The sequence below is a fragment of the Mercenaria mercenaria genome, chromosome 2, assembly GCF_021730395.1.
Source record: "Mercenaria mercenaria strain notata chromosome 2, MADL_Memer_1, whole genome shotgun sequence".
NCBI classification, from domain to species: domain Eukaryota; kingdom Metazoa; phylum Mollusca; class Bivalvia; order Venerida; family Veneridae; genus Mercenaria; species Mercenaria mercenaria.
Genome location: NC_069362.1, coordinates 51,484,543 through 51,628,721, shown reverse-complemented (window position 1 = coordinate 51,628,721; position 144,179 = coordinate 51,484,543). Strand labels below are relative to the sequence as shown.

The 144,179-nt window shown below is 36.0% G+C and overlaps 3 protein-coding genes and 3 long non-coding RNA genes across 13 annotated transcripts in view; 5 read left to right on the top strand and 1 right to left on the bottom strand.

Annotated features, from left to right (window-relative positions):
* Positions 1 to 42,215, bottom strand: part of LOC123563948 (ubiquitin carboxyl-terminal hydrolase 42-like) — a 46,482-nt gene extending 4,267 nt beyond the window's left edge. For 2 of the 6 annotated variants that reach the window (XR_008369805.1, XM_045357131.2), the window contains exons 1-18: positions 42,116 to 42,215; positions 26,042 to 26,284; positions 24,985 to 25,197; positions 24,516 to 24,626; positions 20,878 to 20,916; positions 17,674 to 17,776; positions 17,116 to 17,183; positions 16,703 to 16,856; positions 12,111 to 12,188; positions 10,639 to 10,741; positions 10,319 to 10,441; positions 9,924 to 10,064; positions 8,360 to 8,537; positions 6,631 to 8,166; positions 6,227 to 6,391; positions 5,709 to 5,944; positions 5,227 to 5,322; positions 1 to 3,605 (exon numbers count right to left, since the gene is read on the bottom strand). The exon at positions 1 to 3,605 is cut by the window's left edge. Coding sequence is in view for 5 of the 6 variants with exons in the window: in XM_045357131.2 (XP_045213066.2) it covers positions 3,531 to 3,605; positions 5,227 to 5,322; positions 5,709 to 5,944; positions 6,227 to 6,391; positions 6,631 to 8,166; positions 8,360 to 8,537; positions 9,924 to 10,064; positions 10,319 to 10,441; positions 10,639 to 10,741; positions 12,111 to 12,188; positions 16,703 to 16,856; positions 17,116 to 17,183; positions 17,674 to 17,776; positions 20,878 to 20,916; positions 24,516 to 24,626; positions 24,985 to 25,197; positions 26,042 to 26,249 (3,627 nt within the window). In the remaining variant the exon portion in view is untranslated. Of the gene's footprint in view, positions 3,606 to 5,226; positions 5,323 to 5,708; positions 5,945 to 6,226; positions 6,392 to 6,630; positions 8,167 to 8,359; positions 8,538 to 9,923; positions 10,065 to 10,318; positions 10,442 to 10,638; positions 10,742 to 12,110; positions 12,189 to 16,702; positions 16,857 to 17,115; positions 17,184 to 17,673; positions 17,777 to 20,877; positions 20,917 to 24,515; positions 24,627 to 24,984; positions 25,198 to 26,041; positions 26,285 to 41,919; positions 42,066 to 42,115 lie in introns of those variants that run through there. The other 4 variants (XM_045357133.2, XM_045357135.2, XM_045357132.2 and 1 more) reach the window with 4 other exon arrangements.
* Positions 32,188 to 33,831, top strand: LOC128555124 (uncharacterized). Its single transcript, XR_008369806.1, has 3 exons — positions 32,188 to 32,281; positions 32,871 to 33,058; positions 33,323 to 33,831. It is a non-coding gene; the product is annotated as an uncharacterized LOC128555124 (long non-coding RNA).
* Positions 42,216 to 45,362: 3,147 nt separating the features above from the next.
* On the top strand, positions 45,363 to 51,874 carry LOC123524455 (uncharacterized). The gene is made up of 4 exons (XR_008369803.1): positions 45,363 to 45,495; positions 47,840 to 50,155; positions 50,663 to 50,844; positions 51,167 to 51,874. It is a non-coding gene; the product is annotated as an uncharacterized LOC123524455 (long non-coding RNA).
* A 5,211-nt stretch (positions 51,875 to 57,085) lies between these two features.
* LOC128555121 (uncharacterized) lies at positions 57,086 to 61,789 on the top strand. The gene is made up of 3 exons (XR_008369804.1): positions 57,086 to 58,558; positions 59,113 to 59,188; positions 60,561 to 61,789. It is a non-coding gene; the product is annotated as an uncharacterized LOC128555121 (long non-coding RNA).
* A 534-nt stretch (positions 61,790 to 62,323) lies between these two features.
* On the top strand, positions 62,324 to 119,476 carry LOC123562200 (nuclear factor NF-kappa-B p105 subunit-like). Of its 3 annotated transcripts, none has more exons than XM_053536593.1 (21): positions 62,324 to 62,510; positions 62,726 to 62,870; positions 69,765 to 69,907; positions 70,677 to 70,825; positions 71,842 to 71,975; positions 75,354 to 75,512; positions 76,774 to 76,878; positions 82,897 to 82,991; positions 94,524 to 94,662; positions 96,227 to 96,376; positions 96,636 to 96,710; positions 97,056 to 98,186; positions 109,126 to 109,267; positions 109,801 to 109,918; positions 110,440 to 110,662; positions 111,617 to 111,786; positions 112,148 to 112,537; positions 114,327 to 114,471; positions 115,025 to 115,200; positions 115,569 to 115,674; positions 117,742 to 119,476. In XM_053536593.1, exons 2-21 carry the CDS (start codon positions 62,756 to 62,758, stop codon positions 117,852 to 117,854), a joined length of 3,978 nt encoding a protein of 1,325 aa, XP_053392568.1. In that variant the 5' UTR covers positions 62,324 to 62,510; positions 62,726 to 62,755; the 3' UTR covers positions 117,855 to 119,476. The 3 variants fall into 3 exon arrangements, with proteins under 3 accessions (XP_053392568.1, XP_053392567.1, XP_053392566.1); XM_053536592.1 differs by having other exon boundaries at positions 62,324 to 62,518; positions 62,722 to 62,870; XM_053536591.1 differs by having other exon boundaries at positions 62,325 to 62,510; positions 62,722 to 62,870.
* A 15,918-nt stretch (positions 119,477 to 135,394) lies between these two features.
* On the top strand, positions 135,395 to 136,018 carry LOC123546303 (uncharacterized). The gene has a single exon (XM_045332502.2). The coding sequence runs from the start codon at positions 135,395 to 135,397 to the stop codon at positions 136,016 to 136,018; it is 624 nt and encodes a 207-aa protein (XP_045188437.2).
* The last annotated feature ends 8,161 nt before the right edge of the window (positions 136,019 to 144,179 follow it).

Sequence of the window (144,179 nt, the reverse complement as noted above, 5' to 3'; positions counted from 1 at the left end):
TTTATCGAAACACGACGATAATATGCATAACTATGCTTTACACTAATCACTTGTGAGGTCTGATGAAACTGAACCTAATTGTATGCAGCAAGTAGTGTAAACACTGTAAAATATAACAAACCAAGGACAATAATCTGCTGAAAATCACTGAACAGGAACATGCCAATATGTATAACCTTGACACTGATAACTCCTGTAAGGTTTAATGGAAATCTGCCCAATGGTGTGAGAGAAGTTGCCAAAATATCATTTAATCTGACAAATAAAAGGTCATTAATTCCCTGAAAATTATTGAAATGGAACATATCAATAATATGCAAAATAAGACTTGGTACTGATCACTCCTGTAAGGTTTGGTAGAAATCCGCCCTATTCAGGGTTGCCACTTAGTTGAGAAAATGAAATTCCCCGACTAAACCATACTTTTCACTGACTAATACCACCATATTTTTTTTTGACTCCTCCTCCCCTACAACCATCCAATCCACAATTTGACCTTTGACCTACTGACCTCAAAATCAATAGGGGTCATAATTATGCTGGTCATGACCATCCTCCCTATCAACTTTCATAATCCTAGGTCCAAGCTTTCTTGAGTTATCATCTGGAAACCGTTTAACTGTTCAGGATCACTGTGACCTTGACCTACTAAATGAATAGGGGTCATCTGCTGGTCATGATCAACCTCCCTATCAACTTTCATGATCCTAGGCCCAAGTGTTCCCGAGTTATCATAAAGAAACTGTTTAACTGTTCCAGGTCACTGTGACCTTGACCAACTGACCTCAAAATCAATAGGGGTCATTTGCTGGTCATGACCAACCTCCCTATCAACTTTCATGACCCTGGGCCCAAGCGTTCTTGAGTTATCATCCGGAAACAAACTGGTCTGCAGACCAACTGACATCTGCAAAACAATATAACCCACCTTCTTCGAAGGGGGGCATAAAAATTACCAAAATTTCAAAGTTAACATAAAAATCAAATTGATTCACATTTAAATCATGTTTATACACAATTAAACCAAAATGTGTTTGGATATACGTATAAATACTGCCATAGCCACTGAACATTGAAAACATTGACCCAGAATTTCATTTTTCCCCAGACTTTTCCAAAATTTCATTTTTCACTGACCATTATCAAGATTTCCCTGACAATTCACTGACCTTGAAAAAGAAATAATTTTTCCGAGTTTTCAAGGTAAATGGCAACCCTGCTATTGTGAATCTGTCCAGTGGTGTCAGAGGAGTTGCATGGACAAACTTTGTTACAGACTGACAGTACTAAATCAATATATCTGCCACACTATATGTAGGAGACATAACTATAGATCCTGTATATAAATATTGAAGCCCAAAGAATAGCTATGCTGAGGGAGGTAATAATAAATAACATTGTGCAGAACAAGCATTAGGCTTTCTACAGAAGTTGCTGTGTTTAGAATCATATAGTTTGTCTCCTATATACCAACTACTGACCCTTTTTGAAAGCTGGAACCACCAAATGTTTGTTTGTTTGTTTTGGGTTTAACGCCGTTTTTCAACAGTATTTCAGTCATGTAACGGCGGGCAGTTAACCTAACCAGTGTTCCTGGACTCTGTACCAGTACAAACCTGTTCTCCGCAAGTAACTGCCAACTTCCCCACATGAATCAGAGGTGTAGGACTAATGATTTCAGACACAATGTCGTTTATCAAATAGTCACGGAGAACATACGCCCCGCCCGAGGATCGAACTCACGACCCTGCGATCCGTAGACCGACGCTCTACCTACTGAGCTAAGCGGGCGGGCTGGAACCACCAAATGGGTATTATCATAAATTTTGTATCGCAATGTATCATAATAGTTATACCGCATCAAACAGGACTAAAAAATTGGTTTCTATTTGTCTATCTGATAAAAACTATAGCATGGTATGCTACATAAAAGTTAAGTACAAGATTATCAAATATTACACGCCACAATTTTCTCTGACAATAATATAGATGCAGCAAAAATAACTTGCAATGAGACTTCCTTATATAATCGGTTTTTTTTGTCTGAAAACAACACTGCCATTTTGCAGACTCTACATAACATACACACCAAGTCAAAATAAAGCGGACCATTTTCTATGTTCTTTACAAGAATCATGCTTTACGTTCTGAAAAAATGCTACAAGTACATATTTACAGTGAAATTACATCATAAGATTGATCAATTAGTACAGTATTTATGCAAATAGCTAATAAAATGGACCTATGGAAATCTCCAAAACTTGACAGCTGTTTTCAAGCAATAGCTAGGTGTACTGACCGATATTATGGTTAAAAATATTTCATTTCGTGCATTTTACATCCTATGCATATGTGAATAGGAACAGGTTGTACCAAACCTAGAAGCAATCTTTCTATAGCCCAATCATAATACATTACTTAAACAGTAATACTTCACATTCCTACCATCAACAAAAGTATGTTAGATACACAATTGTAACAAGAACTTGATATAAACAAGAAGCTGCGTTCAATAAATGCTTGATGCCCCCGGTGGCATCCTTGTCGATACAAAGCAACCAAAGTCCAAAATGAGGTCAAGGTCAAACTGAGGTCAGGTGATGTTTGAAGATGAGGAATGGTCACAGGTTAAATCTGCACTAGTATCAAGTCATTCTAGTAAGGGGTATTGATGTTAGAGGAAACGGTCCCATTTGGTTAACCAAGAGATGGCCCACACAAAGCAACCTAAGTCCAAAATGAGGTCAAGGTCAAACTGAGGTCAGGTGATGTTTGAAGATGAGGAATGGTCACAGGTTACATCTGCATTAGTATCAAGTCATTCTAATAAGGGGTATTGATGCTAGATGAAACAGTCCCACTCGGTTAACCTCGTACAGACGGATGAACGAACAGGACAATCACTATATGCCTCCCGCATCAGTAGATGCTGGGGGCATAAAAAGTGTTTTGCCTTTATGAAATAGTGGTAAAGTATATGAAAATGAGAAGTTTCCAAACACAGCATCACCTCCTACTTGGCCTGTACAATTTCGTTTACATATATATCATAGAAAACCATAGTATATAAAGTATAAAATTCCAAAATTAAATTTCAGTTGACAAAGAGTTAAGAGAACACCTTACATAAACCTTAACAAAGACTGCTGAAACACTGTAATTCTCAATGTTACAACATAAACCATAGCACTTCAGCCAGAGACAAATATCACTTAAGCCTGCACACAATACAAAGACACACATATTTCTATCAAGGCAGGTATGGGTATTACATGTAAATGATACAATTTGCTGCCAACAAAAACTTCAACATAAAACTCAACAAAAGTTCAACATAACAAATGAAGAGAAACTAACACATTTATTCAACTTAATACTATTTTAATCATGAGCAGCTATATTCTTAACAAATAAAAAATAAAAATATTCCATTTTATCTACTTTTAAATGTTCACACTTCTTCAAATATTAACATGATTTCTATACATAAATAATAAAAAATGCATAAATAAATGGTTTGAGAATTGCATCTATCTTGGATGATTTTGAGGTCTGTCTGGTTGTTTGTTAAATGGGTTGTTTTCTCCAATCTTTAAAGATGACCACTGAAAACAAAAAGACAGGATTTATGTACTGAAGTATGTACTGGATCTTTACCTTATCTTTTTAAAAACTGTGTGATACCGAATAGTATTTAAAATAAAACAAGAGCACCGCCTTGCGGGTGCTGACGCTCATCTGATTTTTTTTGTGTGATAGAAATATTGTCCTACCCGTGATTTTCTAAGTCTAAAAAGGGCCATCATTCTTGCAAAAAGCAGGATAGAGTTATGTTTTTTGATGTACAGTGTCCACTTATGATGGTGAAAAACTGTTGAAAGTTTTAAAGCAATAGCTTTGATAGTTTATGAGAAAAGTTGACTTAAACATAATACTCAACCAAGAAAATGATTTCTAAGTCCAAAAGGGCAATAATTATTGCAAAAATCAGGATGGAGTTACGCTGCTTGCTGTACAGGGTCAGCTTATGATGGATGAACAAGTGTTTGCAAGTTTCAAAGCAATAGCTTTGATAGTTTAGAGAAAAAGTTGACCTAAACATAAAACTTAACCAAGAAATCTGATATTTTCTAAGTCCAAAAGGGGCCATAAATCTTGCAAAAAGCAGGATGGAGTTATGTTTCTTGCGTACATGGGTCAACTATATGATGGTGAACAAGTGCTGCAAGTTTTAAAGCAATGCTTTGATAGTTTAGGATAAAAGCTGACCTAAACATAAAACTTAACCAAGAAAACTGATTTTCTAAGTCCAAAAGGGGCAATAAATCTTGCAAAAAGCAAGATGGAGTTATGTTTCTTGCTGTACAGGGTCAGCTTATGATGGTGAACAAGTATTCCAAGTTTCAAAGCAATAGCTTTGACAGTTTGGGAGAAAAGTTGACCTAAACATAAAACTTAACCAAGAAATCTGATATTTTCTAAGTACAAAAGGGGCCATAAATCTTGCAAAAAGCAAGATGGAGTTATGTTTCTTGCTATACAGGGTCAGCTTATGATGGTGAACAAGTATTCCAAGTTTCAAAGCAATAGCTTTGATAGTTTAGGAGAAAAGCTGACCTAAACATAAAACTTAACCAGGCAACGCCGACGCAGACGCCGACGCCGACAACCGCTCAAGTGATGACAATAACTCATCATTTTTTTTCAAAAAATCAGATGAGCTAAAAAAGGAGTATTTAAAATAAAACATACACGTGTTTTAAACAAAGATAAATCTATTTCGATGATTTCCTACAAAACAGAATTTAGCTTAAACGTCAAAACTTCGAGTCAACCATAATTTTCCTTCTTCCACAAATATCACTGAAACTTTTATGACACAATGTGAAATTTTGACCATTTATCCGAGATACACAAAAATTAAAGTCCCAAGACAAATTCCATTACAGCCATCACTGTTCTTTATTCCCCAATACATCTTCTGACCCCACTTAATGGTCATTATCCACCTATTTTAGCTAAATTCTTTGCTTCCATGTTAAGGAAACAACCATACCTTTTAATCTTTAAATAGGTATCAAGGTTTCCATAGAAAAGGTATGTACTCTCAAAAATATGACTACCTGCCTTAAATGGTCACCTATCTTTAAGCAGTCAACTTGGCCTTTTCACTAGACTACCTGCTTAACACAGATTTTGACTGTATTATAAATAACTGTCACTTACATTGATTTTCGATCTGTTAGTCTGATCTTGTTTCAGCTGGAACATGTTACCATTAGAGCGATGTTCACTATGGTGCTTGTGTTTTACTTTCTTTACCTAAACAAGTCATTTATAGTAATTTATTCTTCATTAAACAAAAAGAAATAGTCAAACAGAGAGACTGGGTTAATACAGTTTTAGTATCTATTCTTGTTTAATCAGGACTAATATGTCTGTTTTATATAAAGGACTCTTGCAAGTATCACACTGAAAGTCTTCACAATGATACAGGGTATTATATTCAAGATATATCTGAAGGGGAAGGGGTATTTATGTATGTTGGTAGAGCTTGTGGCCCGACCCTACTGCTATAATCTCCTCAACTGTTAATGAATACTATATAAATACATATATTATATGAAATAAAATGTGTTTAAACTAACCTAAGCCAAAAATATCCATTTCTTACACTTAAATGTAATTAATTTCTTGTTCACACATACCTGGTAGATTGGCATTTGCAGTTTTACAAACAGGTTAACATCTGTATACATAATTTGCAAAGCCCAAAAACATACTTTCTCCTGATGAGATTTTGCAAATTTACTGACGTAAGATGTTACCTTGCCCGTGTCATATTCATCATCATACTCGTCATCAGAATCTTTTCTCTTATGGCTGGTATATTCTCTATCTTTTTCTACATCCATCTGGGATCTACTACCATCCCATCCTGTAACTGCAAGTTGGGAAGAAAACAAAGAACACTGTCAATTAAAAATACTAAAGAAACATGTTCAAATTGGATGAAAAGTTTGTAAAACTTGTGGACAAAAACATCACATCATCATCAAGCATTTCACAACTCTTCAGAAATTACTACAAGTGAGGTAGCTGGGAATAAGCTTGTGAGTAAAATAATACGATTTTACATTAAGTTAGCGTTCAGATTTCTTAATATGACAAAGACCTTCATGATTAATTATTCAAAAATAAGTTACAACAAAGAAGCTAAACTCACCAGGAGCACCATAACTGTATGAAGAGACCTTTTCTAGTTCCTGGGCAACCTTGGAGGCCTTCAGACCATCCCAACTACTTGATATTGTCGGGGTTGATGTACCACTGGACGAGAGCCTCTTGTAACCATCTTTCACATGATAATCCCATCTATGACTTGGAGTAACTAAAAAAATTATTAATCACTCAAGTTCTGATAGAATAACAATGAGAATGAAGTAAGTTTCTGCATGCAGTACAAAGAGAATGGCAACAACATTTTTAAGAATGCTTTCAACTGAAATTGAGAAAACATTCACAACAAAACAACTTTACTCAAACCTGATCTTGCAGAAAGTTTGAAATTATCTGAAGTTTGTCAAATGTTTAAAAACAACACATTTACCACTACAAAAGTTGACCTACCTGGCTCTGAAACTGATCCCTGTACAGGAACTGTTTTCTCTACCCACACAAATTCTGGGGAAGACCCTGAATCATGTCTACTTTTTTTATGTGATTTCTCGCTTGCTTCTCTTCCGTGTTTGCGTTTGTGGTGTTTATCATCCCTCTCATACTCTCTGTATTTTTGCCTGTATCCCTCTTCAATCTCTCTATCATCCTTCTTCTTATGTTGTCTCTCTTCGTCATCAGTACTTCTATCCCTCTGTCTCTCTACCTCATCTTTCTCCCTTTCATGTTTCTTGTGTTTTCTTTCCTCTCTGTCCTCGTCGCGGTCCTTGTGCTTATGCTTCTTCTTTTTCTTCTTTTTATGAGACCTGCTGATAGAGTCGTCACACACTTCAGCGTAGTTGTGCTCTCTTTCATGGTGCTTTCTCTTCTTGTGTTTCTTATGCTTCTTTAACTTCCTGTGTTCCACAGAATTCTCATCTTTTGACTTTTCTGGTTTTATCAAGTAGACTCGGTCACTGATGTCTTCAAATGGGCTTGAAGCACTATTTATATCCAATCTTGCAGCACTACCATTTCGTATATTTTCTTCTGAAACAGTCCTATGAGCACTATCTTTCTTCCCTGGTGTGACAGTCCAGCCGTCGTGTTTCCTCTCTGAACAACCATTAGACAACTTATCCTTGTTCTTCAATACTGACCAGTCATGAGTAGAGCCACTGCTGTGTACAGAGCTGTGACTATGATTTGAACCAATTGATGGACTCTGCATGGACTCTATACTAGTGTGCCACTCGCCCATACCCGAGTGCTTTGCAGGTGTCTGTGCAGTATCACAGGACAGGGTTTCACTGAATTGTCTCTTTAAAGCGGAGGACTGGTGGCCATTCTTTGGTGAGAACATTTTCAGGTCTTTTGGTCTATCTACATGTTGAGGACTGGTGTGGCTGACCTTATCTTTCATGGTGATGGTGCTAAATAAGTGAGCATTTCCAGGAACTGAGGTGGTTGTGTTTAAGGCTCCATCAAACACCAAACAAGTTTTCTGATGGCCATTCTCTTTGTGGTTGGTTTTTGAGCTGCTTCCAGCACTGTGGTTTGGAGATGAGCTGCTGGAACTCCAGTCACTATCAGAGTCTGTTCCATACGGCACTATTCTATGCTTCTTCTTCAGCTTCTTGCGCTGTCTTCTGTTCATCTTGGCAACAACTTCATCATCATCAGAAATGATTCGTCTCTCGCCATCTGGAGATGTCTCGTAAGTAACAGATTTGCCATCTGCTATCTTTACCACCAATCTTCCAGTCACAGGCACCTCAGATTTGACTGGAGTCATGATTTTTGAAGAAGAGACAGGTTTTGGTGCAGGCATCTTTGGGGTCTCAGACAACCTCTCTGGAACCTTTGGTTTCTCAGACATTGACTTTTCTGGGGTCTTGTGGTTTTCTTGCATCTTCTTCTCCCCAATATTGAACTTAACCTTATCCCGGTCAGCGGACAAAGGCACAAATGGTGACTTGACAGTCTTGCCAATTTCATTGCTTGGCACAGCTGAAAATAAAATTAATAAATACAAATAAATCCTTGACCTTGAACAACCTGAATTCATGAAATCTTCACTCATTTTTTTTTATTCATGAACATGTTTTTCCCAAATATTAACAAGTAATTTAAATATATTACTTTCTTGTAAACTTATTGGTTAACAAACAAAACAATTATAAAGATTATCATTATTACTCACTGTTCATTCTGTGACTCTGCTGTCCAGTCAATTTCTGGTTCCTGGCTTCATTTGTATTGGTTGCAATCTTTGGTTGTTGTCCAGATCTTTGCTGGTGGTTATTTGCAGAAGTCTTGATAATTGTTGGTGAATATCCAAATCCATTTGTCTGAGGTTTGATTTTCTTCTCATTCTCAGCCTTCAAACACAACAATGACCATTTTAACAATTTCTAGGTTTTACAGACGTCTCAACACACATAAAGCTCTGATTCTGCACAAGTCAATTTTCTTAAGTTCTTCACTTTCCATTAGAAGTAAGTTAATAAATCAATGAACCTGGCACAGTAACTTATCAGTTTCTCAGTTGTAGACAGATTTTTAACTTATCAAAGTTTCAAACTGATTTTTTAAAATGAAAAAAACTATCTGTCCAAGGAAATGTAAAAAAACTTGTCAAGCATCTCCATATACAACCACCTGTCAGCAAGACACCGGTGATCTGATGACACTTTCACATCTCCGATAAACATGAAGTCAAACCTTGGAAATCAGTCTGTAATTAGCATGTATTGCTTGCGTGATATGCTCTTAGATGTCTGCCACTTTGCTGACTGCTTTTGACTGGTCTGATGGCTTTTCATTTAAATCATGCACAGACTTTTGAGCTAATAAATATTTAAATTGCTTTTAACCTAGACAGACTGTTAGGCTACAGCAATTCTGTACAAACATTTAAAAATTGGGAAACTAAGGGCATAAAACTTTTATCTGTTAACACTTTTATTTTGACTACGACTGAACACAAGTAAAGAACAAGAGCTTTCAAAGGACAGTGCGCTCCACTTTTTGAAGCATTTCCACTTGATACTACCTCACATAAAATAGCAAAACTTTCTAAGAAATGTGTGAAGTTTGAAAGCATCTGGCCTAGTAGCTACATGCAAACTTTAACCTGAAGCTGTAAGTTAAAAAAGCACTTTATTTTCACAAAATAAAAGCTAGAGTTATGTAACCTCCTGGGAGGTCATCTCATGATGCTGAAGACAATGTTAAGTTTGAAAGCATTTGGCCTTGTAGTTTTTTAGAAACTTGCTTACATGCAGAAATTTAACCTGAAAATCTAAGTTAAAAGGGAATTAAATTTTCACAAAATAGATTATAACAGTTAAGAGTTATGTAACTTATCCTGGGAGGTCATCTCATGATGCCGCAGACGTATCAAGTTTGGAAGCATTTGGCCTAGTAGTTTCTGAGAAATCTGCTAACATAAAACTTTTGTGACTTGAACACCAAAAGGGTAATTACAAAAGCTCTACAAGTTGAAAAAGTGGCATACTTTTGTAAAAATGCAAAGGAGAGTTATGGAAGTATACACATAGTACGTCCGTTCATCACAGTGAATAAGCGAATAAAGTTTCAATCCATTCCCACAATTGGTTAATGAGATACCAGATTACATGTGAAAGCTTAGTCAAATTATAGGGCCACCAACGAATGGGCAAGTCCAATAGCTCTACCTATTCTACAAATAGTCTAGTCTAGACTTTAGACAGCAAAGAAGTTTTGTTACAGTAAAAACTTACCCTAATACCAGGTACTGTGTTCTGGCCATTATGAGCTCTAACAGAAGGCCCTATCTGTGGAGTAGGACCATTGTCCTTTATGTAGAACAGAATGTAGGCAGAGTTCTCATTTACACAGTGCTGCCCACTTCGGATATATCGCTGTAAAACCCAATAATATTTTTAAAGAAGCTACTACATGTCCAGAACTATTTTTTTTTACGAATAATCATTAAACGAAACAGATTTCATCTACCTATTTTCTGTTCAATGGAAATCTACTAACATTTTAATACTGGACATAAATGCAATCAATCTAATTATATAAATTTTCAAGCCCCATGCTTTGATGTTACATAAAATATTGTATGAAAATCTATCAAATTTGCGTAAAGAATAATGACAAAGCTACTTACACTAGAGTCGTTGAAGTGGTACCATCTAGTTCCACAGCGAACGTTTGCAACATAATGCCCTGAGCTGCATGACATTCCTTCATGTTGTATCGAGCCAAACAATGTATATGTCATTGGTGGGCCCTGAAAAATCAAGGTAAGCTGGTGAAAAACAGGTTACACATGTGCCAAATAATGTAAACTGAAGGAAAAATATAAAAGTAGCAGTACCTGTAAACTGACAAAGAAAATCTTTAAAGTTTAAGAAACATGAAATACACTTTCAAGTTTTACGTAAAATTTAAAAGTAATCATGAAGCAGTAGCAAATGCTAGACTTACATTTTTCTCTGACATGAAAGGACGAACATTTAGGGTGAGAGGGTAGCGCACCGCTTTGAGGATTTTGTTCCCAAAGAAACTTCCAGATGAGCCAAATTGAAACCTGAAAATGTTTTAAAACAAATAAATACACTTAAACACAGAAAAATTATAAATCAAGAAAAGATCATAATTTCCATTAAACATACTGTTTACATACTTCAGAAAACATTGCAACACTTCCACATTTCTCCACAAAAGTCTTTAGAGATCTTTAATATCAGGGGTTCCACTAGACCTGAAAACCCAAGAGTCCCAGGACCCTTGGGTCCAAATTTTGAAGGGTCCTTTTCCAAAATACAGGAGTCCTGTCTCAACATGTCGATATTATTGACTAAATTTTCTTATATAGTAATATGCAGCTGGTAATACAATAACATTAACCAAAAGTTGTTTTATTAACATTTATTTCATAATAAACATTATAGGGCTTATTCAGTTTTAAGTAATAAACTATTACAAGAATGGTGGGTGAGGTTTGATGCCTTTGCATGTTTTATTAATTTATCAAAAATGCTTCAAAATATTAGCTGCTTTTGCAACAGTTGTCATATTTTTCTTAAATGCAGACTTTTTATTACTCATTATAAAGATTGCACTAGAAAATCTCATTAGAAAGGACAGATATGACCGAAAATCACCGTCGCGAAAACAGGTGACAAATATGGAAAATGAAAGTCAAGACTTAAATTCCTGATAAAATACCTGTTTTTAATTTATTTTCTTTCATCATAGCTATTCAAAACTTACAATTTCTGCTTATTTAAAGCACTCACCCCCCCATACTAAGACTCGGTAACAATAAAATTTTTTTGCTATATCATAACATATTATAATAATTATCCAATTTCTTATTCAGTAATCTAATTATTGCCAACTGACTATCAAATAAAATTGTTGCAAATTGGTTCCCCTCCTTTCAATAACGGATGTTGTTTATTACACAGATTATCGATTTTTCAAACCTTTTGATCCACAAACACCGTGTAACAGAGCTTTGGGCCATTTTTGCAAATTAGAAAATGAAAATTTACTGCTGTCATTAGACAAGTCCAATCTTGCGATTGCCTGTTAATGGTGCTTTAACTCCACCTTCCATACCTTACTGCATATGTCACGCATATCATTAATAGTGCATGTGTGCTTTCAGTGACTGAGAGTGTTTATTTAGAATACACGAGTTAATTGTGGACCCAGTTTTTTGTAGGAAATGAATGATAAAAGAAAGGTAATTCAAAGGAAAATGCTCCCGGGTCCCGATTGACGCACAGACAAGTATCATGCGGTTCCTTCGAGCTTCTTTTGAAAATCTCCCGAGACCGGATCCGGGGTCCCCAGTCAAATGGAACCCCTAACTTTATTACAGTTGAAGTGGTTCATTCAATTTAGACAACCTTAGTCATTGACTGCATATATATAAAGCAAAGACAAACCTTTTGAGCTGTATGGTAAGGACATTTGGTGGCTTGTGGATGGTGAACCTTTTGAATGCTGTGACCTTCTGCTTACATCTATAAACAAGACAAACAGAATACTTTTGCTACATCATTACATGTATACAAACTTTACCTGGCAATGTACACAAGTATATGCAAAACATAAGTCTGGAAAAATCTCAAGACAGTTTATTAACTTTCAAAAGTGAAACAAGAGGGTCATGATGACCCTGGATCGCTCACCTTAGTAATATGAGCTACATGTTTCAAATGTCAAACTGATGATAAAATATTAAGAAAGTCAGTAGGTCACATTCATGGTCAATGAAATTCAGTTTTACGATTTGTGTGCAAAACTGTATGTCATCAAAATTTCAAGGCTGTATCTTAAAAAACAAGAAAGTAGGTCAGTAGGTCAAGGTCACAGTCTAGTGACTATCATATTAGAGGACCACTAGATGATGCTACATACCAAATATCAAAGCCCTAGGCCATGTGGTTTTTTACAAGAAGATTTTCAAAGTTTTCCCTATGTAAGTCTATATAAACCATGTGACCCCCGGGGCGGGGCCATATTTGATCCTAGGAGGATAATTTGAACAATTTTAGTAGAGGACCACTAGATGATGCTACATACCAAATATCAAAGCCCTAGGCCATGTGGTTTTGTACAAGAAGATTTTCAAAGTTTTCCCTATATAAGTCTATATATAGGGATTTATCTAGAGCGGAATAGCAGGGCGCAGCGCTCTGCCCATTTTTAGCGCCGCCCTTCTGCCCGAAATCGCCGCCCTTTTGCCTTTCTTCAGCGCCCCTATGACCATTAATTAAGTATTTTTAAACGAACTGCCCATCAATCATCTGTCAAAATACCATCCCAGATAATTGTCAATCGATACGAAGTTATGACACGCACCGACTATACACAGGTGCTGTGTATTTGCCCGAGGCATGTATGCAGTATCGGTATGCAGACGACGACCGACCGAATCGTAACAAACAACAATTAGATAGGTCAGCAATTAAAGCAAACTGCAAAACAGATTAAACAAGAGCTGTCAGAGGACAGCAACGCTCGACTATTCAACAGCCTTGTCTATTGAATGAATACGAGTCGAAAAAGGGGCATAATTTAAAAAAAGCAAAATAGGGTTATGGAACCTGCATAGTGCTTATCAGCTCATGACAGTGGACAAGTGTGTGAAGTTTCAATCCATTCCCATTAGAGGGTACTGAGATACCAGCTTACATATAAGAATTTAACCCAAAACTCCTAAGTTTAAAAAGGTGCATAATTTTTGTAAAATGCAAAGTTGAGTTATTGACCCTTTGCACTGCATGTCATATCATGACAGTGAACAACTGTGTGAAGTTCCAATCCTTTCCCATTAGTGGATACTGAGATACCAGCTTACATACAAAACCTTAACCAAAAAATTCTAAGTCGAAAAAGGGGCATAATTTTGTAAAAAAGCAAAATAGAGTTATGGAACCTGCTTTGTGCATGTCAGATCATGACAGTGAACAAGTGTGTGAAATTTCAATCCATTCCAATTAGTGAGTACTGAGATACCAGCTTACATACAAAACCTTAACCAAAAAATTCTAAGTCGAAAAAGGGGCATAATTTTGTAAAAAAGCAAAAAAGAGTTATGGACCTGTGCAATGTAAGTCAGTTTATCACAGTGAATAAGTGTGTGAAGTTTCAATCCATTCCCACAAGTGGTTACTGAGATACCAGCTTACATACAAAACCTTAACCAAAAATTTCTAAGTCAAAAAAGGGGCATAATTTTGTAAAAAAGCAAAATAGAGTTATGGGACCTGTGCAATGTAAGTCAGTTTATCCCAGTGAATAAGTGTGTGAAGTTTCAATCCATTCCCACATGTGGTTGCTGAGATACCAGCTTACATACAAAACTTAACCAAACCGGGACGCGGACGCAAACGCCGACGCATGGGCGAGTCCAATAGCTCTACTATTCTATGAATAGTCGAGCTAAAAAGGAGAAAACAAGAGCTGTCTCTATAGGATGACACATGCCCCCGATGGCACTTTGAATGAATAGTTATGGCCAATGTTAGAGTTTAGGACCTTTGACCTACGGAGCTTGGTCTTGCGCGCGACACGTCGTCTTACTGTGTCACACATTCATGCATAGTTATTTTAAAATCTATGCATGAATGACAAAGATATGGACCAGACTCGCCCATCAATGCACTATCATGAAAAATGACCTTGACCTTTGAGTTACGGACCTGGGTCTTGTGTGTGACACATCGTCTTACTGTGGTACACATTCATGCCAAGTTATTTGAAAATCCATCCATCGATGACAAAGATATGGACCGGACACGCCCATCAATGCACTATCCTTTAACGTCTAAGTGTGACCTTGACCTTTGAGCTACGGACCTGGGTCTTGCGCAGGACATGTCGTCTTACTGTGGTACACATTTATGCCAAGTTATTTGAAAATCCATCCATCTATGACAAAGATATGGACCGGACACGCCCATCAATGCACTATTCTTTAATGTCTAAGTGTGACCTTGACCTTTGAGCTACGGACCTGGGTCTTGCGCGAGACACGTCGTCTTACTGTGGTACACATTCATGCCAAGTTATTTGAAAATCCATCCATCGATGACAAAGATATGGACCGGACACGAAAATTGCGGACAGACCGACGGTTCAAAAACTATATGCCTCCCTTCGGGGGCATAAAAACATCTTAAAACAAAGTCTGCTGCTTATTAAATGCCGATTAATGGCCAGTAATAATCGGCAATTAGCGTGGTACCTCGTGTCAATTTTGTTGTTCACAGTTTGATCGCGGTTGAAGATAACAGTCGATCTTTAATTAGTATCACTGCCTATCAGAATATCTATGATTTTGTGATATTTGTTTTATCAAAATACTATTAAATTTCTATGATATTAATTTTGTTTAAAAGAAAATAAACCACTCGATCTTTTACAGAACGTAACGGCAATCTCAGAATTTAGCGTAGACAGTCAGCGCTTAGAGTAGTTTCCCTTTACCAAAATCATAAACAAAGTTTTTGTTAAATTTGTAGCTGGAAAATTGTCTACACTTTTGTATAATATGCACCGACGTGTGTGTGTGTGTGTGTGTGTGTGTGTGTGTGTGTGTGTGTGTGTGTGTGTGTGTGTGTGTGTGTGTGTGTGTGTGTGTGTGTGTGTGTGTGTGTGTGTGTGTGTGTGTGTGTGTGTGTGTGTGTGTGTGTGTGTGTGTGTGTGTGTGTGTGTGTGTGTGTGTGTGTGTGTGTGTGTGTGTGTGTGTGTGTGTGTGTGTGTGTGTGTGTGTGTGTGTGTGTGTGTGTGTGTGTGTGTGTGTGTGTGTGTGTGTGTGTGTGTGTGTGTGTGTGTGTGTGTGTGTGTGTGTGTGTGTGTGTGTGTGTGTGTGTGTGTGTGTGTGTGTGTGTGTGTGTGTGTGTGTGTGTGTGTGTGTGTGTGTGTGTGTGTGTGTGTGTGTGTGTGTGTGTGTGTGTGTGTGTGTGTGTGTGTGTGTGTGTGTGTGTGTGTGTGTGTGTGTGTGTGTGTGTGTGTGTGTGTGTGTGTGTGTGTGTGTGTGTGTGTGTGTGTGTGTGTGTGTGTGTGTGTGTGTGGGTGTGTGTGTGTGTGTGTGTGTGGTGTGGTGTGGTGTGTGTGTTGTGTGTGTGTGTGTGTGTGTGTGTGTGTGTGGTGTGTGTGTGTGTGTGTGTTGTGTTGCACTGGGGTAAAAAATGTGCATTTATACTGAGTATCAACGGTACGTTCAGTAATATAATGAATGTATAATGACAGATTTGCACCAGAATTACTAAATTATTCAATAGTATTTTTATGGTATATTTCTAATCAAGAAAACTTTCCAGACAAAAATAATGTATGCAAACATAAAACAAACTGCATGTATTTATAAATGATAAGCATGTTATATAGACAAACAGGTATTAATGTTTTTCCAGACATTCAGATTCATTTCAAATCTTTCTGTAGTACCTTACAATGTAGACATTACAACAAAAACCATGGAAATCTACCTTATGATTTTCGTAGACAAAGGTATGCAACGCGCAAAATGCACCCTGCCCTTTTTAGGTCTAGAAAAATCCCTAATATAAACCATGTGACCCCCGGGGCGGGGCCATATTTGACACTAGGGGGATAATTTGAACAATTTTAGTAGAGGACCACTAGATGATGCTACACACCAGATATCAAAGTCCTAGGTCCAGTGGTTTTGGACAAGAAGATTTTTAAAGTTTTTCCTTTCGGCTGCCATGGCAACCAGTGTTCTGCATGGAATTCAATTCTTTGAACAGTTTTGAAAGGGGGCCACCCAAGGATCATTCCTGTGAAGTTTGGTGTAATTCTGCCCAGTGGTTTTCAAGAAGAAGATTTTTTTAGAAATTGTTGATGGACGATGCACAATGCACGACGGACATCAAGCGGTCACAATAGCTCACCTTGTCACTTCGTGACAGGTGAGCTAAAAACATTTCTACTTCCCTATAAAGTCAGACTTCAGCAAAAAATCTTTTGCACATAAACAATTTTTTTTCAAAAAAAAACAACATACCTCTCACACTTGTATGCATTCTCATGTTCCAGTTTTTCTGCAGCTACAAACTGATGAAATGCTCTCTCAATGCTGTCTACAGACTTGATGTCTAGAGAGATGTCTAAAAGTGGGTCATATGTATTTGATCTATGACCACAGCGGCAACAAAGCACTGTAATGTACACAAAATATAGCAAACATTACAGATATGCAACCCACATGCTTTCAATTAATGGTCAAAACATACGAACACAGCTACATGTTTGACATTGTGTTTACAATTTATAACTAATTCTTAACAACGTCATAGTCTACAGAGGAAAAAAAACAAAACTAGAAAGTCAGAACTTACTTGATTTTTGCATAAACCAAGACAGATTTAGAACTTTACTTATTGACTCATAAAAATTCTGCATGTGTACTGTGCTTACCTTGAGATCTAAGGTATCCACCAAATATCTGGTTAATGACAGTAGTCTCTTTGCTGTATTTGTCCAGGCTGAAATATATAATACAGTCTCATTGAAACAATAATTACACATTTGTCATTTAACCCTTAACAACATCAAAACTAGAGGTGCTTTTGAGAAAAGCACATGTCTCCCATGACTGCCTAACCATCTGAATAGAAAGTCTGTCTTTATATACTGTTTGCAGCCTATTGGTATCTGTTGGAGTTGGAGTAGGAGTAACTGGTCTACATCTGTGTATCGGTAATTATGTTCAAGGGCCATAATTCCTAAGTGCCTGGGCCGATTTGGCTAGTTATCAAACTTGGACGAGGACTTATTGGCAAACACATTTTGTTTAAGTTTGGTGAAGATTGGATGAGAAATGTTTGACTTAAGAGTGCAGACAAGCTTTGTGACAACAAGACACACGTGCAGACAGGAGTAAAAATCAATATGTCTGCCACACCACTGTGTGGTGGGAGACATAATGACCATTCCAAACATGTAACAAACAGTATCACAGTATATATTACTTACTTATTACAGCCAACAAGAGCACACTTCTGCATTTTTTCCAGACTGAGGCGCAAGAATTCGTGAGCATCCTCCTGGCGGCCACTTCGGAAATGGCGACCAATATCTGTAATAATACATAGTTTAATGTTTCAACAATTTCTGTAAAACATACATTAACCATTGTAAATAAGAAGTGTTCAGGTGAAGCAATTTATTTTTCACTTTCACATTTTGCAAAAAGTTTGATTGGTTTCCTGAAGATTTAAATTTTGTCATGAGCAAACAACTCCTTAAGTCAAATCTGACAGACAGCATGCCCATTCATGCACTGCAGTACGTGAATCACGTACAAAATATCAAATGCACGCATAAAAATCACTTGTTGGGGGTACATGCACGCAGAGATTCGGAACTCTAGTTCAGCTGCAGTATCGCTGTTTATTTCATCGCGCACTTGCCAATTGTTTGGTATGGTCTAAAACGCAGATCCGGTCCACGAACGTTATAATTTCGTTTCCATCACCAAATTCTCGGCGTAATTGTCAGCTGTATAGAGGGGTTTGGTAAATGTTTTAGTCGGACGTCATACGGGTCGTGTGCAAAAAACGAATGGATACGAAACGCAAAAAGGCATTTTAGCTTTAATAAACTCAGCAAAAGGTTAACAGTATTTTATTTTTCGATATTTAACTGCAATTTTGATACACATTGCATATCTGTAATAGTTTGGACATTTATTATTGATGGACGAATTATACCAGTCTTCAGTTGACTGTATGTTATTTCGGACGAATCGTGTTCCGTTCACGAAAATTGGGAATACATGAACCTTGCTGAAAAATTATTTATATTTAGTATAATATAGGGAGGGGTGTTTTGATTCAGAATTTCCTGTCTTAACTTTGGAAAAACATTTTACATTTTCTAAAATTATCTCATCTGTTATACCCCACCCACGAGAGTTCTGTATGAAGAAAACAACAACAAAAAACAAACAAAAAAAACATGTAATATACAAATTTCAGTAGTTAAATAGAAAATTTTCAGATCTGCCATGTAGTGTACCCCCAAATTTTGAAGTGTATCCCTATTTTGCAAAAGCAGGGGGTACATGTACCCTCAACTTTAACAAGAGCACCGCCTTGCGGGTGCTGACGCTCATCTGATTTTTTTTGTATAATAGAAATATTGTCCTACCCATGATTTTCTAAGTCTAAAAAGGGCCATCACTCTTGCAAAAAGCAGGATAGAGTTATGTTTCTTGATGTACAGTGTCCACTTATGATGGTGAAAAACTGTTGCAAGTTTTAAAGCAATAGCTTTGATAGTTTATGAGAAAAGTTGACTTAAACATAGTATTCAACCAAGAAAATGATTTTTCTAAGTCCAAAAGGGGCAATAATTATTGCAAAAAGCAGGATGGAGTTATGTTGCTTGCTGTACAGGGTCAGCTTATGATGGTGAACAAGAGTTGCAAGTTTTAAAGCAATAGCTTTGATAGTTTAAGAGAAAAAGTTGACCTAAACATAAAACTTAACCAAGAAATCTGATATTTTCTAAGTCCAAAAGGGGCCATAAATCTTGCAAAAAGCAGGATGGAGTTATGTTTCTTGCTGTACAGGGTCAGCTTATGATGGTGAACAAGTGTTGCAAGTTTTAAAGGAATAGCTTTGACAGTTTAGGATAAAAGCTGACCTAAACATAAAACTTAACCAAGACAAGAGCACCGCCTTGCGGGTGCTGACGCTCATCTGATTTTTTTTGTATAATAGAAATATTGTCCTACCCATGATTTTCTAAGTCTAAAAAGGGCCATCACTCTTGCAAAAAGCAGGATAGAGTTATGTTTCTTGATGTACAGTGTCCACTTATGATGGTGAAAAGCTGTTGCAAGTTTTAAAGCAATAGCTTTGATAGTTTATGAGAAAAGTTGACTTAAACATAATATTCAACCAAGAAAATGATTTTCTAAGTCCAAAAGGGGCAATAATTATTGCAAAAAGCAGGATGGAGTTATGTTTCTTGATGTACAGGGTCTGCTTATGATGGTGAACAAGTATTGCAAGTTTCAAAGCAATAGCTTTGATAGTTTAAGAGAAAAGTTGACCTAAACATAAAACTTAACCAAGAAATCTGATATTTTCTAAGTCCAAAAGGGGCCATAAATCTTGCAAAAAGCAGGACGGAGTTATGTTTCTTGCTATACAGGGTCAACTTATGATGGTGAACAAGTGTTGCAAGTTTTAAAGCAATAGCTTTGATAGTTTAGGATAAAAGCTGACCTAAACATAAAACTTAACCAAGAAAACTGATTTTCTAAGTCCAAAAGGGGCAATAAATCTTGCAAAAAGCAAGATGGAGTTATGTTTCTTGATGTACAAGGTCTGCTTATGATGGTGAACAAGTATTCCAAGTTTCAAAGCAATAGCTTTGATAGTTTAGAAGAAAAGTTGACCTAAACATAAAACTTAACCAAGAAATCTGATATTTCCTAAGTACAAAAGGGGCCATAAATCTTGCAAAAAGCAAGATGGAGTTATGTTTCTTGCTATACAGGGTCAGCTTATGATGGTGAACAAGTATTCCAAGTTTCAAAGCAATAGCTTTGATAGTTTAGGAGAAAAGCTGACCTAAACATAAAACTTAACCAGGCAACGCCGACGCCGACGCCGACAACCGCTCAAGTGATGACAATAACTCATCATTTTTTTTCAAAAAATCAGATGAGCTAAAAACTGATTTTCTAAGTCCAAAAGGGGCAATAATTCTTGCAAAAAGCAAGATGGAGTTATGTTTCTTGATGTACAGGTTCTGCTTATGATGGTGAACAAGTATCCCAAGTTTCAAAGCAAAAGCTTTGATAGTTTAGGAGAAAAGTTGACCTAAACATAAAACTTAACCAAGAAATCTGATATTTTCTAAGTACAAAAGGGGCCATAAATCTTGCAAAAAGCAAGATGGAGTTATGTTTCTTGCTATACAGGGTCAGCTTATGATGGTGAACAAGTATTCCAAGTTTCAAAGCAATAGCTTTGATAGTTTAGGAGAAAAGCTGACCTAAACATAAAACTTAACCAGGCAACGCCGACGCCGACGCCGACAACCGCTCAAGTGATGACAATAACTCATCATTTTTTTTTCAAAAAATCAGATGAGCTAAAAATGAGTGGGCATGCTGGACAGAAAATCACTTATTCGAAGTAATGACAGTCACAAACTAGTTACCTGTTAAATATGCATGCATTGGACTATCTTTCATGATCCCTATATGACAGGAAAGAAGAAGAGAGAAAACAGATGAAGAAGAGAAGAAGAACAACAAAAGAGTATACAAAACAATTGAGGAAGAAAACTACAGAGTAGAGTAAAGAAAGCAAAAACAAAACTATATCATTTTTTTCCTCTAGAAAGCCTTTACTTCAGCTTTATAACACAGAAAAAGCTAACAAGAGCTATTTAATGAGTACTCCATTACTTGAAACCCTTCCGTATAATACAGCTTACATACCAAAGCTTTGCTAAATTTGGAACAAGAGCTCCGCCAAGCAGGGCAATATACGCCAGAATATTAGAGTTATATCAGAGGGGGACACAAAATATGATGGGCAGATTTGACCTTGCTGTAACCTTCACCTTTGACCTACCCCACTGGTTCCTGCACCCTGCACATCATATTGCCATCTATCTACATTGTACATCTCAAGTCTGAAGCCAATATCTTGAATGGTTTATAAGCTATGCCCCAGACATGAAATATAATGACAAATTTGACATTTGTGCAGAATTTGTGACCTTGACCTTTGGCCTACAGACCTGGTTCATGTACTCTGCACATCGTCCATCACTACCTAACTACATGCCAAGTTTGAAGACAGTATCTTGCATGGTTATTTAGTTATGCTCCAGACACAGAACATGATGGCCAATTTTGACCTTTTAGTCCTGCACATCGTCTCATCTACCTATATGCCAAGATTAAAGTTATAAACTTTATTCGTGTCCGGAGCATAGTTACGCTCCAGACATGCATTATAATGGACGGACAGACGCACGCACCATCACGTAATAAGTCCGTTTTTTTTTTCAAAACAGGCATATAACATGACTCTGAATTAGAGCTTTGCCAGTAAAAAAAATTCCAAGTTAAAAAGGGAAATAATTATGTCAAAATTAAAATCAGAGTTATGGGAATTGTGTCTCCTGGTGTAGACTTTGATAGAAAATAACTATTTTGAGTTTCAAGTCAAAAGCTTTAATAGTAACAGAGATATTTGACTTTATCAAAAAAAAAATTTTAAATTTCTAAGTTAAAAAGGGATATAATTCTGTCAAAATTCAAATCAGAGTTATGGGAATTGTTTCTCCTGGTGAAGACTTTCATGGTAAATAAGTATTTTAAGTTTCAAGTCAAAAGCTTTGATAGTAACAGAGATATTTGACTTTATCAAAAATTTTAACAAAAAATTCTAAGTTAAAAAGGGGCATAATTCTGTCAAAATTCAATCAGAGTTATGGGGATTGTTTCTTCTGGTGTAGATTTTGATGGTAAATAAGTATTTTAAGTTTCAAGTCAATAGCTTTGACAGTAACAGAGATATTAGACTTTATCAAAAACTTTAACCAAAAATTCTAAGTTAAAAAGGGGCATAATTCTGTCAAAATTCAAATCAGAGTTATGGGGATTGTTTCTCCTGGTGTAGACTTTGATAGTAAATATCTATTTTAAGTTTCAAGTCAATAGCTTTGATATTAACAGAGATATTTGACTTTATCAAAAACTTTAACCAATGTCGACTAGTGATGGGCCGATTAGCGGATATAATCGATTGACGGCTAGAAAAGTCCAACCGATTCCGATAATCGATTATGTTTTCTCAGAGTCGATAGCGGGTACGAATCTACACGGGTATGAACGAAGGTTTCCGAAGGGAAATACGGTCCGTGACAATTTATGTTGACCTTAGAAATATCCGAAATATGGACTACCTGCATGCATAACGGATAAAACAGAAGTATGCCGACAATCAAACGTTAGTATTTCGTTTCAGTTATCCAATGAAAATGGTTTTAACATCTTACAGTTAGGATCAGCTGTTAACATGGCGGCGTCCATAGCGTCAATAAAAGTGGGGCCAAAAAAAATTAGCGAAACATTGATGAATTTCCGTATTTAACAACGGTATGCCCGAGGGAATTTATCTGTTGGAACTGGACACTAATGCAGTCAAATTTCAGTGTCCATGACGTAATTTCAATAGAAAGAACTTTGGTGTTTCAGTTGCAGTCGTCATAATTTTTTTCTGCCAAAATTCCGTTTACCCAGTATCGCTGACCAGTGTACATATGGAAACAGATTAAACTCTGATTTTTATCTGATCATTTTTTACCAAGCTTCATGGCATTGTTATATGCCATAGCAACAAGTAGTTGGAACATGGTGCTGCTCAGTAGTGTCAGGCTATGGTAACCATTGACAATGTATGAAAATATTAATATTACCAAAATATAACTGAATTCATTTAATGATTTTCTACAATCACTATTTTTGTCAGCCGGAGAAAGACTGAAATATCTGTACTTCCTTGCTATATGCTAAATATGTTCCAGGTACAGGTATACCAGTCAACTGTCACAAATGACAGCTATGAGTCTATGATACATGTATGTAAACCAGATTGTAATTCCAAGGCTATTGTTGTTTCCCTGTCTGCAACTAATTAGTCATTACTAAACAAGTTTTCTGTTTACCATGAACCAGCTTTAAAACATCTGATTAATGGTAGTTCTTTATTTTTCAAAAGAGCATATGAATTTTAAGTAAAACAGTCACTTTAAAGACATGACTATCTGAATAAACAAGTATGAAAATAAATAACATTCAATCGATTATTTTTCCGATACATCGCATCGGTTTGCTAACCGATTCCAACTGATAATCGGTTGGAGTTTTCCAACCGATGTCCCATTACTAATGCCGACACGGACACAGACGCCGGGGCGAGTGCAATAGCTCTACATTTTCTTCAAAAAGTCAGGCTAAAAAGGGTATAAATTTGTAAACTCCGGTCCGAGATAATGAACATAGCTCAGAGTAGTCATTTGACTTATTAAGACTTTGGAAGCATTTGGTACAATAGTTCCTAAGAAAAATGCTTACACGCAAAAATGTTCAGCAACAGTTCTAAAGAGCCTAATTTTGCCAAAATGTAAGCCAGAGATGTGATACCTGCCATTTGTGGTCATTGCATGATACAAAAGATACAAATGTATATGGGGTTTGAAAGCATTCGGCAAAGTAGGTTCTGAGAAACCTGCTTAAATGCAAAACTTATAATCAAAATTTCTATTAAATGATTCCAAAATTTTTACATGGGTTCAAATGAAAAATATTTGGTCTGGTAGTTTCTGAAAAACATGCTTACATGCAAAACTCTCAAATAAATTCTATGCCAGGGGTTTCCCCTCTGATAAAATGAAAGAGTCCTAAAACAAAAAAGTATGTTTTCTCCTAATGCTGAACTTAAAATTCCCATCAATTTTTCCTTTTTTGGGCTTTCGCTACTTTATATGTTTATTCTGTATTCTTGTCCTTTGAGGTCATCTCATGATGCCGAAGACACACATCATTTTTTCTGGTAAACTTTACATGCAAACTTTGAATTAGGAGGCTTACAAACGGGAGATAAAAATGCCATTACTACACCCCCACACAACATTTCTCCATGACCACATATATAACAGTGACATAAAGACTTGTCATTACATCTGGGACAAAAATGTGACACTGAAGGTTTGGCCCAGTGAGCCGAGGTAAAAGCTCCTGGATAAAAAATATCAAAGGACATACAAAGCAACAAACTTACACTGAAGGTTGTTAGTGAACCATTTTGGGGAAAGGCTTTCTCCTGCATTCAAGGACAGCCTTGTCAGACGTTGCAGATTGCACAAGATACACTTCTCATGACTCAAACGACCTGAAATATTTATTTTTTTTTGGTTTAACATTGACTCGCACCAACACAATTATAGGTCATATGGCAACTTTCCAGCTTTGATGGTGGTGGAAGACCCCAGCTGCCCCTCCGTGCATTATTTCATCAGGGGTGGGCACCTGGGTAAAACTACAGACCATCCGTAAACAAACTGCATGGCGTCCTCACATGAAGAATTCAACACCCCGAGTGAGGCTTAAACCCATATTGATGACGGGAAAGTTCAAATTTACTACTATAAATACCAGAATAAAACATTCAACTTATCTGTTATAAAATATTAACAGGTTACTAAGTTAAAGCTTAATACAACTTAGAAAGCTTATAACTCATCACTTACAGATAGAGGTGTGGTGTCCACTAGTCATGTAATTTGTAAGTGGTGGTGTGTGAATCAGAATCTGCAATGTAGCATTCAGGAAGCAGGTGTTACCACAGTTGTGCAAACCAGTTCCACTCGCGGGGTGCCTCCATACAAAGTCCAGAGGTTCCTTGAACAGGATCTGCTTCGGATGTGGCAGACCTTCACCATCATTGTTTGCTGTAGTGGAACCTGAAGTCAGTTTTACATGTGATTGGCCTCTTTAGTTTTGTGGCAGAGACAAAAACAAGAAGCTGCCTTCAATAAACGCTTGATGCCCCCGGTGGCATCCTTGTCAATACAAAGCAACCTAAGTCCAAAACGAGGTCAAGGTCAAACTGAGGTCAGGTGATGTTTGAAAATGAGGAATGGTCACAGGTTACATCTGCATTAGTATCAAGTCATTCTAGTAAGAGGTATTGATGATAGACGAACCGGTCCCATTTGGTTAACCAAGGGATGGCCCATACAAAGCAACCTAAGTCCAAAATGAGGTCAAGGTCAAACTGAGGTCAGGTGACGTTTGAAGATGAAGAATGGTCACAGGTTACATCTACATTAGTATATAGTCATTCTAGTAAGAGGTACTGATGCTAGACGAAACGGTCCCATTTGGTTAACCTCATACGGACGGACGGACAGGACAATCACTATATGCCTCCCGCATCAGTAGATGCCGGGGGCATAAAAATGTATCCACTCCTTGCAAGCATAAACATTGTACAAACAAGTTTGAACCACACAGCTTCTAACTACACATATGTCCGAGACTGTTTTCTCTAAACAGAGAAGGCTGCAACCCTTTTCAGGAAAATACTCTGATGTTTGTGCAAAGGGAAATATTATACTCAATTTCATACTGTAGTTAGTCAATTTCATGGGAAAACTTAATGATTTGAAAAAAGAAATTCTAAGGGAAAGACGCCAGTGAACAGCCGCTGCTATAGAAGCAGCAAATCACCCTAAAAATACACTTGCCATACTTTATTAACGGGACTTAATTGACTGTTACAAATATCCTTTAATATTTACTCACTTGTTGGGCTTTTCTGTGAAGACGATGCAGCTGGAGCAAGGTTTACATATTTGCCTTTCAGCATATCACTCACAGATGAATGGGGCTTGGAAGACTCCTGGAAATCTATCTTCTGTGTCAGAACACCAGAGCAGGCAGACTGAAGTCTGGTCTCCAAGTCTGCCTTCTTGCCAAAGGTAGATTCTAGTTTTTGCTCAATATTTTGCATCTTAAACTCTCATGTACTGGTCTGGGACGTCTTACCTAGAAAAGATAAAAGATGTTTTACAACTCACAAGATTGTTTCTAGCCTCAACTTTTCAAAACTGGTTGGGGAGCAGGGTTTGAATATAAGCTTGCATACTTTTGAAATGCTTGTGAAGTTGAGATTATCGTTGCCAGCATTTCCTTGTGGAAGTTCGGAGCCCAATAATTTGCATTTATTACTGAGCAATTTCTATAATTGTTCTTTTTTAAGAAATGGCAGCCATTGCAGTGTCTTTTGTCATTTACAGAATTTAATTTCCACTGGAAACAGAAAAAGGCCAACAGGCACTGAATGAAAAGCTTATAAAAAGCAGGTCCCAGAAGTCACAAATTAGCTATAATGCAATAACTATTGTTAAATATATATGTTAATATCAAATATAAAACAGTTTATTATTATCCCATCCAAATGGGTTATCACAAGCTCAAATTTTGCCCTCGCTAACTGCGAGTAGATTTCACGGAATGCAAGTAGATAAAAACATCACACAAATTTTTTGTGAGTACAAATAATAGTCAAAATTGCCGCGATTTTTGTTAATGTTTGCAGATTTCGTTTCAGTTTCGTTGAGGACGAGGCAGTGACAGGGTTTTCCCAGAGTGCAGAAGACAGAAAATGCGTCATCTTTTGTTGGCAAGCCATTTTTGTTGAGTAGTTTACCGTAGAAAGAGACGAAGAGGTCTATCAGATAATTAAATCTAGAATGCAATCTACCTTACTACTTCGTACCTAAGCGCCAATTTGCGCTTACTTACAATATTGGGTACGAAAATTTGTGCCGCTGTTACTTCAGTCGGTAGTTAAGTTGACACATCCAGAATTATTTTGAGGGTCATTTTGAAAATCAGTGCTTGTGCGTCAAGGAAAACCCTGCAAACACGATTTTTAAGAATATTGTAACATTTTTAATTGAAAGTCTAAATTTGCAAGTAGATTTTCAGATTTAGCAAGTAAGAAAAAAAGCTACTTGTTAAAATCTGGAAGTGGTCAAAAAAGTTAAATCTGAGCCCTGTATCAGACAAAAAACAATCATAAAGAATGGAGATCTAAGACTATGCATATAATTTTCAGTTTCAATATAAGTTGCAATTTTCTGCGCTACGTCATTACTAAATTAGTATTATGCAACGATGATCCTCACAAGTGACACAACAATTATCATAAAATATTGCTGCTTTGATTGAAAATGTGACTGCAAAGCTCTTCAGTTTTGTAATATTGTTTTTCATGTTATAAACCATTGGGACATAATTAGGACCATTTTGCATTTGATTTGTTTAAATATTTTGCATTAATTATTGTTTTTGGTTTTATACCTAATACTATATATAGATATAATTAATTTGTGGCTTTTCTGGGACCTGTAAAGCAGGTCGGAGACTTCCGCTGGATTGAGAGACATTATCTCGATTTAAACACTGTCTCGTTCAAAAGACTGTATTTAGCTTTCAAGTGTTGAAAAAACATAAAATCATTTAAATAAGGTATTGGACCCATAATGACAATGGGCGATTTCCGTTTGTTTGCGTATTCTCCAAATTTGATATTGGCAGAGTTTAAAAATGTCACCAAGGATGTCAACTTATTCATCTGAATATGAAATAGTGGAGGCCTTTATATGTTATAAGCTTGAAACCATCCAACGTGTTACAACATAATGAAAAGGTCTGTTTCAGGTCACACTGTAAACTAATATTTATCAAAATTCATTTTATATTGATTCGGTCTTTTGTCAATATTGCATTAACAGAAAAGTGCTATGAAACTCTGTAAAAACAAGAGCTCGTCGAACACGAAATGCCCCCCTTGATGCATTCAGTAATTGCACAAGGAACAGAAATTACATGCTCACTGTAAACAAAAGTTCATTCTGGTTTAATCTGACCTTGACCTTTAACCTAACAAGAGATTACAGAGTGATCTTGGCGCCATCCACTGAGCCATTTTTGAATGTTCCAAATTTCAAGACTTTTTCAAGGTCAAATTTCATTTCGGTACAAAACAATGTGTATGTGGTCAAAATTTGAAAGCTGTAGCTTGAGAAATGTGAAAGTAGGTCACAAGGTCAAAATCAAGGTCAAATTTTATTTCGGAACACAAAACTACGCAAGTGGAACAAATTTGAAGCCTGTACTTTCAGAAATGTGGAAGTAGGTCACTAGGTCAATCACAAGATCAAAGTTCATTTCAGTACACAAAACTATGCGTGTGGTTCAGATTTGAAGGCTGTAGCTTGAGAAATGTGAAAGTAGGTCACTAGGTCAAAATCAAGGTCAAATTTTATTTTGGAACAAAAAACTATGCATGTGGTCCAAATTTGAAGCCTGTACATGCAAAAATGTGAAAGTAGGTCACTAGGTCAACAACAAGGTCAAAGTTTTTTTCAGTACACAAACCTATGCATGTGGTCCAAATTTGAAGGCTGTAGCTACAGAAATGTGAAAGTAGATCACTAGGTCAAGATCAAGGTCAACTCATGTCAAGGTTCATCTTGCCACTCAGAACTATACATGTGGTCCAAATTTGAATGATGTAAGTTATGGACATGAAGATTCTAAGTTTTTCCCTATATAAGTCTATATGAACCATATGACCCCTGGCGCAGGGCCATATTTGACCCTAGAGGGATAATTTGAACAAACTTGGTAGAGAACCACTAAATGATGCTACATAACAAAATATCAAAGCCATAGTCTTTGTGGTTTGGACAAGAAGATTTTCAAAGTTTTTCCCTATATATGTCTATGTAAACTAGGGGTGACTATTGAGGCCAATTTTGACTATTGCAATACTATTGATATTGCTTAAAAACTATTGCGATACTATTCTATTGCAGGTTACTATTGCGATACTATTGCAATAGTTATCGGCCATCCTATTTTATACAGTAAAGCTACCAACTGGCATTGTTACACAGTGTAAGAGACGGCACTGTTTATAATTGCTGTTAACACACATTGAGATGTTTGCATAAATGAAATGGACAGAAATAATTCTAACATTAAATATTTCTTGACTTCCTTGGCTTTGGAACAATAAGTAAAACAATAAACCTATGCCAGGCATACTCAAACGAATCGACCATTTTGTTGCGAGTGTCAACATGTTTAATAACCCAAAGCATCGGAAAAGACGAAAATTAACGGATCGGTTTAAGGTGTACCAGCACTAAATGAAGGGCCCTACCGAACAGTTTTCTGTATAATACAAGTATCCAGAGTTCTGCCGAGCATTTCAGCATGATGGGCCCATGGCCCATCTACCCTGAAAACATGGGGCCATTCTGAAACTTTTGGGGCCATTCAAAAAGAACCAATTTTACATTAAAAAGACTTTACATTTCTTATGCATTTAAGAAGTGTATTTTTTTTTTTAAATGTAAAATTATACACAAAGTTCATGCCATTTATTCTCTTTTCCTTATAACTTAACCATGTATACTCAACCAATAACTTCTTCTGAAAGCTGTTTGTCAGATGTTTTACTCTTACTTTTTTACGCTCTACTCAAATTACTTGACTGGGTGGGGTTCGGATCACTCTGTGATTCTGGGGTTGTTGTTTAATGTTCACCGACATATGTAGTTGAATCGTCGCTTTTGTTCAATGTATCATTTCTATTTGTATCTTTCCCCTGTGTAACTAAAGTCTGGTTTATTTTCTTAGAGGCAGGAGGACTGTAAAATTTGTGCAAAATCGCTTTTCCTTTCGGTGCGGCCGCCATTTTGATACAATCATGGTGCAATTATCACGACACATTATTTTTTCAAATCCGTCACAGTGATCTCCCCTGGAGGTATGTCTATCTACCGTGCAAGACCGGCAAACTAGCGATTGTTATCGGGTTCGAGTTTCAGATTTTCTGGCGCGCTAAAGGCCCACCAACGCGAAATTTGCTGCGCCATTCATATTTTTTTCGCGCAAAAACGCAGCCTCGGCAGAACTCTGAGTATCCTTCTTTCTCCATGTCCATAGTACATTTTCTCATCTAAGATTAACAGGTTATTTAAATATATTTAATAAAAGTTTCTAAGAAACTAAATTTATTAATTATCTCCAGACTTCTCAGTCCTTTATGGTAGTTAAATTCCGTGAGGGTAATTATTGTAATGGAGACGTAAACATTTTCCGAGGCGCAAATGAAAGCTGGCTCTGTTTCTTGGTTTATAAATTATAAATTATTTCTGTATTTACTAAAATTTCAAAACTATCGAAACTATCGATTGTTGAAGGAACTATCGGCAATTGTTATTGGATCGTGACTTTTCTATCGATGCATGCTATCGGGACACTTAGTATCGCAATGCATCGATGGTTCGATGTATCGTTACACCCCTAATGTAAACCATGTGACCCCCAGGGCGGAGCCATATTTGACCCTAGGGGAATAATTTGAATAATCTTAGTAGAGGACCACTCAATGATGTCATATACAAAATATCAAAGCCCTAGGCTCTGTGGTTTTGGACAAGAGGTTTTTCAAAGTTTTTTTCCTATATAAGTCTATATAAACCACGTGACCCCCAGGGTGGGGCCATATTTGACCCCAGGGAAATAATCTGAACAATCTTGGTAGAGGACCACTAGATTATGCTATATACCAAATATCAAAGCCCTAGGCCCTATGATTTTGGACAAGAAGATCAGAAACCGTTTAACTGTTCCTGGCCAATGTGACCTTGACCTTTGACCTAATGACCTCAAAATCAATAGGGGTCATCTGCTGGTCACGGCCAACCTAACTATCAATTTTCCTGACATTAGGCCCAAGCGTTCTTGAGTTATTGCCTGGAAACCATTTTACTGTTCCTGGTCACTGTGACCTTGACCTTTGACATACTGACCTCAAAATCAATAGGGGTCATCTGCTGGTCATGACCAACCCAGGCCCTTCCCCAGCCGCATAAGGCGCCGCGCTACCGCGGCGCTTAAAACACGAAATACAGCTTCACGCAGCGCTTAATTATCCCGCGCGGTGCCTCAATTATTAGCGCAGCGTCTTAAATCAGTAAGCGATTTCATCCCCGTGAGATACCTCAGGTAAATATCGATCGGGGAAGTTTATGAATACACAGTGTAGCTAGCTGTTTACCGTGTACTGATAAGGGTTTAAAGACGACACGTGTTGGTGAAAGTCTGTGTTTTCACAAGTTTGCGGTTACCGTATTTTCCCGAATAGACGCCCCCGGGGGCGTTACATTTTCCAAAGAGGGGGCGTTCATTTGAGGTAAAAAAATAAAAAATTAAAATTTTTACAAAACTTAAAAACATCGTTCAAACCAACTGTAAAGTGTTTCTGTGTTGTTTAATTCCCCCAAAACGTAATTATTTGGCATCTAATTTAATGCAGTTTGTCTTAAAATTATGCATTTAAATACGGTACCTCATGTATTCCGTGACACGCTCGCGACATTACACATTACGTCATCATACCCAAACAGCTGTGTACTCCGATAATATTTTCCTTAGTACATGCGGGTACTGCAATACACAATGTCAGTGGTTTGACACGCTGTTTATGTGCCGGCTTTTAAATTAAAAGTTATTAGAACTGCCGAAGAAAAGGTTAACACTTTGCCGCAAATTTGTTTAAAGTCGACAGGAAGCTTGTGCGCGGGTGGTGCAAAAACAAATCAAAAATGGATTTACCGTTTAATTTTCTATTTGATGATTGGATACGTACCGTACTTAGTATAAACGTTTTGGATTTACGGTACATGTACTGTTTAATAACTAGTGTGTTTAATTCTTAATACATTGGATACTTACTGTAAATTACTTATTATGTGGACTTATAAAAATGAGGTAGGTGATTTTTTTTCGTTCTTGTTGACTTTTTTCCCCTCCAAAACGGGTGGGGGCTTTAATTAGAGGGGGGGCCTTAATTCGGGAAAATACGGTAATTGGAGCAGGAGTGATTGGATTATAATTAGTTAAAGATTATAATTAGTCTCTGCAACGAAATGGGATAACAGTTGGTGACGGAATGCAGGGGTAAGTTAATTGTTATCGAGTAATAATTAGCAGAGAAAGGCAACTGTATTAAAATGACCAGTGATTCTTTGACTGAAGTTTGAAATCATTGTTCCGGATGAACTGAAGCAAACTTTTTCGAGGATGTTTAATTACAATTGTTTAAGATGCTATTAATTTCTAAATATTAAACTTTATCTACTATGATATTTGTGTTTCACTTTGCTTTTGTATCTCTCAAAGTAAACATGCAAAGACCAAATGATACAAGTTTCAGTGGAATAACAAAATTTAGGGCAGGTTACCTAACCATCGTTCCTGGAAAGACCAGTTCCAAATAAGCAACTGCCTACTTTCTCACGTAAAGAACTGGGCTAGTCGGTAAAAGGGATGAATGAATTCTCTTCTGCTGTATTTCAAGGAAGTCAATATTCTATGCTAAATAAACATTGATTTAATTATTTACTGACTATATTTACAGCATCATGTATGGTCCAAAGAATTTTAGAAGAAAAAAAAAAAAAACAAGAAACTTATCAACTACAAAAAAGTTATGATTCATTTTGTCAAGTCATTGAAACATGTCATTGTAACTTATGTTTCATTTCAGGCTCTTTCATCACTCTTCTCCCTTGAAGAAGACCGGGCGGTTATTGAATGGGCACAGGTGAAAGCCACCCTTACCACAGATGAACACTTTGCGCACCATGGAGTGGATTGTTGGTAATCTGTCCAAGTCTCACCCAAACCTGAGCAAAGTCGCTACAGTGGGACTGCTTCTACTAACCTCCACAGCTGGTGTGTATACATGTTCTTTCTGAAACTTGCTGCTTGCAGTAAAATACAGTAGTTAAACTTGAAATACAGAACCTGCTTCTGTGTGTAAAAAAGCTGCAATGGTGTTGTTAACACCCACAAATATTTAACAGAAATACTGTTGCAATTCATTGTGCAGAAGAACACAAGATAAATGTCAAATCTTAGGAACTTTTACAATATAAATCCATCCTTGGTTATCCTTGCTCTGGGAAAATAACAAATACTTTTTTTTCGTACTTTCAGATTGTGAGAGAGGTTTCAGCAGTTGAATGTGTAAAGACCACCCACCATTCACCCGTGAGCATAAAAGTGCTTAATGCCTTACTCATGGTGTCCATGCAGGGACAAAAATTGAATGACTTTAATTTCAGTGGTGCAATAAAGGAATGGCACAGAGCCAAAGACAGACACTTACCGTATATGAAAACAAAAATGCCTATGTGCTGTTAGTGTTAGTACAAAAGAAGTGGAAGGACATATGTGTTGTTTGAAAATACATATAAAAGAAGTGGACATCTGTTTAGTGTATATGATATATTGATGGTTATATGATTATGTAAAAATGAAGAAATAATGAAATACATGTTGTTGTGTTTTTTTGCATATGGTATACTTAAACAAGAGATCACAGAGTGATCTTGGCGCCCACCAAGTGCCATTTTTGAGTGTTCCAAATTTCAAGACTTACTGACTAGCTCAAGGTCAAATTTCATTTCCGTACACAACACTGTGCATGTGGTCCAAACTCGAAAGCTGTAGCTCGAGAAATGTGAAAGTAGGTCACTAGATCAATCTTAAGGTCAAAGTTTAATTCGGTACACAAAACTATGCAAGTGGTCCGAATTTGAAGGCTTAGCTTGAGAAATGTGTAAGTAGGTCACTAGGTCAAAATCAAGGGTCAAATTTCACTTCAGAACACAAATCTATGCATGTGGTCCAAATCTGAAGCCTGTACCTTCAAAAATGTGAAAGTAGGTCACTAGGTCAATGTCAAGGTCAAAGTTTGTTTCGGTACACAATCCTATGCAAGTGGTCTAAATTTAAGGCCTGTAGCTACAGAAATGTGAAAGTAGGTCACTAGGTCAATCTTAAGGTCAAAGTTCATTTCCGTACACAAAAATATGCATGTGGTCCAAATTTGAAGGCTGTAGCTTGAGAAATGTGAAAGTAGGTCACTAGGTCAAAATCAAGGTCAAATTTTATTTCAGAATACAGAACTATGCATGTGGTCCAAATTTGAAGCTTGTACCTTCAAAAATGTGAAAGTAGGTCACTAGGTCAATGTAAAGGTCAAAGTTTGTTCCGGTACATAAAACCATGCATGTGGTCCAAATTTGAAGGCTGTAGCTTGAGAAATGAGAAAGTAGGTCACTGGGTCAAAATCAAGGTCAAATTTAATTTCGGAACACAAAACTATGCATGTGGTCCAAATTTGAAGACTGTACCTTCAAAAATGTGAAAGTAGGTCACTAGGTCAAAATCAATGTCAAATTTCATTTTGAAACACGGAACTATGCATATGGTCCAAATTTGATACCTGTACCTTCAAAAATGTGAAAGTAGGTCACTAGGTCAAAATCAAGGTCAAAGTTTTTTCAAGTGCACAAAACTATGCATGTGGTCCAAATTTGAAGGTTGTAGCTACAGAAATGTGTAAGTAGGTCACTAGGTCAAAATCAAGGTCAACCCATGTCAAGGTTCATCTTGCCACTCAAAAATATACATGTGGTCCAAATTTGAATGTTGTAGTTATTGACAAGAAGATTTTAAAAGCTTTTCCCTATATAAGTCTATTTGAACCATGTGACCCACGGGGCGGGGCCATATTTGACCCTAGGGGGATAATTTGAACAAACTTGGTAGAGAACCACTAGATGATGCTACATTACAAGTATCAAAGCCCTAGGCTTTGTGGTTTGGACAATAAGATTTTCAAAGTTTTTCCCTATATAAGTCTATGTAAACCATATGACCCCCAGGGTGGGGCCATATTTGACCCTAGGGGTATAATTTGAACAATCTTAGTTGAAGACCACTAGATGATGTCACATACAAAATATCAAAGCCCTAGGCCCTGTGGTTTTGGACAAGAGGTTTTTCAAAGTTTTTCCCTATATGAGTCTATATAAACCATGTGACCCCCAGGGCGGGACCATATTTGACCCCAGAGAAATAATTTGCATCATCTTGGTAGAGGACCACTAGATAATGCTTCATACCAAATATCAAAGCCCTAGGCTCTGTGGTTTTGGACAAGAAGGTTTTCAAAGTTTTTCCCTATATAAATCTATGTAAATTATAGAAATAAACAAAGGGCCATAACTCACTCATAAATTGTTGAACCAGTCTGATTTTCCGGGGGACACAACTAGGGTACCAATACATCATTCTGACAAAGTTTGGTCAAAATCCCCCCAGTAGTTTCTGAGGAGATGCGATAACGAGAAATTGTTAACGGACGGACGGACGGACGGAATGACGGACGGACCACGGACGCAGAGTGATTTTAATAGCCCACCATCTGATGATGGTGGGCTAAAAAGCACCATTTGGGTTTGATTTTTTAAAAAAAAACGAACACGGGAGGGGAAACCCCTCCCGCACCCACCCCTTATCCCGCCACGCAAACTTTACCCCAGCGCCTTAAAAAATTTCTGGGGAAGGGCCTGCAACCTCCCTATTAACTTTCGTGACCCTAGGCCTAAGCATTCTTGAGTTATCATCCGGAAACCGTTTTACTGTTCAGGGTCACTGTGACCTTGACCTTTAACATACTGACCTCAAAATCAATAGGGGTCATCTGCTGGCCATTACCAACCCCCCTATCAACTTTCATGATCCTAGGCCCAAGTGTTCTTTAGTTATCATCCGGAAACCGTTCTACTATTCAGGGTCACTGTGACCTTGACCTTTGACATACAGACCTCAAAATCAATAGGGGTCATCTGCTGGTGATGAGTCAGATGACCAACCTCCCTATCAACTGTCATGATCCTAGGCCCAAGCGTTCTTGAGTTATCATCCGGAAACGGATTGGTCTACATTCCAACCGACTGACCATCTGCAAAACAATATACCCCTCCTTCTTCGAAGGGGGGCCATAAAAATATATCCAAAGTGAACTATCCGGATACTGGTGGTATACTTTTGCAATGTCTGAGAGTGTTTTTTACTTGGTTTACTTGATGCATTAGGGTAAACCAAAGATAGTTCCTTAATTTAAATTTTGATTTTACTTATCATAAAAATATGCTGCTTGTCAGCTTTTTTTTAAGGAATTATGGAAAAATTGTATACGACATCGGGTGTTATTAGAATCATGAACAGACATTCTAAACTTATTTTTGCTTTTGAAATTCATCAAATTTGTGCATTTTCCAGTTGAAATTATGGTAGGATCAGACTTCATTGACAGTGACAGTAAGATACACACTTATTATTATATTAAACAATGGTCCAAGTTAAGGCTTGCATGAAGAAATCGTACAGGGCGCTTTTCATGTGCTGGGTAATCAGCTGGCCGCTTACGGACAATTCATCAATTGGTGCCATTTTGACAGTACAAAGGATCAGTACTCTTTATCAATTAATTTTAACACTTCATTGATTCTCACCGACTGTGTGCACTCGCCATGACTTTATTTGCTGATCAAAAAATTGGCGAGGCATGTCTACAGGATAAAGGGTGGTATTTAGCAGAAGATCAAAGGCAGGAGGGGGCATTTTAGCGTGATGGCAGTTAAAAGGGGCAGGGCGGGACGCCCCGCTGTGTCACTCTAGAAATAACACTATGGTTGTGTTTGATTCAGTCAAGAGGGAGTACACTGGTGTTACACTCGCGCATGCGCAGTTTACTGTCAAATTGAACAGGCTCAAGTACACTGTGTTACACTCGCGCATGCGCAGTTTACTGTCCAATCAAACATGCCCAAATCAGATCGAGTTGAGTGTAAATATGGCTAAAATGACACATCTACATTAATTCGATAAATCTGCATAGTCTCTCAAAATCAGCTTGAGTTTGTGCTCAATGTAACCTTTCGCTTCCCGCTGCAGCCATTTTGGATTAGGTCATAAGCATGTTTGCTGGACTCGGAGGAATATGTTCTTGACCTGTGACCTTGACACTAGCGTTGCACTACATGTACTTACGTTTGATTGGAGGTAGGGTGAAAAATCCACTCGACTCTACCCGCACCGAACACATCCAGTCACAGAAGTTTGCTTAAGCATTATATGCTTAAACAAGAGATCACAGAGTGATCTTGGCGCCCACCAAGTGCCATTTTTGAGTGTTCCAAATTTCAAGACTTACTGACTAGCTCAAGGTCAAATTTCATTTCCGTACACAACACTGTGCATGTGGTCCAAATTCGAAAGCTGTAGCTCGAGAAATGTGAAAGTAGGTCACTAGATCAATCTTAAGGTCAAAGTTTAATTCGGTATACAAAACTATGCAAGTGGTCCGAATTTGAAGGCTTAGCTTGAGAAATGTGTAAGTAGGTCACTAGGTCAAAATCAAGGGTCAAATTTCACTTCAGAACACAAATCTATGCATGTGGTCCAAATCTGAAGCCTGTACCTTCAAAAATGTGAAAGTAGGTCACTAGGTCAATGTCAAGGTCAAAGTTTGTTTCGGTACACAATCCTATGCAAGTGGTCCAAATCTGAGGCCTGTAGCTACAGAAATGTGAAAGTAGGTCACTAGGTCAATCTTAAGGTCAAAGTTCAATTCGGTACACAAAAATATGCATGTGGTCCAAATTTGAAGGCTGTAGCTTGAGAAATGTGAAAGTAGGTCACTAGGTCAAAATCAATGTCAAATTTCATTTTGAAACACGGAACTATGCATATGGTCCAAATTTGATACCTGTACCTTCAAAAATCTGAAAGTAGGTCACTAGGTCAAAATCAAGGTCAAAGTTTTTTCAAGTGCACAAAACTATGCATGTGGTCCATGTAGTTTTATTTCAGAATACAGAACTATGCATGTGGTCCAAATTTGAAGCTTGTACCTTCAAAAATGTGAAAGTAGGTCACTAGGTCAATGTAAAGGTCAAAGTTTGTTTCGGTACATAAAACCATGCATGTGGTCCAAATTTGAAGGCTGTAGCTTGAGAAATGAGAAAGTAGGTCACTGGGTCAAAATCAAGGTCAAATTTAATTTCGGAACACAAAACTATGCATGTGGTCCAAATTTGAAGACTGTACCTTCAAAAATGTGAAAGTAGGTCACTAGGTCAAAATCAATGTCAAATTTCATTTTGAAACACGGAACTATGCATATGGTCCAAATTTGATACCTGTACCTTCAAAAATCTGAAAGTAGGTCACTAGGTCAAAATCAAGGTCAAAGTTTTTTCAAGTGCACAAAAACTATGCATGTGGTCCAAATTTGAAGGTTGTAGCTACAGAAATGTGAAAGTAGGTCTCTAGGTCAAAATCAAGGTCAACTCATGTCAAGGTTCATCTTGCCACTCAAAAATATACATGTGGTCCAAATTTGAATGTTGTAGTTATTGACAAAAGATCTTAAAAGCTTTTCCCTATATAAGTCTATATGAACCATGTGACCCACGGGGCAGAGCCATATTTGACCCTAGGGGGATAATTTGAAAAAACTTGGTAGAGAACCACTAGATGATGCTACATTACAAGTATCAAAGCCCTAGGCTTTGTGGTTTGGACAAGAAGATTTTCAAAGTTTTTCCCTATATAAGTCTATGTAAACCATATGACCCCCAGGGTGGGGCCATATTTGACCCTAGGGGTATAATTTGAACGATCTTAGTTGAAGACCACTAGATGATGTCACATACAAATATCAAAGCCCTAGGCCCTGTGGTTTTGGACAAGAGGTTTTTCAAAGTTTTTCCTTATATAAGTCTATATAAACCATGTGACCCCCAGGGCGGGGCCATATTTGACCCCAGAGAAATAATTTGAATATCTTGGTAGAGGACCACTAGATAATGCTTCATACCAAATATCAAAGCCCTAGGCTCTGGGGTTTTGGACAAGAAGGTTTTCAAAGTTTTTCCTTATATAAATCTATGTAAATTATAGAAATAAACAAAGGGCCATAACTCACTCATAAATTGTTGAACCAGTCTGATTTTCAGGGGGACACAACTAGGGTACCAATACATCATTCTGACAAAGTTTGGTCAAAATCCCCCCAGTAGTTTCTGAGGAGATGCGATAACGAGAAATTGTTAACGGACGGACGGACGGAATGACGGACGGACGGACCACGGACGCAGAGTGATTTTAATAGCCCACCATCTGATGATGGTGGGCTAACAAAATACCCAAATAATATGGATTTTGAAAATTTGATAAAAGAAAGATAATTTTCTATATTTGAAATAAATTTGTGCACTCTAAAATGAGAGCTAATTACTTTTTCAATGATTTTCATTGCTTAAGCTAATCTGAGTCTTTCGTTAGGAAGATATTTTGTCTTTCGAATGAGAGAGTGTTTAGATCGAGACAATGTCTCTCAATTCAGGAGAAGTGTCGGACCTAAAGGTAAAGGTAAGTCAAAGTACAGTTAGTCAAAATAATTCGACGTTCAGATTGTTTTATAATTGGGACGGGCTATCTAAATGTCAAAACTTTGAAGAACTAAAATAATGGAAGTTAAATCACAGTACACAGTCATGTAAAGTTATTGGTTTTATATGGCGTGTAATCACATGGTCAACGTTGATCGTGTACAGTACATACAAAGGTTTAAATCACCAGAAAATTCATAATTTTGGATATTATCAGGGTTCGACACTAACGGTGTCCCGGGGGCCCGAGGATCCCAAATTTTGAGGAGGAACACCAACTTCTAAAAGCTGGGATTCCGGCTGGATACCTATTTTTTTTTGTCAATGATATCCAAAAAGTAAAAGATAAATACCTGTTTGAAAAATATTTTAACCCTTTCCCACATCGATACGTTTATCACCATAACTATCGATTACCAAACAGAAACGTATTGACCCGTGTCTACCGGTTACCCGATAGAAACGTATAATACCGATTAACGGCCATTTGAACAGAATCGTTTTATCCCGTGTCTCATAATCAATCGCTTTATTTTCGTTCTTTTTCTAAAGAAACAAAGTCCGGATGTTTACTAACTCAAAATATGGGATTTCGTCATCATTACTTACGTACAAGATCATGTGGTTACTATTTAAATATATCGAGTACTTTGCAAAGAAAGACACCGGGGTTTTTTCCCACATGTGCACGACGCTAGGTCATGGAAAATTACTGAAAACTGCTTGCAACTGGCCGGTTCGCGGGACTTTCCTCGTTCTAAAAATAACAACCATTTAACATCTTAGTATTTTTAAATGTGTTAGGTCGTGAAGGTCACGCGTGATACATGCAGATTTTCCCTGAACAACAATTTGTGTTTACGATGGCTTGGAATTTATGGCCTTACATAACGGGAAGTGTTAATCAAAACAGAAGGACTGTGGCTTCCAAATATTTTATGACACCCCAAGAGTTAATTGCAGCGGAAGTCACCCGTGATGTACCGACGTTTGATCATCAAAATATTACGTAATATTATCTAAAAATATTTAAATTTTTAGCACAAGAATACTGTCTCGATCTCAGCGATCTTTCTGCACTTTCAGAAATTTTACGGTCCATTTTTTTTGTAGTGTAGTGTTATTCAGTTTGATGGTTGTTTTTTTTTTATATAAATACTTACCGAGTCCGATTCGGAAGATAAGTCTGTTAACTATATAAATCAAGCTTTCAAACATCAAAATGAAACTGTATTTGAATTTCAATGTGAAAGTAATCCAAAACAGAATTTTATGCCTTAAAATATAATTCTGTTACTTTAACACTTTATATCTTCAAACCTCAAAGAGAAACTACAATAAATTTTGTATCATCGGAAATATAAATGCCAGGTAATATTAAGATTTTATATTTTAAAATATATGAAGAGATATTATAATTTTTAGTGGTTGTCACAATAGACTTGACAATGATTATGATTGACAATGGCCGCCCAGTGATAGTCAGAAATCGACGGTTGGGTGAAAGATGTAGATGTAGATTATATCTATAAGATACAAGTGTCTCCAAAGTTGAGAAGATACAAGTGTCTCCAAAATCGAGACCTTGTCTTGAAATTGGCAAACATTTAAATTGGTATCAGTTTGGATACATTCTTCTGTAGTAGTTAAGGTGTCAGCCACTCAGTACAGAGGTTGCGGGTTCGAATCCCACTGGGGTACGACCGTAACTTCTCATAAGACATCTGTTGTGATTGTTTTTATATATCATATTATGAGGGATCCCAAAGCCTGAGGAGGACCCCCAGATTTAAAAAGTAGGGATTCCTTTAGGAACCTTGTTCAAATAAGTTCGTGTCTAACCCTGATAATTTGATAATTTTAACATAGATTAATGAGGAATTAAATTCCCTTTCAATACATGTAAGTTATATTTTAATTTATGTCCAATTCGTGAAATAATCGACATTTAAACCTATAGCTTGTAAACTGTCGACAGCGATGAAAATTTCATTGGAAATTGCTTCAACTATTTTGGTTGTTCGAGTGTTTGACGCGAGTGGGGATACTGCCCATATGAAAAAAAATATCTCAATATTTCCTAGGTCTGTGCTAGGATCGTGTCAAATTAGTTGGACTATCCGACCTGTTAAGCTGATTTTGGACCAATCAAATTTTCAAAATACAATTTCATCTTAACAAACAAATCGTCATACACAAATATTTGTACTTCTAGAAACAGAAGTTTGCTCTATTACAAAGCTAGATAGATAAATGTTATGCATACACATAGGAAAGACTTACAAAAATTCAAAACTGCCACACGTGACATCTTCTGTTTACAATCCAAAAATTCCTGGAAAATGCATGTCCAACAGGAACATTTGCAATATAATTATTTCGTACTTAAACAATGAAAATTGGTCTATCATACGAACATAAAAAATAGCAAAATAATGACCAGAATCGCTAAATAAATAGAAAATTTTGAGACACTCACGTAAGGCGCCCAACCACAGCAATGGAGATCAATATACGGGTACTTTTTCATTGTTGACGTCATATCCTGACATGCGTAGCAACAAGTAGACTGGAATACGGAGTTTTACGCAGAAAAAGTCAAAACTAAAATTAATTCTTGATATCTAGTCTAAAAAGTTAATAAGCGACAATCATTGCCATATGCGAGGTTACCAATTCTTACACTTGCTTGATATCGTTATTTCGTCATATTTAGATATAAGACTTTCAGATTTCCGTATAAGATTATATCTTTAATATATAAAAAATGGGATGTTATCTGTCATTTTGCCTGTCATTTTGTCTGTTTGTCTGTCTATCTTTGTCAATATAGTATTACATGACCAGGGAAGGGTATTCACCTTTATCATATTTTGAGCAATAAAATGGATTCAATCGCTAAGGTGACTATGTCCTAGACAAGCTGGTAAACTAAAGTATGGGGCCTCCGTGACCGAGTGGTTAAGGTCGCTGACTTCAAATCACTTGCCCCTCATCGATGTGGGTTCGAGCCTCACTCGGGGCGTTGAATTCTTCATGTGAGGAAGCCATCCAGCTAGCTTACGGAAGGTCGGTGGCTCTACTCAGGTGCCCGCTCGTGATGCAATAATGCACGGAGGGGCACCTGGGGACGTTAAACCCAACAAAATAAATAAATAAAATAAATAAACTAAAGTTTATGTCCGTTGCTGAATGCCCTTTTTTTGAATTGAGAAGTTGGTGTCAGAGACCTATCATATTTCGTCTGGTTACTTAGCTAAAACAAAAAATAAAAAAATGTTATTTTCTATTCTACTTTTAACTATATCTAACTAGTACTTCAAAAACTAAAAGGATGCAATATTGTATTTTAAAAACTTTTAACAAGTAGCACATTAATTTTCAAGTTTTACTGGTAGACATTTAAATGAATTACAAATTAAGTGAAATTTAGAGAATTTAATTTTCAGGATCTTTTTTCTATGTGGCTGATTCTTAATAGTCTAAGCTTGCAAAAATAGAAGAACTTTTAATTTGTCTTATCTAAACTTTTGTTTACACTTACCTAGAACGTTTTCACCACAATTACAACTATATTGTCCAAAAGGTAGTGTGTGTGTTCGGGTGAAAAAATCGGGGCGCGAAAGTATGTGACATTTGATGTTAATGGTATAAGAACTATCTGTCAACACAATGTTTTGGTACTTTTTTCAATAAATGTTGATGTATTTATGTGTTTTGTGAGGATTTTACATTCGAAACATACGATATTCTGGAAGAATCATACATTTCATTTTTACCGAGGTGCAGACGACAGTCATGTTCTAAAAATAGTAACGGGCTGGTTTTTCCAACAATTATTTATGTGATTTCATTACCTAACAAAACTTTTCTTTGAATAATCAAAAATTCATTTCAGCGTATGACTGAGAGATTTTTTTTTCTTCAAACTGGTAAAAATGGGACCTAATTGGCATTGAGAATGGTCCGTTATTGTTTTCGGCCCCGTGAGACAGGTGGAAAAAGCCCTGCTTGTCTAATCCCTTATCGAAACAAACAACTAATCATTTTATCAAAATTCACCTGTGTAAAACAACTCTTTACTCCACACGGTGACGATTTGTTTTACCGTGTAAACATTTTTGGCAGTCCTCGGTAATTATCAACGCAATCATAGTAGGAGAGATCACCGTGACGTCATACATTAACATCTGTTTATCTGGTGGTGGGCAAAACAAATGTGCCGCAAAAAAAGACTAAAAAAATATGTTTTTGAAAAGCGGGAAAATTATGATTTTGGTTGGGAGACGGGGGTCAAGGTGAAAAAAAATGGGATTTTGACCCTCCCGCGCGGGAGATCACAAGTATGTTACTAATTTTAAACTTATGGATTCCGTCAGAACATTTTACCGACTGAAATAAGTGCTTGCCAGTGTTTTCGTATACTTTATCGCAATATCTTTTCACGTGGGCTTTTGCAGCAGTAAGACTTGGTGTAAATAACTTATGTTTGTAGCTCAGTGGTTTTGCATGCTGGCTTTCCAATCCTGAGGTCTGGGGTTCGATCCCCGACAGATGCCGCCGGAATTTTCAGAAACGCTTTTCAGTGTTTCCCATCCAACTAGAGGTGTACTGGTCAGAAACCCAGGCAATCCTTGCGTGTATCGGTGCTATACACTGGGCACGTTAAAGAACTAAGGGGTCTTTTCAAAAAGAGCTAGGGTCTGGTACCCGGATTCCCTTGTATCTGTCTCTTCTACTAGTCTGCACCTGTCAGACACTTGTATATATGCACGTAGAGTGCACTTGTAAATAATAGCACTTAGTGAGCACAGTTCATATAAAGAAAAATACCTCTCCGGAGGGTGTGCCTATCCAAGAGGCGGAAATTACCTGTACAATAAAATACAGTGGTACAAGAGCTTGAACAAGTCAAATGGTTTATCGCGGCCAGAAATTTGTAGAAACCGGACAGAAGTTGCGAAATTGTCATTTGTGCAGGAAAGAAGCGTTTACCATAATGTCCAGTACTGGACAGGTATAGTGACCATGCACGGACACAGCCAATTTTCTCAGAGGGGATCCGATCCCCTGCCCCCTCCTCCCCCCTCCTCCCCCCTGGAAATTTTGAAATTTATCACTTCATTTTTTGCATTCTGGGACAGTTTTATTGACTAACCTGTTAAATTTGGGAAAATGATAAAATCAAGCTTTTTTGAAGGTAAAATTCTTAGTTTCTTTTAGATAAATAATATGAATAATGTCGGGATGTCGGGGTCGTATGTAGCAGCAGCCGCATATACTTCACATGCAGTCCTAATGTTGCCTTTTTCGAAAAACATTTTCTTTCCTTCTTGTCTTCTTTCCTTTTTTTAAAGATTTTCCAGAGGGGGTCCGGACCCCCGGTCCCCCCTTCTGGATCCGCGCATGGTGACATATCATGCTTTCTGTTTATGCAGGTAAACTTGTGTTTGGTTAAATTTCAACACAGCACAATTGTCTGAACAGTGTACAAACTCATTACTGTTTTTTTCAGGCAAGGGTGGAAAAAAAGTGGTAGAAAATGAAAGCAGTAACAGTTTTATTAAAAAAATAAACAATGAGACAAACATTTCCAACATCTTTGGACGGTTCAAAAATCCCATGTTATACATACGATAAAGCCCGAAACGCGTGAAAATGTTCCGAATGTAAATCGGGTGAAGTACGCGCTTTATGTATAAAATTAGATTGTGCGTCTAGATTGATTAAACTGGGCGACTCTACTTACTTATTACTTGAGGATGAAAAAAAAACGTGTTTTTAAATGTTGCTCTTAAACAAGGGTGGCGGTTGAACTACTAAAAGTACAACAACAGTTAATTCACAACAAATCGTACGGTATGTTTTATAATCAGTAGAAGCTAGTCGTATTTACGCTTATGAGACCTGTTTCACCCATAAGTAAAGAATTCACAGGTCCATCATGAAATATTTTCCCCAGCGCGTATATACTTGTCCTATTCAAAATGATCGCGGCCGCGATCAATTAGTGATAAAACGAGATTTTCCCCCATGTGTTCCTTTATTTGTTTGTGTTTTTCTCGTGTGATTGCTTTGTATGTGTGTGTGTGAATTGGAAGTGTGCACATCCGCGTGCTGTGTGTTTCGTTTTGGGGAGGCTGCGTTTTTAGAACTGGCATTCCGTTTGATATTTATCCTTGTTTTTATATGGTTGTCTATACAATTCAGGAATCCAGTACATGGTTGGAAGTTTAATTTGTTGTTCATCTACACAAACTTTCAAATTAGAAATTTCAGTGATGTGATCAGTGACCAATTGTTGTTCAACAGAAGGACTCAATGTATATGCTTTAGTACTATTTTGTTCGCTTTGTAAAACATTAATAGAATGTAAACGTCAAATGATGATAATATTGTTGTCCGCCTTGTCTGCTGGAACTAAAACATACTTAGAATGAATTTCTTGGATTTCGTTTTGAAATGTCTTAAAGTAAACTTGGGTTTCATTTCTGATTGGTCTAAAGTCGTAAGTAGTATTAAACAAGTGTTTTCGCAACAATTCGTTGTTCCTTTTCATGTGAACCTTACCTTACGATTTAATTTACATTTCCCTCGATTCGAATCCTGTGGTCAACTAAAGCTGAAGCTTTTGTTACAAAGTCAGGTAGGTTCCAAAAACAAAAAGTGTGTAGCGGGTTTATAGCTAGGTATTTTACTCCAGTGTTTTGTGAAAAACACAATTTTTAGAAAAAAAACTCACCTTTTCTTGTACTGCCGACATCTTTGTTGTTAAGGTAACATTCAGTGCGACCCTCCCCCCCCCCCCACCCATCATTTGCTTTTTTGCAGTTGTAGGCCTAGTTTGATTACCAACGATTGTGTAGTATAGTAAGAATCCGGAAATGTTTTTGCACATGCGCGTCCTATTTGCTACTATTCTAGGGTGTACTGCTGGTGGTGAATAACTCATATGGCGGGCCCATAGAAAAATCTCAACGGTCCGTGTGTTCCAGATATCTTTTAATAGGAATTAATTATAATAAATTAACATAAAACACTAATAACAATGCATTTCCACAGCCCCGTTAACATTTTCTGAATTCCTTCGCCATTTTGAAACTAGAGGAAACGCGTTTATCCGCTAGTTGAACTATAGAAACTTCGCTCACACTTCCTTTCTTATGTTTTTAACAATTAAAAAGGTCGTAGGTAAGATCTAGCTATGGCTATTTAAAAACAAGGAAAAAAGTCCAACTCAAAGAACGCAGCCGCCCATACATGACTCCACAGGTTGAGCACATATTCACAATAACACAAGCGAATGCGAGAATAATATATCCCAGCCAGCAAGACTATATGGGGCCCATTTAGGCTACATCTAGGCCGATATACCATATGTGTCCCATATGGGACCAGTATTTAAGTATTTGCCCACATCGGACCCATATGGGATCCATATACAATGTCTCAGCGATGTGAGATACAATTGTATTGAATTTAATCTTATCAGCAATGTCACTAGTATAAAATCGTTCTTGTACGTTTTGTTTGAATTTTAATACATTTCTTTGGTCTAAAAGTACGTTTCCCGGAAGTGCCCCATATGAGTCCAATATTTGCTGTCGTGACTCTTCGGACAGTGTATGTACACGTATCTATCAATTTTAGCTCACCTGAGCACAACGTGCCCAGTGTGAGATATTGTGATCGCTCTCCGTCCAGCGACCATTCGTCCGTCCACACTTTCCTTTAAACAACATCTCCTCCTAAATCACCAGGCCAGTTTTGATGAAACTTAACAGGGATGTTCCTTGGATGGTCTTCTTTAAAAATTGTTCAAAGAATCGAGTTCCATACTGAATTCTGTTTGAAGATAACAACAGAGTTTTACATATTTTGTTATCTTAAAAGAAACATGATGCATAAAATGTTTTTATAATAGCACCAAGGTATAATTTAGTCTTTCACCTTCATTTTGGTATGCTACACATCATGTTTTTTCTTCTTAAATGTGGAGAAAAATCATGTGCATTAAGCAGGTCGCCTCTCCACCCCTTAGAGTGTCCTTAAAAGGTATTATTTTATACTTTCATGGCATTTTAATAGTTTTTTTTCTTGTTCAATAGAAATCTTTCTTTTGCAAAAATTTCAAGACATTTTGTAAACAGTCATAGTTTTATCAACATATACTCGCCCTGACATTACTTTTTCTTCTTTACAGAGTGCCCTGACAAAGAAGCTGTGACAGTGTTGTCGATATGAGACATATCGGGAGAACAAAACAGAGTCCATCGTGATTCCGAAACAACTACATTTGCAGCTACCAATGTGTGCAGAACCTGTTGACAATATCAATAAAAATATGACCCAGAAAATCCAGAATGGCTCTAAACATTCCATATTGTATACGGTATGGGGTCCAGAAAGGCCCCGCATGAGGGTATAAGATCTGGGACCCAATAAGAGACCACATGGGACCCACTTAAATCCCGGTTGCAAATACCATCTGGACCATTATAGTTTTCCCATCTTGGGCCATGATAGAAAATAGTATTGGGCCAATTTGGGCCCAATATGAGATGCTGTCTGGGATATAACATTCAGATATAAACATACTGTTATGTATATGTCATTCCTCTTTAAACTTTACTTTATTGATAACTCATTGTTTATTGGCCTAGTTTCGAGACATGTTGTCAAATAGTTGTTTATATTCTATGGTGTTCCAGAATGTTCTACCACAATACTGACATAGTTTTGAGACATGTCAATAAATTGTTTATATTCTATGGTGTTCCAGAATGTTCTAACACAATTCTGATAAACAGGGTGTTACAATTATTATTAAAGTCCGGATTGTTCTTGGTTTTTCCAGAATATTCCTTTTATTCTTGGTGATACTTGAAAGCTCTGGAACCTTCCGTGATACTTTAAATAGCAAGCTATCTGGGGACAGGATAAAAGCTAAAAGTAAGAACTTATTGAAACACTTTCCTGTATTTCTTAATAACAAAATATTATCATTTATATCTAACATGTGAAGGATTTACGTTAAAATTGTGGATTTAAAAATTCATCTTTAAAGAGAGGATCTATATTCTTTGGACATACTAAATTCAGTTTGTATTTTTGAACAATTTGTTTGGGTTTAAATTTGACCAGGACAGCATTTGGACTATTTTTGCATATTAGATTGGATTTTATGGCTATTTAACATTTTTAAGGTATTTTAGTTGTTACCTTTATGAATAAAATTTTGTTATTGTTAATAGGTGCTAGTTTGTTTTTCTGTTACCTTTGATATTTTAAGTAACAAACAATTGTTACCTTTTGACGTAACAATACAAAAAGAAGAAACGGTCAATCAACTTGTGAACAAGTCAGCTTTGGAAAGATCAGTGGCAAAAACAGCACTGGAGAGTTTAATCTAGTAAACTAGTTTACCACCCAAATTAATTTAAAAAAAAAAAACAACCAAATCGTATTACTTACAGCAACTGAACTATAAATATAGCAATAATAAGATGTAAAAGGAATTGAGCACTAGCTGTGCTTACACGGCCTCGAAAATACAAACTATTTTGACACTGTACTACAAGCACGTAGAAAATTTCCTGCGCATCAAGCCAAAAAGGTTGTTAGTAGATATGAAATAATGTCAGTAGGTACTGATGGTTGGTGATGCGAGTGCAATCACATTTGTCTTGGTTGAACGCCATGTATCAGCCCCTCTCTATTCATAGAGGCTGTCTAGATCCTTCTGTAAGTGCTCTACATCCTGCTTGTTGTTGATAACTCTCTACATCAGATAATCATCAGCAAGTGACGCGTAGTGTAGGCCGTAATGTAGACCAGGAATAAAAGAGGACCTAGGATTATACACAGGGGAAAACCTGGCGTGACCAGTGACTATGTAGGCTAATGACACGTGCCTGTAAAGAATAACTTGTAGGAGCAGCTCTGGATTCATGAAAAGGTCTTCCATTGGATGCCATGGTGATGTTATTTCATGGTCAAACATTAGTGCGTAACTCCTTCCCAGAATAACAATTTCAAAATGTTAATACTGTCCATTTCATGCTTTTCAGTGGTGTATTGAAATGTAATGGTGTATCATGTTTGACTGTTCCTCATTTCATAATTTGTACTTTTATGGAACTACACATGAACGTTAAAGAATATGAAATATAAACTATCGGAAATTCTTTCCAAAATACGCACAAATAAAGATAAAAAATATATAAATACCCCCACCCCCACCACTACCACACACACGCACGCACGCACGCACGCACGCACACACACACACACACACGAATAACAAAAACGTAAAGATACATGCTTCATCGTATCAAAACGTACAGAATTTTAAACATATGTAATAGTTATAGTATGTGTGAGAGTGTGTTACCAGAATATATCAGAGCTAGGGGTACATCGAGGGTATTTTTCTCTGCACATATCCACTGTCTTGTAAGCTGTACGGCCGTAAATGTTTAGACACTTCCAAGATGGCGGACGCTGAAAGTCAACACAGGTAGGTGTTCCAGTTTTTCATTGATAACATGTTTTCTTCAACACTTTTAACGGCCACACTTATAGCAAATGATAGCGGAATAACATGTTCCTCCTCGACATTATCTAAAAGTTTGTTGATTTCATTGTTTCTCGAATTATATTGACGCAAAATGTGCCAATTTGATGAAATTAAAATCGAATCGAGGAACGCACATTATTTTCGGTCGTATCTTATTCAATAATCATATCTGTTTGAATATTTCTGTGGTATTTTGAAGCTTTTTACCGGTTCTTTACGATGGTAATGCTTGATTTTAAGAAACATATATGGAAATATCAAAATTTTTTACGATTTTTAAATTGTCAATACAGCGGCGTAGACTATACCAACATATTCACGCTGAGCGGTGAAGACACGGTTTTTTGTGAACGGTTTATACATAGAATTAAGCGAAAAAACTGAACGGTGTAGATACAAGTTTTGAATGGTGTACATACTGATATCAATATATTGTTTTCTATTCAGGCTTATTGCATTCACGTGTTATTACTGTTGCTTCGAGGGCGACTTTGATATGGTTGTTGAACACTGCACAGAACTCCACTCCAATCAAATTCGTCTAAAGAAAACATGCCTGCCTGCACAACACAGCAGATTATAGATGACTGGGATGAGCCTTTAAGAGACGTATCAACCATTCGTTTAAGGTATATTTATTGATTTTGAATGCGTCTGTTCCTCTTTTTCACCCTATTAGGAAATTTCAAGTTATTGACTGTGTAATTTAATTTGTAAGTATGTACACCAATAGCAATAATCATTAATATTTTCTTCATAACTAAAAGTGTTACCATTATATCAGTAGGTATTGCTACTTCGTTTGTTTACAATCATCTTGAACCATACACCGCTCTGGATACGGTAACGATTACTCCATGTAAAAATCATTGAAAAATATAGGTTCTGTTTTTGTTTGTGTATCTTATTGACAAATGCAATCCTTTCATTACTAAAAATTTCATTTATTAGGGACCATTCGTTTGATCTAGAGGAGAGAAGGCGAGGAAAAAGAACCAGAAAATCTGGAAAAGTGTCTAAGCCAAATCAGCCAGCACGAAATCAGTTCCCAGTTCGGGAGTACCACAAGGCGTCAGAGGCAAAGATACTTCCCCATGTGCGTCGTGGGTTAAACCTGGAATCTTTTAACGACTCATAGAAACTAGACTCTTTGAAGGACTCATAGAAACACTACTCTTTTAATACCTCGTAGAAACTGGACTCTTTTAACGACTCATAATGTCAAAATGGTTACACTGTGGTATGAACTTGATAAGTTTATGTGCTACCATTTTCAACAGTTGCTTAAATATATTCATATTTACACTGTTGGCTAAGAACTGATTATTAATAATTGGAAAGTAAAAATGATATAACATATAATTGTGCAGTTTATCTTTTTATTAAATGTCTTATTTAGACTTCAATATTGCAAATCATAAATATAATTATAAAACAACAAAACAAGTATATAATCAAATAACATAAAAACATAGAACATGTATAATGATTAATCTCATAAAGGTAAATCTCTAAAGTTAAAAAATAACTTCTTTATTTCGGAATATTTCCAAATGATAGACATATGATTGTAATGCATATCACAATAAGCTTTGAATCACAATTGTGTTTATCACGTTTGAAAGAAGAGTGATCACCACTGTTATCCTCCTTTATGAAGCATGTCTTCATATGCCTCTTCACGGACTGTAAATGTGTAAAGCTTTTATGGCATTTGTCACATGTTAACATATCTGATCCGCGTTTTCTCATGTGACCTTCATACTGGTGTTTTTCTACAAATTTCTGATGACATTCTGCACATTCGTATTTGTGCGAACGTTCATGCCGGATCATGTGCTTTCCAAGCCCACTCCTGGTCTTGAACTCTCTCCTACAATCAGCATATAGCTTTGTCTGTGTTTCCTCATGAAACATGATTCAAGTGCATTGATTGTTAAACTAAAACAGGAAATCAAATAAAATTTAATGATAAGCAAAAGAAAAAGAACAAGGTGCAGTGCCGTTTGCAAAATCTACCTAATTCGTTTCGGGGAAATTTTAAAAATATCTCGGACATTTAAAAAAAAACAGCTTTCATTGAAATGGCAGCTCTAAATAGTTGAGGAACACCACCTGTTCCCCTCTGTGCATTATTTCAGAATTTCAGAAACGAATGGGCACCTAGGTAAAAGTACCGATCTTCCATAACCCATCTTAGCTTCCATACATGAAAGAATGGTACCATCTTTGGATTCGAACCAACAACGGCGAGTGGCAAAAGGTGGTAATCTGTTTTGATCTTCCGTGGATTTCTCTTAAACTTTGACAATTGATCTTATGCATTCATTGATAACCGTTTTGCACCTTATATGTGAATGTTTCGACTTTAATTATTTCTGAAATCAGGTATTTCCTAGCCTAGTTGTACCACAAAGATAAGAAGTTGTTAACAAAAGTATTTTTATTACAAAATCGGTATCTGAAATAAATGTAAAAACAACCGTATTATATTTGTTAAAAAATTTAAGTTGCAATTTTTAAACTGTTAAAAAATTGAAGTTGCAATTTTTAAACTGAAAATTAATAGGAATCCACATCTGTTTAATAATTATTATCTCCCCTTTTCTACCTCAAGACGCAAACAGGATAATAAAAATAAATGTATTATCAAAGTTCGAGCATATTTAAGACCCGCCTTTTGAATCATTTTATTAGCTATTCAAATATAACTAAAATATCAAATATTTATTTTTCTTGTCAGGGTATTAAATTACGGTAACATCCCAAGAGAGGGTTCAGATCCGTAGTGCGTCTTTTATTAGCGCCAAATAATGATCTCCCTTTCAAATACTGCGTCTGAAGACGGCCAGAACGGCAAAAATACCTAACCTACGTATAACGTGTGTCCCCAACAACACTTTAAACTAAGGTGAAACTGTTAACAATATTTAAACATTATATCTACGAATAATAATAAAAAACTGAATTTAAAATTTGATGGTAAAAAACAAATCGCTAAACAATTCACAAAAAAAGTGAAAAACTAATGGCAGTGGCTAGGATTACGGATCCGAACAAATATAATGTATGATGTCCCTCAAATGCTGACGTAATCCTATCCTTTTCTGATAGAGTTGTCTAAGTATACCGTCGGAACTTCCTTTATCCTATACTCGGAGGCTACGATTACAGAACCGTAGTTAATTTACATATATTTTTAAGTGGCATTTTTAGCATAGACGAAATTAACTTGTATCTACACCGTTCAGTTTCTTCGCTTAATTCTATGTATAAACCGTTCACAATAAACCGTATCTACACCGCTCAGCGTGATATGTTGGTATAGTCTACGCCGCTGTATTGACAATTTAAAAATCGTAAAAAATTTGATATTTCCAGATATGTTTCGTAAAATCAAGCATTACCATCGTAAAGAACCGGTAACAAGCTTCAAAATACCACAGAAATATTCAAACAGATATGATTATTGAATAAGATACGACCGAAAATAATGTGCGTTCCTCGATTCGATTTTAATTTCATCAAATTGGCACATTTTGCGTCAATATAATTCGAGAAACAATGAAATCAACAAACTTTTAGATAATGCCGAGGAGGAACATGTTATCCCGCTATCATTTGCTATAAGTGTGGCCGTTAAAAATGTTGAAGAAAACATGTTATCAATGAAAAACTGGAACACCTACCTGTGTTGACTTTCAGCGTCCGCCATCTTGGAAGTGTCTAAACATTTACGGCCGTACAGCTTACAAGACAGTGATATCGTCGAGGCCGGTAGGCCGAGACAGATATGTGAAGAGAAAAATAACGAGATGTACCCCTAGCTCTGATATATCCTGGTAACACACGAGCACTACATATTATAACTGTTTTATCGCATAGTTTATCATTAGAATTTATATATTATTTTCATTTAAATTTGTTCATTATTATTTTTACTATTTTGATTCCCTTTCTGCGCCTCGCTGACTGAAACACTAAAACTTCTGTTTTAGAAAATGTGTTCCCCAGATAAAAGTACCCAACAAATTTCTGCATTGGTTTTAAATCTTTGCATTTCATTGGCCAGACATATTGTAAAACTTGTTGTTTTGTTTGTAAAAAAAATCAAAGAAAAAGAAACATTTGAGAAATCTCAGAATTTCATATATTTCATGTATTTCTGAATTTGGCAATAACTATCAAGTATTGGAAATATTCTAGTTTATTTATTCTTTTACTTTATAAATGTAGGTGTTTGTGACAATTCTTTCTCTGTGAACTGTAAATTGGAGCTAAAATCATCCTTTCTTTGAAAGGAAAAAATATACTCCCTTGATAGGACCTCAACAGAGAAAAAGTGTCCCGATATATATCGGAACAGTTTTACTGTGCTGATATATATCGGAACACTTTTTCTTATGAAACTCCATAGAGATTTCCGTGTTGATATATATCGCAACAGTTTTGTAAGATATCAGCACAGTTTTGTAGTAATAATGAGTGTTACTATGTATAACATGCTGCAAAGCTCAAAGGAAAATTGCCGCACTATGCGATAAAAAGGGATTATTTAACGTTTGCCAATATCAGCATTGTGATAATGTGACATGGTATGATATTAAGATCCTTTGGAAGCATAGATGCAACCAAGCAAAATAATAGCAAGCTCGGTTTGATTGAGTCTGTTCGTGTGAGATAATGGAAAGTGCAACACCCCTCACGCCCTCTAGCACCGGCTTAAGCGGAACTCTGTTATAAATGTATTGAATGGACTCCATGATCCCAAATAAAACAGAAAATATAACAACACTGAATCCAAGTACGGGGAGACTTTTTACAGCCGCCACACATAACTTTAAAATTGTTGTTGTGATAGTTAATATAGTTAATAAAATCTGTAATAAACACCATTGAAAAGAAATGGAATAAAAAGAAAATTTGTTTGGTTTATATGTCAGATCAAAATATCTTTAACTCGTTAACACCAGATTTTAAATCATAACTCATGACTGCGTCTCTTGGGAAAATATAATGACTCAAAAATGACATTTTCATAATAATAATAATAGTAACTTTATAACTTTATTTAAAGAACGTAACACATAAAGAAATAATGTAGTTTCGGATCTTTAAAACGCATTGAAACACAGCAATGACTGATATTTCTTGACACATCAATTTAGATCTATCTATATAACAGTTAATAAACATATTATACATCTTAAGTTTCAATGTGGCTCTCTGTAAAAAACACCCCAAGACATATACAATGTATTGACCCGAAAAGATCTCCCTCTAATGGTGCTGTCATCGTATAAATTTTAAAAAAGGCGCAGCTAGTGTAATTTCTTCCTTGGAGCCCGGAAAAGAACAAATTACCAAAAGTTATGTCAGGTTCCTGTGGCCTTGACCTTTGAAAACCTGGCCTCAAAAAGCAACAGAGATCTTCCTCTAGTCGTACTTAGTCAATGTGTAAAGTTTATAACTTTAACACCTGTTGAATGTGGCAACCACTTACAGTCTCCACTCTCCAGGTCACTGACCTTTGACCAACTGACCACAAAAAGAAAATAGGAAATGTTGCTAATTTAAAAGCTGTAGCGTCTATACCTTCTTACTTACTGTCCGAAAAAGGAAAATGTTGACAGAAGAACAACGCCCTAAAATAATACTTTCCGCTTTTTGTTGTTTTAGTTCCTGAAAGGACATACATGTACAATAATAGGGGACCGAAAATTGAACAAAGTAACAGTCATTTGTTAGGATCTGAAGTTACCAACTTTGATTAACTGTTTCCTGTTAGATAAATGCGCCTGAAATAATACGATAGTACTTTTTATCTTTTTACATATTTTGATATATGCTTATTGTTTGTTTGTATTAGGACACTTGATATCGGGTACTTAAAATTTACAAAGGTTACTATTTAAATGTATATTGTTGTTATCATTTTATCATCAACATCATTTTAACCATTTCTCTAAAGTTCCGAAGACGGAACTTTCGCGGGTAGGTTTTGCTGGGATGGAATGGGGCAGGAGATGCGATGCTGAGACGGAATGGGGCGGGAGATGCGATGCTGAGACGGAATAAGGCGATGCTGGGACGGAATGGAACGGGAGATGCGATGCTGGGACGGAATGGGGCGAGAGATGCGATGCTGGGTTGGAATGGGGCAGGAGATGCGATGCTGGGACGGAATGGGCGGGAGATGCGATCCTGGGACGGAATGGGGCGGGAGATGCCATGCGCAGGGTGGTGGGAGATTCGTCAACTAAGGAGTTGTGTTTAATATTTTCCGTCATTTCTTCTATTTTCTTTTCTCCTTTTTCTCTTTTATTATCATTATGATGTTGTAGGTAATTTGTGGTCTAATTCATTAGTAAATATTTTGTAAGGTATTATTGCATGTTAATTGTGTATGTATTATTTAGCAATAAAATAATAACAAATTATTTACTAGTATATGTTTGGTCCAGTTAGATATTTTAATACTAAGAGAATGTGCTGTGTCAGTTGCTTTTAGTACCATCATCATCATCATCATCATCGTCTGGTCAACAGCAGCCTGAGGTAGTTTGTTACATAGGACAATTGCTGAAGGGAAGAAGTAGTTCTCTTCCTTATCCTATATAACTTGTCCTTGAAAAGTTACGTCGACTTTGTTGAGTGTCCCACTTCACATCACGAAGCACACTGGTAACGGTTTTCAGTTGTGTCGTGAATACTGTAGGCAGTGATGGTGGAGCGTTTCTTTGTGGCGAAATGCATTACTTAATATTAATCAGGAACGCAGCTTTGGGTTGGCTGAAAAACAAAGGCCAGGAAAACCAGTAACAGTCAATGAGATAAAGGCTGATTGGATAAAAAGGGTAATGTTTACCATAATCAAAATCTAGCAATAAAATGTTTCCTGTGAAATGTGGAATATTTTACAAGCGTCTGGATGAATGCCTGACTTTTTAATTGCCACTTAAGATTAAAAGGGGTCAGTCGTGATTATATAAGTAAAGCACAAATGTACAGAACTACAGTTTATTCTACACTCTCATATACATACTAAGAAAATATGTTATATAGAAACAAGTTGTATATACCAGCTTATAAGACAATATCACAGTGTCACTAGGCATTTGACCTTTTCATGCTATTTAACAAAGTAGGTAGGTATCATTGAAGAGAAATTGTAAAAATTGAATAAATTAAGCCTATACAAAATTACAAGTTTTGGTGCCTGGCATTTTATCTTATGAAAAGGATCACATTTAATTGTCATCTCTCAGTTTAGTGTGTTTCCAATACAATACAATACAATACAATACAATACAAATCTGTACAAAGATCCTTTGGTGAAATGTGCTAATTAATTTTTTATTAACGTCTCATTAATGTACAATATCCGGTATAAAATGACAGTGTGTGTTTGAGTGAAGTAAAAATACTACAATTATTAAAATAGCCTAAAACATACCAGAGGAGGACGTGTGCAAGCCAGGGGAAATCACACCTTCACGCATGTTATATCAGATCGGAGATATTGAAACCTGGTGACCGGGTGCTGTGAATTTACTGATGATGGAGAAACCATATTATGACACATAATTTAATACCAATTAAGATATTCAGCATTTGACATTTATTAATTAATCAATGGACCAACTGCATGTTTTATCAAAGAGCTATAAAAATAAATATATGTATTTTATAGTTCTTTGGTTTTACCAAACCCGAAAGGCAAATTACTGATATTGGCATACAGACACTAAATAGAAAAATGGCGCGAAAAAAATGGCGGATACAAATAGTCCTCAGTTTTTTTGCTCTGTAGAGCTATTTTCCTTATTTTCTTTGCAATCTTTTTTTTTGCTACAATCACACGACAGATCTATGCTTGACATGTAGGTAGCATTTTCATAATGAAATAACAACATTACAAATTTTTTCATGGAAACGTAGATCATACACCACCAGTATAATTTGGGGTCTCATTTTTAGCTGATTTTGCAGTTTGTGTGTTTGACTGAAATTATTTTTCTTGCATCAAACATGACCCCCACTTTTCTTTTGATTTTTAATTAGTACTGACAATATTCTTCAAGAAAATGTAGGTTACAGAAATTTAAAATGGGTCCTGATGTGTGCCACGGTCATTGGAATTAGGTCAATTTTATATAGAATAAAGAACAACAACTATTTAGTGTGTTATAACCTATTTAAAGTTACATTTGTTATTTGCGCTGCGCGTTTGGTAAAAGACATGAATACAGGTCTTTACTCCTCTGGGACAATACACCCTGGGACTTTACACCTTCCAAACCTGAGACATTACTCCTCCAAAAGGGAGGTGTAAAGTCCAAGGTTTTATATATATATATTTACAACTTTTTCATATATTTAATTATTTTATTCAAAATTATGAGTATAAAATCTTGTTTATTTTTTAAAAATCAAACTTTATAGCTGTAATAATACAAAAGTGATAATGATTTGTGTCACACTTTTCTAAGTTCAAGATTAAAGCAACCTTAATATAATTGTTATGTTAATCAATTGATCATCACAAAAGAAACATTAACACCTGAATCTTTGATGTTTTAATGACCACTGATTGATAATATTTAAACATTAGCATCTTATAAACACAATAATTTACCAAGTTTGCACACCCAAATATAGTAACAAGAATTTCAAAAGTTAATTGATCCTTTGATGATGATTGCATTTAAAAAAATTAAAAGAATTAAATGTTTTGTGTGATATACTCATAATCGGAACAATGTACACTAATTATCTGACCGGGTATATATGTTAAGACTACCTTGGAATAATGTCTTATTCTAAGATTTCATTTATGTTACACCGTTATTCTTTACTGGATTACAATGTCAAATAAGTGTGCTTTTTGTTCTAAGACTGTTGCTACACGTCATCTTGCCTTGTCGTGTGACAACTGTGGAAAATGGCAGCATATCAAATGCGGAAACTCTGGTAAGTGCTTTTAAATTACATAAGTATCAAAGACATTTATATGGATTTGTTCAAATTTAGCATCTGATCATTTACACTCATTTATGTTCACTTAACACTTAATACAAATTAGATTTTCACTGGAGGTATTTTTAAAATTTCGTTTTCCTATCCTGGTTGCCCAACCAAGATAGAGTTATTTTATCATAAGTATAAATTTAATAAACATACTTTGCCTAAGGAAATGTATAAATATTAGACATATTGTAATATATTTGTAAAATATTTGCATTAAAAATTATGTTTTTAGATGAAATTCATTAGAAACGCAAGTTTGAAAAAATATTATTACCTCCCTTTGCCTTTCTTGGTTGCGCAACCAAGATAGATTGAAAATAAATTAATTCAGAAGCTACACACAGCTTTTAAACTTGCATTTTGGTTCAGATTGTTCAATAGTTGATATGTCTATCAAATGCAAATGTAAAACCAGACTTTGTATCGAAATTTTAATAAAAAGAAATACTCTGCTTTTTATATACTTTCATATTAAAGGGGAGTAATTGCAAAATTTTACAAAAATGATAAAATATACATTTCAAATAGGAATCTAACTCTATGTAATCGGTCTTTTTGTTCCTTAAATAATTCTCTACCAGAATATACAAAAAGTAAAAAATGTCATTAAATGTTGTTTAAATGTGACTGACCACCTTTAAAGATTTCCATTTCATTGTTTACTGTTACTGAAATAAGAAAATGGTTCATTATCTACTTCTGAAAATGTGGTTTACAGTAGTTAATTTTATTCTCACATTCCGTCACATTACATCAGTCTCTTTAAATAGTTAATTTGATAACATAAAGCACATACCTATATTATTTTCCTTATTTACCTTTTTTCCACTAAGTTTTTAGTTCTTTCGGGAGTTATTATTGATTTTATTGTACAAAAGTGGAATTTATTTCCTCAGGGTTGTGGGTTCGAGTCCGACGTCTGACCGGATCTGTTTTTATAAGTTTTATGTGCAAACTAACAATTTACCGGATCAAACGTATCGTAATTTTTATGGTTCATTTACTGAATCTTGTCATATTTAACCGTTGTAGAAAAAGTGGAAGAAAAATTATTTTAGAAGGGTCTTATACAAAATTACAAAGTTCTTGTCACCAGCGTTTCCGGAAAATAAATACTACACAAGAAACAATTGCAATTCATAAAAATATGATGCATAAAATAATGTTACAATAAAACAGGCATCGATAACATTACATTACGTAAAAATGCATGAACCCTTGGTAACATGCTATTTTGAAAATACAGTCATTGCGTAAATTAACTAAAACATCCGAAAAGGCATATAGATTTGACACTTATTTTTTCTTTTCCTAGGTCAATTACCAACCTCACTGGGTCAAGTTCTATAACTCTTAACATGTATTTTGAGCACTTAGAAAATCCATTAGTTGACTTACGTAAGGAATTAGTTGACAAAAATCTGATTAATCACCTTAAGTCAACAAAGTCACAATAGAATTAAATTACTTTGTAGGGGTCTCACGTAAAGAATACAAGAAAATTGTTGAGGAGGACAGAGACATCGACTTTCTCTGCGATCCGTGTAAGTCTGCGCCTCACAACCATGAAGCTGAAGACATGTCTCGTGAGGAAGAGGTCATGGACGTTCAGTTCAGCGACACCGAGGGTGATCCACTCAATGAGTCCGTCAACGTGCATGACATGCTTTTGAGCCATGAGAATGAAATGATAAATTATGAAAATTATTAAAAAAAGTGATATATCTTTGAATTTGTTCTTTTCCTTCTTTAAGTTGTTTCCATGTGTACTTTAATAAAACAATATAGGCATGTGATATGTGGGAATTAACTAATTGCTAGACATAATAGCATCTCTGGAATGTGACATTACTATCAAACAGTGACACTTGCTTGAATTGGAATTTCACAGGAATGTGAAAGATAATATTAACATGTAATTTACGACAATATATTTTTTTAGAATTAATTCTTTTATTTTGGACAATATATATCATAAAGCAATGAGATCAGTTTTTAAACAGACAAATGTTGTCTCAAATATATGTATATTATCTTTTAAATTAAATAACTTCATAATACATTAAAAAATATTTTAATATTGTTTTATAAAATGTAATGACTGATACAAAATGCATTGACAAACACCTTTTAATTATCATTTTTAATATATAATCTTTCTACCTTCACAATAATTGACAAATAATCCTAAATTGGTCAATTACAATTCACATTAAGTTTGAAACAGAGTTATAATAATTTTAATACTGTAATAATTAAAAAAATGTTTAAAAATGAGTTATTAATTAAAATATAATAATTATAAATAAATATGTTAAAAAATGAGTTATTAATCAGAAAGCTGAATAATACATAAATCTGAAAAAAGCAAATTTCAACAAGACAGAAATTTATTTTTGAACCAGCATCCATTCTTAAAACATTTACAAAAGAATTAAAATCTATTTGGAAAATATCAGTCAGATTTGGCTAAATATTTTGTGTTGAGAGCCTACAAAAATACCCAATTAACTTTTATTTCCCAAACAATTTCAATCTATTTCATTAACATCAACAGTGGATTAATATCCACATGCCTAACTTTTTATTATCAGTTACTCAGTGTAAGTGTGACAAACTCCCTCTATTTAATCAAATCAATTTCAACTTAATCAATAATTATTACTGCCTACACAAATAATATCTTTAGTATATAAATAAGGAACAGAACAGTTCTGTTCTATAAATAAGGGAGGTGTAAAGTCCTAGGGTGTAAAGACCTGGAGGAGTATAGTCCAAGGGTGTATTGTCCCAGAGGAGTATTGTCTCGATACCAAAGACATGACTCCCAACCAAATCTGTGCAACGGTTGGTAAATCGTCGCGTATATAACCAACGTACAAAAATTTGTTATATGCGCTGCAGAGAACATTACTATGTATAGCTATTTTGTTTGTAATGGAAACCTATGGAAAAAATCAATAGCAGTGCCTGACCTGATGAAATTACATACGTCCGCATATTTAATAAAATTCCGAAACATAGAGAAACTGACGGATATACACGAATATTTACGAACTTTTGCCGTGATTCAAATAGCCAATCGGAGAAAAGTGGGAATTTCCCTAACTTCAGATTTTTCTGTGCAATGTATGACATCAAACAAATTTAAAGTCATAAATAAGTGTTTCAGCCGTTGTTGATTGAAAATATATTTAGGAAAACTGACTTGACAATATTTGTATTATCAAAATTTATTTCTGTGTCCTGAAATAATAATGCAAAGGTAATGTGGTAGGTTGTTTACTAGTTTGTTTCTAAAAATAGATTTAGTGTAATTCGGTAATTTCCCTTCACTTTGCACAGGTTTGTTACAATAACATTAGTTAAATTTTTTAACATGACATTTGTGATAGATTCATTATTTTTGCAGCTTTTTTGTGATAACTTTGCGGATCCTTAGCAAATGCTCGCTTATTATAACTCATTCGTTCCAGATAGTTCGACCCGGATTTTAATTTACACCAGAAAATGGATGAGAATGGAAGCAGTAGAAGTTCGTCGGATTCAGTTGATGTGTCTAATATGGACAGCAGCCCCCCGCTTTTAAATGGACACTTTGATATGGAACAGTTTAGCGATGAAGGTAATCCTATTAGTAAAATAACTTGATCATGATTACATTAGACAGGGTGATGGCAACTGTACGGGTCGCAGCCCTTCACTTTAGACATTATGGCAGCTAATAAAATGAGCCATCTCAGAATAAGTTCAGACAAGGGTTCATGTGTAGTATTAATGTATATGTCCACTAACTTGCCAAGAGTTGATGCTGCAAACCTTACATAGCAGCTCGTCTAATGAACAGTTATTCTTGTATTCATATCAGACCTGGATGATCTAGGGAACGTTTTGACTTGATACCGGATGATCAATTACTTTGAAATGTAATAAATTAATTGCTTGGACTTTAAATTACAATTTTAACAATGAAATTAATTAATGTAAAATAATTACGAGAAAATATAAGTAATTACATTCAATTACCAGATGAGATAACAACTCAAAATGCTTTTAAACATGAACACCGATCAGTTAAAGTTTTATGATTGAAAGGTATTCATAGAGCTGCATACACATGATAATACACACAGAGACAAATTTCAGTTCCAGTATTGCTTAACTGCATTTTTTGCACAAAGAAACATCAATGTCTGTGAGAAAATATCACTCAGTCCTAAATTAGCAAATAAGTTGATGGTCAGTCCTTAATATTTTGCCACTAATATGAGGCTTGGGTACAGAAGATGCAGCTGCAGCCAGCAGTGAATTTCACATTTAATACCCAGGACTTAAACAGGTCTGTCTATATATCCTCAGTTCCCATTGATAAACATGATTTTGTTCATTAATAATTATTTATACCATAAACCACTGTGTGTGTGTCTATGTTGATGGTATAAAGGCCTTAAAACAAAATTGGATATATCTGCAGTTAACTTTTCTGGTTTCTGTAACAGTGTTCAGTGTTACTTCAATAAAAATCAGAAAAGTACTGGTGCAAGTTATAATTTAACATTATGATTTGATTTGATTGTTTAAAAAAAACAAACCCAAAACATTGGCAAACATTATCAAAGATTACCAGTTTGTAATTATAAGACAGTTATATCTGGTTTAGAAGAAAGGAGCTAGATCATGAATCAAGTTTATTATTAAATTTCTCAGTATGTACATACTGTAACATAAACATGAGATTCACATTTCAATAATAATAATAATAATAATAAAAAATAAAAACACATGATCAGTAGAGGACCATTATGGATTAATATTGAGTCAGACTGTATTTTTCTATTTTTATTTTTCACAGGTATGAAATGCAATTAAGCTTGTTTAAGGGCAGTGTCACTGGTAATAATTATGTCTCCCCAGGAGACATATTGTTTTTGCCCTGTCCGTCCGTACGTCACACTTCATTTCCGAGCAATAACTGGAGAACCATTTGACCTAGAACCTTCAAACTTCTTAGGGTTGTAGGGCTGCTGGAGTAGACGACCCCTATTGTTTTTGGGGTCACTTCATCAAAGGTCAAGGTCACAGGGGCCTGAACATTGAAAACCATTTCCGATCAATAACTAGAGAACCACTTGACCCAGACTGTTGAAACTTCATAGGGTGATTGATCATGAAGAGTAGATGACCCCTATTGATTTTGGGGTCACTCCGTCAAAGGTCAAGGTCACGGGGGCCTGAACATTGAAAACCATTTCCGATCAATAACTAAAAAAACGTTTGACCCAGAATGTTGAAACTTCATAGGATGATTGGTCATGAAGAGTAGATGACTCCTATTGATTTTGGGGTCACTCTGTCAAAGGTCAAGGTCACAGGGGCCTGAACATTGAAAACCATTTCCAATCAATAACTAGAGAACCACCTGACCCAGAATGTTGAAACTTGATAGGATGATTGATCATAAAGAGTAGATGACCCTTATTGATTATGGGATCACTCCATCAAAGGTCAAGGTCACAGGGGCCTGAACATTGAAAACCATTTCTGATCAATAACTAGAGAACCACTTGACCCAGAGTGTTGAAACTTCACAGGATGATTGTACATGCAAAGTAGATGACCCCTATTGATTTGGGGGTCACTCCATTAAAGGTCAAGGGCACAGGGGCCTGAACATTGAAAAACATTTCCAGTCAGTAACTTGAGAACCACTTGACCAAGAATGTTGAAACTTAATAGGATGATTGGTCATAAAGAGTAGATGACCCCTAACAATTTCGGGGTCACTCTGTGAAAGGTCAAGGTCACAGGGGCCCGAACATTGAAAACCATTTCCAGTCAGTAACTTGAGAACCACTTGACCCAGAATGATGAAACTTCGTAGGATGATTGTTCATGCAGAGTAGATGAACCCTAACGATTTTAGGGTCACTCTGTTAAAGGTCAAGGTCACAGGGGCCTGAACATGGAAAACAATTTCCAGTCAATAACTTGAGAACCTCTCGACCCAGAATGTTGAAACTTCATAGGATGATTGTTCATGCAGAGTAAATGACCCTTATTGTTTTTGGGGTCACTCCGTTAAAGGTCAAGGTCACAGGGGCCTGAACATTGATAACCAGTTCCGATCAATAACTTGAGAACCACTTGACCCAAAATGTTGAAACTTCATAGGATGATTGAACATGCAGAGTAGATGACCCCTATTGATTTTGGGGTCAGTCTATTAAAGGTCAAGGTCACAGTGGCCTGTTCATGTAAAAATCATTTTTTGGAAATAACTTGAGAACCACTTGACCTACAATGTTGAAACTTGATAGGATGATTGGACATGCAGAGTAGATGACCCCTTTTTATTTTGAGGTCACTTGATCAAAGGTCAAGGTCACAGGAGCCTGAACAGTGACTTGAGAACCACTAGGCCACGAGTGTTGAAATTTAGCGGGATGATTGGACATGCCAAGTAGATGATCCCTATTGCAGCCAACCATCAGTGTCTCTTTGACTTTTGCTCCTGACCCCTATTTACTTCTTGCCTATAGGACTTTGCATTGGGGGAGACATGCGCTTTTTTACAAAAGCATTTTCTAGTTATATATATATTTGTTCAACAAACATGGTTTTGTCCACTGAGTTAATATATGTGGCTTGTAATTCCCAATATATTATATTCAAAAGCTGCACTATAATTATATATAATGGGAAAAATGTACAAATTATGTTCAGTTACTCATGAAATGTAATTTAATTTCCAAAAATGAATTGCAATTAGTTACAATTACATTTTTAATTACCCCAGGTCTGATTCACAGTAATGATTAAGTGGATCTGCCTTCACATAAGCTCACCTGTATTGTAGTCTGTGATTAAGACTTTCAATATGAGAAACTGAGTGCAGGATTATTATCTCTACTTTATTAGTATTGCATAATTTGGAATAATTATGTCTCCCCCAGGAGACATATTGTTTTTGCCCTGTCCGTCCGTCCGTACGTCACACTTCATTTCCGAGCAATAACTGGAGAACCATTTGACCTAGAACCTTCAAACTTCATAGGGTTGTAGGGCTGCTGGAGTAGACGACCCCTATTGTTTTTGGGGTCACTCCATCAAAGGTCAAGGTCACAGGGGCCTGAACATTGAAAACCATTTCCGATCAATAACTAGAGAACCACTTGACCCAGACTGTTGAAACTTCATAGGATGATTGTACATGCAAAGTAGATGACCCCTATTGATTTGGGGGTCACTCCATTAAAGGTCAAGGTCACAGGGGCCTGAACATTGAAAACCATTTCCGGTCAGTAACTTGAGAACCACTTGACCCAGAATGTTGAAACTTAATAGGATGATTGGTCATAAAGAGTAGATGACCCCTAACAATTTTGGGGTCACTCTGTGAAAGGTCAAGGTCACAGGGGTCGAACATTGAAAACCATTTCCGGTCAGTAACTTGAGAACCACTTGACCCAGAATGATGAAACTTCGTAGGATGATTGGTCATGCAGAGTAGATGAACCCTAACGATTTTAGGGTCACTCTGTTAAAGGTCAAGGCCACGGGCCTGAATATGGAAAACCATTTCCAATCAATAACTTGAGAACCTCTCGACCTAGAATGTTGAAACTTCATAGGATAATTGTTCATGCAGAGTAAATGACCCTTATTGTTTTTGGGTCACTCCATTAAAAGTCAAGGTCACAGGGGCCTGAACATTGATAACAAGTTCCGATCAATAACTGGAGAACCACTTGACCCAGAATGATGAAACTTCATAGGATGATTGAACATGCAGAGTAGATGACCCCTATTGATTTTGGGGTCAGTCTAATAAAGGTCAAGGTCACAGTGGCCTGTTCATGTAAAATCATTTTTTGGAAATAACTTGAGAACCACTTGACCTACAATGTTGAAACTTAATAGGATGATTGGACATGCAGAGTAGATGACCCCTTTTTATTTTGAGGTCACTTGATCAAAGGTCAAGTTCACAGGAGCCTGAACAGTGACTTGAGAACCACTAGGCCACGAGTGTTGAAATTTAGCGGGATGACTGGACATGCCAAGTAGATGATCCCTATTGCAGCCAACCATCAGTGTCTCTTTGACTTTCGCTCCTGACTCCTATTGACTTAGTGCCTATAGGACTTTACATTAGGGGAGACATGCGCTTTTTTACAAAAGCATTTTCTAGTTGGTTTATAATTCTAGGGCCTTCATAGCTTACACTCAGTTGCATCAGAGTTGCATTCTGTACAAAATAGAAACACATTTTGCCCCTATATATTTTACAAATGATTTCAGTGCTGCCAAACATACATGTACTATTTTACTATAATTTTCATAATGATACTGATTGTTATAATGGTATATTTACAGTAAAATAGAAGACAGTTAGTCTGAAATGGCTTAAAAATTACAATGTGGCCATTCTATGATTTTAATGTGCAGATGCGAAAATATGCATACATTTGTTTCTTTTTTATTACAGTATATTTGACAGTCATTTCCCTTAAGAATAAATTAATGGCATTTTCAGAAAAATGTTGTTTTCTATTCATTCATATTTTTGTCTTGCTTTCTTTTTAGTATAATTTATAGCATAATAATTTAGTCTTGCAGTTACTCTTGGACTCTGTCATGACAGCAACATGTATTATGTGTACATTATTTGTACACTTGAGTAATTGAGTTGTTTTTTCTATTTAAATACCGTGTTGTTATATATTTTTTTTTTGCAAAAAACATCTTTCTTTTTTTTTAAGTGGGAATTAGCAAAATATTCTCAAAGAAACAAAATAATGGTTTTAATAATTCTGATTCAGGCAGTTGTACAACTAAGAAATTTGTTTCTTTTTATGAAATGTAGTGACCATACTGCAGAGAGTTTTCACTGACAAAAAAGTTGGTGAATCAGTTTGGGTGTTAGTTCAATAAAGTGCAAAGTAACAACAATTTCTCGTTATCGCATCTCCTCAGAAACTGCTGGGGGGATTTTGACCAAACTTTGACACAAATTGTCAGAATGATGTATTGGTACCCGAGTTGTGCCCCCCTGAAAATCAGACTGGTTCAACAATATTTGAGTGAGTTATGGCCCTTTGTTTATTTTTATAATTTACATAGATTTATATATAGGGAAAATCTTTGAAAATCTTCTTGTCCAAAACCACAGAGCCTAGGGCTTTGATATTTGGTATGAAGCATCATCTAGTGGTCCTTTACCAAGGTGATTCAAATTATTTCCCTGGGGTCAAATATGGCCCCGCCCCTGGGGTCACATGGTTTGAAAAACCTCTTGTCCAAAACCACAGGGCCTAGGGCTTTGATATTTTGTATGTGACATCATCTAGTAGTCTTCTACTAAGATTGTTCAGATTATCCCTCTAGGGTCAAATATGGCCCCGCCCTGGGGGTCACATGGTTTACATAGACTTATATAGGGAAAAACTTTGAAAATCTTCTTGTCCAAACCACAAAGCCTAGTGCTTTGATATTTGTAATGTAGCATCATCTAGTGGTTCTCTACCAAGTTAGTTCAAATCATCCCCCTAGGGTCAAATATGGCCCCGCCCCGGGGGTCACAGGGTTCATATAGACATATATAAGGAAAAGCTTTTAAAATCTTCTTGTCAGTAACCTACAACATTCAAATTTGGACCACAGTTTTGAGTGGCAAGATGAACCTTGACATGAGTTGACCTTGATTTTGACCTAGTGACCTACTTTCACATTTCTTTAGCTACAGCCTTCAAGTGCACCGGAAATAACTTGGCCTTGACATTGACCTACATTTTTTGTTGTAGTGACCTACTTTCACATTTTTGAAGGTACAGGCTTCAAATTTGGACCACATGCATAGTTTCGTGTTCCGAAATGAAATTTGACCTTGATTTTGACCTAGTGACCTACTTTCACATTTCTCAAGCTACAGCCTTCAAATTTGGACCACATGCATAGTTTTGTCGATCGAAACAAACTTTGACCGTGACATTGACCTAGTGACCTACTTTCACATTTTTGAAGGTACAGGCTTCAAATTTGGACCACATGCATAGTTTTATGTTCCGAAATGAATTTTTTTGACCTAGTGACCTACTTTCACATTTCTCAAACTACAGCCTTCAAATTTGTACCCCACGCATATTTTTGTGTTCTGAATTGCAATTTTACATTTATTTTAACATAGTACTTACTTTCATATTTCTCAAGCTGCAGCCTCCAAATTTGAAGCACATGTATAGTTTTGTATACACAATGAACTTAGAACTTGAAATTGATCTTGTGACCTACTTTCACATTTCTCAAGCTACAGCTTTCAAATATGGATCACATGCAGGGACCACATGCACAGTGTTGTGTACCAAAATGAAATTTGACCTTGAGCTAATATTGAAATTTGGAACATTAAAAAATGGCTCAATGGTGGGCGCCAAGATCACTCTGTGATCTCTTGTTGGTATCTTGGAAGAATTCACTTTATAGCTTCTATTCTGTATGACAGACATTTATTTTATTGTAGATAATGGTCTTCCAACACTTGAAATAATAGAACAGCCACAACAGAGGGGATTTCGTTTTCGCTATGAGTGTGAGGGGCCATCACATGGAGGTCTGCAGGGAGCTTCAAGTGAAAGACACAGAAAAACTGTTCCCACAGTGAAGGTATGCTGACATTATGTTTACTGAATATTTAATACTGCAGTTTATGTGATGACTCAGAACTAACGTGGAAGAAAATGTCTATCTAAGGCCAGCCATAGATTAAGGAAGATTTTTTTTGTTCACAGTCGCAAATAAATTATATGAATGGCAGTCATGAATATCTCAGTGGTCAAAATCATGTATCATGTTGTGTATGAAGTTATGAACTGCTGTTTGCTATTTTTAGCTAATCTAAACCAGGGGCTCAACATGCACTTTTGATATTCATATGCATCCTTCATAGTTCCTCGAATCCTTTTGTCTCAATATAGGGGTCACCAGAACTGAAAATAGAAAAAAAAACATTTAAATATTATCTTCTCATGAACTGGAAGAGTACCTAACATAGTCAGAAACATCCTTTTATGGAATTTTCTGAAGTTTTTAAAACAGTCCTGCATGACTGCACTTAGGAGCTTCCAGAGATAAAACTAAAACAATACTTTAAATGACTTCTTTTCATGAACTGGTTCATGGTGAAAGTTCACAGAACTTGGTCAGAAGCAAGGTACAAAGTTCAAGATCTTCCTCAGGCATGCGCCTTAGGACTGTTTCTCAGTTTTGTTATTTTACGAGAACTGGTTTATGACCTAATGCAGTTAAAAGCAATTTTCATCAATAATAGTTGCCATATTTTTAGCAGATTACTCCTATATTTAATTTTGATAAAATATTTATGTCAGCCTTGCTTATAAAAAATGGAGGTAGTTATGTCTGTCTGTAATTTCAGATTCGTAATTACAATGGACCAGCTCGTGTAGTTGTGAGCCTAGTCACAGACGAGAGTGTACCAAAGTCACACGCCCACAAACTAGTTGGTAAACATTGTACTGACGGTGTATGTCAACTCGATGTGAAGGCTGGGACTTCTCAGATATCGTAATTGTTTTCTATATTGAATTTTTGCTCATAACAAAATATTGTAGATTATTTGAAGATAAAGCTGTTTACTTGCAACTTCATTTATTTTTATGCTCCCAAACATTTATGTGGGGGGTCATGATTTAGCATTGCTGCTGTCTGTCCGTACCTCCCAAAATCTTGTGTGTTGAACTTTTCCCACACTATTAGCCTGATTTGCTTCCAACTTTCACAGATGAATAAGTTTGATGTGTGCAGATGACCATTAAGGAAGGGATTTTTTTCTGTTACTATTTCCACTGCAGTTGTGGCCCTTTGATACCTTTTGCTATATGGAATATAGAGAAAAATCTTGTGTGTCCAACTTCTCCCACACTATTAGCCTGGTGAGCTTCAAACTTTCTCAGGAACAAGCTTGATGTGCAGATGACCATAAAAGAAGGAACTTTTTTTGTGAATATTCTTACTGCAGTTATGGCCCTTGATAGTTTTTGCTTAATAGAGGATGGCACAGTATGTGGGGGCATCCATGTCCTATGGACACAGTGGTTTGTGGACTGAAAACAAAATTAATGGTTTTACTGAAAATTCTAGGGCTTTCATTTATACTGAAATATTTATCTTGACTGTTGCAGAAACCTGAAGGTAATTGAGTCTCTATCAGGACAATATTCTGTTTAATCTTGATGCTTGTAGGTGGCCTTTGCAGAATTGAATGAAACATAGAATAAATGTTTGTAACATCAGGACAATCTTTGTGCATATGATTTTAATGATTTAAAGTTTTAGTCATTTTAATTTTTGTTCAATAACGTGTTAAAGGTAATCTATGGTCATGTAAAAACAGTAAGAGTTTACACCTTACCAGAACTTCAGATGTACCCCTTGCCAGAACTTCAGATGTACCCCTTACCAGAACTTCAGATGTACCCCTTACCAGAACTTCAGATGTACCCCTTGCCAGAACTTCAGATGTAAATTTAATCATTTAAACTAATTGTGAGATAGTCTAAAATTTAATCCGGTATTTTCAGATTTCCAAACCTATGTATACAGCATGTGACAAGGAGGAAGGCATCTGAAGTATTGGAGCAGCGTATATGTAATTCTATTATAGAAGCTAGAAAGAGAGAGTCCAAAAACTGGAATACTCCTATTTTACTCAGAGGTAATATAATAGTGTTTTTTTGTAGCACAAAAAAAGAGCCAATGTATGGCATAGTTTTGGTTGTGGGTTCAAGTTTCTAATCTTCAGTAAGTTGGCTGCCAAATATCGACAATGCCTCAAAATTTGAGCACACTCTAATCTAATGAAGTATTGGCAAGAAGAAATAAATCTAGCAAAGATATTTTCAAGATTAGATGGCAACAGTACTACCTGATTATGGTGTTTTTTTTAAGGTTTTTGGTAAGGTTTTGAAGTTACAGACTGTTATTTCTATACTTTCTTATATTTAGACCAGTGTTAACACATTTGATACATAAAGCGTGCAAGGTTTTGTCACATTATTGCTTTGCACCTGTTTGGTTGTAATGTGATACTTACGGTGACTGAGGATAGGAAAGTGAAGTCAGATTAAGTGACCCCTTGCGCAATTACTTTTGTGAGATTATCTGAAACTTATATTGCTATGACATTTTGATATTTACCTAAAAAATTACCTGCCTGTATTCTGGTGTTATAAATTTTGGAGGTACGTGTATTGTGTTCTGCATTGCAGTATTTTCATATCACTGTAATGATGGACTTACTAATTAAATGCAAATTTGTAAAGTAAAGTAGAAAAGGATATGGTTATTATAAAGATAAAAGAGAAGAAAATCAACAGATTTTATTATCTGCAAATTTTAGCAATTCTACAGTATTTGATTCTGTTATGTTATTGCAACTGATACACTGACTTTAATATGTCTGTGTTTGAAATTTCTATTTTTGCCTCTTTTCTTTTGCGTTATGTCTGCAAGTAAAATATGGTGTGTTTGTTTCAGTTACGAATTTCAAAATTTTCTGAAGGTCTGCTAAAGAATCTACACTCTTAAAAGAAATGTCCAACTTCCTTGAGCTACTTGTCATTGGCATAACTTTAAGCTTTGGATTTTAAACTAATTTAATGCATCCTTGGGTGACTTTTTAACAAAATTCTTCAATCTTTGCTGAATGGTTGAAAAATATGGCTGCCAGGGATAGGCTAGTTTTCTGTGTGTGGCTATATGAAAGACTTAAAACAAACTGTAAGTCCTATTTCAAAATAATGTTAAGCAATGTTTCTTGGGTAGCTTTCTACCAGATTCCTTAAGTTCTTTTAATTTGGTTTAAAACATGGCTGCCATACGGAGGGGCTACTTCTCTCCTCTATAAGACTATTTGAAAAATCTTGCTTTCAGATGCTGCAAGCAAGATTTTACAATAATTTAATACAAATATTCTTTATGTGACCTACCAATCTCCAGCAGATCATTTAGTTATGTTAAAAAAGGATGGTCAGCAGGGACATGGCATTTTTTTCTTATATGCGGAAATAAATCTTCTTGTCAGAAACTGATGGCTTGATTTCAGAATATTTCGCTCAAATTTTCTGTAGTTGACCCTCTACCAATTGTTCAAGGGAGCTGTGAAACTCAGGCGAGGAATCTTGGTCCATTATGGCCCTCTTATATATTTTATTAGTCTGTAGTCACTTGTTATATGATCCTATAGAGCACTTTTAGGGTAATGGTTAAATGTAATCTGATTTTGTGGTTTGAAAAAAAAATGTAGTTTTCAAGTAGCAAACCAGGAAGTAAAAAATCACCTAAAAAACTTAGGCCACACCTAAAAAACTTAGGCCACAACTAAACATGGTTTTGTTTGACCTTGCCTACCTCAAAGATACTTACATAAACTGTTGTCTATCTAACTGGATACATTTATAAGTTTTAAGAAAACGACCACACAAGTTTTGTGTAAAAACAATAAAATAATAGTTCATTAAAACAAATGAGATAAAATCAAAATTTGCATTAACAGTTAATCATAAGATGAAAATATTCTTCAATATATTTTTATTTAAGAAAAATGACTTATGACCTAAACTATTGCTTATTATTTCCTTGTACTTACTTGCTACCTTGCCTGTTCATATGGTAATCTGTATCTAAGTAATCTGTATCCTGGTAATCTGTATCCAGGTGATCTGTATCCTGGTAATCTGTATCCTGGTAGTCTGTATCCAGGTAATCTGTATCCAGGTAATCTGAATCTAGGTAGTCTGTATCCAGGTAATCTGTATCTAGGTAGTATGTATCAAGGTAATCTGAATCCTGGTAATCTGTATCTAGGTAGTCTGTATCCAGGTAGTCTGTATCCTGGTAATCTGTATCCAGGTTATCTGTATCCTGGTAATCTGTATCTAGGTAGTCTGTATCCCGGTAATCTGTATCTAGGTTGTATGTATCTAGGTAATCTGTATCCTGGTAATCTGTATCTAGGTAGTTTGTTTCTAGGTAATCTGTATCTAGGTAGTCTGTATCTAGGTAATCTGTATCCTGGTAATCTGTATCTAGGTAGTCTGTATCCAGGTAGTCTGTATCCTGGTAATCTGTATCTAGGTAGTCTGTATCCAGGTAGTCTGTATCCTGGTAATCTGTATCCAGGTAGTCTGTATCCTGGTAATCTGTATCTAGGTAATCTGTATCCTGGTAATCTGTATCTAGGTAATCTGTATCTAGGTAGTATGTATCTAGGTAATTTGTATCCTGGTAATCTGTATCCAGGTAGTATATATCCTAGTAATCTGTATCTAGGTAATCTGTATCTAGGTAGTATGTATCCTGGTTATCTGTATCCTGGTAGTCTGTATCCTAGTAATCTGTATCTAGGTAGTATGTATCTAGGTAATCTGTATCCTGGTAATCTGTATCTAGGTAGTCTGTATCCAGGTAGTCTGTATCCTGGTAATCTGTATCTAGGTAGTATGTATCTAGGTAATCTGTATCCTGGTAATCTGTATCTAGGTAGTCTGTATCCAGGTAGTCTGTATCCTGGTAATCTGTATCTAGGTAGTATGTATCCTGGTAATCTGTATCTAGGTAGTATGTATCTAGGTAATCTGTATCCTGGTAATCTGTATCCAGGTAGTATCCTGGTAATCTGTTTCAAGGTAGTCTGTATCCTGGTAATCTGTATCCTGGTAGTCTGTATCCAGGTAATCTGTATCTAGGTACTCTATCCTGGTAATCTGTATCTAGGTAATCTGTATCCTGGTAGTCTGTATCCTGGTAGTCTGTATCCTGGTTGTCTGTATCTAGGTAGTATGTATCTAGGTAATCTGTATCCAGGTAATCTGTATCCTGGTAGTCTGTATCCAGGTAGTCTGTATCCTGGTAATCTGTATCCAGGTAATCTGTATCCAGATAACTCCTATAGTTTTCAAGGTTTTTAGCCCTAATGTTCAGAAATGAAGTGAACTTGTGTATATTGTCAGGACATGAATGTACTATGACAGGTTAAGGAGTTATGGCCCTTAGAAAATTGTTTATTCTCCTGTTTACTTTACTATATTTATAGATGAGGACAAGAAGAGGGCTAAATTGGAGGCCGCTGCACAGGCAAAGGGAATGCACCTGAATGTTGTCCGTCTCTGTTTCCAGTGTTATCTTACAGACAACGAGGGCAGTGTGACTGCAGAACTCAACTCCATTGTGTCAGACCCTATATATGACAGTAGTAAGAACTTATTTACACTATTACTGGTGGTATATACTGATGTCTAAACTATGTGATGCTACTGTTTTGCTCATTGTTGGTTTCCGGATAATAACTAGAGAATGCTTTAGCAAACAGTGATCACACTACATGAAATGATTACTTGTGGCTTTAAGATGACACCTATTGTCTATTGAGGTAAGTAGGACAAAGGTTAAGGTTAGATGACCTTTTTCTGATCAATAACTGAAGTAAGCTTAGGTCTAGTCTTCAGCCTGTGGTCACTACATGACTCCTATTGTTTTGGGGGTCAGCAGAAAGGTTAGAATGTTGAGACTGAAAATTATACACCCAGTTACCATTGAAATATAATATAATAATCTCCTGTTTACCTAGATCAGTTTGCTCACCAGTTGAGTCCTGTCTGAACTACAGAATACATTAGAAGACATGGGATCATCCTCTTTTTTTGAAGCTTAAAAACCCTGTCAGATTACCTTTAGGGCATTACTGAAATGACTAACGAGAGAAAAAACAAATGATTTCTAAATTTAAAATTAGAGAAGAAATTTTCTGATATTTGGTTAAAACCTTATATTATTTGTTTTTGCCCTGTGAGATAAAAGCATGGAGAAGTTTAATAATAGTACCTGGAATACTAGGTTAGTACCTGGAATACTAGGTTAAATTCAGGTCATTATCAGTAATATTTTAGCTTGCCTTATTTTCCTGTGGAAAACTATCAGTGTCTTACTTTCATTATGGATTTTGAGAAATTGATATGTTTGTATGAAATATATGATTCGGTCTTAATGTTCTAAAGTTACCTGCCTTATTTACCAGGCTAAAAAGATAAAAAGCAGTCTCACAACGCATTGGGCAGTTTCAAACTTTTGTTGAAAACTCATTTGAATGCTGGTCAGTGTTTTCTTCTTAAATGAATTGTGCAGTATAATTATGCATAAATGTACCATATAAGTTTTTAAAAAAAATATTTGAACAACATTACATGTATGTGTAAACAACATTATATCGAAACAACATTGCTGTTTGAAGATTGCCTGTTGTTTGTCATGTATTTGTGCCTTAAAATCAAATTAATTGAAAATTTATGAGAGGTTTTGAGTATTTTTACCTGAATTAAGGCATGTTGCAAAAGTATTTTCTGAAAGAAATTGCCAGGGAAAGACACTCTGTTATTCTTAGACCACTCAGTTGGTAATGTTTGAACCTGAAGATGAAATAATTTTGAAATTTTACAATTTGTTGTTTATATTTATAGAAGCCCCAGGTGCAAACGCCCTCAAGATCTGTCGCATGGACAAATATAGCGGATGTTGTACAGGAAATGATGAAGTGTTCTTATTATGTGAAAAAGTTCAAAAAGGTAATTGCTGATAAGGAAATATTTATCTTCCTTATGCAAACATGGATATAGTAGGTTTCATCTCAAGGGAAATGATCACATGCTAAGCTTTTATTTTATTGATTATCTGTCTTATATAAATTAAATTTCAGTGTGTTAGCGCTGAATCAGAATACTAAAATTGCCTTGTCAGAAAAAGAAACATTTATACAAAGTCACCATATGACAGGGTGACATTAAACCCAACTAAAAAATAAAAAAATAAATAAAAAAAGAAACATTTAAGTTGAAGAGATAGTTAAATGATAGTTAAATGCAATGTATTCAATCAATTCTCATACTGTAAAATCATTTAATTTCATGGGCATGCAATTTCGTGGTTTTGGGCAAAATGGCAATTTCGTGGGGATATGAATTCGTGGATTTCAACGTCTGAACACAAAATGAATGGGAATTTTACTTGTTCGTTGGGATTAAATTTCGTGGATTGACTCAACCACGAAATCCACGAAAATTAGTCCCCCATGAATATTAATGATTTCACAGTATACTTCAGTAGTTATTATGCTAAAGCCCTTGATGACCTATCCGTAAGTTCCATATTAACGTTTGAAAATGAGTCTGAAAGTGCATCTGAATTTAGATGTTTTAGTAGTCTTCTATAGCTCACTGGTTTGTACTCTGACTTCATAAGTGGAAACCCAGGCAGAAGCTTGATATTCATGTTAGATTACAAAATAATTACTTAGGACAAAACAAATAAATGGTCAGTGGTTAAAACTGCACAGAGGAGTTTCAACTGGTTTAAGGTGTCGGTCAAACTTGAATAAAGCTTGTTTATTTAGTCTTGATTAATGTTCTGGTACATGTATTTTAAGCTTCAAATTAATAAACTAAATGTCCCTGTTGAAAGTGATGATGGATTTATCTATGGCAAAGAATAGGAAGATAATGTAGCAGTTCCCAGTACTTTCTGGTGAAGAAAGACTGGGCATGCCTGTATTTATTTGTACAACTTGAGTGTACATTTGAGTAGAACCATGATCATCCCTCAAGTATGCTTAACATTTTCCTGTCAGGCTTGACATCAAAGGGCTAGTGAGTCACTTACCTTGGCCACCTGATTTAGGTGGCCTCTGAATATAAATTAAACATTGATATGAAAGCAGTAAGAATACCTAATTATGTTTCAGACTAAAACTAAATAGACACAGAAAAAATATAGTGTACTTGCCTACCTAACCAGTTATAAAAGAGATGGGAAGGTAAATGGCAACAAACATAACTTGAATTTAGGCATGAAAGGTGCCATTGATATAATTGAAGGTGTATTTATCTTCCTTGTCAAAATCCATCTTAACCTAAGGTGAAGTCAGTTGTAAGGGAAGTAATAACATCATTTGTTGCTAGTTATTGCATAATCTCCCTTATATTAAATGTCTGTGAAATGGCTTATCAATATAAAACGTTAATGTGAGAAAAAATATTTTCCTTACAGGAAAACTTTATTAATGTTGAAATAGAGCAAGTAAAATTGTAATGAACGTAATTTGCATGTCATACTTTGTATATTGCATTATCCTCCTTAACATAAACAGTTGTCATTTTGAATAGATCATTGACAAATTATTAGCTCAAAGGAGGAGTGTGGCTATTCCTTGTGTTTTGAGTTTGATTTCCCTTTAGGACGATTTCTTGTTTTGCCAATTAACGTTTTAATGGTCAAGGTCAAGTTTTATGAACTCAAGACTGAAAACATTTTCTGAGCAGTTATTAAAAACTCCCTGGTGTCGGTTAGAGACCACCAATTGTTTTCCCATGGACTTACATTATAGTTAATATATAGTTATGACGTGTAAGGCCTTCCAAAAATTGAAACATGTATATCTTAATACGTGTTTTTAAGAACTATCTTATGTGTGATAAAATACTGTAAATGCAGTAAAAAATCTCAATTTTGACAAAAAAACACTTCTTGGGTTTGTTTACATGTCTGACCAGTCAGAACGCACAGAAGTTACCTTATTCCCAGGTATACACTTACTTATTCCCAGTAAGTTCCCTGTACTTTTATACACCCGTTTGAAAAACAGGACGTATTAAGGGAACGCCCCTGGTGGATGGGCAGGCGGCGTCCACAGACTTTGTCCGGAGCATATCTTCTTCATGCATGGAGGGATTTTGATGAAACTTGGCACAATTGTTCACCATCATGAGTTGGAGTGTCATGCCCAAGAATCAGGTCCCTAGGTCTAAGGTCAAGGTCACACTTAGAGGTCAAAGGTCAAATTCAAGAATGATTTTGTCCGGAGCATGTCTTCTTCATGCATAGAGGGATTTTGATGAAACTTGGCACAATTGTTCACCATCATGAGTTGGAGTGTCATGCCCAAGAACCAGGTCCCTAGGTCTAAGGTCAAGGTCACACTTAGAGGTCAAAGGTCAAATTCAAGAATGATTTTGTCCAGAGCATGTCTTCTTCATGCATAGAGGGATTTTGATGTAACTTGGCACAATTGTTCACCATCAGGAGACAGAGTGTTGTGCGTAAGAACCAGGTCCCTAGGTCTAAGGTCGCACTTAGAAGTCAAAGGATACAAGAATGAAAACTTTGTCCAGAGCATTTCTTCTTCATGCATGGAGGGATTTTAATATAACTTGGCACAAATGTTCACCACCAAGAGACGGAGTGTCCTGCGCAAGCACCAGGTCCCTAGGTCTAAGGTCAACGTCACAGTTAGAGGCCAAAGGTCAGATACAAGAATGACTTTGTCCGGAGCATTTCTTAATTTATGGAGGGATTTTGATGTAACTTGGCATAATTGTACACCATCATGAGACGGAGTGTCATGCACAGGTCCCTTCTTTAGAATAACTTCCCTTTGTTATTACTAAAAATAGCTTATATTGTAACTTTTTCATTACTTGTCGTTACTAGCCCATCTCAACTACCTCTCATTTTGTTACGTTTCTCACAAGAACTTTAAATCCTACATTTCATTTTTAGCTCACCTGTCACAAAGTGACAAGGTGAGCTTTTGTGATCGCGCGGTGTCTGTCGTCCGTCGTCCGTGCGTCCGTCCGTCCGTCCGTCCGTAAACTTTTGCTTGTGACCACTCTAGAGGTCACATTTTTCATGGGATCTTTATGAAAATTGGTCAGAATGTTCAACTTGATGATATCTAGGTCAAGTTCGAAACTGGGTCACGTGCGGTCAAAAACTAGGTCAGTAGGTCTAAAAATAGAAAAACCTTGTGACCACTCTAGAGATCACATTTTTCATGGGATCTTCATGAAAGTTAATCAGAATGTTCATCTTGATGATATCTAGGTCAAGTTCGAAACTGGGTCACGTGCGGTCAAAAACTAGGTCAGTAGGTCTAAAAATAGAAAAACCTTGTGACCACTCTAGAGGTCACATTTTTCATGGGATCTTCATGAAAGTTAATCAGAATGTTCATCTTGATGATATCTAGGTCAAGTTCGAAACTGGGTCACGTGCGGTCAAAAACTAGGTCAGTAGGTCTAAAAATAGAAAAACCTTGTGACCACTCTAGAGGTCACATTTTTCATGGGATCTTTATGAAAGTTGGTCAGAATGTTCATCTTGATGATATCTAGGTCAAGTTCGAAACTGGGTCACGTGCCTTCAAAAACTAGGTCAGTAGGTCTAAAAATAGAAAAACCTTGTGACCTCTTTAGAGGCCATATATTTCACAAGATCTTCATGAAAATTGGTCAGAATGTTCACCTTGATGATATCTAGGTCAAGTTCGAAACTCGGTCACGTGCCGTCAAAAACTAGGTCAGTAGGTCAAATAATAGAAAAACCTTGTGACCTCTCTAAAGGCCATATTTTTCATGGGATCTGTATGAAAGTTGGTCTGAATGTTCATTTTGATGATATCTAGGTCAAGTTCGAAACTCGGTCACGTGCCATCAAAAACTAGGTCAGTAGGTCAAATAATAGAAAAACCTTGTGACCACTCTAGAGATCACATTTTTCATGGGATCTTCATGAAAGTTAATCAGAATGTTCATCTTGATGATATCTAGGTCAAGTTCGAAACTGGGTCATGTGCCTTCAAAAACGAGGTTAGTAGGTCTAAAAATAGAAAAACCTTGTGACCTCTCTAGAGGCCATATATTTCATAAGATCTTCATGAAAATTGGTCAGAACGTTCACCTTGATGATATCTAGGTCAAGTTCGAAACTGGGTCACGTGCCATCAAAAACTAGGTCAGTAGGTCAAATAATAGAAAAACCTTGTGACCTCTCTAAAGGCCATATTTTTCATGGGATCTGTATGAAAGTTGGTCTGAATGTTCATCTTGATGATATCTAGGTCAAGTTCGAAACTGGGTCGCGTGCTGTCAAAAACTAGGTCAGTAGGTCTAAAAATAGAAAAACCTTGTGACCTCTCTAGAGGCCATATATTTCATGACATCTTCATGAAAATTGGTCAGAACGTTCACCTTGATGATATCTAGGTCAAGTTCGAAAGTGGGTCACGTGCCATTAAAAACTAAGTCAGTAGGTCAAATAATAGAAAAACCTTGTGACCTCTCTAAAGGCCATATTTTTCATTGGATCTGTATGAAAATTGGTCTGAATGTTCATCTTGATGATATCTAGGTCAAGTTCGAAACAGGGTCATGTGCGGTCAAAAACTAGGTCAGTAGGTCTAAAAATAGAAAAACCTTGTGACCTCTCTAGAGGCCATACTTGTGAATAGATCTCCATAAAAATTGGTCAGAATGTTCACCTTGATGATATCTAGGTCAAGTTTGAAACTGGGTCACGTGCCATAAAAAACTCGAAACTGGGTCATGTGCGGTCAAAAACTAGGCCAGTAGGTATAAAAATAGAAAAACCTTGTGACCTCTCTAGAGGCCATATTTTTCATGAGATCTTCATGAAAATTAGTGAGAATGTTCACCTTGATGATATCTAGGTTAAGTTAAAAACAGGGTCACATACCTTCGAAAACTAGGTCAATAGGTCAAATAATAGAAAAACCTAGAGACCATATTTTTCAATGGATCTTCATGAAAATAGGTCAGAATTTTTATCTTGATAATATCTAGGTCAAGTTCAAAACTGGGTCACATGAGCTCAAAAACTAGGTCACTATATCAAATAATAGAAAAAACGACGTCATACTCAAAACTGGGTCATGTGGGAAGAGGTGAGCGATTCAGGACCATCATGGTCCTCTTGTTATTCGCCGTAGGGAAAACACGAGACCAGTTTTCTGTGGTACAACATGGATGGTACCTCCAATTTTTAGGTGTATTTTAACATATCTATACCTTGTAAGATTTTTTATTCTTTTTGGTTAAATTTCTTCACTTTGTTGTTCCTGTCCTTTGGACTTAGATATTTTTTCTAAGGACCTTCTTGTCCTCAAGTGCAATGATAACAGGTGAGCGATATAGGGCCATCATGGCCCTCTTGTTTAAATTGCTTGTGCTTTACCATGTTTCTTAGTACACCCCAGCCCCATGTGGTTCTTGGATGGTCTGTGTATGAAAAGAATTCGAACCACTGCCTTACCCTTGCATGATCATAAGAGGCGACTAATAGGGTCTTAACACTTGGTTTTGCAGTAACTCTGTGATTCCAGCAGGTATGCAAATTTTGATTCCATACCTCATGTTTTTATTTCGATGTAAATGAGATGTGGAACCAAATTTTGTTGTCCTGTTTGGCGCCATATAACCTATACTGTGTTGGTGCGCCGTAAAACCCAAATAAATAAAACTTAGTACACCCCAACCCCTTATTACAACTTGCACCCCATGTTAATTTGGTGTTCCATAATGCATCAGGTTTTGTTATTAATTTCAGTGAGATCTTGAAAAATATGCCATCAAAGTAAGGTGACATTTTCATCCCTTTCTTGATGAAGCTTCTCTTATCTTTCAGTAGAAGACATTTTGAAAACTCTGGAAAATTAGGCTTTAGGAGCAGATGTATCTAAACCAATAATTTAAAACTAGCATGTTATTTCACCTATGTCAATAATTGTATTTCAGATGATATTATGGTAAGATTTGTGGAGCAGGATCCAGAAGGAGCTGTAGTATGGGAGAAGTATGGTCATTTTGGACCATTTGATGTACATAGGCAGGTTAGTACCTTGGTGCATAGTTAAAATGGCTTATTTTATAAGAGATCTATCCAGTTTACAGGTGCATAGGAGTAATTGTTTCTTTAGAATAACTACTCCAGGCATTATTTCAGAAATGGAAAGGGAAATGGGTAGAGTTACAGTTAGCCACAGGGCTTAAACTCACAGAGGTGAGTAGGGCTCAGACCCACATAGTAGAGTTGGCTAATTCCATGTTCTCACAAGGGAGAGGGGTTAGTCTGCTGGTCAGTAGGCTCAAGCACACTGAGGTGAGAGGCTAGTCTTTTAGCCAGCAGGGCTCAAGCTTACTGAGTCAGTCAGTCAGCATAGCCAGACTCCACAGAGATGAGGGGCTAGTGCACTGGCCTGCAGGGCTTTAGCCGTTAAACATGAAGAGCTAGTCTTACTGGCCGGGAGGGCTCGAGCCCATAAAGATGAGAGGATAGTCCATCAACCAGTAGGGCTGGACTCCACAGAGTTGAGGGGCTAGTCCACATGCCAGCAGTGCTGTAGCCAACAGAAGTGAAAGGCTAGTCAACAGCAGGGCTCAAGCCAAACAGAGGTGATGGCTAGTTAATTAGCCAGCAGAGCTCAAGTCCACAGATGTTAGGAGCTAGTCCGCTTCTCAGCAGAACTCAAGCAAACAGAGATGAGGGGCTAGTCTTTTGGCTAGTAGGAATAAGACCCACAGATGAGGGCTAGCCACCTGGCCATGGGGATTCAAGGGGCTAGTCCATCAGCCAGCAGGACTCGAGCCCACAGAGGTGAGGGTTAGTCCCCAAAGCAACAGGGCTTGTGCCCACAGAGATAGCCCACTGAGGTGAGGGTCTAGTCTGCTGGCCAGCAGGACTTGAGTTCACAGAGGTAAGGGGCTAGTCCACCAGGCTTTCTGTCTCCACAGAACAAATGGAAAACAGAAAAAGAGGCTTGCTGACTCCAAAGACTAATGTCTAAACAAAAACATAACTTGGCTGACTCCACAGACCATTGTGAAAACAGAAAAAAGAGGCTTTCTAATTCCACAGACTGGTGTTGAAACAGAGCCTGGCTGACGCCAAAGACCAGTATGAAAAAAGAAAAAGAGGCTGTCTGACTCCGCAGACCAGCAATGATTCAGTACCTGGCTGACTCCACGTATCAGTTTTAAACAGAAAAAGAGAATGTTGGCTCTACAGACCAATATCAAAACAGAACCAGGGCCTTGATGACTCCATATAGTAGTGTGAAAACAGAAAAAGAGCCTAACTGACTCTACAGACTAACCTGAAAGCAAAAACAAAACCAGGTGGATCTCACAGAACAGTGTGGTATAAGAAACAGTTTGGCCAACTGCAGACCAGTGTGAAAACACAAACAGCCTGGATGACTCTACATACATGTGGGAAAACAGAAAAAAAGTCTTTTTAATCCCCTGCCACAAATGGTGGGGGGTTATAGGAATGGTCTCCATCCGTCTGTCCGTAACACTTTAGTGTCCGCTCCATATCTCCTAAACCCCTTGAAGGATTTTCATGAAACTTGGGTCAAATGATCACCTCATCAAGACGATGTGCAGAACCGATGAGTCAGCCTTGTCGGCTCAAGGTCAAGGTCCCAACTCAAGGTCAAAGGTTTGAGCCTTCCATTTTATGTCCGCTCTATGTGTCCTAAACCCTTTGAAGGAATTTTATAAATCTTGGGTCAAATGATCACCTCATCAAGACGATGTGCAGAACCCATGAGTCAGCCATGCCGGCTCAAGATCAAGGTCACAACTTAGGGTAAAAGGTTTGAGCCTTCCATTTTGTGTCCGCTCTATATCTCCTACACCCCTTGAAGGATTTTCATCAAACTTGGGTCAAATGTTCACCTCATCAAGGCGATGTGCAGAACTTATGAGTCAGCCATGCCGGTTCAAGATCAAGGTCACAACTGAGGATCAAAGGTTTGAGCCTTCCATTTAGTGTCTGCTCTGTATGTCCTAATTCCCTTGAAGGATTCATATGAAACTTGGGTCAAATGATCACCTCATTAGCAGAACTCATGAGTCAGCCATGCTGGCTCAAGGTCAAGGTCACAACTCAAGGTCAAAGGTTTTAGCTTTCCATTTCGTGTCCGCTCTATATCTCCTAAACCCCTTGAAGGATTTTCATCAAACTTTGGTCAAATGATCACCTCATCAAGACATTGTGCAGAATTCATGAGTCAGCCATATCAGTTCAAGGTCAAGGTCACAGCTTAAGGTCAAAGGTTTACCCATTCACTATCCATAGCAGTGCCGGGGGATTTAGCTGTCTTTCAGACTGCCTTGTTTAAATTGTAAACAAGTGTTTCTGTTTTCACATTGGTATATTTAAACTGCGAAATATGGCCTAACAAAGGAGTGACTTCACTGCCTTGGGCATAGTTATGAGTTCAGAGTTGAACATGCTAACAGTCATGCAAGGTTTTTCTTTTGCAGGCCAAATAGCCTAAAGGGGCAAATGTTTATAAAATGTTTGTTCATGTTCTAGCTCAAAGTTATATCAGAAAATTGCAATATGGCTTTGTTAAACATATAACAGTAAGGAAATATATGGGAATTTGAACATGAAAGAATATGATAGGAAGTGACATTTCGACCCTAAAAAGTTTCAACCCAAACATGTTATCAAAGTATTTTCATTATTGAGAAGTTTTGCCAACTTTTTATGCTTGAATGTTTGAAATTTTTCAAATAGTTAACCATTTCTTTGGCATCACAAAAGTTTTACATGTAAGCAGATTTCTAAAAAAACTGCTAGCCAAATACTTTCAAAAGTCACACATGTGTTTGGCATCATGAGATCACCTCACAGGGCAAGTTACGTAAATTGAGCTTCTATTTTGTAAAAATTATGCCCCTTTTTAACTTGGAAATTTTGATTAAGTTTTGAAAGTAAGCAGAACTCTCTAAAAGAAGTAGGCCAAATGCTTTCAACTTCACAAAGGTGTCAGGCCTCATGAGATGACCCCACAGGGCAAGTTACATAACTCCAACAGGTTTCTCAAAAACTAGTAGGCAGTTATATAGCTTTTATTTGATCAAAATTGTACTTCTCAAAAACTACTAGGTCAGATGCAGTCAGATTCTCTGCACATCTTAAGCATCATGACCTGATTTCACATGGCAAGTTTCTTATTCTTAACTCTGGCTTACATTTTGGCAAAACTATACTCATTTTCAGATAAGAAAATTTGCTAAAACATTTGTATGTAAGCTAGTATTTGGTGGAAGGGCCTCAAAGAGTCAAGTGCATTTCATTAGTTCTTGTCTTCAGTAATGCTGATACAGTCAAACCTGTATTAAACAGCCAGCCGCAGGAGTGATACAGTCTGACTGCTTAAAACAGGTGGTTCTTTAAGAACGGTCAAATTAGAATAAAAAGTTAATGACTGGTTGCTTGAGGCAAGCTCTGCTGCTTAATGCAGGAGTTGGCAGGATCAACTGTACTAGTTTAGATATGCCACACTTTATATTTATAAATTATCAGATTTCATTCTTTGTGTTATTGACAAAATATCCTGGAGCAGTCTGTAATTGAAAATTTTGTATGAAAACATCAATTTGGACTTTTCGTGCAAAAGTGTGAAGAAATATCTGATATTTCAAAATTAAATTCTAGGTCAGGTTTTAAATTGTATTCTAATAAATTGCTTGTTTCTGTTAAAACATGCTTACTCTAAAATGACGTAATGTTAACATGCGATGACGTCAATATTTTGTTGCGACCAACAAAGAGCTCTACTATATTTTATCTACTGTTTTAGATTAAGGGCATATTAGAATCAAAATAATAGATAGCAAGGTCGTTTTTTACCTAAATTAATACACTAAGATCATGCTTACTCAAAATGACGTAATGTTAACATGTGATGACGTCAATATTTTGTTGCAGCAAAGAAAGGTAGCAGCTGAGCACTTCTATATTTTATCTACTGTTTTAGATTAAAGGCATATTAGAATCGAAATAATATATAGCAAAGTCGTGTTTTACCTAAATTAATACCAAGCTTGATGCACATGCATAGTTTTGTGTACAAAGAACTTTGTCCTTGAAATTGATCTAGTGACCTACTTTCACATTTCTCAAGCTACAGCTTTCAAATTTGGACCACATGCACAGTGTTGTGTACGGAAATGAAATTTGACCTTGAGCTAGTCAGTAAGTCTTGAAATTTGGAACACTCAAAAATGGCACATTGGTGGGCGCCAAGATCACTCTGTGATCTCTTGTTAAGTTCATGTTTTGGTGTTATTGAAAGTAATGTGCAAATAAACACAATTATGTTCTACTGTATGTAAGCTTAGTCAGTTAATTTGCCTCAACTATATTCATACACAATACTGCAGTATTACAATGCCTATAATTAAATCATCAATGTTCTTTAAGGGGAATTAAAGGAACAAGCCTTCCTTTGTAACCTGGCTTGCCAAAATAAAAGTGATTCAGTTTTAAAGCTTAACCTCAATTGATTTAAACATTACATGATTTCTGATATTATGTTGAGATAAACATGATCAGTTAACCCACTTAAAAATTTCTAAAAAAAATTCCCCTTGTTGATATGATTCAGTGTTGACAGTAAACAATTGCCAGTTCTTGTCATCACAGGGAATAGAGCATGATCCTGTTTATAAATAAAGATTTAATATTTCAATGTAAAAATTTTACTTTGATTTCTTCATAACCTTAAAGTTTACTGTTAAGAACAGACTTGTATTTAATTGGATAAAATAAAGATTTTCTGCATATTAAGATATTGACGTAAGTTATTACCTTATAGATGTTGATACTGACTCACTAAGTCGTAGGGTATGCTCCATTTGATTGCTTATGTGACAGCTTAATTTAGCATCCTGCTTTTTTTTTTTATGAAATAATGCTTTAGATTAAAAAATGTTTTTAGTATTGAAGTCAACTGGGAAGGACAGATATCATACTGAGTAATGCTTAAACTGGTTTTTGATTACTTTTGTCCCCATGTTACAAATTTATCAAAGCAGAAGAGTTTATGTTTTGTAACAGTTGACATTAATACCAAATTTTGCGCTGGAATTTATTTTGAAAAAAAGTGGATATAGATAAGAGCGTTTGTTTCATTAAGCAGTGCTTACTTATTTTTTCCTATATCTTTAGTATTTGTCTTTCTACATTATTTTTTACTGCTTTATGACCAAAAAGTATTATTTTTATCCAAAAATACATTTTTTCAAAAGAATTGTGTTTTAATCGTGACTGATTACTTCATTCAACAATAATTTTGCCAAAATCATTAGAGGGGGTTGTTTTGTGTTATACCAGGCCAGAGAACGTGTATTGTTCATGTTTACTGAAGAGATAGCCTGATATATGACTAGGAAGTAAAACAGTATAATAAAGTGAGGGTATTACCCTTTTTTGATCAGACCTGTTAAAATCGAAACTGGATATCTCTTTGTGCTAGGACTGACTGCTTTAAAGGTAAACTTCATTTCAAGAAAAAATTTAGATTTTTTTGGCTTATTTTTTCTGCTTTTATTTATTTATTTATTATTAGCCCACTGAGCATCCTTTCTTAGTTATTTTGTTCCTTTTGTAAGCATATATTAAAAGCTCATCAGAAATTTCTGGACAGAAAATGAAACTTGATTTCTTGGAATTTTTCCTTCTGTGTAGTAATAACCACTTTTTGCAAAGGTTATACCAAGATTTTGCAAAGGTTATGCAAAGATTTTGCTATGGTTGTGGTGTAAAATGTTGCATTTATCATATACGAGGTAATAAGCATTTTAATAAAATGTCTTTTGAGTGTGAATGATGTTAATGCATTATGGTGTAGGTAGTTTTTATCCACTACAATGGATTTAAGTTTACAGGGCTTGATGTGGTCATGTCATTTGAAATTTAAATTTAGGTGAATTTGATTTTAATGTTTTAGTATGTTTAAACACTTACTCATGTTCTGATCATTGTTCATAACAGCATTTTTTGAGTTATTGCCCTTGGAAAAGTGTAATTTGGAAGTTGCACCAAGTTGCAGTCTTTTAACTTGGTAGGAATGCACATATCTATATAGGCAAACATTTTAAATATCTGTCATGATCCTCTGATGTCTTGGTTAGAACTTTAACTATTTCTCAGTTTATTATAAACCTGTTGGGATTATAAGTGTTCCATTTGATAATGTTTTTGTTTAACAATTTCACAAAGTAATAGAGTTATGTGATGATTAAAGTAATGTTCCATAATATGATAATGTTAGCCTGATACACTGGGGTTACATAACATATGTACAATAATGTAAACATTTTTTTAGAGAGATAAGAAATTAAATGCCTGCACTCAGATGGCCATACATTATTGATTTAAACCAGATAAAAAGAGTAAACAATTTTAAGGACAGAGCCTTTCATGGAAATTTAAATGATATTCGATACACAGTCTTATCAATAAGTGGTAAAATGAAATTTGAGCAAAGAAGGGGATTTTTTTAATCATCAAGATTGATTTGTGAAAAGTTCCCCTTATGCAAATGGTTTCCCTGTGTTGAAGTAAGCAAGGCTTGAAAATGAATTATCTGGGACTCTTACTTTTGCTTTAAGTTGACACCAGATTATGGTTATGATGTCATGCCCTTCCCTTTTGCAAAAATATGTTTTTATGTCTTTATAAATTTAGCATCAGTTTCTAGTATACTGGGTTATTGTGCCCCCGAAGGGAGGCATATTAGTTTTCAACTGTCCGTCCGTTAGTTAGCTCGTTCGTTCGTTAGTCACAACGTTAACTTTTTGCATGAAGGCACTTTACTCGCTAACCACTGCACCCAGGACCTTCAAACTTCACGTGCTGATAGTACTTACTGAGTACACCACCCCTACTGACTTTGGTGTCACCAGGTCAAAGGTCAAGGTCACAGGGGCCAACGTTAACTTTTTGCATGAAGGCACTTTACTCGCGAACCACTGCACCCAGGACCTTCAAACTAAACATGCTGATAGTACTTATTGAGCACACCACCCCTACTGACTTTTGGGTCACCAGGTCAAAGGTCCAGGTCACAGGGGCCAACGTTAACTTTTTGCATGAAGGCACTTTACTCGTGAACCACTGCACCCAGGACCTTCAAACTTCACCTGCTGATAGTACTTATTGAGTACACCATCCCTACAGACTTTGTGGTCACCAGGTTGAAGGTCAAGGTCACACGGGCCAATGTTAACTTTTTGCATGAAGGCACTTTACTCGCGAACCACTGCACCCAGGACCTTCAAACCACATGCTGATAGTACTTATTAAGTACACCACCCCTACTGACTTTGGGGTCACCAGGTCAAAGGTCAAGGTCACACGGGCCAACGTTAACTTTTTGCATGAAGGCACTTTACTCGCTAACCACTGCACCCAGGACCTTCAAACCACATGCTGATAGTACTTATTGAGTACACCACCCCTACTGACTTTGGGGTCACCAGGTCAAAGGTCAAGGTCACAGGGGCCAATGTTAACTTTTTGTATGAAGGCACTTTACTCACGAACCACTGCACCCAGGACCTTCAAACTTCACGTGCTGATAGTACTTATTGAGTACACCACCCCTACTGACTTTGGGGTCGCCAGGTCAAAAGTCAAGGTCACAGGGGCCAACATTAACTTTTTGCATGAAGGCACTTTACTCGTGAACCACTGCACCCAGGACCTTCAAACTTCACATGCTGATAGTACTTATTGAGCACACCACCCCTACTGACTTTGGGGTCACCAGGTCAAAGGTCAAGGTCACAGGGGCCAACGTTAATTTTTTGCATGAAGGCACTTTGTTGCGAACCACTTCACCCAGGACTTTCAAACATTACTTTACATGCTGATAGTACTTTATGAGTACACCAACCCTACTGACTTTGGGGTCACCAGATCAAAGGTCAAGGTCACAGGGGCCAACGTTAACTTTTTTCATGAAGGCACTTTACATGCAAACCTCTTCATTCAGGACCTTCAAACTTTACATGCTGATAGTACTTATTGAGTACACCACCCCTACTGACTTTGGGGTCACCAGGTCAAAGGTCAAGGTGCTGCGGGGGCATTTGTCACCATTAGTGACAGCTCTTGTATATAAATTATTTTATGCATTGTCAGTTATAATAGAAAGTTTTATGTTTCAAAGGGTAATATGACAGCGCTTCTTAGCAGAAAGAGTTTAATGAAAAAGTATGAACATTTTTCTAAATTTATGTTTTTTAGTTTGTACTTCACTTTTCATAACTTTTTCACCAGTTTTGATGTTTTTGTTTTCCTGTATAGAAATATTTTTTGAAAATTGCATATTACCCATAAAGTATTTTCTGGTATGAGTTCTTGCAGCCCCATGTGGTTCTGGGATGATCTATGTATGAAAAGAATTGGAACCACTGCCTTACCCTTGCATAATCGTAAGAGGCGACTAATAGGGTCTTCACACTTGGTTTTGCTGTAACTCTGTGATTCCAGCAGTTATGCAAATTTTGATTCCATACCTCATGTTTTTATTTCGATGTAAATGAGATGTGAAACCAAAATTTGTAGTCCAGTTTGGCGCCATATAACCTATACTGTGTTAGTGTGCCGTAAAACTCTAATAAATAAATAAATAAAATAAATGAGTTCTTGCAAATATTCCATAAAGCAATGGCTTAAGAATCTAACTGTTAACTTGTCAGTTGTTGAAGTGGGCTTAAGACTCAAGCACTGTTCCTATTCCAGAGTCTTTTTGGAGTTGGTGGTGGGCAGGGGAAGCAAGATAAAATCAACAAAATGGTCTTGTTTTGTATGACAGCTCAATTCAGATGAAACTTTATGAATCAGTATATGTTTTATGGTCAGAGACCACCAATTCAAAAAAGTACAGGGAACTTACTGGGAATGAGGTAAATGTATACCTGGGAATAAGGTAACGTCTGTGCGTTCTGATTGGTCAGTCATGTAAACAAACCCAGGAAGTGATTATTTTTTCAACACTGATATTTTTCCACTGCATTTACAGTATTTTATTATACATTTTGACAAAATTTGCTACATTTTATGTGTATTGAAAAAAAGTTTTATCAAACGAATTTCTCCCGCCATGCCAGCGATGTAAACAGGGGGTCATCTCATTCACACGAAAATTACTTAAATAAAGTATCACTATTCATATGTTTTTCGTCCGATATTTTGGTAGAACTAAGATAGTTCTTGAAAAATATGTAGTTAGATATACATGTTTCGATGTATGGAAGGCCGTACACGCCATAATGTTATAATGTAAGTCTATGGGAAAACAATTAGTGGTCTCTACCCTATATTAGAGCTAAAACATGACTTTCGTCGGTAGACATCACAGGTAATGTTAATGGCCACAAATCTGTTGTAAATGATGTAGAAAGACGTTTTCGTGCTAAAATAAGCGTGAAATTTGAATATTTTTAGCTCATCTGATTTTTTGAAAAAAAATGATGAGTTATTGTCATCACTTGAGCGGTTGTCGGCGTCGGCGTCGGCGTCGGCGTCTGCGTCGGCGTTGCCTGGTTAAGTTTTATGTTTAGGTCAGCTTTTCTCCTAAACTATCAAAGCTATTGCTTTGAAACTTGGAATACTTGTTCACCATCATAAGCTGACCCTGTATAGCAAGAAACGTAACTCCATCTTGCTTTTTGCAAGATTTATGGCCCCTTTTGTACTTAGAAAATATCAGATTTCTTGGTTAAGTTTTATGTTTAGGTCAACTTTTCTCCTAAACTATCAAAGCTATTGCTTTGAAACTTGGAATACTTGTTCACCATCATAAGCAGACCCTGTACATCAAGAAACATAACTCCATCTTGCTTTTTGCAAGATTTATGGCCCCTTTTGTACTTAGAAAATATCAGATTTCTTGGTTAAGTTTTATGTTTAGGTCAACTTTTCTCCTAAACTATCAAAGCTATTGCTTTGAAACTTGGAATTCTTGTTCACCATCATAAGCAGACCCTGTACATCAAGAAACATAACTCCATCTTGCTTTTTGCAAGATTTATTGCCCCTTTTGGACTTAGAAAATCAGTTTTCTTGGTTAAGTTTTATGTTTAGGTCAGCTTTTATCCTAAACTATCAAAGCTATTGCTTTAAAACTTGCAACACTTGTTCACCATCATAAGTTGACCCTGTACAGCAAGAAACATAACTCCATCCTGCTTTTTGCAAGATTTATGGCCCCTTTTGGACTTAGAAAATATCAGATTTCTTGGTTAAGTTTTATGTTTAGGTCAACTTTTTCTCTTAAACTATCAAAGCTATTGCTTTGAAACTTGCAACACTTGTTTACCATCATAAGCTAACCCTGTACAGCAAGCAGCATAACTCCATCCGGCTTTTTGCAATAATTATTGCCCCTTTTGGACTTAGAAAATCATTTTCTTGGTTGAGTATTATGTTTAAGTCAACTTTTCTCATAAACTATCAAAGCTATTGGTTTAAAACTTGCAACAGTTTTTCACCATCATAAGTGGACACTGAACATCAAGAAACATAACTCTATCCTGCTTTTTGCAAGAATGATGGCCCTTTTTAGACTTAGAAAATCATGGGTAGGACAATATTTCTATTACACAAAAAAAATCAGATGAGCGTCAGCACCCGCAAGGCGGTGCTCTTGTTTTAATTTTGGCCTCTTTTTTGGACAAATGTGCCCATTTTTATCTGAGCTTTAGGGCCAAAAAGGATCATTTTTATCTCTGTAATGTCAGAGAATGATCAAAATTAATAGACTTTATTTCTATTTTTTACGGAATGAATCATATTTCAGCTTCCAAGTCAAATCCAATGCAGATAACTTAAATCTTCACGAAAAATTGCAATCAGACGACGACAGGGACTGAATCTGGGCATATAAATCGACAGGGGGTGACCTCAGTAAACTGTCCATATCTTTCTTAAAACTGAACATTTCTTGATGAAACTTTGTAAAACATTTGGTATCGGATCATGTTTGACAATATCGCTGTAAAATTGGAAAATGTGATACAAAACATTCATCTATAGGTCAGAGACCACCAATTCAAAAAAGTACAGGGAACTTACTGGGAATGAGGTAAATGTATACCTGGGAATAAGGTAACGTCTGTGCGTTCTGATTGGTCAGTCATGTAAACAAACCCAGGAAGTGATTATTTTTCAACACTGATATTTTTCCACTGCATTTACAGTATTTTATTATACATTTGACAAAATTTGCTACATTTTATGTGTATTGAAAAAAGTTTTATCAAACGAATTTCTCCCGCCATGCCAGCGATGTAAACAGGGGGTCATCTCATTCACACGAAAATTACTTAAATAAAGTATCACTATTCATATGTTTTTCGTCCGATATTTTGGTAGAACTAAGATAGTTCTTGAAAAATATGTAGTTAGATATACATGTTTCGATGTATGGAAGGCCGTACACGCCATAATGTTATAATGTAAGTCTATGGGAAAACAATTGGTGGTCTCTACCCTTATACTTTCACTTTGTTAGATGATTACTGGTAAAAACCGTTTTTACTTGTATTTTCAGTTTGCAATAGTTTTCAAAACACCAGAGTATCGTGATGTAAATATCCAAACTCCTGTCAATGTATTGGTAATGCTACAGAGGAAATCAGATGGAGAATCTAGTGATCCAAAATCATTCACTTACTATCCAAGAATCAGAGGTAATAACTTAGAAAAATAATTTACACACAATAATGCAGTATGTTTTCTTATTATAGGTGGGTGTATCATCTTTTCTTGTTCTCTTGTTTGCCATCTGTTTTCGACATTTTACTTAATATATCCTCAGAATACTTATAAATCATAATTCTGTTTAATTTGGCCTTCCGCATTCTTACATATTTGTTGAAGTAATATAATTTTAAATGTATAAATTGGTGGCCAGGGTTGAAGGTGTAAAACTTTTAATTAAACTTTTTTTACTGGACTTCTGTGCAGCTTATCACTAAAACTTCTAAATAAATCTCTCAGGTTTGTAAGAAATGGGCTTGCTTCACTGTGTCAGTGAAGAACGGATAAAGAACTTTTTATTGAACCATTTACTTGAAGGACCTTAGGTAAAATTGGTGTGTTTAGTAGCTGCATATAATGGTCCTTTTCTGATATGATATCATTTGTCATTTCTTTTCATAATTTTTCGTAACATAATCAGCAATTTATATTTTGGTCCTCTTATCATTTATGCCGTGTCAGAAAAATAAACCCTATTAAACATACCTATACATTTATATAATTGATCAGTTTCAAATGGACACAGCAAAATGTCAAATCTTAGAGCATGCAGGCTCCTACACTGCCATTATAGAATATAATAACCTTTATTAGGAAATTGAGGTGTTTTCAAATATTCGATTAGATAACATCACATTCTTAAGAAATGAAATGTTATCACCTTCCGGATGCTTTAAGAAATGAAATGTTATCACCTTCCCAATGCTTTAAGAAATGAAATGTTATCACCTTCCCGAAGCTTTAAGAAATGAAATGTTATCACCTTCCCGATGCTTTAAGAAATGAAATGTTATCACCTTCCCGATGCTTTAAGAAATGAAATGTTATCACCTTCCCGAAGCTTTAAGAAATGACATGTTATCACCTTCCTGATGCTTTAAGAAATGAAATGTTATCACCTTCCCGATGCTTTAAGAAATGAAATGTTATCACCTTCCTGGTGTTTTAAGAAATGAAATGTTATCACCTTCCCGATGTTGAAGCAACCTTCTATCAGGTGATACACATTATCACTGACCTGTTGTAGAAAAGATTTTTGAAAATCTCGCCAATGTAGTAAATGTTTGGTTAAGTTATACTTCCTCAAAAGATAAGTTTGTGGATTAAAATTGGGGTATTTTTTAAAACAGGTGATTTAAGTGCATTCTGGTTGTCAGGGATTTTGTAGCACACATTGCCTCTTGTTTTTCTTTGTTTTCCTTTTTGTAGCATCTAATTCAGTGTAAATAACAGGCTTTTTCATGAAAAAAAAGTGTGCGAAGAAGGTTTTGAAAAGAAAAAAGCTCTTGTTCCCATTTTTGAAAAAATTTTAAGTTAATGGAACCATTATCTTCCTAGTATGTTACTGAACCGCCTTTGTTAAGTCTTACCAGAAAAGCATGGCATAGCTCTTGTAAAGACTGTCAGTTAATAATATATTTCCACATAACTGAATTTCTTAACAAGTAAGAGAACTTGTTTTATTGTAATATACTGAGTGTAATATAATTTTAGATAAGGAGGACATAGATCGTAAACGTAGAAAGCTTATACCCACCTATCATCCTGGAAGTGCATTTGGAAGTATGAAATCATCTATTGGTGGTACAAGTAATGGTGGGGGTGCTGGAGCAGACGGCAGTAATGGCATGCATAATGGTGGCTGTAAGTTGTGACACTTGTATTTATGCAGGTTTATTGTCTTTCAAGGGAAATACCAAAGATTTTCATTCCTGTTAGTGATTGTGGTTAATGGGGGTTGGGGGGTTAGAGGGTCACTTTTTCTTAGAAAATGCTTGGATACTATGACATGGTTGAATTGGTTCCTACAAGTTTTTCTATTTTATGCACTCTTATTGTCTTGCAGTTTGTGTGTAAAGTATACCTGATATCCAGTTTCTGTGATGTTGTTTTGTTTTTTCAGCCATTCCAAACTTTGATAACCTTCCACTATCAGCAAATCATTTTGGCCAGAGACCATTGAATTTAGGCAATGCTGGTAAGTGAGTTCAAATCAAACCTACTTGAAATTACGGTAATATGAACATTTACATTAGAAGAGAAAGAAAGCTAAGCCCTTCAAAATAAATCAATAACAGTATCCTTGTTACTGATCTGAGTTCTTGTTTGTTGTGATTTCAAATGATTTTTATCACTCTTATACTTTGAAGTACAGCTTATAAGCAACGATTTTTATGTGGGTAATAAATCTTTTTGGAAATTTATGACGCCAGTACAGAGAAATAGCTTTGTCAGATTTTAGAACTAAGTTTTAACTTGCAGTTACAAACAAAAAAAGCTGAAAGTGGATAAAAATCTTTCTACTATTATTGCCTTCTTACAGGCCGGCCAGTTTTACAAGCTAAAAGAACCCTGCCATCATTCCAGCAGACGACAGCACCTGCTCTGTACTCCAGTGCGCCAACAGATGTCCTTTCACATTCTACTGACTTTGTGTATGAAGAAGTGTCTAACTTAAGTCCTCCCATGGGACAGTTGCAAGGAGGTGGTTCACCTCAGTACTTTATGGAAGGCCAGACAGTTGGGGTTGATACCTCAAGCAACTTGTCTGCTGCTTCACCATACGGCAATTCAGCAATGATGATTGGTTCCCCACAGAATGTAGGTCAGACATCAGTACCTCAGTTTGGAGCTGGAGCCCTTTCTCCACAGCATCAGTTACATCCCGCTTCTCCGCAAAATAATTTTCTTTCTCAGCAAATGCCCATGGGATCACAAATGCAGAACATGCCTGTAACAGAAACTGGTATGTCCAGCGCCCAGACAGCACAGATGGAATCAGACTTCCAGATGACACTTAATGATCTAAAAGTAGAACAGGTCACACAACCAGTACAAGTTTCCACTTTGTCATCAGAAAGTTTAGAAATAGATTTTCTGTTGTCTGGTGCACCTCTGAATACACATGCACCGCTGAATACAGGTATTTTTGATCAGTACAACCAAGCAGCCAGTCAGGTTACAGAGAATAGAAATTTTCAAGGTCAATATGGAAATTTTGGAGCAAGCTATACCAAGCAGCCTTATATGCAGCAGTCATGTGGTTTTTATGCTCGAGGTTCTCAGGATGCAGATCTTCAGGATGTTATTGATGTACTAGATATGGTAGATGGAGCCCCTCCTAGAGCTGAACCATGTGACGATTATGATGAAGTGGACAGTGCTAGAGCAGATAGATATGACATGACTGCTTTAACACCAAGGTCAGGATCTTCAGCTGGTCAGTTGTTTGAGCAGACTGCAAAATTGGAACCAGGAATGACAAAGGCAGTCACTGTTTCAGAACAACTGACAGTACAACCGGAACCATATACATCATCTGTGGAAGAAGAAGTTGTTACACGGCAACCACTTACTTCTGAAAATGACACAGAACCTATTGTTGCTAAGAAAACTCTTGCTACCACAGAAACAAGTGTACCGGCAAAGTCATTGCAGAGAACTGATTCCTCGGGTAAAGATTTATACTTAATACTTACTCTTTTGACCATTCTTGACTTTGTATTATCTGAAATAGTGTTTCTAAGTGGCCACAAAATATATGAGATTCAGTGGGTTTGCACAGAAACTCGCAGTAGATTAGCACATTCAAGTTTACTATTGTATAGACAGCTCGTTATATGCCAAACGATAGATGAGAACATTCAAGTTAACTGTTATATAGACAGCTCAGTGTACATAGATGAAAACAATCAAGTTTACTGTTGTATAGACAGTTTGTTGTATGTCATGCAACAGATGAGAACATTCAAGTTTACAGTTGTATAGACAGCTTGGTGTACATGTCATACAATGGATGACAACATTCAAGTTAACTGTTGTATAGTTTAGACAGCTCAGTGTATGTCATACAATAGCTGACAAAATTCAAGTTAACTGTTGTATAGACAGCTCAGTGTATGCCATATAATAGATGAGAATTTTCAAGTTTACTGTTGTATAGACAGCTCGGTGTATGTCATACAATAGATGAGAACATTCAAGTTAACTTGTATAGACAGCTCGGTGTATGTCATACCCTAGATGAGAACATTCAAGTTAACTGTTGTATAGACAGCAAGTTGTATGTCATACAGTAGATGAGAACATTCAAGTTTAGTTTACTGTTGTATAGACAGCTAGTTGTATGCTATACAATAGATGACAACATTCAAGTTAACTGTTGTATAGACAGCTCAGTGTATGTCATACAATAGATGAGAACAATCAAGTTTACTGTTGTATAGATAACTCGGTGTATATCATACAATAGATGAGAACATTCAAGTTAACTGTATATTGTATAGACAGCTCGGTGTAGGTCATACAATAGATGAGAACAATCAAGTTTACTGTTGTATAGATAATTCGGTGTATGTCATACAATAGATGAAAACATTCAAGTTAACTGTTGTATAGACAGCTAGTTGTATGCCATACAATAGATGAGAAAATTCAAGTTAACTGTTGTATAGACAGCTCGGTGTAGGTCATACAATAGATGAGAACAATCAAGTTTACTGTTGTATAGATAACTCGGTGTATGTCATACAATAGATGAAAACATTCAAGTTAACTGTTGTATAGACAGCTAGTTGTATGCCATACAATAGATGAGAACATTCAAGTTAACTGTTGTATAGACAGCTCGGTGTATGTCATACAATAGATGAGAACAATCAAGTTTACTGTTGTATAGATAACTCGGTGTATGTCATACAATAGATGAGAACATTCAAGTTAACTGTTGTATAGACAGCTAGTTGTATGCCATACAATAGATGAGAACATTCAAGTTAACTGTTGTATAGACAGCTCGGTGTATGTCATACACTAGATGAGAACATTCAAGTTAACAGTTGTATAGACAGCTCGGTGTATGTCATACAATAGATGAGAACATTCAAGTTAACTGTTGTGTAGACAGCTCGGTGTATGTCATACACTAGATAAGAACATTCAAGTTAACTTTTGTATAGACAGCTAGTTGTATGTCATACAGTAGATAAGAACATTGAAATTAACTGTTGTATAGACAGCTCATTGTATGTCATACAATAGATGAGAACATTCAAGTTAACTGTTGTATAGACAGCTTGGTGTATGTCATACAATAGATGAGAACATTCAAGTTTACTGTTGTATAGACAGCTTGGTGTATGTCATACACTTGATAAGAACATTCAAGTTAACTTGTATAGACAGCTCGGTGTATGTCATACCCTAGATAAGAACATTCAAGTTAACTGTTGTATAGACAGCTAGTTGTATGCCATACAATAGATGAGAACATTCAAGTTAACTGTTGTATAGACAGCTAAGTGTATGTCATACACTAGATAAGAACATTCAAGTTAACTGTTGTATAGACAGCTCAGTGTATGTCATACAGTAGATGAGAACATTCAAGTTAACTGTTGTATAGACAGCTTGATGTATGTCATACAGCAGATGAGAACATTCAAGTTAACTGTTGTATAGACAGTTTGTTGTATGTCATACAATAGATGAGAACATTCAAGTTTACAGTTGTATAGACAGCTTGGTGTACATGTCATACAATGGATGACAACATTCAAGTTAACTGTTGTATAGTCTAGACAGGTCGGTGTATGTCATACAGTAGATGAGAACATTCAAGTTACCTGTTGTATAGACAGCTCGGTGTATGTCATACAATAGATGACAACTTCCAAGTTAACTGGTGTATAGACAGCTAGTTGTATGCCATACAATAGATGAGAACATTCAAGTTAACTGTTGTATAGACAGTTTGGTGTATGTCATACAATGGATGACAAAATTCAAGTTTATTGTTGTATAGACAGCTTGGTGTAAATGTCATGAGATGCAAAGACTATGAAATCAGTAAAATAGAGAGATAGACAAACTGTTAATAAGCCCTAATACTGAAGGTAGAACAATTATGGAAAAGATTTCATTGCAGTTGTTAAGATAAGAAAGTGCTTTAACAGGTATTATTGATATAGTCAAACTTTGTTCAATTCAACTGGGATATTTCGAATGCCATCCTGTACTAAAACTCATTGTAAGGTCAGGGCAAAATCCCTTTTAATTTTTTATGGCTACCAAGAACTCGAACAAATTTTTTAAAGCGTGTACAACAAGGAAATTAAAAGAAAATTTTAAAAAATCTTCAAGTTAGAGCACAGTGCATCTTTATTTCTGTCACTGCAAACTGTTACTTTTGTTTTTCGGCAGCCATTTGCGTAGCAGTGATAAAATCTTTAACGGCACATACCGTATTTTGGCCCACTGTAAAATTCGATATTAATTTATTTTACGATTCAAAGGTATATTTTTTATAAATCTATTTTTTATGCCCCCACTTTGGGGGGTGTGAGGTGCATATAGATTGGCCCTTGTCAGTCTGTCCTTCCGAGAATGTTGTGTCGCGCCTAGCTCCAAAAGTATTTGATGAAGAGTCACAAAACTTTACAGGAATGTTGGTCAGCATGTATAGTTGTGCACCTGGGGTTTCGTGTCCAGATTAATTCAGTGATGTAGGAGTTATGGCCCCTGACTTTGTAAAAATTGGTCATTTTAGTGTTGTGTCGCGCCTAGCTCCAAAAGTATTTGATGTAGTCACAAAACTTTACAAGAATGTTGGTCAGCATGTGTGTTGTGTACCTGGGATTTCGTGTCCAGATTCATTCAGTCATGTAGGAGTTATGGCCCCTGACTTAGTAAAAAATTGGTCATTTTAATGTTGTGTCGCGCCTAGTCCTAAAAATATTTGACCTAGAATCACCAAAGTTTACAGGAAGGTCAGCATGTGCAGTTGTGCACCTGGGGTTTCGCGTAAGGATTCATTGAGTCGTGTAGGAGTTTTGGCCCCTGACTTAGTTAAAAATTGGTCATTTTTTAGCTCATCTGATTTTTTGAAAAGAAATGATGAGTTATTGTCATCACTTGAGCGGTTGTCAGCGTCGGCGTCGGCGTCTGCGTCGGCGTTGCCTGGTTAAGTTTTATGTTTAGGTCAGCTTTTCTCCTAAACTATCAAAGCTATTGCTTTGAAACTTGGAATACTTGTTCACCATCATAAGCTGACCCTGTATAGCAAGAAACATAACTCCATCTTGCTTTTTGCAAGATTTATGGCCCCTTTTGTACTTAGAAAATATCAGATTTCTTGGTTAAGTTTTATGTTTAGGTCAACTTTTCTCCCCAAACTATCAAAGCTATTGCTTTGAAACTTGGAATACTTGTTCACCATCATAAGCAGACCCTGTACATCAAGAAACATAACTCCATCTTGCTTTTTGCAAGATTTATTGCCCCTTTTGGACTTAGAAAATCAGTTTTCTTGGTTAAGTTTTATGTTTAGGTCAGCTTTTATCCTAAACTATCAAAGCTATTGCTTTAAAACTTGCAACACTTGTTCACCATCATAAGTTGACCTGTACAGCAAGAAACATAACTCCATCCTGCTTTTTGCTAGATTTATGGCCCCTTTTGGACTTAGAAAATATCAGATTTCTTGGTTAAGTTTTATGTTTAGGTCAACTTTTTCTCTTAAACTATCAAAGCTATTGCTTTGAAACTTGCAACACTTGTTTACCATCATAAGCTGACCCTGTACAGCAAGCAGCATAACTCCATCCTGCTTTTTGCAATAATTATTGCCCCTTTTGGACTTAGAAAATCATTTTCTTGGTTAAGTATTATGTTTAAGTCAACTTTTCTCATAAACTATCAAAGCTATTGCTTTAAAACTTGCAACAGTTTTTCACCATCGTAAGTGGACACTGTACATCAAGAAACATAACTCTATCCTGTTTTTTGCAAGAATGATGGCCCTTTTTAGACTTAGAAAATCATGGGTAGGACAATATTTCTATTACACAAAAAAAATCAGATGAGCGTCAGCACCCGCAAGGCGGTGCTCTTGTTTTAATGCTGTGTCGCGCGTAGCTCCAAAAGTATTTGACCTAGAGTCACCAAAGTTTACAGGAATGTTGGTCAGCATGTGCAGTTGTGCACCTGGAGTTTCGCGTCTGGATTCATTCAGTATTGTAGCAGTTATGGCCCCTGACCTAGGAAAAAATTTGTGTCCTTTGTCATGTAGTGGGGGCATCTGTGTCCCATGGACACATTTCTAGTTTCCTTTAAAACACCAGAATATATCGGCTTTAAATAAGCTTATAAATTATAATGGACATTAACTGTACATAGAAAAGAAATCCACACCCTGCAAACTGAAAATAATTAAAAGATAATTGGCGCCAATTGCAGAGAACTGTTTCAGGGTGGTAATTGTTAAAACACACTTGTTATGAAATGTTTGATGCTTCAAATCAGCAAATAAACACATACAAATAAATGGATTTATGATTGACACTGATTGATGTCAAATTTTGGCGTCTTCGAACAATGGCCAACGGTAATTATTTTGGACTAGTCTTCTTGCCAGATGATTGCCATGTAGAAATGCCTAGCTAATTGAACGCGATTGGGTAATATATCGAAGTGGGCATACCTGTATTTGATTAGCATGACTTTGTATCAAGCTATAATTGATTGACGCGTGTCATATCATTTGACAGCCCAGCCATAAAATAGGCGATATTATTTTGGCTGATTTGTAGACGTAATTTCGCCATTTCCTTAAAAAGTAGCTAAAAGACATTTTATTACATACAAAAATGGATTTTAAAACATTCTGTTTAGTTTTTAGTTTTACGTTTCATAAAACAAGTCTGCAAAGTCTTGAATAATCTTGGTGAATAACGCCAATCTTTTCTAGATGTATTTCGCCGTATCTTGGTTATTTAAATGCATTTTATTATACATAAAAATATATTTTAAAATGCTTTATTTTATTTCGATGAGTAACATCGGCAAATATTGTCAAGGGTCAGTGGAAAAGTGTGCCTTATATGCGAGAACGTATGATATACTAAAGCACTGGTATACAGCATTCAAAGTTGTCAAAAGTTGATTTTGTGTTTTGTAATTTTCTGTATACTACAATTTCTGTCTCAAACTATCCTGTTAAGTTCAAGTTGAAAGGAAAACTTGGAGAACAAATCTATAAATTATACCATTTTGGCTTCCATTAAAACATTGGCTTTCAAATGATTATGAGGTTTCCATGTATGTTATACAAACTAGATCCTACAAGTTTGTTAGAAATTCATATTAAAATGTAAAATGATGTATAAAGTATTTATTAGCATTAGAAATTATCAGACTGTGATACTGTCATTATAGGAAAATCATTTGAAGTAGGAAATATCTTACCAACAGCCATTTATTCTGTTTATTGCCATGACATACTTGTGTTCATTCAACAATTGAGGGAATTACTGTACACATTTTTCAGTGACCATTGTGAAACTGTGAGACATTTTTTATTTCCTGCTCCATTGATTATTGGGAAAGGAAAGAAATAAAAAAATGTGTGTCTCCATGTTTTAGCATATGTTATTAGTAATTGAGATTTTCATGGAAGCAGACAATAAAAGTTGTTGCCACTGTTCTTGGAAACTGCAGGATTTTGAGTGACAAATAGTCCCACATTCTTCCAGAGTTAGCCCAGTACGCTCCAGGAGTTTAATAAACTCATAGAATTAGCCAATGCCAGCATGTATTGAGTGGAAAGGTTACCTCAAAGATAAGGAATTGGTGCAGTGGCCAAATTAATATTTTCATTGGTATTAGATATATTTGCCATACAGCTAGTATTGTGTACCCCGATGGTTTTATTAGATTTCATTGCTTTGCATGATTGTTGAATGAAAAATTCCCCATTTAAAACACTGCATTCATTGTTCATAGTTCGGCTGATGGGAGCATCTTATCGCCATTTTCCCCTGGTGTTATTATATAAACTGGTTATTTAAACTGTCGGTGAATATTTGAATCGGAGAAATAAGGGAAATCACCTTAGTGGTTTTTTAATTGTTACTTCAACCATATTGTGTATAGAAATTTTCTTCTGTGGAATATATTATAAGGTACTTAGTAAGTTGATCTAAAAAAAATTGTTTTTGCCAAAATTGACTTTTTGAAATTAAGAAATGTCGCACTATTTAAAAAAAAAAGGAAACTTTTGTGTGCATATTGTTTTGCAGTGATTTTGCATTAACATAGCTGTGCCTGCATATTGGTGCAATTACATTTAAGTTCCGGCAGAATGTTGGGGGTTTATGATCAAGATTCAACCAGTCTTCTGTTGATGAATTTACGAAGTTTAATATGCACACAATATGTTATCAGTTCGCCTTTTTTTGCAGAAAAGGTGGATTGCTCTGATAGAGTTATTTTGCTGGCTAATAAGGATGTTATACAATGCTGAACAATGTTTAGTCTGTTTTTTTTTTTCCCAGGATGTATTTTATTGTGTTAAATTTGATAAATTGAAAAGAAATAGTTATACTTTAAACTTTACCCTGCTAAATTTTTTAAATGGACTGGTCTACCATTCAGTTTGGGCAGTGCCATTTATTATTCAAAGGGGTGTTCACTGAAAATTTACTGACTGAATAGTGACCAGGGCAGATTAAGATAAGCCTGCATGGTTCTTGGTCTGCAGTGGTCGCAAAGGCAGAACCATTTGCCGCTAGCAGGCTGAAGATTAAATGATTCGGCTTAAGAGAAAGCTGTTGGGGAGAATTGCTGACAACTTTAGATGCATTTCCAGCTTGCAACAGGGTCAAGGGCCATTCAATGATTTCTTGTTAGACTTAATGGGCGGAGGTGCTAGTAAAAGCAGTGAAAGTGATCATGTTCCATAAAATGACCTTGATTACACCAGGTTGATTGCACCATCCAGAAAGTCAGATATTGTCAGTCACCTATGTGCTATAAAGAACATTACTTTTTATTATTTATATAGTGTATATTTTAAGCTGTGCAAATAAAAACCACTTTCAGCATTCCCAGGTATTGTCTATATGTGCAGTTTATGACATTATTTTAGATGAATTTAACCAGTGAACAGTTTAAATTCAGTTAATTTATGTTTGAATCAGTTTGTGAACTGGATAAAGTGGTTTGATGCTGTCATACATGTGAGAGTTGTGGAAAGCACCTTCACAATCAGTGTGGTGTAAAACTTGGTCTGTCATTTATTATGTATACAGCCAATACAACCAGTTGTTTGGGTGGTGCTGCAGTCCATTGTCTTCACACTTTGTGGGTGGTTGTGATACTACTGTAGTTCTGTACAGCTGACTGTCTGTGGTTAACCATAGTACTCCTAAAGATGACAAGCATTCTAAAGTTAAATTTTTCTAAACTTAAATTGTACTAAATTATAGTAAATTTGAATAAAGGACAATAGCCAGTAAGAAATCTAGTCATTTATACCCCCTACTGACTATCTAGTATATAATAGTTTTTTATGATTTTTTTCCCATCAGTTTCAAGGTTATATTGTTAAGCACTCCTGTAATTACTAAAATAATTGTCTATTTTTACATTTGACAATGCTGTTTGTTTATATTTGCGAAAAAATATAAATGTGAGTTAAAACCTAACATTCTGATGAGTCAGTTTTGAAACTGATACAGATTCTTTGTTCCTATAATTTTACACAGTATGTCGTGTATGTCATTTTATCATGGTAATATGAAAAATATATAGAGCTTTATCATAGTCACATAGTATTGTATACTTGGGGAATTTCCCATGTACTTTTTAAAAACTTTGTTATCAAAACTTGAATAAAGAAGCATTTTATCATATTGTCATACTAAAACAAAAAGTGTAAGAAAGTTAATGATTGTCAGTTTAAAGTTGAAAAAGAATAAAATGAAGGAATTAAAAAAATCAGATGTTGAAACTTTGATTTCTTTTGGTAAGTGATATTTTTTCTTAGGTTTGGTTTATAATGTTGTTTTTTTTCCCAGCAGATTTCAGCATTTTTACATTCTTGCTCTTGTTTATGTGCACAGATTATATTGGATGTTGCTCTAGTGGTTTGACGTCTCTACTCTACAAATTATTTAGCGATTTCATAAAGCATTTATTAGCACCTCCACATTTAATGCATTGACTCCCAACAAATACTTAAGTACTTCAACCATATGAATCATTTATTACTGTGACCCTAAAGTAATACAGTGCCGTGACCCCATAAATTATTTAATGTTATGATGTAAAAACTATTCAATGCTGTGAAATCAGTTCTGTGACCTGGTGTAACCCTACAAATATCCCACAAATTTAGTGCTGTGATAAAACAAAGTTTCAGTGCTGTAGCCGCACATGTTATCAGTGCTGTACCCATATAAGTATCATTCAGTATTCTGAATCGGCATGTTACTTTGAACCCCTCATTGTTCCTGTTAAAATGAATGGAGTCTCCTCATTGTGCCTGTTAGAATGAATGGAGTCTCCTCATTGTGCCTGTTAGAATGAATGGAGTCTCCTCATTGTGCCTGTTAGAATGAATGGAGTCTCCTCATTGTGCTGTTAGAATAAATGGAGTCCCACCATTGTGCCTGTTAGAATAAATGGAGTCCCATCATTGTGCCTGTTAGAATAAATGGAGTCCCATCGTTGTGCCTGTTAGAATGAATGGAGTCTCCTCATTGTGTCTGCTAGAATGAATGGAGTCTCCTCATTGTGCCTGTTAGAATGAATGGAGTCCCCTCATTGTGCTGTTAGAATAAATGGAGTCCTTTCATTGTGCCTGTTAGAATGAATGGAGTCTCCTCATTGTGCCTGTTAGAATGAATGGAGTCCCATCATTGTGCCTTTTAGAATAAATGGAGTCCCCTCATTGTGCCTGTTAAAATAAATGGAGTCCCTCATTGTGCCTGTTAGAATGAATTGAGTATCCTCATTGTGCCTGTTAAAATGAATGGAGTCTCCTCATTGTGCCTGTTAGAATAAATGGAGTCCCCTCATTGTGTCTGTTAGAATGAATGGAGTCTCCTCATTGTGCCTGTTAGAATGAATGGAGTCTCCTCATTGTGCTGTTAGAATAAATGGAGTCCCACCATTGTGCCTGTTAGAATAAATGGAGTCCCACCATTGTGCCTGTTAGAATAAATGGAGTCCCATCGTTGTGCCTGTTAGAATGAATGGAGTCTCATCGTTGTGCCTGTTAGAATGAATGGAGTCTCCTCATTGTGCCTGTTAGAATGAATGGAGTCTCCTCATTGTGTCTGTTAGAATGAATGGAGTCTCCTCATTGTGTCTGTTAAAATGAATGGAGTCTCCTCATTGTGTCTGTTAGAATAAATGGAGTCTCCTCATTGTGCCTGTTAGAATGAATGGAGTCTCCTCATTGTGCCTGTTAGAATGAATGGAGTCTCCTCATTGTGCCTGTTAGAATGAATGGAGTCTCCTCATTGTGTCTGTTAGAATGAATGGAGTCTCCTCATTGTGCCTGTTTAAGAATGAATGGATTCATCTCATTGTGCCTGTTAGAATAAATGGAGTCCCCTCATTGTGCCTGTTAGAATGAATGGTCTCAAAGTGGAACATGGTCAACCCATTTAAGCACTGAAAGCAAAACTAAAACATCAGAACATTCTGTTTTAACTTATGGCAATATTACATATGAAATCTTTAAATCAAAATTTCTTCAGTCATAACAGTATATGTAAATTTAACAAACTTAAGTTAGCTTAACAGGTTGCAGTTTTTTGGCATAAATATTTCAAACATTTCAGACATAAGATATTAGCAAAAACTTCCTGATATTGATCTTTTATGAAATCTTGATCTTGTATAGAGATTTAGTTATAGTGGGCATATAATTATGTGAAAATTAAAAGGGAAGTGTAGTATGAATACATATATTGTACTGATTTGGGCTTTAAGGAAAACTTTTAAGAAAATAAAGAGTTAAATAAATAAGCAGAAAAAGCCCCTTACACCCAATCTTTGTTTTTCATAGAAGGGAAGCATATGATCATGATATGTGAAGTTGGTACTTATAGTAGTTGTATTGCAGTAATACTTCATTGAGTGAACAGTTACAGATTTAAAGAAACATTTTGCAGTACAGAATTTCAAAAAAATATATATCTTCAATTTAATTTTCTTATTTCTTTGTTGATGAAAAAAAAGGTATTCTTAACAAAAAGATTCTATTGTCTGAAATGCTATTTTAATTGATGATTTAAATTCTGAGATGTTAATTGTATAAGTTGTCATGTATGGAAAAAAAAAAACAAAGCTATTTTCCAAGGTTAATTAAAAACAAATCATTTGAAAGCTTCTATGTGATGGTGATGATGATAGAGGGGCAGTTATGAGAGAATATTTTCTTCTTGAATGAAAATAAACATCTTGCTATTCTTAATTAAGAGATAATGATTTTATGGAAACAGACATTGTTTTCTTGTATTAAGCACTGCTCTATCAAAGTACTATTAATTCATTCAGTTATAAATAATTCTAGTTATTTCAGACCTTTGTGTTTATGTTTTCAGCACAAACAGAAATGGATCCAATGTTGAAGTTGGCAATGAAGACATCTGAAGCCTTGCAGTATTATGCAGCATCTGGAGATATTCGGTCTTTGTTGATGGTTCAGCGCTTCCTCATGGCTGTCCAGGACCAAGATGGTGACTTGTAAGAATTTTTTAAAACTTGTTGATTATTATTGTTGTTGTTGTTTTTTCATTCATTCAAATACTTGTTGAAAGTCCCATATGCATCTAAATCATATTGTATTTGTACTTCTCTGTGAGGTTGGTTTTTTAGGCCTTAAGGACATATAGATAAACCACATACACCAAGGCCTTACCACCACACCCCCTTCAGTTTGATGGCTTTCTGTCCAGAAAGATTCACATTATAAAGAATTAATCACATGTATTGTAGAATATGTGTTTGACTACATTATAAAAGAAATAATCACATGTATTGTAGAATATGTGTTTGACTACATTATAAAGAATTAATCACATGTATTGTAGAATATGTGTTTGACTACATTATAAAGAATTAATCACATGTATTGTAGAATATGTGTTTGACTACATCATAAAGAATTAATCACATATATTGTAGAATATGTGTTTGACTACATCATAAAGAATTAATCACATATATTGTAGAATATGTGTTTGACTACATTCAATACTTGCATGTTGCTGTTTCAGACCTTTGCACACAGCTTTGATCAACCAGAGATACGAAGTATTCCAGAATATTCTTGACGTCATGGTAACACTTCCAGATGCGTACACCAGGATTAACGCTTATAACTTTCACCACCAGGTTAGACTTACAGATTGTAGTACATTGGGTAAATAACGGCTCCTTCTCAGTGACATTGTTTAAAAATGATCTAGGCAGTCTGTTCTTGCAGGGTTTATTGCTTTGAAACCAGAGGTTGTGAGTTTAGATCCTTTTCTAGGGTTGTGTTTCCAGTAATCTGATATCATTTTTCTTTCTTCTTTTTTTTTTAAGTGAGAAAGTTGTTAGTTACTCTTAGAATCAAGTTCTCTCAGTGTGGTATAAATTGATGGTCTGTTGATTGTTAATACATAGCTGAATTACAAATGGACATTTATTTAAAAAAAAAAAAGAAGCAAATTCAGGATAAAAAAACAACATTACGAGCTGTTTGACAAAGTAAACTGAAAATATAAAGAAAGCAAACTTGTTATTGTTTGTATGTGATATCAAAGTATGAAGTATTATTATCAAAAAATTGTAACCCATCTTTAGAAAAATGATCAGAAAAAGAAGTTTGCATAATTATGTCCAACAGTGAAAACAAAAGTTGTTTTTTGCAGACACCGCTCCACCTTGCAGTGATTACAAACCAGCCGCATGCGGTAGACTTGTTGATCCGTGCTGGTGCAGACACCACCCTGGTAGACCGTAACGGTTACACCCCGGCTCATCTTGCTGTACTGTATGCACGTGATGATTGCCTCAGAAACCTGGTGAAATATCTAAGACAGGGAGTCACCTCCAAACAACCATTCCCAGAACTAAACCTTAGATGTTACGATGGTAAGTTTTTGTACTAAATTCATTGCTGCAGACTTTTCATTTTAAGAGTACATGTACATCAGAATCTGTCCTGGTTGTAGGTTTGTATGGAAATATACGGCTCTAGTATAATTGTTTAGATGATAACGAGGCTCTGCATACTTACTGACAAAACATTTTCTGGAGACGGATATTTCAATCGGCAACTGCTTCAAGTGATAGATTGTTTTTCTTGCAATCCATATTGTATGCATCTTCTATGTAAATTTAGAGTTATGTCATTATTCTGTTCTCATATTTAGATGAGATTTTTCAGGAGTTCTAGTCCGTTGTGAGAGAGGTTTCTAGATGACATGTATCAAAGAATTCAAAGGAAAAGCAAATATAACTAAAGTTTCATCTAAATTTTCCCTGTAAACATTGGTAATTTTGTCAGTGAAACCGGAAACCCTTTTAAAAACTGAATTTCCTTATATCTAATGTCTACATCCATTGTTAAATGAAGGTTACTCATAAAATTGTCAGTTGAAACTAAATATAATGACTTTACTGTATTTTGACCTCTCAGTTTTCTGCAAGAAGAAACTATTTTGATGTCATATCACTATAACTTTAAATTGTGGTAAATATTTTCAACATATTTCCCTATTTTGCTGTTTTTCATATGACAGATTAACGTTCATCATCACAAGGTACACAGTACCACAGAGGTTTTCTCATTTCACAATTCAAATGATTTATTGAATTGTGAACAATTTTAACATTTTTTAAAAACACATTTTTTTTCATTGAAGGGAATGTAATGTTTGTTTCTTCCTGAATTTTAAAGGATGTTTATCCTATTTCATTACTTATATATTTAGAGACAGATATAAAATTTCCAAGTAGAAATTCATTTGCCTGAGGAAAATGTAGGTTACATTATGAGGTTTGTCATAGTTGAGTAAGTTTGTATGATTTATTATCATATTTCAGGTTTCACACCCACTCATTTAGCAGCCCAATTAGAGAACTTGGCCGCAATGAAGTTGCTCGTGTACGGTAAAGCAGATGTAAATTTACCAGACGGTAAAAGTGGGCGGACACCTTTACATCATGCTGTAGAAACAGATGATCTCTCACTGGCTGCTTATCTTATACTTCAGGTATATAACTAAATAATTAGATAGATACTCCGGGTGTGAAATATTGTTAAGGTCATTGCATGACAGCAAGTTACCATCTTATATGGTACATGTCTGAAGTCACTTTGTTCATATATATCTAGCTGTATAATTATGTAATTAAATTGGCCGTGTTTAAAGTTTTAGTATCTGTTAAAGAACTTACGGATTATTTTGTGAATTCTGACAGTTTATGTTTAGTCTTCCCTTAATGTGCTAAATGAAAAAATAAATGCATAATTGTAAGGAATTACTGGAGTATTATGAAGATTTCTGGTAAAGTTTTTCAGAATTGTATTTTATTTTTATTCATATGTTTAGCATTGGAGTAATATAATTTCAGGCTGGGGCCAGTGTGAATGTGAAGAGATTTGATGGTAATACAGCACTCCATATTGCATGTGGGCGGGGCAATGTTGGCATGGTAGCTCTCCTCATGGCCGGCGGTGCTGATCCCAATATTGAAAACGATGATATAGTAAGTGATGACACAGAATCTGATGAAAGTGACTCACAAGAAAGTGGTGGGGAAAGTTCAGAGAATGAAAATTCAGATAACAAAAACAGTACAAAAAGTGAGGATGTTGATGATAAAGATACAGACACTGAGAAAGAACCGAAGAAATCCGATAAAGATACTGTAGATGGACAAGAAGTGGAGGAGGAAGTGTTGCCAAAGAGAAGGGTTGGAAAAGGACTGACACCTGCAGATTTTGCTGATTGTAATGAAAAGGTAGGGTATAGAATGTGATATCTGTATGATCTCATCACAGGTTTAGTTCATCTGAACACTCAATGTTTTAATAAGGAAGTAATAAATTTATTTTGGAAACCAGCTTTAGTTTTAATGGTGCCAGTTTGCAGTGGCTGATCTGGTTTCTAGAAGATAACAATATGAAAATATTCTATCCATTTTGTTTTCTAGTTATGTTTAGATAGACAGATTCACACGATTTTTCGCTCGACTATTCGAAGAATAGTCTAGCTATTCTACTCACCCTGGCGTCGGCGTCACACCTTGGTTAAGTTTTTGCATGCAAGTACATACAGCCATCAGTTAAAGGCATATAGCTTTGAAACTTATTTTTTCTTTTTCTAGGTCAATTACCAACCTCTCTGGGTCAAGTCCCATAACTCTGACATGTATTTTGAGCAAATTATGCCCCCTTTTGGACTTAGAAAATTTTGGTTAAAGTTTTACATGCAAGTTACTATCTCCAAAACTGATGCAAATATTGATTTGAAACTTCACATGTGTCTTTGGGGTTATCAAACTAGTTGATAGCAGCAAGTCCCATAACTCTGACCTTCATTTGGCCAAATTATGCCCCCTTTTAGACTTAGAAAATTCTAGTTAAAGTTTTGCGTTCAAGTACATACAGCTATTTCTAAAAGGCATATAGATTTGAAACTTATGTTTTCTTTTTCTAGATCAATTACTAACCTCACTGGATCAAGTCCCATAACTCTGGCATGTATTTTGGGCAAATTATGCCCCCTTTTGGACTTAGAAAATTTTGGTTAAAGTTTTACATGCAAGTTACTATCTCCAAAACTGATGCAGATATTGATTTGAAACTTCACATGTGTCTTTGGGGTTATAAAACTAGTTGATAGCAGCAAGTCCCATAACTCTGACCTTCATTTGGCCAAATTATGCCCCCTTTTGGACTTAGAAAATTCTGGTTAAAGTTTTGCGTGCAAGTACATACAGCTATTTCTAAAAGGCATATAGATTTGAAACTTATTTTTTCTTTTTCTAGATCAATTACCAACCTCACTGGGTCAAGTCCCATAACTCTGACATGTTTTTGAGCAAATTATGACCCCTTTAAGACTTAGAAAATTTTGGTTAAAGTTTTACATGCAAGTTATTATCTCCAAAACTGATGCAGATATTGATTTGAAACTTCACATGTGTCTTTGGGGTTATAAAACTAGTTGATAGCAGCAAGTCTCATAACTCTGACCTTCATTTGGCCAAATTATGCCCCCTTTTGGACTTAGAAAATTCTGGTTTAAAGTTTTTGCGTTGCAAGTACATTACAGCTAATTACTAAAAGGCATATAGATTTGAAACTTTATTTTTCTTTCTTGTTATCTTAGCAATCCATAACTTACTACATCGACCCGATCAAGGATTCCATAACTCTGGAGCATTATTTTGGGCAAATTATGCCCCTTTTGGACTTTGAAAATTCTGGTTAAAGTTTTACATGCGAGTTTCTATCTCCAGAACTAATGCAGATATTGAATTGAAACTTCACATGTGTCTTTGGGGTTATAAAACTAGTTGATAGCAGCAAGTCCCATAACTGATATGCATTTTGGTAAAATTATTCCCCCTTTTGAACTTAAAACTCTTTTGATATTTAACCTTTTTGGGTAATATTTTCCTGCTTCTGTGACAATATTTCGAATAGTCGAGCTTGGCTGTCTTACGGACAGCTCTTGTTAAATGAAAATTTACATTTATGTGAAAATATATACTTTTAAATAAACAATGTAATTATGCTCACCAGATCCTGAGAGTTTTGAATGGAGAACCATATTCCAGTATAACAGAATCGAGTCCAGACAGTATACAACATGTCACTGATAAAATGTCATCTCTGCGATTTATATCAAAAGATAGTGGACACGGAAGTATGGGAATATGTTCTACAGGTTTGTAAGATGAAAAGTTAAATTCATTTTAGTAGTAAAAAATGTAATAACTTACCATCCAGAAGTTTTATTGAGATATCTAGAGTTCTGGCTGATTTTAACCCTTATCATGCTGGACATGATTGATTTTGATTTTGCCTTTGTGACCAGTGCAGATCATGATCAGCCTGCATATCCATGCAGTCTGATCATGACCTGCACTGTTTGCCATTCAGTCAGTATCTTTTTGGTAAGCACCCCTTTTAACAGTTAATGGCACTGTCCAAGTTGAAAAATGGACAGGTTCATTATAGAAATGTAGCATAGTAAGTGCTAAGTGGTAGGGTGAAGTAGTCATATTATAATATTTAGACAGCCCTTACTAGTATACAACAGTTTGACCACAAATAAAGTATATACACCAAAAAACATTTTCTCTAAATTCTGTCCATGAAAAGGCAGATACATTTTCAAAGTGATTTTTTACATGTGAGCACAAAAATAAATATAACATAAACTGAAGTGGTTTACCGTCTTCCACCAGTTTGCTTGTATAGGCAAAATGTATTTTCAGGAGGTGATATGTGCAGAGTGGAGTATCCTGTGAGACTGAGTCTGTCACAGAAGCTTGATCCAACAAGTGTTGGCTCTGACTGGCAGGCCTTGGCTGATAAACTTGGTATGAAGATGTTGATGGAAGGTCATCCTGGAGATCACAGTCCCACAAGATTACTTCTCAATTTTTATGAGGTAAGCTCACAATGGAAACATAAAGCCACTTAGTAATAGAACTGTAATGTTGCTAGAAATATCCAAAACTATACAAATGTTTATTCAAATTTTACATATTAAATTAGAGTCAACTGACTTGAGTGTGCCTCTTTATTGTTGGATTATGGATATACATCTGCGAAATTCTTAGTCTTATCAATGCATCATTAGTAACACAAAAAACTTGTTGAAATATTGTTCCTTATTACAAAAAAAAAACTAACTTTTTTCAAATGAAATTTCTATCATAAAGTTGTTTGACTTTACAAGTACATAATTTGCTTCTGAAAACCATATTTTAAATTTAGGAACATTATGTTTGCTGATGAAGGTTTTTTATTTTTCAGGAAAATGGTGGCACTGTTGATAGACTGGTTCAAGCATTGAAAGATATCAAGAGAGATGACTGTGTCAGTTTACTGAAAGATTTGGCGGACCAGTCTTCTGGAAAAAGTGAGTTGCATTTAGATACTTAATTGTGCCTTTTACTATCCTTGCTTCTGTGTCAATCCATTACAAAAAAATGGGTTTCATTTCTAAATGTGTAATCATTAAAAGATGGTAAGAGGCAATGTACTTGTTACCTTCCTGTTTCCTGTTTTGCATCTGGCTGAGTGGGAAATTTATGGTTACAGTCATTTTTAGCTCACCTGAGCACAAAGTGCTCAGGGTGAGGTATTGTGATTGCTCACCGTCCGGCATCCGTCCGTCCGTCCACACTTTCCTTTAAACAACATCTCCTCCTAAACCAACAGGCTAATTTTGATGAAACTTCACAGGGATGTTCCTTGGATGGCCCCCTTTCAAAATTGTTCAAAGAATTGAATTCCATGCAGAACACTGGTTGCCATGGCAACCGAAAGGAAAAACTTGAAAAATCTTCTTCTCAAAAACCAGAAGCCCTAGAGCTTAGATATTTGGTGTGAAACATTGCCTAGTGGACCTCTACCAAGTTTGTTCAAATCATGACCCCGGGGTCAAAATTGACCCCGCCCCAGGGGTCACTTGATTTTACATAAGAAAATCTTAAAAAATCTTCTTCTCAAAAACCAGAAGCCTAAGAGGTTAGATATTTGACATGTAGCATTGCCTAGTGGACCTCTACCAAGTTTGTTCAAATCATGACCCTGGGGTCAAAATTGACCCCGCCCCAGGGGTCACTTGATTTTACATAAGAAAATCTTAAAAAATCTTCTTCTCAAAAACCAGAAGCCTTAGAGCTTAGATATTTGACTTGTAGCATTGCCTAGTGGACCTCTACTAAAATTGTTCAAATCATGACCCCGGGATCAAAATTGACCCCATCCCAGGAGTCACTTGATTTTACATAGGAAAATCTTCAAAAAAATTCTAAAAATAAACCAGAAGGCCTAGAGCTTAGATATTTGACATGTAGCATTGCCTAATTGACCTCTACAAAATTTGTTCAAATCATGGCCCGGGAGTCAAAATTGGCCCGCGCCCAGGGTCACTTGTTTTTTACATAGGAAAATATTTAAAAATCTTCTTCTCAAAAACCAGAAGACCTAGAGCTTAGATATTGGACATGTAGCATTGCCTAGTGGACCTCTACTAAGTTGTTCAAATTATGCCCCAGGGTAAAAAATTGACCCCGCCCTAGGGGTCACTTGACTTTACATAGGAAAAATCTTCAAAGTTTTCTAAAAATAAACCAGAAGGCCTAGAGCTTAGATATTTCACATGTAGCATTACCTAGTCGAACCTCTACAAAATTTGTTCATATCATGACCCCCTGGGTCAAAATTGACCCCGCCCCAGGGGTCACTTGATTTTACATAGGAAAATCTTCAAAATTTTCTAAAAATAAACTAGAAGGCCTAGAGACTAGAAACTTGACATGTAGCATTGCCTAGTGGACCTCTACAAAATTTGTTCAAACCTTGTCCCCGGGGTCAAAATTGACCCCGCCCTAGGGGTCACTTGATTTTACATAGGAAAATCTTAAAAAAAAAATTCTAAAAATAAACCAGAAGGCCTAGATCTTAGATATTTGACATGTACCCATTGCCTATTAGACTTTTACAAAGTTTATTCAAATCATGACCCCTGGGGTCAAATTGACCCTGCCCCATGGGGTTACTTGATTGTACATAGAAAAATCTTCAAAATTTTCTAAAAATAAACCAGAAGAGCTTAGATATTTGACATGTAGCATTGCCTAGTGGACCTCTACAAAATGTTTTCAAATCTTGTTTTTAAAGTTACTTAAAGAAAATTTCAACTATATTTTCTCATAATTCTTTTGATTGATTTCTGTTATGATCTTTTGACCTTGAAGACTTGTCATTAAGTGCAATGATAACAGGTGAGCGATATAGGGCCATCATGGCCCTCTTGTTTTTTAACATTGGTTAATTGTTGATATATGAAAGCAAGAATTGAGCCTGCATAATTATGTGACAAGGGAAAATTTTGGACATTTACTTTGTTAGTAAAAAGTGAGATATCTTATTTTTGTTGATATATTTTATAACTGATAAATGTTATGTGTATTTGCAGATGATGAGAAAGACAGTAAAGTTTTACATAAGGATCCGAAGTATGATTCTGGTGTATCAGACAGTTATAATAAATCTCCTTCACCTGTACATAGAGGACATATTGTGACATAGTTGTGTCCGTGTCACCTCATACCATTTACAACATTTTGTGTATTCAAGGATAGAGAGTGATCTTAGACTGGTCAAATTTGGAGTGTGGTTGATATTCACAGGTTCATCAGATTGTTCAAGAAGGGAACTGACTTTAACATAGAAAAACTTGCAATAGGTTGGAGTAAATGTGCAGTTCAGAATTTATGTTGATTGTGCAGTTTCCATAGTGACAATGCAGTTTCCATGGTGATAGTGTAGTTTCCATGGTAATAGTGCAGTAAGGTGAAATCTGGAGGTGTAATGAATTGTTGTACTTCTTTATATTTTACAGATTTTCACTGAAAGGAAATTTCACCTTGAAGGAGGGGAAGATTGGTTGATAAACACTTTTTTAAGTGTGCTGATTGTTTTAAATTGTGCTTATTTTTTCATTATATATTGACAATTAACAGGATGTTATTTGAAATGTCATTCAGTTTTGCTGTAAGATAATTTCTAGTGCATTCTGACAGCTGAGCTATTCCTTTTCGTGGCCTTAAATTGTTGATCTGCATGATCGGGTGTCTGATGGAATATACCTGTTAATATTATTTTGTTGTGATGTGTAAATAAAGTATGAAAAATTATGAAATATAATGTCACCAAGTTCTGCATTTTATATGAAACTGGCAAATTCTACTCTTGTAACATGTTTCTGACTTGTGTGACAGCTTGAATATTCGTGTTTTGTTGTCAGAAAATTCAAAGAATTACAACAGATTTGTTGAAACTATACTGTAATTCACAGGACTAAATGTAAAACTCGCCTGTTTCTCATACATATCTGCTGAACTTGTCTATCTAATAAAACACAATTCTCATTACCTACAAGTAAATGCACAGTTAACTGAAGAAATAGGCCTCTGTGAAAGACGTAAGTATTTATGTTTTAATAGTAGAATCAAACAGCAGTACTTTGTTTTCTATGAGCTTGTTAATGAAATATATATATATACACGTATGAAAGTACAGCCTCTACAGTACATTCCTTTGTGTTAGTACACAAGTCAGGTCTCCTCTTAGTTTATTGTTTTGAAATTTGTTTTAATATTAATACGATTTAGTATAAAAAGTGTTTAGATTTTTAAAAAATATCTACTTTTGTTGTCCTTTCTGTTGGTTTATTTGAAACAAATTTTAAACAAGTGATAGTTTTGTGATTTGTTAGTGCTGTAATTTATATGTGTTTAATCTGTTTATAGTTTATTTCTTATATTTACATGAATATTCTGCAACTAATGAGAATTGTATAGATGTATTTGTGTTTGTTATGTGATTAAGTAGTAGTTTTGTAGTAATATTTTTCTACCTGGTATATTATACAGTGCAATTGCTTTCAAGTGGTTGGGTATACCTGTAGAAAACAATGTTTTAAATGTTTGGGGAAGGTTTGTGTTACTTGAGTGTAAATATCGGCCTGTCATTATGCCCTCCAGTACCATGGAAGACCCAGTCTGGGTTTCTAATCTCAACTTTAAATCATGCTAGAAGATATAATGTTCATTGTCTGTGTAACTGGGTAACATTTGTATTATTTTCTGCTTTCCACTAATTAACATGATTACTGTTTTATGGAGACTGTAATAAAGGCTTCAGATATACTTACCTTGTTTTTTTTTGTTAGCTTATCAGAGCACAAATTACTGATTTTCAGACATTTTCAAACTACATAACTTCTTCATGAATTATGATATATAGTTATGATATATATTCTTAATATATTTCCATTCTTACTGAGAAGATGTTGTATTGGCATGCAATATGTTTTATTGAAAATGTCCCTAGGCTGTTGGTAACTCTGTTACAAGTTCTTGTTTAAAGGTGGGCATTCCAATTTTTAGCCCACCATCATCAGATGGTGGGCTATTCAAATCACTCTGCGTCCGTCCGTCCTTCCGTTAACAATTTCTCGTTATCGCATCTCCTCAGAAACTACCAGGGGGATTTTGACCAAACTTTGTCAGAATGATGTATCGGTACCCTAGTTGTGTCCCCCTGAAAATCAGACTGGTTCAACAATTTTTGAATGAGTTATGGCCCTTTGTTTATTTCTATAATTTACATAGATTTATATAGGGAAAAACTTTGAAAATCTTCTTGTCCAAAACCACAGAGCCTAGGGCTTTGATATTTGGTATGAAGCATCATCTAGTGGTCCTGTACCAAGATGATTCAAATTATCCCCCCTTGGGTCTAATATGGCCCCGCCCTGGGGTCACATGGGTTTTTATAGACTTATATAGGGAAAAACTTTGAAAAGCCTCTTGTTCAAAACCACAGGGGCCCAGGGCTTTGATATTTTGTATGTGACATCATCTAGTGGTCTTCTACTAAGATTGTTCAAATTATCCCCCTAAGGGTCAAATATGGCCCCGCCCAGGGGTCACATGGTTTACATAGACTTATATAGGGAAAAAAATATGAAAATCTTCTGGTCCCAAACCACAAAGACTAGGGCTTTGGCATTGTATGTAGCATCATCTAGTGGTTCTCTACGAAGTTTGTTCAAATCATCCCCCTAGGGTCAAATATGGCCCCGCCCTGGGGGTCACATGGTTCATATAGACTTGTATAGGGTAAAGCTTTTAAAATCTTCTTGTCAATAACCTACAACATTCAGATTTGGACCACATGTATGGTTTTGAGTGACAAGATGAACCTTGACATGAGTTGACCTTGATTTTGACCTAGTGACCTACTTTTACATTTCTGTAGCTACAGCCTTCAAATTTGGACAACTTGCATAGTTTTGTGTTCCAAAATGAACTTTGACCTTAAGATTGACCTAGTGACCTACTTTCACATTTTTGAAGGTACAGGCTTCAAATTTGGGCCACATGCATAGTTTTGTGTACCGAAACAAACCTTGACCTTTACATTGACCTAGTGACCTACTTTCACATTTTTGAAGGTACTGGCTTCAAATTTGGACCATATGCACAGTTCTGTGTTTCGAAATTAAATTCGACCTTGATTTTGACCTAGTGACCTACTTTTACATTTCTCGAGCTACAACCTTCAAATTTGGACAACTTGCATAGTTTTGTGTACCAATATGAACTTTGACCTTAAGATTGACCTAGTGGCCTACTTTCACATTTCTGTAGCTACAGGCTTCAAATTTAGACCACATGCATAGGATTGTGTACCGAAACAAACTTTGACCTTCACATTGACCTAGTGACCTACTTTCACATTTTTGAAGGTACAGGCTTTAAATTTGGACCACATGCATAGATTTGTGTTCTGAAGTGTAATTTGACCTTGATTTTGGCTTTGTGACCAACTTTCACATTTCTCAAGCTACAGCCTTCAAATTTGGACCACTTGCATAGTTTTGTGTACCGAAATAAACTTTGACCTTAAGATTGACCTAGTAACCTACTTTCAGATTTCTCAAACTACAGCCTTCAAACTTGATGCACATGCATAGTTTTGTGTACAAAGAACTTTGTCCTTGAAATTGATCTAGTGACCTACTTTCACATTTCTCAAGCTACAGCTTTCGAATTTGGACCACATGCCCAGTGTTGTGTACGGAAATGAAATTTGACCTTGAGCTAGTCATTAAGTCTTGAAATTTGGAACACTCAAAAATGGCACATTGGTGGGCGCCAAGATCACTCTGTGATCTCTTGTTATTAAAATGGGTCAAAGCACCGTTTAAGGACTGCTAATGCTGAAAATAGAAATACCTTTACATGATGTTTTTGCAATGGACCGTTTGATAGATCTTCATCAAACTTGGTCTGCATCATCATAAAGTCATCTCCATTTGTTTGCTAATAAAGAAATATCATTGAACAACTTCTTCTCATGAACTCGTGGTGGATCTTCATCTACTTGGTCTTTAGCATCATTGTAAGGTCCTTCCCCAAATGTGTTCAAAATTGGGGTGCTTGGCATCTTTTTAGGGCAGCTAGAGCTGAAAATGGAAATACAGGTAAACAAATTTTGTCTGTAGAATTGTTATAAGGTCTTCTACAAATTTTGTTCCATAAGGGCACTCAGCTTCTTTGGGGACTGCTACAGCTAAAGAAATATATACATTAAATGATTTGTCTTCACGGGTCATAATGTCCTTTTACAAATTTGTACAAAATATGGGCAGGAACTCCTGGTCTGTTTTAGGGATTGCTAGAGCTAAAATAGAGATACATTAAAAAATTTCTTCCCATGAACCACTACATGAATCTTCGTCAAACTTTGTCTATAACATTATTAAAAGACCCCCTCCCATATCTGTTCAAATTGAGTTGTTTGGTCCCTTTTAGGGGCCTCTAGACCAAAAAGTAGAAATATCTTTAAATGACTTCTTTCCATGGACCCTTGTCAGGTATTCATCAAACTTGATCCATAGCATCATTATAAGGGCCTCTCCCAATTTTGTTCAAATGTAGCAAAACAGCTCCTCTTAGGGGCCTCTAGAGCTTAAAATAGAAATACGTTTACACAATTGGATCTTCATTAAACTTTGTCTGTAGCATCATCGTAAGGTCCTCTTCCAACATTCGGTGCCTTATAGGGGCTGCCATCACTAAAGAATATATACCTTTAAACAACTTCTTCTCATGAACCACTTGATGGATCTTCAAACTTGGTCAGAAGGATCATTGTAAGGTCCTCACTTGAAATAAGGGAGCACTGCCCCTTCTAGGGGCCTCTTTGAGCTTAAAATATAAATACAGTTAAACAATTCCTTCTTAAAACTGCTTCATGGATTTTCATTAAACCTCGTATGTAGCATTATTGTTATAAGGTCCTCTCCCTCCCTTGTTTGTTGAAATGGAGGCGTTTGGTCTCTTTTAGTGGCCACTAGAGCTAAAGGTAGAAATATCTCCAAAATACTTTTTTCATGAACCCCTTGATGGATCTTCATCAATCTTGATCTGTGGCATCATAAGGTTCAAGTTGAGCCCTTGGCTTCTTGTAGGTGTCATTAGAGCTACAAATAGAAATACTTCCAAAAGAATTCTCATAAACTGCTTGGTTGATCCTCATGAAACTTGGTGTGTAGTATCATTGTAAGATCCATATTTCTCTAAAGATTTAAGGGCCATTAGTATTTATACTAAATTCATTATTCAGTGTTTCATACATATCAAAGTCAGCATCACTATAAGGTCCTCATTCAACTATTTTCAAATGGAGACACTCAACCCTTGTAGAGACCACTAGAGCTAAAAATTTAAATGACTTCTTCTCACGAACAAGCTGGTTCATCAAACTTGGTCTGTAAAGCATTGTAAGGTACTCTCCAATTTTATATAAATGAGGGCACTTAGCCCATTAAAGGGACAGCTAGAGAAATATAAATGTCTTTACACAACTTGTCATGAATCGCTTGATGGATCTTCATCAAACTTGGTCTGTAGCTACTTTACATGGTCTTCTCTTTACTATTTGTTCACGTGGGGGTGTTAGGCCCATTTCAGTTTTGTCTGTTTCGGGTTTAACATCGTTTTTCAACAATATTTCAGTTATATAACAGAGGGCAGTAAACCTAAGCAGTGTTCCTGGATTCTGTACCAGTACAAACATGTTCCCCACAAGTGCAAGTAACTGACAACTTCCCCCTCATGAATCAGAGGACGAATGATTTCAGACACAATGTCTTTGATCAAATTGTCACGGAAAACATACACCTCGACCAGGGATTGAACTAACGACCCCACGATCAGTAGATCTGCGCTCTCCCTATTGAGCTAAGCAGGCGGGTCTGCCACTTTCAACTATTTCTCATGCACTGCTTGATGGACCTTCATTAAACTTCACTGAAACGTAACTCCATCCTGCTTTTTGCAAGAATTATGGCCCCTTTTGGACATAGAAAATATCAGATTTGTTGGTTAAGTTTTGCGTTTAGGTCAACTTTTCTCCTTTCAGTTTACCAAACCATTGAAACTGAAGAACTAAACTCAGATCCTCCGTAAGAATCTGTAAACTTTCTAACATAAACAGATTTGATTGGTAGCAAGGCTCAACCCATGACTCCCAATGAAAGGTTACAGTGATGGCAAGTAAGGAACACTGACCACTCGACCACGAAAAAATAAAACACAAAGGAACCCTATGAAAGTAATACTGAAACATGAATGATCAATAATTAGATTTTTTCTCGGCATAAGAAACATGTGCCAATCGTTCCTGTAGACTACATATAAATAGATAGATAATAAATGTATGTTTGATTGTCGAGCAATGTCAACGAATTCATTGAATTAGCAGCAGAAAAATGATTTCAGAAAGTAATTTCAAGGAATACGGTGAAAACAGTTAATTAATTTGTAATGGATATATTTGATGTTCCTATGGTGAAAGAGGGTTCTTTTATTTCAGTGGAGGATGAAATAATGAATGACTTTGTATATAATTTTATAATAACTGATGATCATTCGAATTAGCATTTTAAAATAGTCTCATCCATCTGTAATACGGCTGCAGCACATAGTTATAAAACTCTTTCGGAGTTGAACTCACGTTTTCAACAGCTTTTTCGATGATGTAATGGGTGGAGCATGGCATATTAATTTAAGTACATGCAATTGACAGTAATTTGAAAGCAAACACATACATAAAGTAAAAGAATTATAAAACACAGAAAAAATGTATCTCAGCACAACATTCAGTGCTTCATTATGTATACTCGGACTCATACAAATACAAATTTGTTATAACAATACTTAGTGCATTTTCTACTTTCATCTCATCCGCTATACCTTCTTTGGAAACAGTGTCCTAAAATATTCTGTATTATTCCAATTTGATGTGAAAAGTGTGATGATTATGAAGATTAGTGAATCTGCAAGTCCGGGACCGTCAGACATGCAGCTTGTATGCACTGCCCTTCAAATCACATAAAATGCTCATTTTAAGATTATATGCATCGTAAATCTTATATTTTAGACGATAATCCCCACCCTTACAGAAGAAAAAGGCCTGCTGCATACTCTTGCTGTGTACATACAGCGTATATGATGCGTACATGATGTGTTCTGAAATCAAGGGCTTTAAATAGTACGCAGGATATACACCGCACATACACCAATAGTACGTTTGTAGTACACTTTTGACATGCAAATGAGCTCTGCCGCGTACTACTTGCTGTGTACATGCTGTGGACTACATAGTACACAGGATGTACGCTGGAGGAATTTAGTATGCGGGAAATAGTACACAGCATGTACGCGGCACATACACTTTTCACATGCAAATGAGCCTGCGGTGTACTACCCCTGCCGCGTACATGCTGTGTACTCCTGCGGCGTACATGCTGTGTACTCCTGGCCCGAGTCCTGCGGCGTACATGCTGTGTACTCCTGCTGCATACATGCTGTGTACTCTTGTGGTGAAACTGCTGTGATAATGTAAATTCCTTACCCCACCAACTTTCGTATGCAAATGCTGATCATTTGGACAGAAAAAAACAGAAAAAAGATAAGTGACATGCATCAATAAGTATTTACCCTTACCAAAATAATGTTGATTGATGTTATCAAATAAATTAGTATGCTTTTCTTCATCCACTTTTCAATGAAATAAATCAATTTTTGTAGCATGTAATTTGGTAAACATTTGAAGAAAATGGCATAACTGCATCAAGGGGAAACAACTTTAATGCAACTAAATATAAGTGTTATGATTTATTATAGACGATGTGTGCGTAGTATGTATTTATTTTGATTAAAATCCATCTGAGAACAATCTAGGACTGGAATTATATAAGCATTTATACACTTTTACGTCCGTAAAAAGTAGCGCACCAAAACATTTTGGATTGATTTTTTCCAATGGGGCGAGCGCAATTAGCCAAAAACGTTCTGAAAATATACGAGCGACAAATCCGATGAACAACTTTTTAATTTGGTGAGGCCTTAATGAGTTAACATAATGAGCATTAAAGCCTTTATAAAACATGATAGAATGGTGTTTTGCTTAAGAGTATTCAAATAACAGTGAGAGCTATTAATTCTTCTCATTCAGGTGCTGTTGAGGCATTATCTTGGTAATTATTTCATGTATTACAAAATGTAATGCAACGAAGTTCAAATAAGGCTTTTCAATTATCCAAGTTAGAAAGCTCCAGGATTAATTCAAAATGAAAAAGAATATATTTTTACACTGCATGCAAGGTGCAGCTCAGAAATCACTAAGATGTAAGCTTCACAAATGAACATTGCAAATAGTTTGGCAAATTTTCATTGTTCAGAATACCGATAATCTGAACTATTCTATGCTATTAAGATAAAAGTTACTCGGAAATCAAGTTCTTGCTTCCAAAAAAAAAAAATGTACAAATCCTTCCTGCATGAAGTGTACTTCAGACTTTTACCTAAAAAATGAACAAGTCCCTCCCGCGTATATGAAGTTTACTTCAGACTTAGACTTATAAAAAAAAAAACTAAGTATAAATGCCAAAAGAAATTGTACAAGTCTTTCCCGCGTATATGAAGTGTACTGCACAAGTATCTGCGGTGTACATGCAGTGTACTATTTTCTTGTACAAGTCCCTCCTGCGTACATGCAGTGTACTCCTTAAATTTTCAGAGTCTTTGCTGCGTACTTGAAGTGTACTAGTGACCTCCTGCGTACATGCTGTGTACTCGTCGAAATAGTACGCGGCATGCGGTGTATGTAAAATGTACTCCTCTGGCGTACTACTGTGTTCGCGGCATATACACAGCAAATACGCAGCATGTACGCCACAGAGGCTTGCTTCTGTAAGGGCACCTTCACAAACTGGCGAGGGGAAAAAGGAAAATATAAATAAAAGTGGACCTATAATTTTTAAGCAGGTGAAATATGTGATCTTAATAAGTGCCAGTTAAATTAGAAATATTGCCTGTTGGTCTACAAGAGAAGGTGATTATAAAGCTTTAAATATAAATATAAACAAATGACTTTATCTTCTGAATATATAAGTGACAGAATGTAAGATGATATCGACACGATATCATTCGTAATTATATTAGCCTTACGTCTGTAAGTTTTCGGCGGTTTCCGTACGATAGAAATTGGCTATTTATCTATCTAGCTATCTTCCATAGACGTCAAACCCCTTGCGAGAAGGTAGACGTTTTGCGCGTGAAAATCATAAAGAGAAAGAATATAGTGATAAAAATTTAGAGTGGAAGAAACTAAAAAAATAACTTTGGTGATGTAAAAAGGTTAAAACTTGAGTTTGCAGGATAACTAGGGCGAGACGTGTTCAAGGCTACAAACTGCGGCACTGAACTGCTCTAGGGTAGGGAGGTGGGCGACACTGGGGGAAAGTTGATTCCAATGGTACACAGTTCTCGGAAAATAAGAAAACTTGTAATAGTCAGTGGTTGCAGTAATTAACCTATAACTTAGGGAATGGCCATAGCGGACACATCGGGTCATTGGGGTAAGGTAATCTACAATTGGGATAGCAACCAGATCATGATGAATCTTACAGAAGAGTGATAACCTAGAACCTTCGTCGACTGGATTTAAGGCTTATATAGGTTTAGGGAGTGTAGCATATCTGTTACACTAGAAGTACGGCCGTAGTCAGTACTTCCGTTGTTTGGGACCAGGTTTTATTTATAACCCTTATTTTCACTGCATTTACAAAACCAAAGTGCATTGTCAATTTCTCATTCAGTACAACACAAGGGAGACAACTCCGGAAGTGTTCTTGCAGTTTTCCACAGACATGGTTTATCTACCGTTACTTGTGTGCTCGCTTGTTTTTAAGAGATTTCCAATTATACTGTCCAAAAAATAGTCCGCTCGCGATATAATCACGAAGGTCATAAAGCATATTGTACTTTTGGGAGAATTCTATAAACATCCGGAATAAATCCAGTATACTGTTCATCACAGTGGTTATAAAGGACATTAAACCACTCCGCTAAGCAGGTCGTTAGCAGTCGACACAGCTGGCCCAGAAATTGGAATCTTGGACGTTTCGACCCCAAGACATTTCGACCCCAAGACATTTCAACCCCAAAATTTAATTTTCTTGGACAATTCGACCCCAAAGACATTTCGACCCCAAGACATTTCGACCCCTCAGAAATAGTTGTATGTTTTCATTTTATATTTCTTCAATTTTACATATTTTAGAAAATATGAATATATAGATCTATATAAATATTCTATTTTTAAATACATGTCAGTGAATAAACCGCGCTGGTCGGAAAGGATCGGCCGTATGTTTATTATTGGAACTAATTGAGTTATTTCTTCATGTTATTTGATAATCTAAGAAGAAAATATATTATGAAAAAAACAGTTTTTAAAGAATTATATCAGTTTATATATGAATATAAAAACGTTTACTGCATTTATTGCCAAAACACGAATAATGTCCTTTGATTAGTCCTGATAGAGTTTGATTGGATTATCACACCTATTGATTATATCAATTAATCAGTATATTTGTAAGCACACACACATGACATGTGACAAACAATGTCTAACAAGGTAAGTGCAGTTAAATATGATAAGCTTTTATTTAATTTAAAAGCTAACAAAATTATGGTGATTGTGGTTCATCCACGAGTGCGCAGATTTCCCGTGCGCTCAACAAATTTTCAACTTCGTATAAAAACGTTTTGTGCATTTTATTTTCCTTTTGTAAATTAATTATTTATTTGAGATATGATTGAATTCTATCATAAACCCTAAAAATACGATTTATTAAAGAAATACCTGTGTACATTAGAATATTTTAGGACATGGAAATTCCGAATGTACAAATTTCCAGTGCGCACGCCGATTTTCAATCATGTACAAGACGTAACGCGCAAAAGTATTTTAATTTCCTTTTGAAAAATAATAATTTATGATCTATATGTTTGAATTCAGTCATAAATCACTTCAAAAATACCATTTGTTGAAAAAATACGGGTGTATTTCAGTTATGGCAATTTCGCCGAATTTCAATCTCTTATAAAATCGTTTTGCTTAAAGAATTTTATTTATCCTTCTGAAACTTATTATTTATATTATACACGAATGATTTCTGCAATAAACCCTACAAAAATACCATTTATTAATAAAAAAAAGGGTGTATTTCGGTAATGGAAATTTCCCGCGCGGTCGCCGAATTTCAGTCTCGTATAAAGTCATTTTGCGTGAACGCATTTTATTTTCCATTCGTATTTTATTCATTTATGATATATATGATCAAATTATTTAAAAAAAAACTTCAAAAATACCTTTAACTTACAAAATACAGGTGTATCCCGGTTATGGAAAATGTATTCCGGCGTATCCCGGTTTTTTAGGTGGATTCCGGTTTAATGTGTGACCGAAATCGCTTGAAGTTGCTTAAATCATACTTTTAAAATCATACATTAAATCACGTGTATCTGCTAAAATATTTAATATAGAAAAAAGTAATACGGCTGTCACATTTTCTTTACAGATATGAAATATGATAATAATTTTTTCCCCGTTTTTAACAGAACAGTACTCACATATTCTTACATTTTGCAGAAACGGGGATTTCGTGTTTGATATTTTACAACTGGAAGGAATGTCGTACATAGAAAAGAAAAGAGCAGTTTGTAAATAACAAAAATCATATTCTGTAAAGCAAATACTTTATGTGTGCGTCAAAATCGCGTACGAAAATAACATTAAATGCGAAAATAAGCAATATGTTGTTTAATTTCCTATTGTTTTCTTTACATTTTCGCCCAAATTAAAGATAATGTTGACACATGTTTATAAATATCCGATGTCACCACAATCGCTTGTTAATTGCAATGCGCACTGCAGATAAATGCACAAACAATTAATCAAGGTGTGATAATCCAATCAAAAGATTACGTGTTTCTGATAATGATTTTAAATATCAATATAATGAAGATGATGACATCTTAAACTTCTTTGAGTTACATTATAATTATTTATATTTGGTTGAATCCCATTGAAATGAGATGCATATATCTTTCGAAAAAAAAGTCAAATAAAGATAAATAAATAAATAAATAAATAAATAAATAAAGAGGTATTAAAGATGTGACTTTATTAAAGTTATTTTCATAATTATAATCGGCGAAATCGGCCCATGATTTAAAAATCTTTTCTTTTTTTTTTTTTTTAATATAGCCGTGTACTAAAATAGTTTTTAAGATAATTTGAACACATAAATAAACACCAAGTATGAAAACATGTTATATGAAGGTTATTTTAAGATAGATAATCAGAACGATATGTTCATAAATTATTTACGTAATAAACGCGGTTGATACATAAATCCCGTTATTTTAATAATTTATAAATGATGATTATTTCGGCATTGTTCGGTATTGTGAGATAAAAATCACTCATTTTTTCATATGAAGGCATGTACTAATATAGACTTTAAGAAATTAAAAAAAAGAATTTTAGAAAATAAAGAAATTTAGACAAATAGATCTATGGCTCATTTTTGTAAAAAAATCTTATTTTCGCGAAAATAACCGTATTTTAACATTTTAAATTAAATTGGTAATTAAGCGTTATTACATTTTGAAATTGCTCAATTATCTATAGATTAAAGCTTAATTATAATAATGACGGCATTCTTAGATGTTTTCAGGCATATCATTGAATGGGGTCGAAATGTCCAAGGAGTTGGGGTTGAAATGTCTTGGGGTCGAATTGTCTCTTGGGGTTGAAATGTCTTGGGGTCGAAATGTCTTGTTAGCAGAAATTGTAGTTTCTTTAACTTAGCGATATTTTCAATGGATCCCATGTTCAAGATACAGAATGTTAACAAGTCTGGCATCTGTGTTAACTTTTAAGAATTGTACATGTTTTATACAAAATATGTGAGCTACTTCCAAATAATCTAAATCCGTCACTAAGTTTAGAATAGTTGTTCCGCACGTACCTGAGTAAAACTTACTTAGTGGATGGGGCACAACCCGTCTGTAATATTTTTCCATTACAGCTTCTTTTTGTTGTGGGCCTACTTTGCAAATGCGTGACTCTTAGGCTGTGTTTTTGGTGCTCTATGCTTCCGAGAAATCTACCCTTACCTATTATCTTTTGTCCGGACACCGGCGGAAAGAATTCGCTCCGCGCGGCAAAATCAACCGGCCTCCAGTTGCTCTGACAGACATAATCCTATACATTTACGACTTTTCTTCATCGGACGGTCCCCTGTAAGAGTTCCTACATATGCCCGGATGGTGCCAGTACGGCCACCGGATGATTTTGAAGGTTTCACCTGCCGCCGGACGGGCGCCGGTAGACGTTGCCCTATTATTCCTCCAATATCCGTCGTCCGACGGCTGTCCGCCATTTGCGACTGGGGCTTTACATAGCTTTATAACATAATAAGTCACTATATGGACAAGATTACTTGCAGAGCGGGCACTGTGGTCAAATCGTAACACTGTCTGACTACGAAACCAGGGCTCTAGAGTTCGAATCCCCGCTCCTCCAACTAAAAATTACTAGCATTGGGATACGCTAAAGAACCAGTGAAGCTTCGTCTACTGTATCTTGCACTATCCTCCTGCTAACATTTACTAACGGTTTTCTGGAGGAGTCACACGCATGTGCTACTGGTAGTGGCGGCTGTAAATAAACTCACATGCGAACAAACAAACACGGACATAAGACAACTGCGGCGTTCGACAGTGTGAAATTAATTGCAAATATAACGACATTGTCCATTATCTTGCCATAACTATGAAGATATAATTGACAAGTAAATATTTTCAACCCATGTAATTGTAAATTGTGTTCACACATCGTTCTAAATACATTTCAGTAATTTTAAGTACCAAGCTGTGTATGTTAAATTATGTGCAAGGTGTGTAACAATAACCGGTTTGGCCACCCTATTTTGACATATGCAATGAAAGGATTAGCGGCTATTGTTGCAATGTATACATTGTTACAACACCCGTAAATTGCGTGCAAAAAATCGTATTCACCTACATGTATCTGTTCCGCGAATTTTGTTTGATCCGCGTGTCTTCACTCTATGAACATCTGCATTCCCTTGCTTCTTTCATTATGTCTCCCACCACACAGTGGTGTGGGAGACATATTGATTTACTCCAGTCTGTGTGTGTGTGTGTGTGTGTGTGTGTGTGTGTGTGTCTGTCTGTCTGTCTGTCTGTCTGTCTGTCACAAAGCTTGTCCGCACTCTAAGTCGAACATTTCTCATCCGATTTTCACCAAACTTGAACAAAATGTGTTTGACCATAAGACCTCGGCCAAGTTCGATAACTAGCCAAATCGATCCAGACGTCTTGGAGTTATGGCCCTTGAATTACCAAAAATCGGCCTTTTTACTCTTGTCCGCACTCTAATTCGAATGTTTCTCATCCAATCTTCACCAAACTTTAACAAAATGTGTTTGACCATGAGACCTCGGCTAAGTTCGTTAACTAGCCAAATCGGTCCAGGCATTTTGGAGTTACAGCTCTTGAATTATCGAAAAATCGGCCTTTTTACTCTTGTCCGCACTCTAAGTCAAACATTTCTCATCCGATCTTCACCAAACTTGAGCAAAATGTGACCATGAGACCTCGGCCAAGTTCGTTAACTAGCCAAAACGGTCCAGGCATTTTGAAGTTACGGCCCTTGAATTACTGAAAAATCTGCCTTTTTACTCTTGTCCGCTCTCTAAGTCGAACATTTCTCATCCGATCTTCACCAAACTTGAACAAAATGTGTTTGGTCATAAGACCTTAGCCAAGTTCGATAACTAGCCAAATCCACCCAGGCACTTTTGATTTATGGCCCTTGAATTACTGATTGGATCCACTCATCCAGACCATCTAATTGGATCCACTCGTCTAAACCATCTAGAGAAACTAGACATTTTTCATAGGGGCAGTTGTGGGAGACATGCGCTTTTCTCAAAAGCATCTCTGGTTCTTTTTACATTTGAATAAGATTTAGAGCATTTAAGCTCTAATCAGTTCATTTTCCTTTACTTACTAACACAGTTACGCAAGCTCTTCTATGCAAAGTTCTACAGACATCATATCTTCCCTACATCATATTAAATCCAATCTGTTCATGAGCAAACAATGTTGATTATTATCCGGCACGTTAATATAATGTGTTTGTTTATCTAATCGTTTTTTTTTTTTTTGTTTTGCTAACTTTCTATTTTAATAATCATTTGTGTACTTTCTGGGAAGAAGATACAATTTATATCATTGCTCCATGTACTTTGACCTATGGAAATAACCTGCATGTAACTGTAAAGATCCTCATTTAAAATCAAAGTACTGAGAGGACTGATGGGGGCAATGCTTTGCAGTTTCAAGACTTAATGTAACCCATTCATGTCAGGGAAGTACATGCAGGCATTATGTAATGCACTTGTGTGTGGCAAGAAATGGAGTGGTCACAATTTTAAGAGTGCACAACAAATTTTTTTATTAACTTTGCGTTCAATACACTTCTATATTTTGTTCAAAGGGTAAAGCTAAAAAATCTAGTCTTGTGCAAAAGCAGTTGTTCATCGACAAACAAAATTGCCAGGTTTGATAAAATGAAAAAGATAAAGCTATACAATGTATTTCAATTTCTTCAATATACTCTGTTTGCACTGACATCATGTGTTCTTGACAGTCTAATAGAAACAGGCAAACTTTGTAACACTTTATGAAAGTTTGGAAAGAAAGTCAAAATATTCCAATATGTGAAAGTTTAAAGGAACAGGATTTCCTTGAACTGACGTTGAAAAAATCTAGGCTATGTTTTCTAATGTGTACAATACTTATCAATTAAAAAGTCAGGAATGTTTTTTGTTACAAATAAGCATCATTTTAATAAGGAGTCGTCATTAGTTAACACACAAACACCTGTAAAAAATATTTTTATAGATCTACCTTTTTTCCATTCCAACTATTGCTAAAATTCAGTAACTGTTTTCTTAAAAACATACATGATATATGATGATATTATTATTTATATTGTTTGTTATGTTTGTTGATCAAAATAACATTGTCTTTTTCAATTTTAGGTTATTTAATGTACACCTGTTTTTCAAACTATCAATATCATGATATAATAAATACATTAAACACTATGAAAACCGTGATTCGTCATATCAATGAACCTACCGAACTAGCGAATACAGTTAGGTTCGAGTAAATTAGGATACGAAACGCCCGTGGAAAAAGAACAAGATTTCTGGTGGTTCTGCCTTCGAATATCACCATCAGAAACCATTTGCACCCCCAGATAGATGAAATACATTAAACTGGTAACATAAATGTATATCTGCAGGGATAATTACCAAGAAAATGAGGCCAGAATATAACGGGCACCTTTGGCAAGTTATCATCGCAGAGTTGTGGATTACCTCCCATAGCAAAAATTACCCGGTTTGAAAAATGATGAAATTAATACGTATATGTACAAGGGCGTAGCGCCCATTACGCAGTTTACGCAACTGCGTAATACTTTTTTGGCTGACTTGACTTTTTGAAATATGAAATATTGAAGAGCATGTTTTTTTTAAAAAAAATCAAGTTCATATCCAATGTATTTCATTTACTACACGTATAATTTATAAACATGATATGGTGTAAACGGGTTTGAACTTAGTGCAAGAGTACTGGGTACCGAAAGTAACCTAAATCAATAATCTGGGTCAGTTTTGACACCTGCCAAAATGTCACATTTAACTCCGTCTATACCGATGACGTCAATCCTACGTAGCACTAACTTATCGTTTACATGTATGTGTAGCGATTCGGTTCTGGCCACTATTTAGAGTACAGCATTGTATTAATATAATACACGTACGAGTACGCAAATATCTAACTGAATTTTTTTTCATACTTTGTAATTTCTGTAAAAATTACAGATTATATATGTGATAAATATATATCTATATACATGTATATATATTACAAAGGCATTTTTGAGCTCTATATAGATCTCTCTACATATATTTTTAATAGAGATGAGCTCCAGAAAACCTCCTCGACCTCTTCCTGGACAAAAGTCCATTTTTCAGTGTTTTAAAACCCCAAATTCTACTCCAGATGACAGTGAAAGTTCATCAACTGTTCCTGCTGATAATTCTCAGTCATTTTCGGATGACAACACAAAATCTTCTCCCAAAGAGTCCACATCTTCCCCAAAACAATTTCAGGCAGATCACTGCCATAATGATGGGTACTCAGCGGTTTGCTCCCTGGGTGCGCGGTTTCTAGACATTGGAACCATTGATGTCACAAGAAGACTCCGGATGTCTGATTCCATGAAAATGTCGACTTTAATATCAAGGTTTGAGCCTTCGCGGAGTTGGGTAAAGCCTAAAAGCACTCACAGCAAAAGCGGGGCAGCTAGGCGTGTACCTGACCTAGTGTTTGATACTGAAAACTACCCGTATTTAAGGTATAGTCCTTCAGTCAATGGTGTTTTTTGTGCACATATTTTTCTTTGTTTTTTTTTTTGTTTTGTCTTTAATTCATCTGAAAACACTCTCGTTGCTAAGCCCCTTGTAGACTGGAGCAATGTGTCTAGGATTATAGGGATGCATAAAAAATCACCTGATCCGTGACAGTAATGCAATGACTAAAGCTGACAAATTCATGAAAATATGTCAAAATCAAGAAAAAAGTGTTGTTGAGTTTGGCTCGAACGCTTACAGTAACAAAGTCGATAAAAATAAGAAAGCCTTGACATCTATTGTTAAAACAATAGTTTTGCTGGGAAAACAAAACATAGCCTTTCGTGGCAAAACAGAAGAAAAAAGTAACTTCAGAGCTTTGATAAATTATCGCGCTGAAGTAGACAGTGATTTGCACGACCATCTAGCAAATTCTCCCAAACATGCACAGTATTTAAGCCCCTCTATTCAAAACGAATTCATACATATATGCGGCAATCAGATTTCGGACTCTATCGTGCACCGTTGCCAAGATGCGAGGTACTTTTCTATTCTTGCAGATGAATCTGCTGATGTCAGCAATACAGAACAGTTTGCTTTTTGTCTGCGTTATATTGAACGTCAGAGTTCCGGGAAGCATGTGCTCCACGAGGATTTTCTTTCATTTGTTCAGACAACAGAAACAACAGGTGAAACACTACACCAGTTGCTACTAGATGAAATACACAAACACAACCTGAACCCAAACTTTATCGTTGGACAAGGTTACGACGGTGCTGGGAACATGTCCGGTTGTCACCGTTGAGTGCAGGCAAGATTTTCTGCAGAATTTCCAAACGCAAAGTATATTCACTGTCGCAATCACCGTCTAAACTTAGCAATATGTCATGCTTGCAGGGTAGCGTTTGTGCAGTCGATGTTTACCGTTGTTGGGGATGTATTGTTTTTTATCACAAGTTCTCCGAAACGTCTCGGAGTTTATAGCTCTCATAACGATGACGGAGAAGCCTTAAAGAAGTTCTGCCCAACACGGTGGTCTCAGCACTCGAAAAGCATCACTGCTTTCTATACCCACTTCAAGTCAATTCTAGAAACACTTACTGACCTTCAAGTTGGCATGGACACCAAAACTATGTCCACAGCGTCAAGCCTTCAAAAGGCTGTCCTGTCTTTTGACTTTGTTGTCGCTTTGTGTTGCGTCAGCGGTCCCTTAGATACATTGAATCCTTTGACGGATTCAATGCAAGACCCTCAATGTGACTTGGTCAAAGCAGCACAGCATGCTAAAGTTCTTCATGGGTTGCTATATGCGTTTCTTAAAATGCACCAGAATGCGTCTTTTCATGTTCTTTTTTTTCAAAATTTTCCCGGGGGAGGTCCCCCGGACCCCCACCGGTGGGAGGGGGAGACCCCCTCCCACACTCTCCCCCCTCGGCACTTCGTGCCTCGTACTGCGTACATTTTTCAAAATCCTGGCTACGCCCCTGATGTACGCGCAATTATAACAGTATTTAGCGCACTTTTTACGTTAAACGATAATTTTCCTGAAGATAAATACCAGTTTGATCAGCGAATATGGCGTTTTTTCTTAAATAAAAATCTGGGAATGAATGTTTTCTTCGGTCCTTTTTCAAGGATTTCCCGAACATTATAATTATGTTAAACAAGCCATATACATAATGTTCTGGGGCCGTATTCATAAAGCATCTTAAGTATAAGTTTTGACTTAAGTTTAAGATTTTACTTAAGTTTGTGGTGATTTCAACTTAAGTCTAAGTAAAAACTTAAGTTCTAGTCATAAAACAGCTAAAACTTAAGATACGTAAGAAATGACTTAAGTCAGAATATAGAATAGCGTGGTGAGTACGATTAAAGTGGTGTTTTCAGATAAAAGCACTTTAAACATAATTGTGCATGTTGTATCTGTCTGAAATTAATGTTGTTTTTTTTTAAAATCTTTTCGTCCACAATAAAAAACAAGAATTACTTATTAAGTTGTTTTATGAATAACAAATATACTTAAGTAAAATAAATTTCTAACCTAAGTAATACTTAAGTAAATAATCAATTTCTTATACTTATACTTAAGATGCTTTATGAATACGGCCCCTGATCTTTAGACTAAAGAATCGGGCACTTGTTCAGTTTGGGAAATGCTGCACATTTCCAGAATAAGCGCGTTTCTATTGGCCCTATTGTGAGGTCGGATTTCAGGAAAAAGTAAAAAAAATATCTCTCCTGATTTGCGGTGGCGTGGTGGTTCCAATTGAAATTACTGCATGCCCGCAAGATTCTGATGCCATAACTTTTGACAACATCTCCATGGATTCAAACCTTCCCTAGATGTCATGCATATTCAGGATGCTCTCTCCAATTCACAATACATATCCATATCGACGCACTCTGCGAAATCAGCTATATCGGCGTTTTCTTTGCGTCGGCACCGGCTATTGTTTGCTGTAAACAGTGCCCAGGTTGGTATGGGAGGCGAAAAATCGAGCTGCCATCCATGATCATAGGTATGCTGCTCAAAATAAGTAGAGCACGGGACATTAGAATGTCTTTTCTATATTTTATAGTGTTTACTTTTTAATTATCAGCGACTTTGCTCGCAACTCGATGAAATTTGTTGACGGTGTACTGACATGGAACACTAGCCCGACTTTTTCCACAGTCTTTAACCAGTTTTTGCTTTGATATCATACATATTTAGCGCACTATTTGTATTCATTTATCAATATTCTTCCAAATAATAAAGATAAATAGGCCGAAATGTAAATGGAATTTTTCAAAACTACTTACTTTCGGTTTTGTCGTGGCACCGGCGGTCTCTCTGCATACCAGTTTTTTTTTCTTTCTTTTTTTTTGATGCACAGAGGGGCTCTAGGCTAATGACTATCTGGAACCATTATAGCTTGATTAATTTGGTGTGTTTATCTGACTTTTTGTAACTGCCAACCTGTTTATAGCCGCTGAAAGAATCGCCGGTGCCGACGCAAGAAACCGCCGATAAAGCATATTTCGCAAAGAGTCCGCCAATATGGATATGCACCGTGCAATTGTGTATTAAATTTTAGTAACTATTTGAAATTCAATTCATTTTTATGCAACTTCTGTGTGGGCAAGACATTTTGATTAACGATTTACAGCTGATTTCGAGATCAAAATATATAATTATACACAATAAACAATCACGAATAAGGACGGTCCGACCAAGTGTTCTTAATAGTTGGTGTAAAACAGAAGTAATCTGTTCATAGTTGATTTTACGAATTCGAACAATGAGAGAAAAAATCTACTGACGATTATTAGATTAGATAATAATTACAAAAAAATCAAACTGTCAAATTAATTCCCCCCCCCCCCCCCCCGTCCCCACGAACCAAATAAGTCATAAATTCAAACTGACGAATAAGTAATGAATGTTTCCTACCTATTCTATTTCAAGTAAACCACTGTATTTTTTATTTTATTTTTATTATTATTATCTTTTATATAGTATTAATTTTTATAAATAACATATCTCTTGAAAATATTTTCTTAGACATGCGAAAAGTATTTCATTTCAGCACTCTATTTTCTGAAATAATATTTTAGAAATAACATCTGCACAGAAAAGATATTTTAACAGATTGCGAATCGGGATCTATAGGATGTTGCCGCATATATTTATAGATTCGCCTACTGATAAACGGTACTGATTGCCGCAAACTGATAAAGTTTCTCCGTAATACACATTCACAACAGTGTCGAGGCACGGTGATGAAAAAATAAATAATCTATCGGCTTATCAGTGGCGTTGCAATTCCTTAGTAGTTGCTATTTTCACGCAGAATCATGAACACATTTTTTTGAGCGTATTGAAACTAGTTATTGGATTTCAGAATAGGTCACATGATCAAAACAAGTGTCGGTTCAGACTCGATCACGTGATCAAATCAAGCGTCTTTATTATTCTTACGCTGAAGAAGATCTATTATAATTTATATTTATAATGCAGTTTAGTTTTCTTCACATACTGTTGTTGATATAAAATGTGTAGATCTATTTAATCATATCTGGATCGAAAATATAGTTGCAAAATGCAATATGAAAGTTATGTTTGGTAAATACTTTGGAACTTGTTTTCTGTGTGTTGTCAGTTTGGTCATAAGCTCGACAAGAAAATTGAAAGACGGTTTGTTAAATCTGGGGGCATTGCCCCCCAAAAAAATGAAATGCCATGACGCGGAAAAAAAAATATTGGCGGATTCAAATAGTGACGGTCCTCTGCGTTTTTTGCTCTGTAGAGTTGTATTTTTCCTTATTTTCTTTGCAGTGTTCTACTGAAATCACATGAAGGATCTATGCATGACTTGTAGGTAGCACTTCCGTAATGAAATAATAGCATGACAGAATTTGTCATGGAAACTTAGACCATACAACAACACTACAATTTGGGTCTCATTTTTAGCTGATTCTGCAGTTTGTGTGTTTTGACTGAAAATATGTATCTTGCATCAAACATGACCCCCACTTTCTTTTTGATTTTTATTCAGCACTGACAATATTCTTCAAGAAAATATAAGTTACAGACATTTAAAATAGGTCCTTATGTGTGCTGCAGCTGTTGGAACTGAAGGATGTGATCTGCGCTTCGGTGCGAGCCAGGAGAATCAAAATCCATGACATCAACCACAGAGGACAAGATACATATAATACGTCAGTTAAGGTGTCCCTATAAAATTGAAACTTGCCACTGCATAGGAAGAGTGATTGCTTTTTATGGATGCAACAAAGAGACTGGTCAGTACCCAGGGTTATCCTGTAGATGTTATTTTTACTATGCGTTTTTTCCCCCTAATTCAACCGTGACTAAGACTGTTATTTTTTAGATGTTACCTACAGGAAACCATAACCGAGACCATATATGTTTATTAAAACATTCAGAGGCAGACTTAAAACTTTAGCAAATAATGTCAAGGGCTAAACTGATGAATTTCAGAAATTTGTATTAGCGGCATACATAACTCACCTTAAAGTCTTAACAAATAGTTGGGTCTGAACTGGTACAAGTGAGAAAATCAACAATTTTCAATAAAACAAACAAAACGACAACCACCTCACTAGGGGAGAAACGATATAAAACAAACTTAAGAAACTGAATAAAACAAATGGCACGGACATACAAATGACATGGATACATCATATCTGGTTCCAACAATAATATAATAATATTACGGTTAAAGTGTTATCCTTGCGTAGCATGTGATGTCTAGTGAATTCATATGGATATATGCAGTTTAGTTTAGCGCGAGGTGTTGATCACGTGACATTTCTATCGGTGAACTCGTGTTCATTCAGTCAGTAGCTGAAGAATGACGAAGGTGTGTCAGTAGCAGGTACAAGGACGAAGACAAAACGAAGAAAAGGAAAGGTAAATAAATGAAATATGGTTAGGTCAATTAAGCAAAGCTTCAGTTTAACAGCGTTTTAATGTTTAGTTTCTACTTTGTAAATTTGATGAGGTTTTTCAGGTAAATTTCATTTGCTCTTCTCTTCGTGACAAAATTCCCGCCTATTTTGTTGTCAACCTAAGAAGTCTTATTGGTCTGCTAGGCTTAGAACCAGTTTCCTGTATAATCCATTGTCATTTGCTAGGGACATAACTCTACTTTGCATTTTTACAAAAATTGCACCTTTTTAGAGTTAGCATTTGAGGTCAAGATTTTGTATGTACTCTGTAAACTGTTATCTCTGTACCAAGTAATGGGAATCACTGTCTCCTGTCCATTGAAATGAACTGACATGCTTCGCACAGTTTCCTTAACTCTACTTTGCATTTTTACAATTTACAACATTTTGGAGTTTAATTTTTAAGTTAGCAATTTGAGGTTATGTTTTTGTATTACCTACCTGGTAAACTGTTCTTAATACCAAATTATGGTAATCACTGTCTCTTAATTGTCCACTGTAATAATCTGACATGCTTCGCACAGTTTCCATAACTCTACTTTGCATTTTTACAAAATTTGCATTTTTTAGAGTTAGCAATTTGAGGTCAAGATTTTGTGTGTACTCGATAAACTGTTATCTCAATGCCAAGTAACGAGAATCACTGTCTCCTGTCCCCTGTAATGATCTGACATGCTTCGCACAGGTTCCATATAACTCTACTATGCATTTTTACAAAATTTGCACCTTTTTAGAGTTAGCAATTTGAGGTCAAGATTTTGTATGTACTCTGTAAACTGTTATCTCTATACCAAGTAATGGGAATCACTGTCTCCTGTCCATTGAAATGAACTGACATGCTTCGCACAGTTTCCATAACTCTACTTAGCATTTTTACAAAATTTACAACATTTTGGAGTTAGTTAGCAATTTGAGGTTATGTTTTTGCATTACCTACCTGATAAACTGTTACCTCAATACCAAATTATGGTAATCACTCTCTCTCTTAATTGTCCACTGTAATGATCTGACATGCTTCACACAGGTTCCATAACTCTACTTTGCATTTTTACAAAATTTGCACATTTTTAGAGTTAGCAATTTGAGGTCAAGATTTTGTGTGTACTCGGTAAACTGTTATCTCTATACCAAGTATTGGGAATCACTGTCTCCTGTCCATTGAAATGAACTGACATGCTTCGCACAGTTTCCATAGCTCTACTTTGCATTTTTACAAAATTTACAACTTTTTGAAGTTACTTAGCAATTTAAGGTTAAGTTTGAGGTAAACTGTTATCTCAATACCAAATTATGGTAATCACTGTCTCTTAATTGTCCACTGTAAATGTCCACATGCTTCGCACAGGTTCCATAACTCTGCTTTGCATTTTTACATAATTTGCACCTCTTTTAGAGTTAGCAGTTTGAGTTTAAGTTTTTGTATGTACCCAGTACACTGTTATCTCAATATCAAGTAATAGGAATCACTGTCATTTAATTGTCCACTGTGATGATCTGATATGCTTTGCACAGGTTCCATAACTCTACTTTGCATTTTTACAAAATTTGCACCTCTTTAGAGTTAGCAATTTGAGTTTAAGTTTTTGTATGTACCCAGTACACTGTTATCTCAATACCAAGTAATAGGAATCACTGTCATTTAATTGTCCACTGTGATGATCTGACATGCTTTGCACAGTTTCCATAACTCTACTTTGCATTTTTAGTTTTAGGTTAATTTTTTTTATGTATACAGTAAACACAGTTGTACATGCATCTCTGTCTCTTTATTGTCCATTGCTCTGACATGCTTCACACAGGTTCCATAACTCTACTTCGCATTTTTACAAAATTTGCACCATTTCAGAGAAAGTAATTTGAGATTAAGTTTTCGTATATACCAGGTAAACAGTTATCTCAATACCAAATAATGGAATCACCATCTCCTAATTGTCCACTGTGATGATCTGACATGCTTTGCACAGGTTCCATAACTCTACTTTGCATTTTTACAAAATTTGCACCTCTTTAGAGTTAGCAATTTGGGGTTAAGTTTTTGTATGTACCCGGTAAACTGTTATCTCAATACCAAGTAATGGGAATCACTGTCTCTTAATTGTCCCCTGTGATAATCTGACATGCTTCGCACAGTTTCCATAACTCTACTTTGCATTTTTTACAAAATTGCATTTTTTTGGAGTTAGAAATTGAGTTAAGGTTTGTATTACCTACTTGGTAAACTGTTATCTCAAACCAAATTATGGTAATCACTGTCTTTTAAATTGTCCACTGTAATGATCTGACATGCTTCGCACAGGTCCTTACTCTACTTTGCATTTTTACAAATTTGCACCTCTTTAGAGTTAGCAATTGAGGTTAAGTTTTGTATGTACCATAAACTGTTATCTCAATACCAAGTAATGGAATCACTGTCATTTAATTGTTTGATTTCCACTGTGATGATCTGACATGCTTCGCACAGGTTCCATAACTCTACTTTGCATTTTTACAAAATTTGCACCTCTTTAGAGTTAGCAATTTGGGGTTAAGTTTTTGTATGTACCCGGTAAACTGTTATCTCAATACCAAGTAATGGGAATCACTGTCTCTTAATTGTCCCCTGTGATGATCTGACATGCTTCGCACAGTTTCCATAACTCTACTTTGCATTTTTTACAAAATTTGCAACTTTTTGGAGTTAGCAATTTGAGGTTAAGGTTTTGTATTACCTACTTGGTAAACTGTTATCTCAATACCAAGTAATGGGAATCACTGTCTCTTAATTGTCCACTGTAATGATCTGACATGCTTCGCACAGGTTCCATAACTCTACTTTGAATTTTTACAAAATTTGCACCTCTTTAGAGTTAGCAATTTGAGGTTAAGTTTTTGTATGTACCCAGTAAACTGTTATCTCAATACCAAGTAATGGGAATCACTGTCATTTAATTGTCCACTGTGATGATCTGACATGCTTCGCACAGGTTCCATAACTCTACTTTGCATTTTTACAAAAAAATGTCCCTTTTCCAACTCGGTAGTTTTAGGTTAATTTTTTTATATGTATACAGTAAACACACTTGTACATGCATCTCTGTCTCTTCATTGTCCATTACTCTGACATGTTTCGCACAGGTTCCATAACTCTACTTTGAATTTTTACAAAATTTGCACCTCTTTAGAGTTAGCAATTTAAGGTTAAGTTTTTGTATGTACCCAGTAAACTGTTATCTCAATACCAAGTAATGGGAATCACTGTCATTTAATTGTTTGATTGTCCACTGTGATGATCTGACATGCTTCGCACAGGTTCCATAACTCTACTTTGCATTTTTACAAAATTTGCACCTCTTTAGAGTTGGCAATTTGGGGTTAAGTTTTTGTATGTACCTGGTAAACTGTTATCTCAATACCAAGTAATGGGAATCACTGTCTCTTAATTGTCCACTGTGATGATCTGACATGCTTCGCACAGTTTCCATAACTCTACTTTGCATTTTTTACAAAATTTGCAACTTTTTGGAGTTAGCAAT

Coding starts and splice junctions, on each gene's coding strand:
- LOC123562200 (XM_053536593.1), top strand. CDS start 62,756: ATGGATGAGAATGGAAGCAGTAGAAGTTCGTCGGATTCAGTTGATGTG. Junction 69,908..70,676: donor AAACTGTTCCCACAGTGAAG/GTATGCTGACAT, acceptor CTGTAATTTCAG/ATTCGTAATTACAATGGACC. Junction 76,879..82,896: donor ATGTGAAAAAGTTCAAAAAG/GTAATTGCTGAT, acceptor ATTGTATTTCAG/ATGATATTATGGTAAGATTT.
- LOC123546303 (XM_045332502.2), top strand. CDS start 135,395: ATGACTAAAGCTGACAAATTCATGAAAATATGTCAAAATCAAGAAAAA.